Source organism: Meriones unguiculatus, chromosome 3, assembly GCF_030254825.1.
Source record: "Meriones unguiculatus strain TT.TT164.6M chromosome 3, Bangor_MerUng_6.1, whole genome shotgun sequence".
Classification (NCBI taxonomy): domain Eukaryota; kingdom Metazoa; phylum Chordata; class Mammalia; order Rodentia; family Muridae; genus Meriones; species Meriones unguiculatus.
The window spans coordinates 51,755,454-51,867,546 of record NC_083351.1 but is presented as its reverse complement, the minus strand read 5'-3'; the positions used below and the strand labels follow the sequence as shown (position 1 = coordinate 51,867,546).

General features: G+C 41.1%; 1 protein-coding gene across 1 annotated transcript; it reads left to right on the top strand.

Annotated features, from left to right (window-relative positions):
• The first annotated feature begins 19,037 nt into the window (after positions 1-19,037).
• On the top strand, positions 19,038-89,993 carry Znrf2 (zinc and ring finger 2). The gene is made up of 5 exons (XM_021648027.2): positions 19,038-19,588; positions 59,384-59,479; positions 74,835-74,940; positions 81,193-81,274; positions 85,071-89,993. Exons 1-4 carry the CDS (start codon positions 19,132-19,134, stop codon positions 81,248-81,250), a joined length of 717 nt encoding a protein of 238 aa, XP_021503702.1. The 5' UTR covers positions 19,038-19,131; the 3' UTR covers positions 81,251-81,274; positions 85,071-89,993.
• The last annotated feature ends 22,100 nt before the right edge of the window (positions 89,994-112,093 follow it).

Genomic DNA, 112,093 nt, shown 5'->3' with positions numbered 1-112,093 from the left:
TTTTTAATTATTTTATTCAATTGCTTTTTTTATATTTCAATCTTCATTAAGAAATTTATTCATGTTTACTTCCAGCTCTTTGAATATATTTACAATTGCTGTTTTGAAGTCCTTATCTTGTGCATCAACTATATTTCATTTTTCAGGCCTATTGTAGCAGGCTTCATGGGCTGTGGTAGAGGCAGATTGTCTAGGCTCTTCATGTTTGTGTGTTTGCATCGGATCTAGGCATCTGTCATTACAGTGATTGAAATATTTGTAGGTGTCGATATCTAATCTTGCCTTTGCTGGGTTGGTGTTCCATTTTTTTGGCTGCTTTTGCTCTCTTGGGATCTTGGGCAAGTGTGAAAACTGTGGCATTCCTGGTAAAGAATGCCTCTGCAGGCTGGCCGGGTGGCAGAGAGGAATAGAGAAGGGCTGGGGAGAAAAGTGTATTAAGGGCTGTGGGAAAGAGCTAGGGGAATATGGTCCACATCAAGAGGCAGGGTCCTGAGGCAGTAGAGATTTGGTTGTGGGATGGGCACCTGCAAGTAGGCTGCAGTAGGATAAAGAATATTTCTGGAGAGACAGGGATGACAGGGTTAGGGTAAGCCTGTGTCTGTACCAAAGTGGAGTCTCAAGTGAATGGAGTTGGGGTGGGAGGAAAGGTCCTGCCAGCCGTGAGAGTAGAAGTTGTAACAGAGGAAGAATAGAGAAGATCACCTGTCTGAGTCCCAGCCTAGTGTGGCCACTGGGATTCCCTGGTTAAAGTGTTCCTCATTATTGCCACCAGCTGACAGAACGGAATGGGGATGGGCTACAAGGGAAGTCTGGGAGGCTTCATGGGAAACAGTTAAGCTGGGTCTGCACCAGGAAGCAGGGTCCCCAGGGTATAAAATCTATTTGTTTTTCCCCACAACAGGGTCTCACTATGTAGTCCTGGCTTTCTTGGAGCTCACTTTGTAGACCAGACAAACTCACAGAGGTCCACCTGCCTCTGCCTCCTGAGTGTTGAGATTAAAGGTCTGTGCCACTATGCCTGGCTGTGTAAAATTCTTTTAGTTGATCTTTCAGAATTTATAGTAGCTATAATCATAAGAAATACAGCTTCCAACATTAACGTACAAAAATCATTATGTGTTTGTGGTAGTTTGAATGATGATGGCTCCCTTAGGCGCATTTATTTGAATTCTTGGTCCTCACCTAGTGAAACTGTTTAGGAAGGATTTGGAGGTATGACCCTGTTGCAAGAGGGATTTTACTGTCGGCCAGCTTGCTTTGAGGTTTTTGAAAGATTTATTCCTGTTTGTGGATCAGACTGCTCTCAAACTCCCCACCATGATGGTGATGGACTGCTATCCCTCCACAACTGAAATAAACCCTTCCCTCTATCAGTTGTTTTTATGGTGTTTTATCACAGAAACCGGAAAGTAACTAATACAATATTTGAGTGTCTTAACTGGAACACTGTTGGGTTATATGGGAAAGCAGGTCAAGACATTCAGATTTAGGGCTTGAAAACACTCAGTCTAATCGCTTTGTACTGGCTCAGTAATCACGACTGTGAAAAGCACCTTAAGTTTGGCTCTCAGAACTGAAAAAGTGAGACCCGGGAGACTTAGGGCAGATTCTGATACCTTTTCTTTAGTTTTCTGACTGCATGTTCACACAGGAAAAAAAGCAAACAGCATGAGCAAAATGAAGTGGGGAAACCTTGCATCCCCATTAGGCTTTGGAGACTCCCTCCGCTACCTATTGCTGGGACCCTCTGAAAAGATCTTAATTGCCATCGCTCACTCATTCCTATGCTGCAGGCTGTCTTACCTCTCCCACTTGGGGAGCGACAGATGGTCTCCTCCGCCTGGTTTAGCTGCTTGCCAGTATTCATCGTTCTGTACCCTTCGGCTACTTTCGGCAGTTGAATGAGTGAACTGATCTTCATTCCTGAAATGTTCTTTTGCTACTGCCTTCTAGGATATACTCCGTCTTCATGTTCCTCCTATAATGCGGACTGCGCTTAACCCTTCCTTGACTCCTCCCAAGCAGCTACTTTGAACTTTTGGAAGTCCTTCTTGGCTCTTGGACTTCCCCTCTTTCCCAGTGGCGATCCCTGCACCGTCTACCTAGCAGCACGCTAGCCTAACGTCCCCTTGGGAGCGGCACGCCTCTAATTCTGACCTCCCCGTGCTGAGTGTCAGGCTTTGGGTTATAACTGCCTACTCACACCAGCATGGATGTTCAGCAGTAACTCTGACCGAATATGCCCCCACAAGAGTCATTTCCCCTCTTTCCTTTCCAAGTCTTCACCCTTAGCCTGGAGATACTGAGTCATCATTAGTTGTCTGTGGTGGTTTGAATGATAATGGCCCCGCAGGCTCTTATTTGAATGCTTGGTCTCTGCTTGGTGGAACTGTTTGGGAAGTATTAAGAGGCATGGCCTTGTTGGAGGAGGCATGTCACTGGGTATGGGCTTTGAGGTTTCAAAAGACCAAAGTAACCCCAGTTAGCTTCTCCCTCTCTCTCTCCCCCTCTCTCTTTATATCTCTACCCCCCTCCTTCCTTTCCTCCTTCTGCTGCTTCTCCTCCTCCTCATGCTTCTGGATCAGATGTGAGCTCTCAGCTACTGCTCTGGAGCTATGCCTGCTGTCAGGCTCCCCGCCATGATGCTCATGGACTCACCTTCTAAAATTGTAAGACCACCCCTCCCCCAATATACTCTTCTGTAGGTCAGAGCAACAGAAAAGTAACTAAGAAGCTCTCCCTCCGCAGTCTGCCTCCATGTTCAATCTACCCTGCCTTTGACAGAACCACTTCTGCACTTTCTTCTCCATCGCCCACCTTCTTAGCTACCTCTGGGACCGTGGGCACCCCCACCCCCTTTCTCACTGAAATGCTGCTAGAACCCTTCTGTTTAGACATAGATCTGTTCAGGGTTTGCATTTAGAAGTTTCTAGAAACCTAAGGTCCCTTCTGGCCATAGAATGTTGTATTTTTCTGCTAGGTGGTTTATTCCAGCAGGCCTCCAGGCTTTCTGCCATTCTTCAAAGTGGCCTTCATAAATGATGAAATATGTGGTTGTGCTGGTTGCTTTGGAAACTTGAAACAAACCTGGACATATCTGGAGAAGAACTTCAGATAAGGACTCCCCCCCCCCCCCGTTAGATTGCTTGTAGGCAAGTCTATGGGGGTACTTTCTTAATTAAGTAGCAACTGATGGGCTAGGGTCCAGCCCACTGTAGGCAGTGCCATCCCTGGGCACCTGGTCCTGCATGGTATAAAAAATTAGTCCGAGGCTAGAGAGATGGCTCAGTGGTTAAGAGCACTGTCTGCTCTTCCAAAGGACCTGGGTTCAATTCCCAGCACCGACATGGCAGCTCACAACTGTCTGTACCCCCAATTCCAAGGAATCTGACACCTTCACACTAATGCACATAAAATAAAATTAAATAAATTATTTTTAAAAAATTAGTCTGAGCAAGCCACAAGAGGCAAGCCAGTAGCCAGTAAGCAACATTTCTCCATGGTTTCTGCCTTAGTTCTTGCTTCAGGATTCCTGCCTTGAGTTCTTTCCCTGACTCCTTTCAGAGACGGAGTGTGACCTGACAAAGCTGACATCAGTTTTTCCTTCCTAAGTTGCTTTTGGTCATGCTCTTTATCACAACAATAGAAACCTAGGATAGTGGTCATGGCTGTCAGGGTAAAATCCAAAGATTTTCTTGTCTTAGAGTCTGGTCTCAGGGTGATTACAGTCCCATCTTCCTCCACTCTGCTACCTGCTATTCCCATGCCTTCATTGTCCATGCTGTCCTCTCATCCTAAAGGCTTTCTGCCATTTCCCATGTGTGTAATCCATACTCTTCAGTGTGAAGCCCAACATTCTCTCTTCTGTGAAATGGCATATCCTCACCATCTGCAAGGAGGAACCACACACACACACACACACACACACACACACACACATACACACTGCTCCTGGAGCAATTTGTCTAGACCTCTGTCACATCTCCCAGTGTGACTGTGGTGTAACCCCTGGCATTCTGCATGTCCAACCCCTGCCATTCTGCATGTCCTCAAAGTATCAAAGCAGGAAGTCAAGAGTATTTTCAGCTGGCTGATTAGAATTAAAAGCTTTTATCCCTCATGTGGGATTTGCTCGAGAGAAAAATCTAACATGTCAGAGCCAAATCCATTTCTTCTTCATCTGTGGATTAATAAGGAGAATCATTGGTGCTGCCCAAACCTGCCTATGTGAACTCAGTGTAGCAATAAAAACAAGCCCCACCGTTGAAAGAAAGAGTGTGCTGAAATAAGAGTGAGATGCATATTCTATCCCCGGCCATCCATTTTCACAGCCCGGGGCCTGTGTGGAGTGAAGGAAACAGAGGATTCTGGGATCTGACAGATGGCTAAATACAGCTGTTGTTTGGTTGCTTGCTTCCTTCCCTTGTTCCTCTCGAGTGTGTCAGCTGCGTGGTGTACAAGCACTATTGCCTGGGTGATGGCAAACAATGGCCATGTCATGAGTACTCAGTGCAGTAGCACTGTCCACGCCGGGGTTCCCAGAGGCAGCCTGACACCCAGCTCTGCTTGAGGAGTCAAGGCACATTGTTTGGAGGACACCATGCTGGGTGGCAGATTAAAGAACGAAAAGGCACCCCTGGACCTGTCCAGAATGCTGCTGAGTCATGATGGTGAAAGAAGAGATCTAAATTCGTTAAATATGTTTGGTAGGGTCATTATGGTGGTGAAACCTGTGGTCACAGCACGCAGGAGGTTGAAGCAGGAGGATCACAAACTAGAGACTAGCTTTGGCCACAAAGTGAGACGCATAGCAAAAACTCATAGAGTTTTGCCCTGTAAGGTATTATAGAGACCATCTCATGAGATTATGAAGGGTTGGGAAGGTAGCCCAGGGGCAAAATGTTTGCCTAACATGGTGAAGCCCACAGCAAGCCCTCCCACCCACAGATGTCATGACTGATGATCTTCTAACATTTGCAGACTCTAGCTCACATTAAGAGAAATATGCTATGTCTCAAAATAGATTGTTAAGACACAATACCCTCACCAAATGGAAAACACTTTTATACTGTCTAGTATTTCAAAACTATTCTTTTTTTGTTAATATATATACACATATATACGTACACACATAGACATACATACATATATACCTATAAGAGAGCCATATATATGTGTGTGTATACACACACACACACACACACACACACACACACACACTAGTCATTCACGACTTGATGGTTTTCTGACTCACTAATGGGGGTTTAACCTTTAGTTTGAAAGAATTTGACCTCTTCCTTTTGATTTCTTTTTCCCCCTTAAGGAAGAAGTGGTCCAGAATAATGAGAAAACTCACTCGGCCTAGAAGATCAAAGAGACATTTGCGTTCTAGTGTGAAGGATGGGCTTTAGACATAAAGAATCCTTATGCCAGGTCTGGTGATTTCTACGTATAATCCCAACACTTGGGAAGCTGAGGTAGAACGAGTGCCATGAGAATGAGGCCGTCCGAGGCTACCAAGCAGGACTCTGTCTCAACATACAGATGCGTTGATCGTTGGGTATTTTAGGACTCCCTTCCCCCAAAGTGCCTCTGTTTAGGAAGGTACAGACAGCCCTGGAGGGAAGGCAAGATGGTGAACTAATAAAGAGGGATGCAGGTCTTTTCTAGCTCTCCCAAGACACACTGGATGTTTGGGTACTTCTGAGTAAAAATTCTCAGCTTACCTTGGCTTGGGTGATGCCTGTGGGGAGGAAAGGGCTTGTTAGAACTGTGTAGGGTCTTGGTCTGACCTGATACATGTAACTCTAAGCTGTTCTGCCAAGCACCTCTCCCTTTGGGAGCTACAGTTGCAGGCAACAAGTTGCATAAGGCTCTGGGGCTCTGACTGATGGGGTGCAGCCCAACACTGTGGTGTGATGCAGCGAAAGAAAGCAAAGGCAGGGAATGTCGGCTTCCTGAGTAACAAATTAAAAAATGGTTTAGAAATCAATATTAGATAGTCATTTTTTTCTTTGTCCCAAGTTAGGAAATACCTGAAAGAGGAGGAAGAGAAAAAGGTGGTGATGCTAAATTACCAGCACCCCTACCCAAACTATTGCTGATCATGAAAAATAGAAAAGATGTCATCTTGGATGAAAGATAATTTCAAACATTTTCTACGTCTAGCTTTTCATATGCCACAAAAACCAGATCGTCCTCATTTCCCAGCGAACATACTTCATTACATACGTGCCGGTGTATAAACCAGTCCCTGGGATTAATGTGCAGATAGATATAAACTTCTTTCTGAGGTTACTCACCCTCAAATGAGGAAATCTGGATGTTTTATGCTTCACTCAACGTGAAGGATAATTACTTTAAGTCATTTAAAAAAAACCATTAAGTGGTTTAGAAAACCATATACAAGCCATTAGCCAGATTACACTAAATATGTAAAAGAAGACAGCTCCTATTATCTAGTTTATCAAGCAGTTGTCACTTGTCGACTAATTACTACCATTCTGGAACTGGCCATGGAAGACAGTGGACACTTGTTTCCTTTTTCTCTTCTGCAGGAGGACACTAGAGGCAGGGGCCTGGCTTCTCCAACCCCTTTATTCCTCTGAAGCACCTGTGTGTCAAGCTATGCAGTGTATGCATGGTAGGGCTTCATGTTTTTAGTTAGTTAGTTTTGGGATGGGGTATGTGTGGGGCTCTCTGTTGTCAGCGCTGATCTTGAACTCCGAAATCAAGCAATCGTTTTGTCTTAGCCCCATTGGTAGCTGGGATCACAGGTGCACCCTCCGCTTCCAGCTTCTATTTTATCTTGCAAGGACTCTATCCTAAGTTTCTTTGTGAACTCCAAAAAACACTCTTGCCACTGAAATGCACAAGTTATTATCAGAAAAAATATATATACTTGCGTTTAGCACAGTGTCAAGCAGAATCTTAATTGTAGCTGTTATTCTCATAGCCACTGGTCTTATCTACCAATCATTGTTAGTTGAGGGGTGAGAGATTTGGAGAAACAGGAAGCTGCACCAGTTACAGTGTATTTGAGAAACCAGATAGCTGCCTATCTAAACATTTGGTTGCAACCTTTCACTAAAACAATTCCAGATGTCTCCTCAAGCCTTCTTGGAATTTCAGTGTGCCACCATTACAATTTATTGTTAACTATAAGAAACCAAAATCAAGATGATCTTTTCCAGATCCCACCATTTACCTGCAAATTTCATGATTTCCTTGTTTTTTATTGCTGAGTAATATTCCATTGTGTAGATATACCACAATTTCTGTATCCATTCCACAACTGAGGGGCATCTGGGCTGTTTCCAGCTTCTGGCTATTACAAATAAGGCTGCTACAAACATGGTTGAGCAAATGTCCTTATTGTGTACTTGAGCCTCTTTTGGGTATATGCCTAGGAGTGGTATAGCTAGATCTTGAGGAAGCGCTATCCCAGAAGCAGAAAGATGCACATGGTATATACTCACTCATATAAACATATAATATAGGATAAACCTACTAAAATCTGTACACCTAAAGAAACTAATCAAGAGGGAGGACTCTTGCTAAAATGCTCAATTCCTATCCAGAAAGGCAAAGAGGATGGACATCAGAAGAAGGAAAAAAGAGGGAACAAGTCAGGAGCCTGACACAAAGGACCTCTGAAAGGCTCTGCCCTGCAGACTATCAGTGCAGATGCTGAGACTTATGGGCAACCTTTGGGCAGAGTGCAGGGAATCTTAGGAAAGAAATGGGAAACAGTAAGATCTGTAGAGGACAGGAACTCCACAAGGAGAGCAACAGAACCAAAAAATCTGCCCTCAGGGGTCTTTTCTGAGACTGCTACTCCAACCAAGACTATGCATGGAGATAACCCAAGACCCCTGCACAGATGTAGCCCATGGCAGTTTAGTATCCAAGTGGGTTCCATTGTAATAGGAACAGGGACTGCCTCTGACATGAACTGATTGGCTTGCTCTTTAATTACCTCCCCCTGAGGGGGAAGCAACATTACCAGGCCACAGAAGAAGACAATGCAGCCACTCCTGATGAGACCTAATTGACTAGGATCAGAAGGAAGGAAAAGAAGACCTCCCCTATCAGTGGACTTGGAGAGGGGCATGCATACAGAGGGTGAAGGAAGGGAAGGATTGGGGTGGGAGAAGGGAGGGAACCACAGGGGGGATACAAAGTGAATAAAGTGTAGTTAATAAAGAATAATAATAAAAAAGAAACCAAAATCATCATTTTGAAACCTTCCCAGCTGTTGTTTGCACAGGTCAAGTCTAATGCTGCTTCCTAAAAGGCATTCAGGTTTTTCCTTTTCCCTAGCTTTACAGAAGCAACCGTATTCTGGAAATGTTTATACCCATTTCCTCTTACATCTCTGATTCTGATTGGTTGAGAACCTACCTTATGGCTAAGCCTTTGCCTCAGTAAGTGTGAGGATTAGAGTTCCATGTAAGTGCTGGGTTGGCTCAGTGGCTATCTTTAATTCCAGCCTTGAAGGCTGTCTTCCACAGGAGGGTGCCTATAGTGAGACTATATATTAGTGGGCTCTGGGTTTGACTGAGAGACTCTACTTCATTGAATAAGGTGGAAAATGAATGAAGGATGATTCCTAGCATCAGCTTTGGGTCTCCACATGTACACACACTCACATGTACCCACATTAGTAAACACATGTGCAAACACACACACACACACACACACACAGACTGAAAAAGGAAAAAAAAATAACAACAACAAAACACTATGTCAGCTGGGCATGATGATGCAAGCATGTAATCCCAGCACTCTGTGAGTTTGAGGCCAGCCTGATCTACAAAACGAGGACAGGACAGCCACGGCTACATAGAGAAACCCTGTCTCTAAAAAGCAAAAAAAAACCAAAAACTGAAAAACAACAACAAAACCCTATGTCAAAGGCGCTTCACTACTCCATGGCATCCTTTTGGTTCTGCTTTGCTCTGGTAAATGTGTATGTTTTAGTGGCACATTTTACTTTCCCTTCTGTTTGTTTCGCTCAAAGCTCCTAATATTATGTGCTACAAAGCATTCCAAATGTATACAGAAAAATGACGCTTCCTTGTAAAATCTGATTAAATTATTTCATAATACTGAGGCCCGTTTGTTTGGCGGGGGAAGCCGTTGGAGTGTTTAGCATGAGTATTGATCCGCACAGTTTGCTTATGAGAACAGGATGGAAATGTGTCAGCATTTGGTCAATCCTGGGTAGTCTCCCAATTATACTGCCATTCAGTCCTTCATCCTGTTTTAAATTTTTTGGTGAAATATACATGTTATTTATAACTCTAACCATTTTAAGCATGTGTGTCAGGGGCATTAAGTATATGCAGTCCCTCATCATTTTTTTGTTAATACTTAGGTCACTATAACAGTCTTTAAAATGCAGTTTGAGAGCTGGGGGTACAGTTTGGTGGTACAGCAGCTGCTCACCATGCACAAAATAAAACAGAACAAGAATCTCCTTTGGCTTCTGATCTCTCCCAGTAAGGAAGGAAACAGAAATCTTTGCTGGTTTCTTCTGACTGTAACATTCTTTATCAGTTCTTTGATGCTTTGGCCTTTAGGCTTTCTTAAAATCAAATGCAGGCAAAGGTCTCTGGGCAAAGAAGCACAAGTACAGGTCCTACAGGATCCTTCTCTGCATTTATTATTTTTGCTCAGAACATCATAACCCAAACAATTGTTCTAGAATGTACGGAAAACATAAAAACTCTTAAAATTGTTATTGTCATTAGAGGCCTAGCCGCCCAAAGCAGAACAGAAAAGTTTGTTTAGAACTAAAATCTTCAGCTTTAAAATATGCAGAAGAAATTATTTTTACAGACAGGAGCCTACCACAGAGGGCAACTGAAAGACTCTACCCAGCAGAGTATTGAAGCAGATGCTGAGACTCATAGCCAAACTTTGGCCAGAGTGCAGGGAATCTTATGAAATTAGGGGCAGATAGAAAGACCTGGAGAGTACAGGAGCTCCACAAGGAGAGCAACAGAACCAAAAAATTTGGTCCTAGGGGTGTTTTCTGAGACTGATACTCCAACCAAGGACCATTCATGGAGATAACCTAGAACCCCTGCTCAGATGTAGCCCATGGCGGTTCAGTGTCCAAATGGGTTCCCAAGTAAGGGGACCAGGGGCTGTCTTTGACATGAACTCAGTGGCTGGCTCTTTGATCATCTCCCCCTGAAGGGGAGTGTGGTGGTGCAGCCTTACCAGTCCACAGAGGAAGACAAGGCTGCCAGTCCTGATGAAACCTGATAAGATAGGCTAGGGTCAGATGAAAGGGGAGAAGTGCCTCCCCTATGGGTGGACTTGGGGAGGGGCAGGGGAGGAGAAGAGGGAGGGAGGGCAGGATTGGAAGGGGATGAGGTAGGGGACTATAGCTGGAATGCAAAGTGAATAAATTATAATAAATAAAAAATAATAATAAAATGATTTTTATATAGGTTCAAGTGGATGGTCCTACCCCCATGCAATACTGTAGGCATATTTTTTTAAGCTATTTTATTGGGTTTTTATATTTACCACCCTTTTCCACTCCAATCCCTTCCAACCCCCCCAACACTAGGCAGGCAAAAAAGAAGGTTAGAGGGGAGAAGGGACGTAAACCTCTCTGAACTACTTTCTGCTGATTAGAGGCATCAGGTTCCTAAGGGCATATCCAATCTTCCAGCAATCCAGCAATAGCAAATGCAGCAACAGGAACCTGCAGCATCAGGAACCAGAGCAGACCAGCAGGGACCAGTAAAATCATGCCCCGTCTAGAGCAGGAAACAATCATAGTTAATGGCTGTGGACAGTCTGAAGTAGCCCCAAATCCTGCACCTGGGATTAAAACAGAAGCATATTCACATAACTTTAAAAAAAAAAAGAACCCAAAATTCGTGCTACACAATACTGCAGCATTGCGTTCATTAGGCTAAACACACACACACACACACACACACACACACACATAGGCACGCACACAAAGTTGGGAGGTAATTGTCAGGCATGAGAAAGGTTGGAAGGAAGACAATCAGAGGTAGATTTGATCAAAACACATGCATGTATGGGATTGTCAATTTTTTTTTTTTTAAGTTTTAAATTTAAAATAATTAAGAGATAACACTTTCCTATGGCCAACTCTTGCATGGAAGCACACTAAGACAGGAAGGCATGAGGTGCCTCAGCCAGAGCAGAAGGAGGTCGGTCAGCACTGAGTCCCCGCCCACTGGATTCCACATCCACAGCCCTATCCCTGGTCCCACAGGAGGTGCCAGGAAGGAAGGGCCCATGGATGCCAACAGTCTCTCCTGAAGCCCTTGGCAGTGCTATTCTGTATCACTAGATGTCAGTGTGGACTTTCCCAGCCTACACACCTTCACCTTTGCATGTGCTGGGCATTTCTTCCACACGGGGCTGCATTTCACCAAACATTTTGTAAGTTCTAATATTTCATTTTTCAGCATCTTTTAAAATGCAAACAGACACTCTGAGTTGAAGGTTGCTCTTTTAAACACCACAACTTTCTGATCTTCATGCTTGCATTAGGAAGGCAGCCTGCAAGGACATCCCAAGGCAGGCAATGGAAAGTTCCACTGGGGTGGGGGGACGTGGGTGGTCTCAAATATAGCACTGTCAGAAACCTGCAGGCCCAGCCTCAGGAAGCCACAGCGTCCTACCCTGCCACCATCGTTCTCAGAGGGCAGGAAGCTGTGGCAAAGGGTTTGTGATCACGTGAGGTGTAGCGGCCTTGTTTACTAGATTTGGGGTTTTAGCTGTTGTTTTTGTTTGTTTGTTTTGTTTTGTTTTTGGAGATAGTTAGCAATCAGGAGATTTCTGCAGCCTGAAGAAAAGTCACTGAACTAGTTGGCTGTCACTAACACAGGAGCTCTCTGGAACTGAGTAGCTTAGACCAGCACAAACTCACAGCTTCTGAAGGTCACTGAGCTCAAATCAAGGCAAAGGCAGAGAGCTGTTTCCTCCTGGAGACTCCTGAAGATCCATCTCCATGTCTTTCGGCTTGTTCCTCATCCCAATCCCTCTGTCTCCAAATCTGAAAATGATCAATCTAGTCTCCCCTACGTCCCCACACTCTTGCCTTCCAGAGGAAGTAGAACCTAAGGCCTCACATCAACTAGGTAAACATTTCTACTTCTAAGCTACATTCCCAACCCTAACCTTCAAAAATAATAACAACAACAAAACCCTTTTTATTTCGAAGCACCAGCTCACTGACTGGCCCAGACAGGCCTTGAATTTGTGATCTTCTTGCTTCAACCTCTATAAGCAGTGAGGATTATCGATCTGAGCTACCAAGCTTGGGTCTATCTAGTCTTTCTTGGTATCACTCCGGCCTGCCTCTCCTGTCTTCCTCTTATGCTTATAAAGAGCTGGGCCAACCCAGGGCATTCAGTACAAACTTCTTAACTCGAGACCCTTCTACCTGCAAAGGCCATCTTGCTACACATATCAGCAGATTTCATGAATGAGTATACGGACATCGTGGGCTGGTGGGTAGGGGGACAGACATATCTCTACCACAGTAATTAATCTAAAAACAACATACGGCCAGGCCATGGTGGTGTGCACCTTTAAGTCCAGAACTTAAGGCATAAACAGGTGGAACTCTGTGAGTTCAAGGCCAGCCTGGTCTTCAGAGCGAGTTTCAGGACAGCTAGGGCCACACAGAGAAACTCTGTCTCAAAAACCCAAAACAACAACAACAAACCAAAAAAGCATTATTGGATACAATTCCCAGTGTCTGCCATTGGCAGAGGCTTTCTCTACAGCAGATGGTGCCAGAAATGAGTAAGGTCTGAATTGGCTTAGCTCAGGGGCTCTCAACAATGAAAAAAAAAAAGTTGTTAGACCCCCTATTTATTATTCAGTCACTTGCCAGCCTGACTATATTAACCCTGCTGCCCCTGAGGACCCCAGTTTTCAGGATGACTGGGTGAGTGCATGTATGCACAGTCCTGAGAAAAGTGAAAGCCAGTGCTGAGGAGACAGACTAAGATGAGCATTCCACCAAAGCCAGCAAAAGAGGGCTGGATGTAACTTGGGAGGAGAGTGCTGCTTTAGAAGGTTCTGGTTTCAGCCCCTTAACACAGCAAACAAAAACAAAACCGTAAACACCCAGTTTGATCCCATGCCTTGCTGCAAACAAGGTTTCCTTTTGCCAGTATTATTACTGGGTTCTGTTCCTCTTCCTGAGCGGTCTTTCCCTCTAGATTCACACCTGGTACTGAAAGCCCTGTTCAGAAAGTTCAGGTACCGTCTTTGCCTCTTTTTTCTTTCACACAGCCTGTCCACCAGCCTTCAGAGCCCACCACTCCAGTTTCCCCTCTTGCCTTCGTTCCTTCACCAGCCCCTAAAGGGCGTGCTTTCCTCTCTCCCATCACTCTGTTATCCAAAATGCTTCCTGAGGTAAACTATCCTTTCAAAAGTCTAAATACGACCATGCTACAGCTGCCTAGGAGAGCCATTCTCTTTTGTCTTTTGGATCCTTGCCCAGCAGGCCAAGCCAGCTGGACTCTGTCCCAGCCCACTCTTTCAGCCGGTTCTCAGACTTCCTTGTCTCCACCTCTTCATTCCAGCTAGTGACATGCTTGTAGTTCTTCAGATGCCCAAAGCTCTCCTTTGCATTCAGGCTCTTGAAGTCTAGGATGACTACAGACATGTAAGGCAACTGTCTCAAGCCTTGGGTGTCATTTGTGGGATTGCATTTATGTTCTTTAGCCAACTTCCATCCCTTGGCTCCTGTGTGCAATTACTCCGTACCTGAACCTTCTCTTTTTATCTAGGCAAGGTGGCTCCAGGCCATACAGTTTTGAGGGCAGGGGTCCTTGGTTAACTAGTGCTCAGACATTACACATGTGGGGCCAGTGTTTGCTTACGAATGGAGATCTCTTCCATTGGGGTCCGGATGTATCCTAATATTTCTGTGTACCAGAGATGACCCGTTTAGGGCTATGTTCCAAAACCTATTGGTTCAGACTTGGCCCTGTAGAGTTCAGCCAAAGACCATCTAGCTTCTGGGAAACAGAGAGTGTGTTAAGTTGCCAGTAGCTCTTGCCACCCAGTTTGCTTTCTCATTCCTGGCAAGAGGTAATCCGGCATTTCTGACCTTACTCTTTCCCACCTGCCCTAACTTGGGGCAAAGATCATTCAAATGCCACTGCAAGGGAGTCGGCCACTTAAATACACACTGCTATGGCAGAAAAAGGTAGAGGGCAACAGACTTGGCATGGTAATAACAGTTAGCTAAGTCATGGTAATCCAGGGCGGGCATTAATTACTGCTGTCTGCCTTTATGATCCACAACAGGCCCTGAAAGCCTTCTGCTTAAAGACTATCTCAGAGCTCCGGAGAAGCATTCACTGTGGGTTGATAAAGATATTGGAGACTAGAGGTTTTTTGCTTGGGAGGTTTATACAACCTAAGCCTAAAATATAGAGCTTGATTCTACTGGGCTTTTGGTTACCCTTGAGGGAAAAAGTGGTACAGGACAATGTCTTATACTACTCTTTAATCATTCATGTATTACCGCAGGGATTTGTGCACGTGGCAGGAGACCGGGAGGACTGCGCATATGCGCTGGAGGAGAGAACACATGCATTATGTAGCAGGAGGCTATTTTTTCCCCTGAGCTTGTTTCCCCTTCTATAGGCTGGGAAATCCCCTTGGTACTGGGCCCATGACACCCTTTCCACTATGTTTTATACCTTTGCAACAATATGGCCCCAGTGAGGTCTTTTACAACACTATGGAATGTAAGAGCTTTCTTTAGAATGTAGGGAAGAAATCATACGTTATATTTGTTTTGTGTTAAGGAGTTTGAAATAAAGGCTTTTTGGTGTGTGTGTGTGTGTGTGTTCATGTGTATATACACATCTCTGTGCAACCATGTGGAGACCAGAAAGATTCATCTTGGATGTCAATCATCAGGAGCCCTCCATATTATTACTATTATTATTTATTACTATTACTATTACTTTTTGAGACAGGATCTCTGTGTAAGCCCTGGCTGCTGTGGAATTTGCTCTGTAGGCCAGGCTGGCCTTGAAATCAGAGATCTGCCTGCCTCTGTCTCCCAAGTGCTGGGATTAAGGACATGAGCCACTACTGCCCTACCTGGCTCACATTATTATTTATTATTATTAAGTATGGGTCTCTTCACTGAGTCCTAGAGCTCACTGATTAGGGGAGGATGGTTCCACGGACCCCAGGAATCCTGTCCAACTTGGAGCTAAGATTACAAGCCACACTACCATGCTTATCTTTTTATGTGGCGCTGGAGACTGAACTCTGTTTGGCATGTTTGTATGACAAATATTTTTTAGACTAAGCTATCTATCTTCTCAGCCCCAAGATGTTCGTTTGTTTTAATTAAAATATTGTTTGCAAGCCAAAGTGAACTGAGAGTGAAATATAATACACATATTAAATCTTTTATTAATACCTTTATACTAGTTTGATAAGCAAGAATCAAATTATTTTTATTAGTAGGTGCTGACATTCTGTCTCAGCTGTTTTTAGAAAAGACGACTTAAAAAAAATCTATGTTAAATATAACACAAGGCTTTGCTCACCAGCTGATGAACATGAAACATTTTTGTGACACACTGAAGCTTATTTAGGACACCAAAGACTGTTCAAAGTGTTAGCTACCCTATGAGATAAAGAAAAGTTCATTAAAAAGAAAAACTTTAACTACAAAGATTTCAAAGAACCTCTGGCCTTTCTGGTCAAGATATTATGGTTATGTACATACCAGTAATGACTACTAAACAGTTATTAAACAGTTATTTATAATACTTCAAGTGCTAAAAGTGAGCTTCAGTTGTACAAAGCAGTGAGCTCAAGTCCGCCAAGTGTTAGCAAATTCTAAGTTGTATAGTACCACAGTCTGCTACAGACAACATGCAAATTATTATCCCATGATAGGCAGGACAACAAATTTCAAAGCACTTTCAAATAGACATTGGATCTTTTGAGACTCTCAGCTACCCTGAGACTGGATTTATGATCTTGTGTGCTTTACATGTTTTAAAAGAATCAGGTTTAGCTAAGGTAAGTGGCTTGGTGTGACCCCAATCCCGAAGCCAGCATTAAAGAAAATCCAGGCCTAACCCCAGCTTGAACTTGCTGCTCTGTGGTGGTGTGTGCTGATAATCTTGTCCTGGTTGGTCCCTGTCTGCTGCTGGAGGTGAACAAAAGGAAGAACAGTTTTTTTTTAATTATTTTTATTTTTATTAATTACAGTTTATTCACTTTGTATCCCCCCTGTACCTCCCTCCCTTCTCCCCTCCCAATCCCTCCCTCCCTCTTCCCTACCCGTGTCCCTCTCCCAGTCCACTGAAAAGGGGAGGTCCTCCTCTCCTTCCCTCTGATCCTAGTCTATCAGGTCTCATCAGGACTGGCTGCTTTGTCTTCTTCTGTGGCCTGGTAAGGCTGTTCTCCCTTAGGGGGAGGTGATCAAAGAGCAGGACAATCAGTTCATGTCAGAGACAGTCCCTGTCCCCATTACTATGGAGGCCATTTGGATACTGAACTGCCATAGGCTACCTCTGTGCAGGGGTTCCAAGGGCATCTCCATGAGTGGTCCTTGGCTGGAGTATCAGTTTCAGAAAAGACCCCTGTGTACAGATTTTTAGGATCTGTTGCTGTCCTTGTGGAGCTCCTGTCCTCTCCAGGTCTTACTATCTCCCACTTCTTTCATAAGATTCCCTGCACTCTGCCCAAAGTTTGGCTATGAGTCTCAACATTGCTATTGGGAGACACACAGGGAGGCCAGAAAGAGACAGAGAAGCAGATGAAGGAAAGAACAGAGAAGAAAGAGACTCTCTATGCTGCCACTGTCAAAGAGCAATAGTGTAAGTTTATGAGTGACTTTCAAGAATCATTTTAGGGCCAGCGAGGTAAGCAAGGAAGGGCATTGACCCCCCCAGACCCCACATGGTATAAGGCAAGAACTCCTGTCAGTTGTACTCTTGACACCACACAAACTTCACAGCGTGAGTGTACCCACATACACACGTGTACACAAATAAATGGAAACAGTTTTTTAGAAGAGTGATTTTAGTGACTGGAAAACATGAAAACACCGACTCACTGAAAAGCTACTGTACTGCCACAGACTGAATGTGTAATGAACACCACGACCAGAGCCACGAAGGGCCCCTTACACAGCGCCATCTTCATTCCTGGGAATGGGGTGACTGCTGCCATGCGCAGGGAAAAGGCATTTAGCCGAGTGATGGAACACAGGATATGTTCTATAAGAGCTCAGCATGGCTATCTTACATGTAGAGCATATGTGTGCACCAGCGCATTTCTTTTTCCTTCTTCTTCTCTTCCTCCTTCGCCTACTTTTTTTTTTTTTTTTTTAATTTACTTTGTTTTGTTTTTTGAGACTGGGTTTCTTGGGGTAGCCCAGCTGTCCTGGGCCTCACTTTGTAAACCAGTCTGGCCTTGAATTCCCAGAGATCTGCCTGCCTCCGCCTCCCAAGTACTGGGATTACAGTTGAGCGGCACCCCACCCCCACCCGTTTCTCAGGCTGACCTTGAATTCTAAGGTTCAGGTGATCCTCCTGATCAAGTTTCTCCAGAGGCTGTAACTACAGGCAAGTCTGCTTATAAGGGCTCATTTCTCTTTTTTAAAAAAACCTAACTTGTGGCTGAAGTGATGGCTTCACAGGCTGCTCCTACAGAGGAAATGGGTTTCATTCCCAGCATCCCAGGTGGAGGCTAACTCACCATAACTCCAGTTCCAAGGGATTTAGTGCCCTCTTCTGACCTCCACGATGGGCACCAGGTACACGTGTCGAGTTCACATACAGGCAAAACATTTATACACGGGCCCCCTCGCGTGCACGCGTGTGCATACATTTTGAAGAGCCTCAATTTCCATATCTTTTTTAAAGAATGACTAAATTCACTACATAAATGACTCACAAAAGGGAAAAAACACATGACAACACATTTATTTCTGCAGTTTGTACAAACACACTGGCTATTTCTCCAAGTAGACAATGCCTCAGGCATCCTCCAAATGGGAGAGTCAGAGACGGCTGGCCCAAGCACTGCACACAGAAGGCATTTAGGAGTCAGTTAAGTTCCATTTAGAGAAACCACAAGATTTTAAAGCTGCTATTGCCCTGCAGATTTAATTCAAGCATTCTGGACAAGAAAGCTAAAGTCCAAAAAGAGAAAATAATTTACAGGCTGCATAATTTGCCTTGGTTTTGGGCCGGAAGGCTGGGTGTCAGGAAGAAGATGGTCTCTGCGCCTCAGTTTTGCTCTATCCCTGAAGGTCAGGCTGGATTATCATTCGTTCTTCCACTGTTGTGCTCCTCCTCTATCCCAGAATAATTCAGATCAAGTTGGCTTCAGCCTTCCCTTTTTTGTTCTGTCCCCCAACCCCGTGCTGCTTTTTGTTTGCTTGCTTTAAACTGTCTTCATTGCTGAGACTGAATTTTTTTTGTTTGTTTTGTTTCTTTAATCAGTGTATACAACACCAATGAAGGTCACTTCTACCCATCTGAAAGCTCCAGACACAGGAAACCGCCAGGACCGGCCCAGCCAGGAAAAGGTGTACTTGCTTCTCTCCTGCGTCCACAGGCCACGTGCAGGAGGAGGGGCTGCCTTCTGATTGGTGCCCGGAAGCCGGGCCTGGAGGGCGGAGCCACCGGGCTGTCCATCACCTCACTCTGGGCGGGGCCAGGGCGGGCCGGCCTGGTTGTAGGGCAGAGCCTGGCCGGCGGGACCCAATCTCTGCGCCGCGCCGCTGCTGGGCCGCGGCTCGTCCTGTGCGGGCCGCGAGGCGACTGTTGCCGGGGCGCGCGCCGCCCGTTCCTCTTTCCCGTTGCGAGCAGCTAGCGCGTAGGGAGGCGGCTCCCAGTACGGCCGGGCGCCTCCCACTCTCCGAGCCGCCGGGGAGCCGGAGGATGGCGGCGGTGGCGGCGGCCGCCCGGGAGGAGGCGGTGCGGAGGCCGCGGACCGCGGCAGCGAGCGGCAGCGGCCCGTCGCGGCGGCCCGGCAGCGACCGCGTCCGCACGGCCACCTGAGCAGCAGCCGCGAGCTGCGTCCCGCCCGCCTCGCTCGCTCGCGGCCCGGGGCGGCGCGGACATGGGCGCCAAGCAGAGCGGCCCCGCCGCCAACGGCCGCACCCGCGCCTACTCGGGCTCGGACCTGCCCTCCGGGAGTGGCGGCGGCGGCGGCGGCGGGGCGGACGGCGCTCGGGCGGCCCGGTTCGCGGCCCCGGTGCCCGGCGCGCAGCAGCCCAGAGCCTCGGCCAGCGCGGCGGCGGCGGCGGCGGTGGCGGCCGCCTCGGCCCCGGCGGCGCCCCGCAGCCGCTCGCTCGGCGGGGCGGTGGGCAGCGCGGCGAGCGGCCGCGCGGCGCAGTCGGCCTTCAGCATCCCCAGCGGCGGCGGCGGCCCGTACGGCTCGCAGGACTCGGTGCACAGCAGCCCGGAGGACGGCGGAGGCGCCAGGGACCGGGACCGGCCGGCGGGCGGGGGCCCCGGCGGGCCGCGCCTGGTGATCGGCTCGCTCCCTGCCCACCTCTCCCCGCACTTGTTTGGAGGTACGGCCCCCTGCCCTGGCGGCGGCTCCCCAGCTAGGGAAGCGCCCCCGCCCGCATTGCAACGAGGTGAACGGAACAAGTATTGTTTTAAAACAAACTGACGAAACAGCCTCGTGGTTGTAGCTTTTAGTACCAGGAAGTCAGGGGAGATGGGTGGCTGAGTGAAGTTCTGCCCCAGAGCTGAAGGGCGAGTAATTTTAAAGGCCCAAAGCCAGAAGGGGCTCACGTGGACGTTTGGGTGTTTGGGGGTGGGGAGAAGGGAAAAAAAGGAAGTTATCTCTGCTTTGGATCGACTCCTAACAAAGCTGCAATCCTTGAGTCTCTGTAAATAGCCTTCCCTACTTACTGGGTACTTGTTACCTGGGTGTGTGTGTTAAAGCAAAGTGTTGTTTTACCCTCAGGAAACTGCTGCTTTTACAGGAGTGGCTAATGTCACTACTGCTTAGTTTGAGCTGATTGTGGAAGTGTTCAAGAACAGTTATTTAAAGAGATAACCATCACAGTGATCACAACTGTACCCACAGAGGCAGTAATTGGATACGGTCTCTCGAAGACCGGTGTTGACTAGAGTTAAGGGAAAAAAATTTAGAGGTCAGTGATGTGCTTTTACCTTGTTTGAAAGAGGAAATAGGTAGGGTGCACTTGATCGTGAAAACGTGAACTCGACCGCACATTCCTGCCTCCGTGCGTTGAGCTTGTAGTGTTATGCATTCATATTTGAGCACAGAATGGTGTAAACTCCACCCCTTCTGTTTTTAAGACCTCTTTATTCGGGTCCTTATCGATGTGAGAAATTTGGTTGAGCCGAGCGTTTCCTGATGTGTGTTCTAAAGCAATCAGAATCCAGTGTTAGTTGACCAGAGTGTCTTGTTTAGTTTCTACCATCCTAATGATACTCTGTACGCTTGGGATGAGAGCCCTTAGCTTTTAGCTGCCTTTATTATTTTTTAAAAGCGTTGTTTGTTTGTGAGGTTCTGGGACTCTAACCTAAGTTACTGAGCGTGTTAGGTAAGCTTTTTACCGCTGAGCTAAACACCTAGCCTGCTCTTTAAATCACTTGCTCATTGTTAAGTTTTACAGTGTCAGTAATTATAGCAGTGTTTTCCAAAATCGAGGCATCTTAAATTTTTTTTGTTTGTTTTTGAGGAAAAGAACTAATTATGTCCTTCACTGTGATTTGAGGCACTGTAATTTTCTGAGAATTGGAGAGTAATGCTACATTTTGAAAATATGTATCTTTTTAAAAGTGAAGATTTTATGGAGCAGTTATGATCATCACAAGTAGGAACAAGAAACAGGAATAAGAAAAGTCTCTTCAAATTAATAATTAGTATACTGATTACTACTTAGATTTGGTTTTTCTCAGGTTGATGATTCTCTTTGATAAGAGTTAGTTTGTATGTCATTATTTTATTAAAGCTGGGCAGATAGCGTTTCTGCTATTAATTCCTAAAAAATTGGCAAGACCTGTTTGCCAAACACTGGGACACAAGCTTTTTATTTTTTTTTTTAATTTTTCTAATTTAATTCTTAGATTTGTGCACCTCGTGTGTAGTTCTTTAGTAGTCCTGTTGAGTGTGGAAGACAGGTTTGGGAGGAAGACAGTGGCTCTAGGGAACCTGGGCAGCTTTGCTCATCCAGATCTCTGGTGAGGTTGAGGGCCAGGGAGTCCTAGGTCATCAATTGTGTGGAATGACTTCAACTTTTCCCTCCAGTTCAATAAGAACTATTACAGAGATGTGTCAATCTTGGGACATTTGAGAAGATAGTTACTCGTTTTTTTTTTTTTTTTGTGTTTCCTGATTCATGTGAGAAACTTCTCTTGACAAAGGCCTAACGGGGATCAGAAATGACCTATTCTTACTTGAGAAAGGATGAAAAGTGCTGTGACCTTAAAATCTCTGTTGATATGGAAACAGTGAAGGCCAGCCTTAGTGGCTTTACCTAATGAGATTTGTACCTACCTGTTTGTCGTGGGGTCATGAGAAAACTGATAGAAGCATGATTCTAATCATTCTGAGATGGAGGGAGCTAGACGTGGAATCTTAAGTAATTAGACTTGATTCTTTCCATTGACTTCATGTTTTTAATGTTTTGTACCAATGTGTTTATTTAAATACTCTTGTTAAAGGGTGGGCATATACAGTGTTTTTTGAGTTATGAATTGTTAAGGTATATATAATGGACTCCATTTGAAAATTGAGAAAAAGTTTCTGAATTTAATGGGAAGTACGTATTGTAACTATATAAACCACTGATGTTTGTATTGTTTGCTAACCAGAAAATATGTTACTAAAAATAATCAAATAATCGTTCTTTGTAGACTCTCAATGCCAAATATTGAAAGAAAAACCAAAACTGTCACTCTTTAAATTGTTTTACTCTTAGGAGTCTAGCTAGTAGATTTGTAAGCTGCTCTATTGCAACCAGTTGCCAAATTGAGTGAGGTTTTTTTGTGGTGATTTTTTTTTTTTTTTTTTTAGTTTTTCTGTCTTTGGGATATATATATATATATATTGTGGCTGCACATCTTTTTTTTTTTCTCTAGAGAATTAAATAACTAGAAGGGAGGTGACTAGCCTGATATTTCAGCTTCTAGGCAATGCGCTCTTATAGAGGTCATGATATAGGTAGACTCTGCATGGAGTTGTAGAGGAAGTAGGGCTGGCTTGTTTTTATTTACTTCTAGACTGATGAAGTGAGTCCTGTGTATATACCGTGAACCGAAATCCTCTCTTGATTACTGATAACATTCTGGTCCCATTTGTTTTAAAACTGGACTCTTAGGGCATCGTTAACATTTGAAAGCCTTGGTATCTTCAGGAGGATTTGTTTGACTTTATGCCTGCATTTTCCTCCTACGTTGCTGAGTTCATAAAAGCTGTTAATAGGAGTGTTAAAATAGCCTTTCCTGATGTAGCTGTCAAAGGAGGAGATTTAGACTGTTAAAATACCCCAATTAGTATTTCCAGAGAAATTATATGGACTTCAGTAATGTATCTGTGTGTCTGGTAGTGAGATTGTAAAGTGAATTACTTTGAGACACTGAACCAGGAGTTCTTTGCTGCTTTTGGCTGCTTGTCTTGAGCTTATTTGGGTGTGGCTTGCCTGGGAGTAGTCCAGCAGCCTGTAATTCAGGTGTCTCCTGTTACTTATATTGAAAAAGGCTGAGCCATCATTTGAAATTGAGTGTGTTAAATAAGATTTGTATTCCTAGGAAGATTTATTTAAATTAATTTTTAGCACAGATATGAAGTTTTATGGAGTTGTTCTCAGTCATTACTTACAATAGGTGCCGAAACGTTTGAAATTGGGAAATTGTAGTTAAGCTGCTCTCCATTCTTGGATTTTCTTTTATACAGTTGGTAATTTTCTTGCGATGGGGCAGAAGTGATCTTTGCTGCTCTGTAGGGGAAGCCATGCTGCTAACTACCACTCCTGCCGTTCCTGCCAAGGGTCCTAGAGAGTTAATGTTTCTTACTTGTAGCCTTTAACACAGGTGATACCTTGCTTGCTGAAGTGTGGCATCTGTCCTGGGCGCTCCTGCTTTGGGAACAGTTTGGAAGTGACTTTGAGGTCGGAGGTGGAGTGGGATGAGTTGCACAGTCTGGCCCTTTGAAAGCTGCACGACTTGGCTGGTGGAAGAGCTCTCTGTCTGTGGTGTACTCGCACCAACAAGCCTGCCTGCCTCTCTTCTGCTTGGTTGCTTTGCCTGGTGACCAGTAAGTGGATTCTTATTGCTGGCGGTCCACCTATCTCTTGTCTTGTGCATAATTTTATGGAGAATTACCTTAATGTTCTACTTATCAGACTGACTGACTAGGCATATAATCTGGGATATTGGCAGATGGACTAAGAGAAAAGTGCTTTATGTAGCAAAGTACTTTCTAAGATTTACTCTCATCTGTAAATATTCCTAAGCATTTTAAGTGCCAGCTTGTTTAAATTTTGTAGGTTCTGCACTGTTTGACATTAACGTGTTTAGAAATGGGAGAAACCATGGTATTTTGTGTGAACAAAAAGGGTCAAGAAAGAACTTCTGTACTGTAGGAGTATTTGCTTTCTATGCTGCTCCTTAATAGAGTGTAACAAATCTGTTTGATGCAGTATACATTGTTGAGTATCTGTGGGGCAGGAGCCTGGGCACAGCTGTGGGCCAGGCTGTTGGTGTGCTCACTGCGGGTGCTGCTTGCTCTCACCTGGGGAGGATCTGCTTCCAAACTCCCTCAGGTGGATTGGCATAACTCATTTCCTTGTGGTTAGGGTCACAGTATCTTATTCCTCTCCTGTCTCCTAATTCTTAGTGTAGAGTCATAGAGTCCCTGTCCCTCCCTCCCTTCCTTCCTCCTCTTATTTCTTTATTTCTGTGTAACAGTCCTGGCTGTCCTGGAACTCACCGAGACCTGCCTGTCTCTGCCTCCAGAGTGCTGGTTTATTAAAGGTGTGTACCACCACCACCTGGCTGGTGACATTTTCATACATTTATCTTGTTTACTTTGAAAACACTCACTTCTCCATTAACCTCTTTTGTGCCCATCTCCTTCCTCCTTCCAAATAGTTCCCCTTTTAGTTTCATCCTCTTTTTAAACCTAGATTTCAAAAACATGAAGTATTTGTGTTTGAGTCTGGCTCATTTCACTTAACTGTACTCCTCATTTCTGTCCATTTTCATGCAAACAGCGTGTCACTTTAACATATTTTATGTCTATGAGTGTTTTGATTGCACATATGTACATGCACCATGTTTGCACCTGCTGCATGAGGAATTCACAAGAGGATGTCAGATCCCCGGAAGCTCACAGTTGTGAGCCAGAAGATTCAAGCTGGCTCACAGGCAGGAGGAACAAGTGCTTGTAACTGCTGAGCCATGTCTCCAGCCCCTTAATTTCATTCTTTATGGCCGAATAGAACCCCACTGTCACTGCATGGACCATATTTTATTCATGTATTGAAGGAGACCTAGGCTAGTTCGTAACTTAGCAAGTTTGAACAGTGTCACTGTGAACATAGATATGCAGGTATCTCCATAATACACTGACTTAGATTTGTCTGGGTGTATTGTCTGAGTAGTGTTACTAGTTCATATGGTAGTTATGAGTTTTCTGAGGAATTTAACTGATTTCCATAGTGGCTTGTTAGCTTCAGTACCAGCAGAGGGGACCATATCTGTTCCATCTTAGGCTCAGCCCATCACCTTTACCACTTGTCATTGGTTAGATGCATAGAGGCCTCATCCACACTCAAGGGGAGGAAAGGTTTAAACACTAGAAAGTGGAAATCAAAAGTGGTCGCCCTAAAACCTGTTTACTGGATTGATCAGGTTAACATATAAGTTAATTTAAATAAACCCCACTTTTTATATACTTTCTAAAACTTGTAGTCATTTATGTGACAAGTATAAAATTAATGACCATGACTCTTTAGTCCCATTAAAACACTGTGCATGTAGTGTCAAGAGTACAAACGTGAGGCTGTTCTTGTGTAGTTCTCCCTGGAAGCTGAGAAAACCGACTGGTGGTGGTTGTGGGGCCACATAACAAGTTTTGTAATAGGACTTTTAGCAAAATGCTTAAGTGTATGTTGTGAGTGCATGGGGAGTGAGGAGAAAGCTTCACAGTGGAAGTAACATGTGAACTGTTTTTGAAGGATTTAGAATTTTTGGTAGGAAATGCACTATCGACTGTAAAAGTCTACAGGAGCTTGAAATTTGGTGGAGTATGCCTGGATTGCACAGGAAGGAATGAGGAGCATAGTAAGCTAAAACAGTAGAAAATTGGGCTGGTTGTTGAAGTGCAGAAGGGGAGAGGTTGTGGGGTAGAGACCTGTTTGTGGCTTTTCTTTAAACAGGGCTTTAGAGTTGACCTGATGATATTCCAGCAGAGACTGAGAAGAGCAGGCCCCGAGGCTGAGACACAACAGTCCCAGCCTGAGGTGTGCCTGTGCGTGTGTCATGATAACCTATGTATTCGGAGTCCAGACGGCTGTAGGAGATAAGAGCCAAGATGTGACATGGTCAGAGATTTACTCTTAACAGGGATGCTGAGGCCTAGAAACCTGTTTTGAGCAGAGAGTTGATGTATACTTGTTGGGTTTTAAAGATGACTGCTGTCTGTGAGGGAGCAGACAAAAATCCAAGTCAGAGATGACTACAGACAAGGTGTAAGAAGTGGCAAGATTCTGATTTGTTTTTAAAGGTAGAGCCAAGGTGATGTAGAGGTGAGAGACTTCTGTTTTTGATTTTGTTTTTTGTTTGTTTTTACAGTTGAGTAAATCTGTAGCTTGTGCTATTCTGTAGCACACGTTATTGTTAACATCCTGCTAAACTGAATTTCACATTTCTCCTGTTCTTGGAAATTTATTAGAGACATGGAATTACTAGAACCCAAGATCTGCATTTGGTCAAGGTGTATAACCTTTGTTCCAAGGGTGCAGCTTCAAGAAGAGTACAGTTTCTTAGGAATATGTGAATGCTTACTTTCTCTTCATGAGAAATCTCACTGGAATGAGTATTTTTATGGAAGTTCAGAATAGTAAACACACCTTGAATATGTTTTTCAAAAGCTATGAAATGTGAAATTCCAACTGTAATTGATCCTAACTGTAATTTGTATAGTTGTGATTAGACTGAGCAGTTCATTAATTTATCCTATTTGCATATGTGTAAACAGGGTGGGGCATAAATTATATATATATATACACACACACACACACATTAAATGTGTATAATATACAAACTGGGTTATCGCATATGATTTATTCCTAAATGTCAGTTCTTGGTTTGAACAGTACGTTCTGTTTTTATTGATTTTGTTTTACTGCCTTTATTCTTATCTTTATTGCTTTCTTTTTCATTTTAGAGTTAAATTTGTTTTTTGTAGCTGCTTTATTTTTCACATATTTGCATAATTGGGCTTAAATTACCTCTCAGTACATATAATTCTTTTCTATAGCTTTTGGATGCTTCACAGTTTCATTGTCACACACTCATTGTTTTAAAAACAACTTTGAGAAATAATTTGCTACATAACGTGGTCCTTTGTATCTAAGGAGCTATTTTAAAGTGTGTCTTTAACATTTGTAGATGGCAGATTTATTGCTGTTATGCTATCTTTTTGTTAATAGAAGTAACTATATAAACTAGATGTGGGTTGCATTGTGGTCAGAAAAATCTTAATCTGTAAATGCGTCCTGGAGAAATAGCATAGTGAGTTCTTAAGAGCACTTGCTGTTCCTGCAAAGGACCTGGGTTTGGAGCCCAGCACCTCCATGGCAGCTCGAGACTGCCTATAATCAGATCCAGTTCCAGAGGATCTGATGCCTTCTTTTGGTCACCACAGGCCTTTTGGTCACCACAGGCACCAGGCATGTTTTTGTAGTGGTGCACATATGATATACCTATAAAAGAAATATATAAATCTTAAAAAAATCTTGCTGGACGGTGGTGGTGCATACTTTTAATCCTAGCACTTGGGAGGCAGAGGCAGAGGCAGGCGGATATCTTTGGGTACAAGGTTAGCCTGGTCTACAAAGTGAGTTCCAGTACAGCCAGGGCTACCCAGTGAAACCCTGTCTCAAAAACAAACAAACAAACAAACAAACAAACAAACAAAAAGACAAACAGTTATCCCTAAATGATAGACATAGAGGTGAAAGTGGCAAACAGTAAATCAGTTTTTTAGTGTGGGTCCCAGTCCACCTTCTTCTCATCTAACCACTTGTGCCTTGGCAAATTATTATTATTTTTTCCATTTTGTATGTGTGGGGGCCAGGAAAGGGTATGTGCAGGCAGTGTGGAGGTCAGAGCTCACTGCTGGATGAACATTACTTTATCCATTGCTTGTCTACCATATTGTGCGGGGTATGCCTGCAGGGTGGGGTGGGTAGGTAAGGTGAATATGTCAGTGTGCATACCTGTGGAAGCCAGGGGTTGACGCTGGTGTCTGTCTTTGTCACTGTCTGTGTTTGAACTTGGAACTTTCTGCTTCTGCTGGATTAACTGGCCAGTACTGCAGATTCTGCCTGTCTCCTTCCTATCAGCCCTGGGGTGGTAGGAGTACATCTGACTGTTCTATGTGTTAGAAATTTGATTGGCAGCAAGTGCTATCCACTGAGCTATCTTCCCAGCTCTCCACCTTACTTTTTTTTTTTTTTTTTTTTTTAAAGACAGGGTTTCTCTGTGTAGCCCTGGCTGTCCTGGAACTCGCTTTATAGGCCAGGCTGGCCTTGAACTCAGAGATCCACCTGCCTCTGCCTCTCAAGTGCTGGGATCAAAGGCTTGCGCCACCACCCCCTAGCTCCACATTACTTTTTGAGGCAGTTTCTTGCTGGACCTGGAGTTCACCAGTTGGCTAGACTGGCTGCCAGCAAGCTCCGAGGATGCCCGGGCTCCAACCTCAGGCTCTCACCGCTGTATTGACTGACCCTACTTTTAATTTAATTTAATTTTTTTACTTTCTCCAAAATTCTTTTCAGACTATTGGTTTATGCTTCATGGCTTGTGGTAAAAACTTTGTAAATATTAATTGCTTCCTAAAATGTACTTGAAGGCTGCATTATTATATTTTAAAACAAGATTACTGGTCACCAAAACTATTGTTATATTTAAATCACATAAAAAATGTGCCCAGCATGAAGACATTTTTTTAATTCTTTTTAATCTGTAAGACTAGATATGCAAGTGGGTGGTGGGTGTGTGGGTGTGTGCAGGCGGGTGTTCAAGCCCTGGGGAGCTGTGATGCCTGTTTTCACGTGGGTCTTGGGATCTGAACTGTGGTCCTCATGGTCTGAGAAGGTGCTCTTAACCACAGAGCTCTCTCTCCAGGTCTGGAGATATGGTTTTTGTTGTTGATTTTTAAGACTTATTTTGATTTTGTGTGTGTGAATGGTTTGCCTGAATGGATGAACAATTCACTGTGTGAGTGCCTGGTGCCTGCTGGGGCCAGAAGGAGGGTTTTGGATCCCTTGGAGCTGGAGTTGTAGGAGGCTGTGGATTGCCTTTTGGGTGTCAGGAACTGAACCCCAGATTCTCTGCAGGAGCAGTAAGTACTCTTGGACCATTAAGCCATCTCTCCAGCCTCTCAAAACTTTTTTTATCCCCGTGTTACAGGAGCAGAGTGAGAAAGACAGCGAGCTTAAAAAAAAAATGTGTTATTTTGCTCAGATTCAGTATCAAATAAGGTATCTCTGCCTTTGACTATTCTGTTGTCTCATAGTTCTGAAAGGTACCTCCAAACAAAACCTCTAAGAGAATTGCGGTTTCCTAGCCGCTGAAAGTCAGGGAGCACAGCTGGGTAGCTGACAGCTTCTTGCCTAGACTGGCAGGGAACATTGTCCTTTGGGTGTGCCTTCACTCCCCTAGGCTGAGTCTGGTGTCAATCAGGCTGTACCTCTGCTTTCCTAACTTCACAGGAACATTATTACTCATTAATACATTTTCCAAAGACTGTATACTGTTTTTCTTATTGTGGCCTTAGATTAATTTTATAATTAATTTTATGGATTCTATTTTTTTGGGGTGTGAAGGATCCACTGGTATCTTACACTTGCTGCCAGCCTAGCAGCCCAAGGTTGGTCCCTAGAACCCACAAAGTGGAAGAAAACTATCAGAGCTCACTTCTTTGCCCCAACAGCCAAACTGTAATCAAGTCCCCAATTAAGTGCTTTCTTCTTTCTATAAGAATTGCCTTGCTCATGGTACCTCTCTCAGCAGTACAGTGTTTGGTCTGCAAGAATATCATCATATGGTTTGGAAACCTGTTTTTCTATTTTGTGTGTTTTGGGGATTTTTCTGTGAGAGAACATGTAAACTCAACTCTTGTTTTTAGAAAGTGTGTGTTTACCCGTCTGATACATATGCACTGGCATTTAGGAAGGTTCTAGTTTCTGTGGTGCTAGATTGAATAGGTTGCTTACATAGGCTAGTCAGGTGCTCTGCTGCTGAGTTCCCAGCTCTTTCCCATGCTGTAATAAGTATCAGTGAATATGTCTCTATACATACACAAACTTCTCCAGTATGGGTGCTGTTCGACAACAGTAGGTATAGTGTGGTACTGATCACCTAAGATTACTGTTAGACCCAGGTGTTAGGGCACCACCTCAAGAAAGCTGCATGCTTATGCAAGCCATGCTTCAGGGCTTCCCAGGCCATTTACATGGCCACCTGACTACACATTTGGGGAAGAAGGCCACACCATCTCAGGTGTTTTGGTTATTGTAACCAAATACTGGCATTGAGTGCAAGGCTTCCTGCATGCTAGGCAAGTTCCTATAGTACCAGCTCTTTACTGTTTTCGATAAGATCTCATTAAGTAAGCTAGGCAGGCCTCAAACTTGTGATCCTCCAGTTTCCAGAGCAGCTAGGCTTACTACTTGGGTTTGGTAACTCAACACTGATTTACAGAGCTCAGAACGCTGCAGTTATCATTGCAGCATTATTATAAAGGTCACGACAGGGCCACAAAATGGAGCCCTCCATGGGTCCAGATCCACAGAAGCTAGAAAGCATAGAAAGCAGAGTTGCCATCACTGACCCCTCCCCCCATTGAACACATGCTCTGTGTTCATGCACCAGGGACCTCCAAGTCGTCTAGCCACACCACTTATTTGGATTTCATTATGGCACCGTGATTAATTTGAAAGTTGCCAACTTACTGACTCCGAGCTCCATCCAACCTCCCTGTCTGTAGCTCAGGATGACTCAGAGCCCCATTCTCCAATCAGAGTCCTTTCTAGCTCATGTTCTGAATGTGTCCTCAGCATGAAGTCAGGTGTGATCCAGTCATTTGAGAAACTATTAAAAAAAAAAAATTAGAAGCGCTGCCAGAATCTTGGGGAGGGGGGGACAAGTGTTTTTATTTTGCAACAGTTACCAAGAAATAAAACTTACTAGTTGAACAGAATGTATGTTCTAATTTTGTGTAGACATTGACCCTCCCTAAAGGCATACTAACTTATTCTGTGCCACCGGTACAATTTCTGCTAACTTTGCTGTGAGATATTTTTCTCCTTTTTAGAAAACTGCTTTTCTTCTGTTTTGCTGATAAAACCTTTTCACTTGCATTTCTTGAGTACTAGTGAAGATAATCATTTCCATGTGCTTATTGTTAAGCATGTTCATATGCTTTTGAATTGCTTGTTCATTAGCTTTGCCCATTTTTTAGCTGATGTGTTTATTTTATATTGTGTTGTAGTTCATTGTATAATGCAGACACAATTTTTTTTGTGTGTATACATGTTTCAGATATTCTCATGCCACTAGCGTATAAAATAAGGTTTTATGTATGAGGCTCACTGTATTGATTTTTAATGATACAGGGTTATAAATTTAAATTAAAATGGTATTTGTAAATCTGTTCCTTATAACTGAAGAAGAAAAGATCTTTCTTGTTTTTTTCCCCTCTCGTCTTTTTCGTATATCAGGGACTCACTAAGTAGCAAGCCACCTTGGCTAGTCTGGAACTTGATACGAAGACCAGGCTGGCCTTGAAGTCATAGAGATTTCCCTGTAAAGTTGTTTTTGGTTTTGGTTTTTAATTTTTTATTACAACTTAGAATGCACAATTTTGAATTTCATGGAGACTTAAATTATATGGAGCTGTGGTGTGTGTCTCACTTTTTGGACAAGGAAGAGTTGAAAAGCAAGAAGAGATGATTTGTAGTAGTATATGAGAAGTCAAAGCTACTGCCATAACCTGTGGGTAGTATTTCTATAAAGAGCTGTATAGTGTTCTTTGAATAGAAATATATGCTGGAAGATATATTTTTACTAATTAAATTGATACGTGGGGGGTCTAGAGGTTAAGAGTGGGTACTCTTCTTACAGAGGACCTCTGTACAGATCCCAGCACTTCCATTAGGTAGGTTAAACTGCCTATAACTCTGGCTCCAAAGACTCCAATACCTCTGGCCTCCATAGGTACCTGTGTTCTCCTGCATATACCCACACACATAACTAATAAAATATATAAAATATCAATTTCTAATGGATATTCTACAGATTAAAAGACTGAAATATTTTTGGCATAAAACTGAGAAATATATATGAGAAAGAGCTTCAGTAACACTGGCAGAATTTTGTTTCTAAAACTCTGAGCTTCATGTAACATTTTAAAAAGATTTACTTACTTATGTAGTTTATGTACATGAATGCTCTGTCTTCATGAATACCAGAAGAGGGCATCAAATCTCATGACAGATGGTTGTGAGCCACCTTGTGGTTGCTGAGAATTGAACTCAGGACTTCTGGAAGAGCAACCAGTGCTCTTAACCACTGAGCCATCTCCCCTGACCCTCATAGAACATTTTAGTATGTCCTTATGGGTATTGTTTTACATCTGTAGGTAATTCAGCTACCAAAGCATATGGATGTACTTTTATTTATGTCTCCAAGTAACGCTTTGCCAAAAGAGGATGATGTAATCTCCCATTTTATAAATCAGAAGCTAAGGCTCTGTAATATTCAGATTTTGAATGACTGAATCAATTCTGTGTTGGTTTTTCTATTTCAATAGGAAATGTTAGTTTCCTATTGATGCTGTAACAAATCTTCACAAATGTGGTAGCTTTACACCATTCTAATTTGTGATCTTACGATGCTGGTGGGCAGTAGTCTGCTGTAAAGTCTCTTTCAGGGAGCCCAAATCAAGGTCTTGGGCAGACTGCTTCTGGAGACCCCTAGCTTTTACAGGCTGCTTGCTTTTCTTTTCTTATGGTTCTGTTCCCATTATTCACATCTACAACATCAGACCAATTGTTTTTCATACTTTACCAGACTCTTCTACATTTTAAAGATCTTTGTAATTACATCGGATATACACAGATAATCTAGGGTAATCTTTTTAAGATCAGCTAATTAAGCCAGCTAACTCCACAAGCAGCCTTAATTCCTCTCTGCCATGTAACCTATTTCCAAGACTTGAGATATATAGACATTGTTAGGCTGTTCTGCCCACGTCAGTATTATAACTGTTGAATGTCTTTACTGTGTAAGTATGCTTTTGGCCTACCAGAGAGAAAGAAAAATTATTTGAGATTAAAGTTTTTTTTTTAAGTAATCTGAGTAAAATTTAATGTCTACCAGCTATTGTAATTAAAAAGCTCTTTATATACAATCTAAGATTGCTAATAAGTATCTTTTAGATTTTTCTCTGAAACATAGCATAGATGGATGGATTTTGAAACACTGGGGATAAAGGTATATTCTGATTTTCAACCTAAGGGATCGAAAGCAGAGTTGTCTTTTATTCATATTAGATAAAATGCTTAGTTTCTATCTGGTTATTTAAAAGTTTTCTTAGGATACAATGACCACTTCATGGTTAAATAGCAGGTCCATGAAAATGTGATATGTAATATTTTGTGTTTTACATTGACTTTTTATAGAATAGATACTTTTCATCAGATTTTAAGGGGTAATCTATAACCCTAACTTGATTCACAACATTAATTTAAGATTCTTTTTGTCTCTAATTATTATTATTATTATTTTCTAGACAAGGTTTCTCTTTGGAGCCTTGGCTGTCCTGGGCTTGCTTTGTAGACCAGGCTGTCCTCGAACTCACAGAGATTTGCCTGCCTCTGCCTCCCAAGTGCTGGGATTACAGGTGTGGGCCATCTTGCCTAGCTTCTAATTTTTTGTTGTTGTTGAACTTTGTGCATCTAGTACTAAAGAATACAGAAACACTTGTGCCATTTATGGAGGACAGAGGACAGACAGACTCAGATGTTGGTCCTTGGCTCCACTTTGTCTGCCTCATGGTCTCTTGTTTGCTACTGTGTACAACAGGCTGGCTGGCCTGAGTGACTGAGGAAAGTCTTACGCCTGCCTCTCAGTGTGCTGTAGGAGCACTGGGACATGGGTTCTGGAGATCTGAACTTGGGCCATCCCTCAGCTTGTGCAAGCCCTCTTCCTATTGAGCCGTCTCTCTAGCCCTTATCGCTAGTCTGGGGGCAAGGGCCTACTCTGATGTTTTTATGTGATTCTTTTATTTTTGAAGATTTATTTTCTAAGTGCTAGATGGCATAGCAGAAATCTATATTTATAGAGCTTGATGATTGTCGATTTTTTTCTCATATTATTTTAAAACTTTCTCACCGTTTTCTTTCTGTATGTCCTCTGATTCTATTGCATGTGCTGAGCTCTGTGCATACACAGACCCCACATGTAGGAATGGAAGACTTTGACTGATACACACACGATCATGAACACATGCTTTTTCTGCCCTTCTGAGAGGCTATAGAAGCTGAGGAAGTCTAAATGAATCAAATATAATGTTTTGTGCTCAATTTATCTGATTTGAAACAACAGCTGGAACTAAAGGAGGTTCAGCCTTATACAAGAAGAACCAGCAAAGACAGTCCTTATAGTCTGTGAAGGTGGGACCTGGTGGCTGGACCAGAGCAGGAGATAGGGGTGGAGAAGATGCTCTGGAAGGCCAGTAACCATCTTGGCTAAAGGGAATCTACTAGAATGTGGTCATTTGCTTGCACTTTGTTTTGAGACAGGCAGGGTTTTGCTCTGTAGTTCTGCTTGGCCCAGAACTCACTGTGTAGACCAGTCCAGCCTCGAACTTGGGATAGTTCTGCTTCTGTGTAGCTTTGGCTTCCTGGACTTGTGTTCACTTTTGACATATTACCTTCTAAATATACAGAGGCACCATTCTACTTTGAAGTCGGTTAGAACTTAGTTTCTCATTTTTAGAGGTTTCCATAGTCTTTCTGGCCTGTTTTTAAAAGTACATGTTTAAGTTTTAGTGACCCACTACAGGAAAAATTCCACTGACCAGTTCCACAAAGGTGGTAAGATGCACATTGTATGCCTGCTAGAGAAGTGCTCCTGTAGGTTGTGGAACAGAAGGGTGCTTGTGGACAGGAGCTCCCTGCTCCTATTTTACCTGTTTCCCCATGAGAGCAAAGCTAGTTCATTCCTGGGTGTGAGAAAAGCAGTTTTCCTTGCTTAGAGTTGGAAGCCCTAGAGCAGTAGTTCTCAACTTGTAGGTCGTGACCCGTTTGAGGTATCCTGTATATCAGGTATTTTGTTAAGATTCATATCAGTACAAAAGTACAGTTATGAAGTTGTAGCAAAAATAATTTTACAGCTGGGGTCACTACCATATGAGGAACTGTATTAAAGGGTGGCAGCATTAGGAGGGTGGAGAACCATTGCCCTTAGAGGGTTCGAGAACACTGACAGGTGTCCTCCACAGGTTGAGATCTGTTAGAGCAAGCTGTCTAATCTGTTCTCCTGCTGGAGCTATGTGTCTACATGTCCGATGTCTTAGACTTAATAAATTGTGGATAGCAAGAAGAGAAAAATGTGATGCAGTAGACTTTTACAATCAAAACTGCACAGGACTTAGCTAATCTTTGTGTTTTAGCTCACTTAAAATTTAGCATGGAGAAAACATTTATGTGTTCTAATTACCATGCCTAATCTGTATATCACATTTTTATTGCTGCATGTAAAGTAATAGAAGAATATTCAGTGCTTACTGCAGTAAGTTAGGTAGGCTTTTGGCATTGGAATGTAAAGATGAAGAAAGATTGTTGTCCTCAGGAAGTATGTGCTTACTACCTAAATAGTCTTGAAAAGAAGTTGCAGCATAAAACAGGCACTGTGTTTTGTTTATTTCAACAACTTTATTATAGTGTGTGTGTGAAGACACAAGAAGGTAGTGCTCATTCAGTACTAATGCTTCTAGAACCCAGTATATACTAGATCTGACTGTATCTGAAACCAGTTGTGCCCTGAACAAGATCAAACTGGGATGGCATCATTGAAAATTTAGTTTGTAGAAGAATTTCCTAAAATTCTCTGGAAAAATGAATTCTGTAGCCACACAAATTTGTAGCTTACTTCAGTAAAGAAATCTAGTTAACTTATTTTAAGCTGCTACTTCCCAGATTAATTTTATAATTATATTTTTATATTTTATTCTGTAACTCAAAATTTCAAGGTGGTGGAGAATCAGGGGTGGGCCCTAGTCCCAGTTTCTGTTGGAGTAGATTTGGGTGGACTGGGAATTTGCATTTCTGATGAGCTTGCTGTTACCTCATGTTCCCTTGAGGTATAAGTTCCTAGAACAGTAACAGACCATCATCTTAGTATTTCTCTGGGCAGAAGAAGGTACCTGTCGTGATGTGAATAAGAATGGGCCCCCATCGGCTCATATGTTTGAACACTTGGTCCCCAGTTGGTAGAAGTGTTTGGGAAGGATTAGAAGGTGTGGTCTTGTTCAAGGAGGTGTGTCACTGGGGTTGGGCTTTGAGGATTCAAAAGACTCTCATTATTCCTATGTAAAAAAATATACACTTTTTTCATACCCATTCTAGCTCCCAAATAATGACACAGAGACCTGTTAGATTTATTAGTAAGCTTAAAGCACTACCGCTGGACAGATATTGATCTATTCTAACCATCTATACTAGTCTGGCTACTTCACAACCATGTGCCCTCTGTTACTTGCCATCTTATTCTTGCCCTGGCTGGGCCCATTTGTCTGTCCTCATGGCTCCTGGCTAAGTCGTTCTCCCTTGACCATCTCCTTCTCCTCCTTCACTGGTCCCTACCTGAAACCCCCTCACTAGGTTCAGAAGACCTGCCTCCTGTCCTTCCTGTCCAGCTATAGGCTCATCAACTTCTTTATTAACCAACCAGATTATGGAGAACAATTTTTACACAACATTGAGATTCAATCAATGATTCTTCATAGGAATGATAATGCCCAGATCCAGACTGCAATCAGATCTCAGGGCACAGAAATCAGGATCTGAATACTCAGTGCACAAGGCCATCCCCCAACATCCTCAGGGTATCTTTGATTTTTAGTCCTTTTAGTATGTACTGCTCCAGTAGCATGCCTGCCTGTTGCCATGTTCCCCATCTTGATGGTCATGGACACTAACCCTCTGGAACTGTGAGCCCCTAAATTAAATGTTTTCTTTTATAATTTGGCTTGGTCATGGTATTTTGTCATAGCAAAAGAAAAGTAATAAAGACAGTACCTTGAAATTTGGAAAGCTAGGTGTCGTCACACCTAACTTGAGAGGATGAGGCAGGAGGCAAATTGTTAAGTTCAAAGCCTAGCAGGATTGCATGCACTCCAAGACTATGACCCATAAATACAAAACCAGGAAATAATTTTCTTTTCTCTCTCTTTCTCTCTCTCTCTCTCTTAATGTAGAGGTCCTAGGGCAAGTGGTCTTAACAGTTATCTTAGGTAGCATTATTTCCGCTTTGACTAAGTCTTTGCTAGCTCTGTAAGGTACAGTTTAGTTCCTCTGTCTTTAAAGGTGATGAAACCTATTTGGAAAAGGTTGTAGTTAAGGATTAAATGGTGTATTTACCACAGTACAGTGTGTAGCACATCCCTAAAGTTGTAGAATTATAACTTTGTATCTCTGAGATAAATAACACTAAAAGTGTGACAGCTCTTAATCTCTTCACACACACACACACACACACACACACACACACACACACACACACACTTTTTCCTTTGTTTCTTCTTTTATCCCTCATATCCTCACCTACCAGATGCTTGTTTGCTTGATTGTGCAGTATGCACATGGATTTAATACTATGCAGATATATAGAAATGTTGTGGTCATTGTTTTACAGAACTGGGATTACGTTTAGACTCTCATCAGCATCTTATTTGTCTCACTTTATCTACTTCCAAACTCATATATCGTGTTTGCTTACTTTATGTATATATGTGTGTGCTGTTTTGTTTGCATAAGGCACACATGCAGTGCCCTCAGAGGTGAGAGAGGGTATTGGATCTCTTGGAATTGGAGTAACATGATGGTGAGCCACCCAGTATGGGTGCTGGGAACAACATGGGTTTTCTACAAGAGCTCAGATGCTCCTGACTGCTGAGCAGTATTTCAGCCCTTCAAGTTCATTTTTAAAAACTGCATAATATTCCATGGTAATGGACACATTTCACACAATTTTTTTTACTGGTGGTAAGTTTTTGCTATTGGTGATCATTCATGTAGTCTTACACTGGTGGCTATCATCTCTATAGGACTTCTGGATAGGACAATTTTTAAAATTGTATTACAAAATGGATTTTCTATATAGGAAAGAGTAAACATCCATCTATCTGTTATCTATCTAAACAATGAAATGAATCCTCATGCACCACCAACTGCTAAGAAATTTAGCAGTTTGTGGTTTTGCTAACATTGCTTTGAGGTAGCACCTGTGCTCCTGTGGTAATCATAGCTTCCCCGAAGTTTGTAGTTTTACTGCTCGCTGGCACATCCCAGCTTAGGCTTCAGTATTAAATGCCATGTCCCTGTTATCTTTAAGTAGCTTGATTGTTTTCATATTGATATGTTGCACTGAGTGAATGTGCCATGGTTGCTGGTCGATTGCTCAGGTCTTGCATTATAAACCGTGCTGTGGGAACAATTGGAGACAAGGTTTGGGCTAGACGTGTGCTCCCTGTGTGGTCTTCACGCCTTTTTGGCTTGCAGGTCAGTGATGGAGCGCTTGCTTAGCCTGCCTGATGTCCTTGTATTCAGTCTCCACCCCTGAATCAAAACAACAAAACCTGAGTGCTTTGCAATGTCCACATTTCATTTGCTGCCATAATTGAACATTTCAATAGCGTATGTTCAGGTCTGTTACAAATACTAATCGTTTAACAATACCCTTTTAAGGGGCTGGAGAGACCTGGGTTCCATTTTCAGCACCCACAACTGTCTTTAACTCCAGTTCCAGCTCACATAGATATACATGCAGGCAAAACACCAATACACATAAAATAAGTATAAATAAATCATTAAAAAGGTTACAAAAGCCTTTTTAATGTGTTCAAACATACATAATATTTACGATTTCATGAATTTTAAATTTTACTAAAATTTTTAATTGCTGTCAGGCTCCACCTAAAAGTAAAATTGAAATTGTTCAAAATTTAACATATACTTCACATAAATAGGATTTTATTATAAATGCATTTCTTTTGTTTTCCCAGTTCTTGGAATAGAATCCAAGGCCTCATGCATGTGTATTTTAATGATACGGTCTAGGGGATGGAGTGATGGGGTGATTTGATTAAAGAAAGCTTCAGAATGGCCAGTGCTTCTTTGTTGCCAGGTGTTTTTTGTGTTATTTTATTCTGTTTGTTATTATTGTCTGGTGGGTTAAAACAGAATTTATAATGAGTGAAAGATATGCTTTCTTTATGAAGAGCAAATAAAACGGGAACTATATGGGGCCTGGATCACTTCCACATTCTTCCACACTCTGCAAGGAGACAAATATGAGATTGTATGTTTTTTAATTGGTAACCTGAAAAGTTTTTAGGTCCTTTCAGCTGTAATACGCTCCTTCTGTTTATGGCGTCAGCTTATTCGTTTGCAGTACTGCTAGCAGTGACTAAGTCAGTCATTTCATGCCCTGTTATATTTTTGCTTTTGTCGAATTTCTTAATCTTTAGTGGTATTCTAATTTGCTTTCTGTTACTGTGATAAAATACTAAGTGAAAGCAACTTGGGAAGAAGGGTTTATTAAACAGTACTTCCAGGCTATAGTCCATCCTTGAAGGGACCCAGGGCCGAACTCAAGTAGGAGCTTGAAAGCCGTAGAGAGGCGCTGTCTACTGGCCAGCGTTCCTTGGCTCATTGTGTAGCCTGCTTTCTTAGACGTGCCAGGGCCACCTGCCCAGGGGCGGCACCATTTACAGTGCACTTGGCCCTCCTGCATCAATTCACAGACGTGAGAGTAAGCCATTCTGATTGAGACAATCAGGTATTCTGGGCTGTGGCAGATTTGTAGTTAAAGCCAGCTGGGAGAGGTAGGGCTATGCCATTTTTGTTCATATTTATTCTTTTATTTTTTTCCTCTTTGTTTCTCTTTCAACATGGTATCACCATGTAGCTCAGACTGGCTTTGAACCTATGATCCTCCTGCTCAACTTCTTTTGTGTTTGTAGATGTGTGCCATCATTGCAGGTTGACTGATAATAATTTCTTTTTCATGATTTCATATTTCTTCTCTTCAAAGTTAGTACTTACTTTTTTGCTAGATTGTTTGTATTTTACTTAGTGATTCGCAGGGTTTCTAAACGCATTCTGTTTTCTTTTTTGTTATGTAAGTTCCAAATATCTCTGAGTTTAATGGTTGTTTTTCCTCTTATAAAGAAAAATACTTATAAAAGTTGACAAAAAGAGTATCACAAAACTCTTAACACACACATTCAACATTCATGAATATGTTATTTGTTTCACCCACCACTCAAAAACAGTATCACAAAACTCTTATCATACACATTGAACATTCATGAATATGTAACTTGTTTCACCAACCATTCCTAAGCAAGTCCTAGACATAGTCATTTTTGTAATTTTAGTTGTCTTTCCCTACTCTTTAGATGTCTCCTTTCTCCTCAGTCTTTCTGAAAGGTGTTCTTGGTGACTGAAATGAAAGCATGGCAGTTTTGCCTTTTCATGTTCAGACTTTACTGCTTCTGGGATTGATTTTTGTGTGAGAGGCAAGGTAGGGTTCACTCTTTAAAAATTTGTCTGCATTTTATACCCATTTGTCCTAGCAACGTTTATCAATCACATGTAGTACATCCTTTTCATAAAATAAATGTCTTCTTTTTCTGGAGCTTGGGTTACTTGCAGTACTTGGCATCAGAGTTTCTGGCAGAGTGTTTTCCACACACCATTAGTATCAGCATCACCTAGCGATAATGCAGATTATTGCCCCCCACACTGAAAACATAGTAGGGCAGGACAGCTGCAGTCTGTTTTCATAGAAGAACCACATGCTGTTTGAATGCATGTTTCAGTATAGGAATGTCAGTTTAATGGCTGATGTTCGACCACCAAAGAATTATGAATCCAACTTGCAAGAACTGCAGGTACTGTTTGTAATTCTACATTCCCATGATTTTCTGCCGCTTTTCTGGATAGCATCACAAATTTGCTCCATAATGCTGGAAGTTATGAAATTGAATCTTACCTGGGTTACGGTAACAGTGAAGGCAAAACCATTTGCAGGTATCATTCTAGTGCAAAGCAAAAAGACTGCTGCTGCTGTTGTCTCTATGTATGAGAGTTTCCATCTCATTTTTTGGCCTAGGAATGTGTAACACACTTGCCAGCTCGTTTGATGTTCTTGATTATTTTTTCTTTCTTTCTTTCTTTCTTTCTTTCTTTCTTTCTTTCTTTCTTTCTTTTTTTTTTTTTTAAATTTTGGGTATTGAATTAGTTTCTATCAGTTTCTACCTGTTCCACTATATTTTGGGGATAGCTTTTCTGTTAAATTGAGTCAATTTTACTAGCTGTCTATTTAGGAAAATGCAAACTAAGATGCTAATATGACAACATTGTCAACCTTTTTGTTGTGCTTTTAGGAACAGTCATGTAAACTTAAGTAAAATCTTTTTAAGAAATTGAAGACAATTATGAGTCTCCCCTCAGCCCTTTCTTCGCCCCCAGGGTTTCTCTGTGTAACAGCCCTGGCTATGCTAGAACTAGACTAGGCTGGCCTTGAACTCAGAGATCCTCCTGCCTCTACCTCCTTAGTCCTAACTGCCTGGCTATAATTTCCTTTCTTGCAAACTCAAAAAGTAATAGGAAAGCTGGGTGTGGTAGATCTCTGTGAGTTCGAGGCCAGCCTGGTCTACAGAGTAAGTCCTGGACAGGCTACACAGAGAAATCCTGTTGGGGGTAGGGGGAAGTAATAGGAAGAGGAGGGAAATAAGCAAAAGACAGGCACTTGCTCTTAATGTCTCCAGAGCTCTGCATTCCAGGTGAGCCACTGTACTTGCACAGCTCTTTATGTGGGTGCCAGGGATCCAGACTCGTGCCTTATGCACTGAGCGCCCAGCCTGCTCACACCTCCCCAGGTGCTGGGCTTACTGGTGTGCACACCACTCCATTTGTGTTTCAAACATTGACAACTTGACTGTTACCATTATGTATAAATAATCTGACTGTAATTTTGTATAGTCTTTTTAGCTTGTCACATTTTGATAATGACCTGTCATATGAGGGCAGGTATGAATTTTTTATTTTTTAACTTGTGTCATGCCAGCATTTTGAAAGTTCGGGAGTTTGGATTGCTTTGGTTTTGTTTCATGAAGCTGGGTTTTATAATTCAATTGGGATAGAACAGAGGCTGGCCTTGAGCTCCTGATCCCCTTGCTTGTGCTTCCTGAGTGCAAGGTTTGCAGGCATTTACCACGGCACCTGATGCACTCTGGATCTGGGAGTCGGGGTGCTCAATCTGTGTCTGTTCCTGGGGGTAATGGTCACTGTTGTGTCTGTGTGGTGGGAAAGCTGCATAATAATGTGCTACTGCTGCTACCTGTCTCTTTGAGACTGTACAGAGTGACAGTTTGGTAGCTTGTAAGTACATGCATTAGAGCGGCTGGTATCTTATCTACTAGAATGTTGCTTGCTGTAGCATCTTGCTTTTAGATACCATTTATCTACCATCCGGCAGTTCCACAATAATACGAAACTTTCCAAATTTCGTCAAATGTTTCAAAAGATACTTTTAAGTTAGAGAGTTATGCTCCTTGTTGTGTTATTTGCTGATTTGTTCTTTTAGTCTTTTGTACTGTGAAGGGAACCTAGGGCTTTGAGCAGCGTTGGCTAATGTTTAACCACTGAACTCTATGTAAGCCCTTGGTCTTTTCAGACAATGTCTCACCTGTGCCTAAGTTCACTTTGAAAGTGAAATATTCCTGCCTGCCAGTATCTCCCAAATGCTGGGATTAGGAGTGTGCACTGCTACATTACCCAGCTTTGAACTCATTACCTGTTAGTGTTAGCTAATTTTTCTATCCTGCCTGCAGCTCCTGGGACTTGTTATTTAAAGAAGAATCTTCCTTACAACAAATAACCACCCACGATTTTTCTTTTTTTTTTATTTTTCTTTTTTTAATATAAATCATTAGAATTCATTGTAACAAGAAGGAAAATACTTTAAAAATATATATATGGACAAACCAGGCCTTTAATCCCAGCGCTCAGGAAAATCCCAGCACTCAGGAGGTAGAGGCAGGCAGATCTGTTACTTGGAGGTCTACAAAGTCCAGGACAGCCAAGGCAGAAACCCTGTTTTGAAAAACTAACAACAACAAAAATAAACAAATTGTATGTGTGCTTTAAATCATGTAACTCTGTAAGTCTCTCAACAATAATAATGACAATAACAAAATAAAGTTAGATGAAATAGAGTAGCATTCAGCAAAAAATGTTTTTGGCTAGAAGTGATTTTTTTTTTTAAATGAAAGATAACATCCTTACTATCAAATTCATAAATTCTCTGTCAACAGTTTGCCTTAAATACCATGTGTGAAGGGTGGCAATGAGTAAAAGAGACACGGCTTGAAGTAACAAAAGTTTCTGGAGCAGTCTTCTGTGGCATGAAGTACAGACAAATGAGTGGATTAAGTATTGTGACCTTTCACTTTTTTCAGGATAGTGGTTCGTTATAAACCACACCAGTAAATAATAAAGCTATTTATTTTAATCACTGAAATGTTCAACAGCTATTTCAGCTGTGTGGGCCATTGTAGATAGCATTAACTTTGCTGAAATACTGGAGGTAGATGAGGTAGCAAAGTGCCGCTTGGTTCCCTTGGTTACTGCGGGTGCCCACACCATGTCAGGACAACCAGCTGGCCTTCTTTCTTGCCTTCCCATGTCTGTTCTCTGGGATAACTAAGCTGTATTTCCAAGTAACTAAAGTAGGGCTGAGAAGCAAAAGGGCACTGCTGCTTCTCCGTCTCGCAGAAAGTGGACGCCTGCATCCTACTCTGTTTATTTGCTATGTAATTCTGGGTGCCTAAATTTGATGCTATTGAGCTACTACTTTTTATCCTTAGCATTGATTGGGTTTTTCCCTCTCTCTCTCTCTCTCTCTCTCTTTTTTTTTTTTTTTTTCTTTTTTTCTACTCTGCTACTCCTAGTCTTTCTGGAACCACTAGTGTTGTGGTAAGTATTTAAATAAGACCTACAAAGTTTTTGACCTAGTGAGGATGTTTTTACCCTCGCCCATCTTGGTGAAAACTTTGTAGACTCCAGCTGGTCTCTGTGGTTTTGCAGGTTTCATTGTTACCTTGTGTGTGTGTGTAGGCTGATAAAACTTCTGTTTTGAAGCACCCCTGTCCTTGCATGCTGTGTCAGATGGCATCCATTGTTTGTGTTTCATAGTATGTTTTTGCGTTACCTCCCCCTTTTTTCTATTTTGTGTCTTTGTTTGGGGGCTCAGTTAGAGAGGGAAGGAAAGGCTGTACTGGCACCCTCACTATTTTTGCTGCAGTATTGGGAATCCAGCTTTGTTGAGTGGGCCACACACAAAGCACAATAGCTAGTGTTTTTGAGCTTTAGATTGATTCCTTCTCAGTCTGCTAATGATACATTTGTGTATTTGTTTGCTTTTGTTTTTTCTGAGTCAGGGTGTCTCAGTGTAGCCCTCCCTGTTCTGGAACACAGCTCTGTATATTAGGCTGGCCTGGAACTTGCTTCTGCCTCTCAAGTGCTAGATAAATGGTATGTGCCACCTATCTTGGAGATTAATGATACTTTTAAATCATTGACTCATAACAGTAGTAAACCCTTTATCAAAGTCTATGTTGCATTATAACTCATTCAAATGTAAAGACATAAGATGGTGTTAAGCATTTTTTAAAGGTACACACATGGTTTTAGGGTTTATCATACCATAGTATGCAGTTTGCTTCCATAGTATGCAGTTACCTCAGAACTCTGTTGTAATGAGATTTACATTTACGATCAGGTCATATCTTTTATTCTTTAAATTTAGATTAAGATTATATAATTGGAAAAAATTGGGAACACCAAGCTAGACTAGAGTACTAAACTTTGGGAAAGAACTTAGAGAGAATTCTGTCATCAAATCAAATGTCTAATTTTTGTGAAATAATACTTGAGCAAAATTAGTAAAAGAATACAGTTATATACCATATACCTAGCTGTCACTATGCACAGAAGGAGAGCATCAGTCCCTAGACATGGCCCCTGTGTCACCTGACTGCAAAGCTCCCTGTTTTCTTAGAGCAATTGTAAGCCTTGCTTCATGATAATTCTTTGCCTTTGTGTTTCATTTGTTTATTTTTAAATAACATTTGTCAACCTGATGTAAATGCAGTAGTATTCCTGTTTTGGATTTTGCTTCTTTTCCTCCAATATTACATTTATAAGGCTTGTTTATACAATTTATTTGTATTGAGTATAGCTCTTACAGAGTCTGTAGTATTCCTTTTATGAATATGCCAGAATTTATTTTCTAGGGGAAAGAGAAAAACCACTAATGAGTATTAAGAAAACAAACATCACCCAGTAAAATATGAAACAAGAATGCCTGTCATGAGATGCTTTTTTACATTTACAATTTCTTTCCCGTGTTTTTTTTTTTTTTAATTGTTTTTAAACAAGCACTTCTGGTCATTGGAATTAGTCTGACAATGTTCTAGCATGATGAAAATACCAGAATTTATGTAATAATTTAAATTGGGCATTTATTTTCATTTTGCTTTAAAGAAAACTATTACTGGGTTACTATTTTGTTAGCATGTATTAGGACAATAATTTTTAAAGTGTCTTGAACATTATAGAAGTGCAGATTCATTGCTGCCTCCCCCTTCCCTTTAGTCAGAACCTCTGGATAGATGCAGGAGACTGAAGTAGGCGCTCAAGATGAGCTTCCACATAGTAAAGGTTGGGATGCCTGCCTAGGGCTAGGCTGTCTGAGCCACAGCTCTGTGCACGATTGCTGTTGCTGCAGACTGGAAACCTACCTTTTCCATGGAGGTTGTATCAGGTTTTATCCAGCACTGGGGTGGTTGGCCATCTGTACCTCTGTAGCCTGTAATGGAAACTTATTTTAAACTTTGAATAGTTTGTGAGCTCATTTTTAACTATAGTTGAATTTTGTTTTTTTCAGATTTACTGAAAGAACTGACTTAAATGTACTGAGATTTTTTAGAAATATTATTATAAAGTTTTCAAACAAACTATAAAGTATAAGGTATGTGTATAGTATGTATACTGAAGTATATACTGAACAAATAAGCTTCATGTCATTCATATTCTAGGGTTCATTGTATTTTCTTATATTTACTTCATTTTTTTCTTTCAATTATTTTAAGCTAACTTTCTGATGTGATGTCATTTCACCCCTATGTACTTAAACATGAATATCTAAAATAACGAGCCATTTTCATGATGTAAGGACAATGTCTTACATACCAAGGGACATTTTTAAGCTTTAGTTAGCATAAGAATGTGCTATCGTGCATACGAATTCCAAAAGGAAGACACAATTTTGACTGTTTGGATAGTTAGAGCTAGAGGTTTTGAGTTAAATTATTCTTTAAAAAGTTTTAACTCAAATTTATTTTAGTCACATGATCAAAATGAATGTTGTCTGTTTCCCCAACAAAGTGAGAAACTAGGCTTCCTCAAATAATTACTTAAATAATATAATTAACTTTGCCATCTTGATATAAAGGAATTATATTCTTATTTTGGTCCATGCCCTCTCCCCCCGCCGATTCTTTCAAGAATAAAAACATTTCAGATCTTCTGTAGTTTATCACTTATTTGCTAAAACTCAGCATATGATTTTTGATTTTGTTTTGTTAACAAGTACAGAAAAGAAATAAATGCTACTCAGAGAAGCAGCTCCTAGAAAGTGCAGACAGATTCCTCTCAAACCTGCTGCTGGCTTGCTTTTTAATTAATTGTTTATAATGTCAGTGTTTAGAGAACCCAAGTTAGGGCTTTGGTTTTGTCTACCATGCTGGTCATTGGTTTATTAAAAAAGGGACTTTTACAATAATTAGGAAGGTAAAAATTAAGTAATAAGCTGTTATTAAGTAGTTCAGATTGATACTTAGTAATTTTCTTGAAATTTAGTGATTGAATTAAATACTAAATTGTGTTGGGTAGGAAGTTGACTATCATAATACGTAATGTATGTTTAAAGTGTAGATGTGTTGGGCTGTGGCTCAGCAGTTAGGAGCAGTGGTTGCTATCCCTGAGGACCTGGTTTCAATTCCCAGTACCCACATCGCAGCTCACAACTAGCTATCTGTACCTCCAGTTCTAGGGGATCTGACACCGTCAATCAAGCATGCAGGCATGCAAAACACCAGTGTATATAGATTAAAAACAAAGTCATTTAAAAATGTCTATGTGGATTAGAGTTGGAGGAGATATGAGCAGAATTGTAAAGGCGTAAATGGACAAAGAAAGTCTTTGTCTAATGAATAAAAGGTATATGTGCGCAGTACAGGGGAGAGAACAATTTGTATGAACGGTTTGTGGGTATAAAGATCCGGTAGAGGTAGCAAATATCTCTAGTGCTATTTCAGCAGAAAGCAGACACCTGTAGTGGTAGTCCAGAGGGTAGCAGATAGCTGTAGTGGTACTCGAATGGGTAGTTGTACCCCAGTGGATAGCAGACACCTAAAGTGGTACTCCAGCAGATAGAAGAAGCCTGTAGGGGTAGTCCAGTGAATAGCAGATATCTGTATTGCCACTCCAGTGGGTAGCAGACAACTGTAGTGGCGCTCCAGCAGATAATTGTGGCTATTTAGAGTGGGTTGTGGCTGTCAAGAGAAATGGTTAAATTTGACATACTTAGGAGGTCACATCTACCATTGTGGAGAGGTTAGACAGTAGCCACTGTGCCACAGGCCTGACTGGACCCTTGTCCTCATCTCTGACTGAGAATGGGGAACATTTTGGTCACATTCACTGGTAATGTGTCATAAACCTTTTTTGAAAAGATTTTCCTAGTTCTGCCTTTGGAAACAGGAGTTCTGAGCAGCTAATGATTTCTACAAGGAGGATTCAGACTTGCAGGAGAGTGCCACATAGCTAATGTTTTAGGCTGTGTCCTGTTCTATAAGTGAGCCATAGAAAATAAGTGAAAGAGCAAAACTACCAGTGTGTACCGAAACACCAGTTTTTTATAGTTTTAATGTGTCACATTACTCTTACACATTTTACATTTTATTCAGTCATTTAAAATTGAGACAGTGGCTGTACAAAACAAAAACAAGTTGTGAGCCTAAGTGCATTTTCCTTAACAGGAAACTTTGAGGTAGGTAGAGTAAGGAGACTGAGATGCTAATTTTCTTGATCCCTAAGGGTCACTTGTCCTTACAGTTATTCTAATGGAATATTTTATTCTTCTATTTGAGTTTAGGGACCCAAGAGGCAAAACCCATATACAAACAAGAAACCACCAGCCAGCACAGTGTAGTAGGGTGAATTCCCAGAACAGCAGCATCTCGGGGAAGGTAATTAACACACACTTTAACTAGTAGCAGCTTCCAGAGGTCAGGCCCCATGGGAGAGAGTGCTGACAGGTTTTGTCAGCCTTAAGTACTGTGTGTGAGGAAGTGGAGCCTGGGGCATCTGATAGGATGATAAACCTTCTAAGATCATCCTGTAAAGGTTTCTTGTGTTGTTCCCATTTGGGAAAAACAAAAAAACAAACAAACAAACAAAAAAACAGCTGTAGTTTTATGATGACTTGGGGAGGATTTATACTGCAAACATTTACCAGAAGATTGTTTCCCTCATTATGTTGCTTTTTCAAGTCCTCACATTCCTGTAGATGACTGTGAACTCATTTAATACATGGCCTACCTGTAAACTTCAGTAGAAGGCACTATTGGCCACCAAATAACTTGTTAATAACATTCACTTTAAGAAAGTATAAGGCTTGGAATTTTTCTGTGCAGAACTACAGTGTCTCCCTCCTGTCCCCTCTTCCATATCCCCCTGTTGGAAAGTATCTAGAAATGTAAATTATACATCTTTTGTTACTTTTGCTTCTGGTTGCAATGACAGCATGGTAAAATCTCCATCTTGGGGGAGGAGATGAATGATGTCAGTTAGCTATTCGGAGCCGCTTTTGTTAATGTGAGCACTACATTAACAAGAGTCTATGAATTATTTTCTAGTCTGGACAGGATGGAAAGCTATTCTGGAGAAAAGCTCCTTTTTACTCATTCAGTAATACTGAACCCCTTGCTTTGGCATAGATTTATGAAGGAAATGGGTGTTTTTGCTGTGAAACATAAGATATGCTTTAAAATAATTGTCTTCTTAGTTAGAATTACTTAATATTTTGTATTTTAAGTCTTAAAGGCATTTGGTTTGTCAGTTTAAGTAAGACTGTAATTATACCTGTGGTTCTTTTTTTTTCTTTCTTTTTTTGTTTTTTTTCCAGACAGGCTTCTCTGTGTAGCCTTGGCTGTCCTGGACTACTTTGTACACCAGGCTGGCCTCAAACTCACTGAGGTCTGCCTGCCTCTGCCTCCCAGGGTGCAGGGATTGCAGGTGTGCACCCTCTGAGCCTAGCTACACTTGAGGTGATTGATAAATTCTAATTCTACTGAATTTATTAGCTGGTTACACTCTGTGAGAAGCAATAGTTTTTGTTTATATTTTAAGAGACTTAAGATTTAAGATAATTTCAGCTGAATCTTCAGTAGGGGTGTGTGTGTGTGTGTGTGTGTGTGTGTGTGTATGAATAGCCAAAATGTGGCAAGACAGCACGTATTTGATAGGGATATAATACTTATGGGAGTTTTTCAGAAATAACAGGTGAAAACAATTATAGGATGGTGGCCTGTACTGTTGGTACTCTGATTCTGGACTTCCTGTCAGTCTTTGGTCACATGTTCTGAAACTGAAAGGAATTGCTAATATTTATATTTAGAAGCAGATTATTTTGGGACATTGAGCTTGAAAATGGAGACCTTTAGCTGTCGCTGATACAGATTTAGAGTGTGTTGTTTTAAGCCAAGAAAACACACAAACACATACACACACGTGGTTGGGTAAATTATAAAGAAAAGGAAAGTACTGTTTACCCGCAGTTTGGAGGGCCGAAAATTCAATCTATGAAGTTCGGTCCATCTGTTTGCCCTCTCAGAAGGTCTCATGGTGGCTGGACAAGAGTGGGAGGAACCTGTATAGACATCCCAAGGCAAAGCAAGAGCCTAGAGGGAGTCAAGGACAAATTAATACATTTGCTGTCACAGGAAGTGGTGCAGGCCTTTGAGAATTACACACACTTGGGCCCCACTCCCTAAAACTTCCATCACTTCCCAACACAAGCTCAGGCCCAAGTTTCCAGAGTGTAGAACTTTGCAGTGTGTGGGAACACTCAAAGCGTTTCTCGTGTTCTTGATTTTCTTAGGGTCATCTTGTCCCTGTTTCCCAGTCCTTCATTACTACTTACGTTGGGTTGTTTTTTGAGACTCCCTGGTGGCAGAGACCACTGTGTGTACTGTATCAGGCTTTACCAGACCCACTTGTATGAATCGTTAAAGCACTCATCTTTAGGTCTTTGTTCCCTTACTGGTATAGTTCTTAAAAATGTTTGCCACCTGGGATTTGATCTGATTTCCGTGGGAGCTCACTTGTCCCCAACTATTTTTTACTTTTCAACCATTTCACATCTGTTCCCTTTCACCTGTCTATTTGATGAGAGCAGTTGTCCAATTTTAATGGACATTTTCCTGTAAGATAGATTAATTCACTCACAGACTTAAAAAAAAAATCCCATTCTTTTTTTATTTGTCTAGGGAGGTGTCTGTGTTTGGCATCAGTCTTCTCTACACAAAGTTCAATGACAGGAAAGAGCATCTGTGATTATGACCTATTGCTGAGGTTTTATAATCATTCCAACTTCCAGATTTATATTGGCTTCTTACACACGCACACACAGGAGTGGGGGTGGGGGGACACGAATATGAACATTTTAACAATGAAAAAGCCACAATATAGGATGAGGAATAGTTCAGCGACTTTTTGGGAGTGAAGTTGAGGCAAGTGAAAAAAGAGTTGTTTGTTAAAATCCTATGAATTGTAGATACTCAAAGGGCAGATGTCTTCATGGTGTTTTCAAAGATTGTGACTGTGTCAGATATGTGAGTTGAAATATCTGTGTGCTTTTACGTTATGCCTTAAACAATGGCTGTAAAACGTTCTCATTTTATAGCATGACTTACTGACGCTCACATATTTAATCTTCCTTGGTTCCTCATCAGTTCCTGAATAGTTCTCAAATATATGAAGCACATTTGGTTAGAATGCTTTCTTACCTCACTGTCTTTTCTTATCTGTAAAAGGAGATTAGATGCTCCTGTAGGACCCATTTCCATTCTAATACCATTGAGCCATGAAGGTGGGAGTGACTAACAGTAGCTTCTTCTGTACCACACTGACATTTGAAACCCAGTAGAAAGCAGGAGAAAGTCTGTTCTTGTGTCACTGCTTTGCTCTCATGAAGAAGGACTCTCTGGGTTTTTATTTTTTATTTTTTAAGCTGTACAGAAAACTAAAAGGCTTATTTTTAAAACGGTTTTAAGACATTCAGTAAACCCTTTTAGTTCTTCCAGTCTAAACAACCAGTGAGATGACCTTTTACTCAGATAGTTAAATGCTAACTATGTGTCAAAAAGTAGTATTAATGACTTTTTGACTACAAAAAATAGGTCACCTCAACTTTGTTTTATCATTTCCTTTTTCCATTATCTTTATATATAAAGACTACCTGAAAAAGAATGAAGGAAAGCTTGTCACACAGGCAGACAATAGAATACATTGACTTTCCTTAACTTGGACTCACATGAAATAATTTCTGAGACTCTCCGTTATGCGGCTGTCTATGGACACGAGTTATGTATATTCCTCCACATCTGCCTTGTGTGACTCTTTAGAGAATCTGATCTTTAGAGGATAAGGCACTAGATGAACAAGGTTAAAATGTAACAAGCGGCTTTGTTTTGGAATGTATTTTGCAACATTGTGGAGCTGGCTCTTCACTGCTCTGCGTTTTAATTTTGTTAGACATATTTCACTCCCTGGCAGAAGTAACTGTCCATTCTCAGTGTTGGAGATTTCATTTTCTGTTTTCTCCTTTGACCTCTTGAGCTGAAGTTTTATACCTGTTAGAAAACCGTGGTAGCTTAGAAAGAAGATAAGTGATCTGCATTTTGTCTTTGTAGTTAGTTAGCTTGTCTTTTTGGGAGGATTTTTTTTTTTTTTAAGCAACTAATCCTACACATGCCATTGAATAGGTCTCCCTAAGCAGCTAAAATGGAGGTCTTCTCAGGTTAGACTTCAGAACTTTGGCCGCGCCTCATGCGCTATTCCCCATAAGACTTGTTTGCTTACAGGAATTGATTCATTTTTCTTTTTATTGATATGTTTGAAACAGTTTTTCCTTTTAAATAAATTTGGAACAGCCTGAGCTATTTAAGGCTTGATTGTAGTTATGGTTAGTAATTAGAGTTCTTTGTTCTTCCTCTAATTATACTACTCTTACCTTGTAGAATTCAGGCCAATTTAATTTAGGTATTCAGTGTTGTCTGTAGGTCTGGGCGGGAGAGGAAGTGGGAGTACATACATAGTCTATAAGGGTGTTTAGCTTCTGCCTCACAGGTGATTTCAGATGAGAGATAAGATCTACATAGAGGCAGTGGTGGCACATACAATGAGTTTACAGGCCGATGGAGGGTGTTTGGAGCTGAAGCTCTTAATATTACATGATAAAACTTGATTCAAACTTGAAGGAGGGATGGTTGTTCTTTTGTTCTTTGTTTTAACCAAATACAAGAAAGCAAAGCCTATTTACTTGAGCAAAACCACAGAGGTGTCATAGTTATTCTCTTGGGAGGAAGAAATTAAATGGTTTCACTAAATTTGTATTAAGATAATATGGGAAATGGCCGAGTACAGAGACGGGTGGCGATGTGTGTACTGAAATGATTGTACTCAGCAGGAGCCAACATGCAGCAAGCCAGTTCTGCCACTTTGGATTTCTTTCCATTTGGGCCTATATTCTCTTTAAGTGAGCAACTGAACCAGGCGAGTTTCTAGGCTCCTCATACATACTATTTCAGATTCCGTTATTGAAGATGGGAAAGGACAGTTACCTTATTTGGAGGGCTGTATTGCCTGGTATAGCAAATGGAGATTATTTGTAAAAATTCTTGTAAACACATTTATCTATCATTAATTTGTTCCACTGTTGGTTTTTTTTTTTTTATTCCGTTCATATCTACTTAGAGATGCTTAAGCCCATCTATCATTTCCTTCTAGAAATTATTAGGCAGTTAAAATATTCAAAGGTTAAAATACAAGAACCTGCAAACCTGTGTCCGTGCCATCCACACAGCCAGACTCCACCGGCCTGCCTCTCTTCCCTTGCTGTCTAGACTTTCGTGTGAGGAGAATAGCCTCTCCTCCCTTGTGTTGAGTTAACCAAGTTGCAGCTAGGTCACTTACTGCTGTTGTAGAATAATGAATTGATATGTAAATCTTACAGTAAGGGCTAGAGCCTAGGACTTTCCATCACAGGTCCAGGGCTTGCCTTATTTTGGTGGAGGCCCTGGGCTTGACTCAACAAATAATAAGAACAAGGTTCTTACCTTCCCTGTTACTCTGCAATAGGTTCTGATTGATTTTTGCCCTTGTCTTGGGGGAGGGGAAGTCTCACCATTACTTGTCCTACTGATACAATGTTCGTAAGGCTAAGGTTGAGAAGCCCTCCTCTTTTACTTGAGATTTTGGTTTCTAGGAGAAAAAAATAGGCATGTGAGTAAAAGTGTTGTTAGGCCATTGAGAAAAAGGAGTCTTTTTGTTTCAGTTATCAGCCGTGGACAAGCACTAGGTGTTTAGCTGATGTTTACAGTTTTATTGTATACACCGTTAACTGCTAGAGCAGCTGTGTCACATTTATTCTTAATAGGCATGAGTTTTTACTTCTGGAATGCCTTGACTATTGAAAAGAACAGTCACTGTTGGCTGATTACTGCGCACTTCGTTTACGTTCCCTTAATCTTCATCTCGATGCCAGTGTGCACCTAACATTATGAACATTTTCATTATCATAGCTTGGAGTACAGCTCGTGTTTGTACTTAGATGCCAGGTCTTACACCAGTGACAAACAGCTGAGGTGCCTATTTAACACAGCTCTTGCCCACTACTTCAGGCATTTGGCTACCTGAAGCTACTGCACTGCGTTCCCCTCTTGTCTCCTCTTTTACCTTCCTCCTTTCCCCATATGGCTCAGGGTCATGACCACTCTGGACTCTTCTAGATGTGTCTGCCTCTGGCTGTGCTGTCCCTTTTATGTACAGTAAACTTTTTCCACCATACCTATTCCTTCTTTTTATTTAATTTTTCATTCATCTGGTACCAAAACTTGGGATCGTACCATGGACCTTTATGCCTAAATACTTTTAGGCTTCAAAGTTAAGTTTTATTAGACCACTAAAGCTAGTAAGATAAATATCATTGATGTACAGGAAAAACACAAAGGCAGGCATGATTAACTTTACTGTGGAGAAGGAATATTTTAAGAAAGAATACCGTAGAAAGACAAACACTTTATCAAACTTTTGATGATGTTCTTAATTATGGAGCAGGGCATAGGTGGCTCACCCTCGTCTTTAATCCCAGCATGTGGGAGGCAGAGGCAAGCAGATCTCAGAGTTCAAGGCCAGGCTGGTCAACAAAGTGAGTTCCAGGAAAACCCTGTCTTGAAAAAACAAACAACAGCAGCAACAACAAAAAAAATTTGTTTATGGTAGGAGATTGGGGTGGTGTTGCATTCAAGAGCTATAGAGAAACATTTGGAAGTTTGATTACATACATGTATTTAACCATTACTTGCTGGTTCATGCCTGGATTTTTGTGTCTTTATCTCTTGGGTCCTGAGTCTTTGAGTAGTTGAAGATATTTGTTTTTTGATAAGATATTTTTTTTTCCTTCTAAGAGTTTGGAAAGTCCTCCCAGTAAATAACTATATTAGTTATTAGAAATAATTCAATTTCTAGACCTCCCTTCCTTCACTTTGCATTTCTAGCCTCACAGTTTCTTCTGAACAACATGGTTTTTCACCAAAGACTTGCGCTTCACTTCTTGTGGGCATTCTTTGCTTCCTTAATTTCGAGGAGTGCATACTCTGGAAGCTCCTTGAAAATAGTCCTAGGAGGCAAAGGTTTTTGGTGCCTTGCCTATCTGAAGCAAAAACTGCATGTCTGGCCCAGGGGAAGTATGTAGTACTTTAGACTACATGTCTTAATGAAGTGCCTTTTTAGAATTTGAAGTTACTGTTTGACTTGTTTTCTAGCTTCCAGCTTTGTTGAAAAGACTAATGCCATTCAGATTCTGAAAAGCAGTTAACCTATCATTCTACCAAAAAAAAAAAAAAAAGCCTGGGTTTTAGATATCTTACTTTGACTGCCTTTTTCTTCTTGGACCTTTTAGTTTTAGATTTGTTTGTTTGTTTGTTTTTTACAGTCTCTATTGCTTTTTTAAAATTTTACAGTGATATACTCTTACGTGGCTGTTTTATTTTTATAGTCGTTCATTTTCTATACTGATTAACCATAGCTCAGAAAGATATATTGGATTTCCTCCTTCCTCAGCTCTGTGGTTCTGTTTAATTGGATAGTAGTGCACCTGAACTGATCTTATTTTATTATCTGCCTCCTTAACTTTTGGCCCTACTTCCTGGCAGACTGAAGAGTTGTGTGGAGTTATGGTGAAGGACTCTGAAGCCAGAAGTTAGAATCCTCTTGTAGCCTATTCATATATATATCCATCCCCATCCGTCCATGTTCTTAGCCTGTCTGCTTTTGTCTTTAAGGGGTTAAGACTGAATTCAAAGCATGATGGCATAAATTGATAATCTAGATAGTTTTCTGATACACAGTAAATGTTAGCTATCATTAGTTGACTTTAGTATTAACCTTAAATTAAAAGCTCATCTTTCTGTGTAAATTTTTAATTCCATAATTTTTTTGAACTTTGATTTTGTGTGTGTGTTTGTGTGTATTTGAGTCACATATGCCATGGTGTGTGTAAAGATCAGAGGACAACTCTGTTCAGTCTGTTCTTGCCTAAGTTCCGAGGATTCAGTACAAGTCCCCTCAGGCTGCCAGTCAAGGGTCTTAGCCTGCTGAGTCATCTCACCAGCGTTAAACGCTTTCTTCCATTTCTCTATCACTGTTTTCTAGCCGTTCATTCTTATTTCATGGATGCAGTGTCATCTTGACTTATTATAACTGGACAATTGAGAACAATTTGGGGGAAAAGTCTTTAACATGTAAGATGGAAGTCAAAGGATTTGGATTGTTCATGTTTCCTTTGTATTATTTTATGTTTGCTTACATGTTAAAGGCATTTTCTAAATTCCTCATAATTATATACAAATTATATTTGACAGGAGTTTACATTTGTGTATCCTGTCCTCAGTATGTCACATCAAAGAAAGCTTGGTGCTGTTTAGAAATTTTGCCCGCTTAAAAAAACTACAGAATTGGGGCTTATTTGTATTGATTTTTAAAGAGTTCTTAGCACAGTAAAGATAGTGCCCATTTGTTTTTGATAGATAATGCAAATATTCTTTGTCAGCCATCTTTTGAATTTGCTTCTAATGTATTTCTCTGTGATACTGTGATACTTTTTTTTTTCATTATGCCTAATAGAAAAGTTTCTTAAAAGCCCTGATTGATGGTTTTTGTTTGTTTGTTTGCTTGTTTTTGTTTTAGACAGGTTTTCTCTGTGTAGTTCTAGCTGTTCTGGCCTCCTTTCTAGACCAGGCTGTCCTCCGACTCACAGAGACCTGCCTGTCTCTGCCTCCAGTGCTGGGATTAAAGGCGCGGGCTGCTGCCACAACCACCTGGCTGATGTTTATTTTTCTTAGTTGGTATAGGAAGAAACTGTGAAGATGGTTCTTTTTCAATGTGAGATTTTTCTTTATTCCTGTTCTCTTCTTTTTCCACGGTCCTAGTTTGGTCTAATGTTGTAGTAAGAAATACTGTGACCAAAAGCAACTTGGAGAGGAAAGGGCTTATTTCAGCTCAGTTATGTTGCGTCATTAAAAGGAGCCAAGGCAGGAGCTTGAAGCAGAAACCTCAGAGAAATGCTGCTTCCCAGCTTGCTCAGTTACCTTTCTTATGGCAGCCATAGTGGACTGGACCTTCCTGCATCAATTAGCAGTTAAGAAAACGTCAAAGACATGGCACCAGCCAGTCTGATCTGAGCATTTCCTCAGCCGAGGTTTCCTCTTCAAGGTAACTGTAGGTTGACAAGTGACGCTAACTATGACTCCTGGTGCCTGGTAGAAATGCTGAATTTTGTTGGTTCTTTTCCCAGTAAATGTCATATTTTCCTGCTATAGTATCAATTTCTCAGCACTTTTATGTGAAACAGACACTATTCTGGGCTAACTGGCTATTCTCCCTACCCAGATTTTGAAGTACTGTTTTTCCAAGGAGCTCTTTCTTGTGTAGGAGTGACTCATAGAAACTCCAGTTTTCAAACATTATTTGATGTTGTAAGCCCTGAATTGGAGCCTGGAGGCCATACATTTTAGCCTCATGCATCATTGTTAGGGAAAGTCATAGCATCCTTGTGTTTGCATCTTGGCCTTTAAGAATTATGAAGCAAGACTTGGCCACTGATACCTTCTGTGTCAGCTCCTTCTTATATTTTCTTGCTCTTTTGCTGTTGACTTATCTCAAGTTCTTCACTTTTCTTTTTTGAAATTTTATTTACTCTAGTGGATTAGTGGATTGAGAAGTGGAGAGAAACAAATACAACCAGTGCTCTTAACTGCTGAGCCATTTCTCCAATAAGTAAGTTAGTAAGTAAATAAATAAATAAATAAAACATTTTAAAGTTCAGACTGGTGTATTTCACTTAGGGAAACAGAATTCAATGAGTAGCATGAGAACTCTTTTCCATAGCTTTTTATAGTTTCTCATATATGAGCTATGATTCTAGTCTTAAGTCAACAGGCTGCCTGTGACTTTGACCTCACAGTTGAGAGAAGACAGTTCCCGTAAGAACCTGTATATCCTAGAGTAGATATAGAATGTCTCTTTCATCACTGGTTACTGATCTCTCAGAGTGCTTCTTCTTTTGTCTACACATCTGCTTCAGGATGTCTTGGAGGCCCCCCTTCTAGAAGCCATGGTGTCTGTCTTCTCTGTTCAGCTTCTGTCTGAGCCACTGTGAACACTCTAAATTGTTTTGTGCTTGTGGATGTAGCTGGAGGAGTCTTACATCCAGGAGAAACTGATCACTCTGGTCCTTCATTTTGCTTTATTTTGGATTTTTCCTAGCCAAACTATAAATTGCCTATCTGAGATCAAAGGTTTCCAGATCTTTTGCTCACCTTAAAGTGTGAGGGTGGAAAAAATAGTGGGACAGCAAGATGTGTGATCAGTGCCTAAGCACCAGGGAACCAAGGTGAGAGACTGTCACAGTGGAGATAGATAGCCTTCTCCCGTTGAGTATTTTCGTTTGATTTTAATAGAGCACTTCGGCAAGTATTAGTCCACACTGAATATTGCAGGAAAGAACCTAGCATTTAAGTATGAAAATTGACTGCAAGTGCTTCCTTTGGTTTGTTGCTATTTTTAATTTGTATGATGACTTAGTATCATATGGCAGAAAGGCCACTTACTATAATGTCAGTTCTACATTATTCTAATGAAGTACCCAAGCATGGCTGATTTCATAAGGCTGCTTTAGCCCACATTTCTGGAGGCTCATAAACTTGGCACTTATAATGTCTTCATGGTGATTGGCACCACAGTGGCAGATGTGCATTAGGAGGTGAGACATTACTTTGTCCGACAAGAAGCCAGGGAGCCATTAAAGTCTCAGGCTGAGACTATAATAACTTGCTCTTGGGAAACTTGCTCTAGAGTCCCATAAGAACTGCTTTAAGTTTTGGAGCATATGTCCTCAGTGACCCAACACCCCACATACTAGAATCTCATTGTAAAGGGCTGCATGTCGAAAAAGTTGATGTTGAAGCTTTGAACATAGAAACTCTTTGAGGTGCAAACACAAAACATTCCCAAGTGTAGTAGTGGATAATGTAGACCTTCAAGACTTATAAACATGCTTTTGCTCTTCCCAAAACTTTTGCATTTATCAGGCATGTGTTTAAAATACTGGGCAAGTAGAATATTTGCTAAGGTATTGTCTATGTTACTTTTCTGTTGATGTGAAGAGACACCATGACCAAGGCAACATATAGAAGAAAGAGTATATTGAGACTTACAGTTTCAGAGGGTGAGTCCATTGACTGTGGTGAGGAGCATGGCAGTGGCAGGCAGGCATGGCACTGAAGCAGTAGCCAAGAGTTAACATGCTGAGGCAACAACCTAGCTAGCTAGGAATGACATGGGCTTTTGAAACCTCAGAGCCCACCCCCAGTGACACACCTTTTCCAGTAAGGCCATGTCCCCTGATCCTTCCCAAACAGTTCTATCAACTGGGGATCAAGCACTCAAACAGGAGCTTGTGGGAATATTCTCATTTAAACCAACACTAGTACTGTGTAGCTGTAAAGAATGTGACTACTGGGTCAAATTGGGAAAGATTATTTTCACAAAGATGATCAGCATAGAAAGCTATTCTAACATGAAATTGTGTGTGTATGTGGAGAGAGAGAGAGATTTAAAAATGAGAATAATGTAAGTAATAGGCTAAATATGGGAATTTAGGTAGAGCTCACTTTTCTCATTATACTTGTTTAAGATAATGGGACGATTTTTATGCACCGATTTAAATCACACGATTCTAGTTACAAACCTTTTTCCCCCCAAATTGAGTTGTAAGTACTGTAATTCATTATTATAAGTCTAATATTGAAGTTGTAAATGCTTTTGGTCTATGTCTTTTAAAAACTATAGTTTGATATTCAGAATAGTTAAATAACCTGGGTTTCTTTTATGTTTTAGGATTTAAATGCCCGGTGTGCTCAAAATTTGTACCCTCAGATGAAATGGATTTGCATCTTGTGATGTGTTTAACAAAGCCAAGAATAACCTATAATGGTAAGTTCAGTGCCTTAAAATAGCATTTCCAGTTTAGCATTACCATAAATAATGTGAATTTCATGTCTGAGGCAAAATTTAAATGGCAGGAAGGGCTCAAAATCTCATCTTAACATACCTTTATATGTGTAAAAATCATCTGTTAATTGGGTTATATCTACCAATAATTGAAGATAAGTACATTTTCTAAGACATTTAATGGCAAGAGTGGCCATTGTCTTGTATTTCTTTTGAACCTTACTATCTGGCGTAATGATGGAATTATCACATCTTTTCTACACTTAGTTTTCTTGAAATAAGACATATCAGATGTCCTGGAAAATTCCACTGGTACATAGGAGAGAGTGAGAATGAAAAAGGCAAATGATGTTACCATAAAAATAGTTTTAGCCAGGTAATGGTGGCATATACCTTTAGTTCCAGCACTGGGAAGCAGAGGCAGGCAGATCTCTGTGAGTTGGAGGCCAGCCCGGTCTACAGAGTGAGTTGTGGGACAGCCAGGCTTATACACTACACAGACCTTGTTGCTGTGGGGGAGGGGAGATGGCTTGGCCTAAATGAGAAGGATGGCCAATACCTAGACCTCCTCATGTCTCTACTCCAGAAGATTGTTGGTTTACGCTTTGAAAACTGCTGTGCTGACTGAAATATTTTAGGTTAGGTGTAAAGAAAAAGCAATGTTTGTGATGACTCTGTTCAGGGGAAAAAAAATTAAGAATATAGAATGATTGAGGGACCAAAGAGATTTCGCAGTGGTTAGAGCACTTGTTGCTCTTCCAGAGGACCGGGGTTCAATTCTTGATACCCACATGGTGACTCACAACTCTATGTAACTCCAGTTCCAGGGGGCATGACATCCTCTCTTAGCCCCTGTGGGCGCTGCATACATGTGGTGCACAGACATAAGCATCTGTACACATAAAAATAAATAACTTTTTAAACAAATCTGTAATAAATGATACATTGTTAAGAGTAGGGATTTTTTTTCATAAATATAATTGATAGACAAGTAATGGGAGAAAATAAATGCAGGAAGTAGAGACTGAAACTTTACTGTCACCATGTACCTATGTATCAACCCACAGATAAACTTCATTCTTGCACTAACTGGCAGTTGCTTTAGGTCTGGTGTGTTGGACTAGGGTATTCTATCTTGACCCTAGTAATACAGTCTTCAGTGTCAAGTGGAATAAATTTGGAAATTAAAAATAGTTCCCTCTTGGCAAATAAGAAAAACAAACTTCAGTTGGATTTTGTGGTGCTTGCCTATAACTTCATGGCTGAGACTAAAGCCAGCCTGGGCTATTTATGTAGCAATATCCTGCAAAGAAATAAATAGATAGGAACTTAAAAAAAGAAGAAAAGACATTCAGGGTTTGAAATTTATAGATGTAAAAGTTAGTTTGAAATCAAGTGAGTGGCAAGAATACTAGTAACTGGCAGAATCTCTCGGTAGACTGCCTATGTTCAGCAGCTGTCTTTTGGGTCCTAAGACACAGTAAGTATGATACCATGAGTAAGATAGATAGAGCTTATCTACCAACAGGAATGAGATAATATATTCTTCAGATAATTTCGCCAAGTGCTTTAGGAGGACTCCCCTCGAGGGAGTGTTTCTAGCTTTAGGATCACAGTGGCAGCAAAGCATTTCTTTCCATTCACTTATCAGTATATAAGCGGAAATAGCTTCTGGCAGTTCCTTTGAATAGCATTGTATATGTTAGTTATAGCCAAACCTTTTTGCCTTATGAAATTGTCTTATTTATATAATCCAGTTGAAATTCAGTTACTTAAAAAATTTTCATTCAAGCCCAGAATTTGAGGCTAAAAGTAGATAGGTTTGTTTCCATTCTTGCTCCATTGTTCTGCCATTACATTTCATACTTATGTTTGTTATGTAGCCTTGAAAGAATTATTCTTTAATATTAACCCCCGTTTTTTAAAAAGCATAGTATGTTTGCACATAATCTCAGTACATTTAATTTTAACATAGCTAGAACATAGCATATGTTGTAGTATTTGACAGCTTTTCATTTCCTGATTTAACTGTGTTTAGTTATTACACTTGTCTACTAGATTGTCTCAAAGTGTAACTAAATACAGTGGACTCTTGTCTTGTTGAATGCTAAGCCAGTAAGTACAACCAAAGATAAAGAATGGAGAGAGGCTTGTAACTTGGAGCAAGAGAGCACTGGTGTTATTCCCAAAGCAGTGCCCTCTAAATAGTAGAATATTTAATAGTATAAGGAATAAGACTTACTGTAGGTTGCCTAAAGGAATGAATCAGAGTGACTCTGTGACCTGGTGAGCCCTCTAAATATCCCTGTAGAGTTTTAGCAAAACAAAACTCAAAGCAATTTGAAAGGTATGGTAGCAGTCTTTTTAAAAAAAAAAACAGCAGCCTTCTCCTCCAAGGGCAAGAGTTTGCCACTAAATGCTACCTGTGCTACTTAGCAGTTATTGACAATAAAACACACACACACACTAATGTCTTGCACACAAAGTTAAAGCCATTCTGAAAAATAACTAGGCCTGGGTCTGTTTATAAACATTTACAGCGAGAAGCAAAGTTGTCATAAAATTTTATTTAGTTTTTAACTTTAAAACTAGCCCATGGGCTGTGAAGGTGAAGAAGGTGGTTGTACTAATCTAGGTTACAGACAGGTATGGCACATGCCACATGCCTGCCTATCTTGGGTATGGAGACTTCTAATCGTTTTCAAGGGAAAGCCCCCGAATACCACCTCTGATACTGGTGGTGAGTCTGGTTGGAGGTAACCTTTTTAATGCCTAAACAAAACATCTGTTATCTTATCATAAAGTGTAGAGCAAATGAGTCAATAATGACTTGAAGCTGAATCTTTTGGTCACGTGACTTTGCTTCATGTTTGAATTCCTAAGTATGGACACCAACTCAGCTAGGTGGGTGTTAATCACGTTAATGCTTAAACAAGAATTCTCTTTCAGTATACTTGTATATTGTAACTTGTATCTTGTCCAGACTTCCAGAAGAGGCTAGATCTGAAATTTTGAAATGTATTTGTAAAGTATATATTAACTAGCTACAAAAATGTACACTTAGAACACTCAGGCTTGTTTTCAAATAGAGGTATTTGTAGAGGTACTCTGGGAGAGGGTTTTTCCAGACATGTGAATGTAAGCTAACGGCTCAGCTTGAGATTCATCCACGGAGATCCTGTGCTTGCTTCTGTTGAGAAGCCTGGTCTGCCTGCATCTGTCTGGATTCAGAGAACTGTGTCCTTGGTGTCTAGGTTCAGTCCTGTTGGGATTGATTCATGGCAGTTCTCCATGCTGTTTGTTCTGGCTTTTGTTAGTTAGGTTTTCAACGGCTGTGACAAAAATACCCCAAAAGCCAGCTTGAAAGGAGGAGACTGGCTTTTGACCATGGTTTCAGGTGGTGATGCTTTGGCCTTTGGGAGGTAGAAGTATGTGACTATGTGACCAAGCTCTATCTTGGTGTCCTGGGAGCAGAGAATATATGAAAGGATATGGTAGTGGTTCTGTTAGGCTCTTCAAGAGTGTGCCCAGCAATGACCCACTTCTTAACTACCATAATACCACAGTGTGGGGACCAGGCATTGGCACACAGCTGTAGGATATTTCATAACGAGATCTAACACTGGCTTTAGTGTGTCTGGGTTTTGTGGGCATGAAAGTGTCATCTGAAAGTGAATTATTACTGAGCGCTTCTGTGTGTTTTCTTGGCTTACTGAATCGCTCGTAAGCTTACTGTGGGGTAGACATGACTGAGTGGGGCATGCAGCTTTTCTTACTTAGTGTTAACCTGCTAGAAGGATGTTTGCTTTGAACTTGAATAACGTGTGTGTCATTTTCTCTCTTTTAAAACAAAAAAGCAGCTTAATCTGTCTACTTTTGAAACAGATACTATAGCGTAGGCCAGCCTCAATCTGGCCTCATCTCTTGCCTTGGCCTCTCTAAGTACTGGAATTTTGAGTCTTTTTTCTTCTTCTTCTTCTTCTTTTTTTTTTTTTTGCAGTTAGATTATGTTGGTAGATTAATGGTGTAATTTGTGTTAATTTCTGATGTTGCTGGATTTTTATATCATCATGGAGTATTTAAAAAATTGCTACTGAGGTTACACACAGGCAAATGTTATGATTTGGAAACTCTTCCTTTGCTTTAAAGTCATCTGTATAATTTAGAAAGTTCTGCTCTCTTTGTCAGCTATAACACAACTATGAATCCATCTACTCTTTAAAGGCAGACTAGCAGCAGTTTAATCAGTGCAGTCCTTTTCATTTCCTCGATGTATTCTGGGAATTTTGTTTGAAAGTAATCCTTTTCTATACCTGAGTGTGGTGGAGCAGTTACGTAATGATGGCACCCAGGAGGTAGAGGCCGGAGAAGCAGAATTTCAGTCCAATCTGGGCTACATGAGAGCCTATTTTAACCACTCAAAATAATAAGAAATAATATCTTCCTCTAAATTTTATATTTAATCAGTATAACCTTTTACATGGTATTTTCTCACATTCTTTTTACTCTTTACAATATCTTTGGGTTTTTTTTATTATCATCTGTGCTTTAGTCAAGCTAAAATATTTAATTGATATATTCAAAGAAGATAATAGTTTTAAATGAGTCTAAAAATTTATTCATGCTAAGTTTCAAATAGCCTATTTTTTTACCCTACATTTTAATAAAAACATAGATTTTCAATAGCCCTTACCAATTTAATATGCATTATTCCTTTTACTAATTTCAAAGGTAATTTTGGTAGGGAGATATATTAGAAAGTCATTTGGATTATGATGTTACAGAGTATTGTCCATCTGTTTTTGAAATTCATTGGTTTATTTTTGATTTAAGTATATTTCTGATTTTTGTAAATAATGTTATAAGCTGTCATAGTTTTAGCTGTCAACATGACACACACCTAGAGCCACTTGGGAAGAATGACCTTCAGCTGAAGAATTACTTTGATCAGTGTGGTCCTGATCGTGGCTTTGTCTCTGGTGGTATCTTCGCAATTGCTAATCGGTAACATTAAGCCCTGTGAGTAGTGCTATTTTTTTAATTCTTTATTAATTACACTTTATTCACTTTGTATCCCCCCTGTGGTTCCCTTCTTTCCTCCAACCTCTGCAAGCGTGCCCCTCCCCAAGTCCACTGATAGGGGAGGTCTTCTTTTCCTTCCTTCTGATTCTAGTCAATTAGGTCTCATCAGAGGAGTGGCTGCATTGTCTACTTCTGTGGTCTGGTAATGCTGCTTCCCCCTCAGGGGGAGGTAATTAAAGAGCAGGCCAATCAGTTCATGTCAGAGACAGTCCCTGTTCCTATTACAATGGAACACACTTGGATACTGAACTGCCATGGGCTACATCTGTGCAGGGGTCTTAGGTTATCTCCATGCATAGTCTTGGTTGGAGTATGAGTCTCAGGAAAGACCCCTGTGCTCAGATTTTTTGGTTCTGTTGCTCTTCTTGTGGAGTTCCTGTCCTCTCCAGATCTTAGTGTTTCCCACTTCTTTCCTAAGATTCCCTGCACTCTGCCCAAAGGTTGCCCATAAGTCTCAGCATCTGCATTGATAGTCTGCAGGGCAGAGCATTTCAGAGGTCCTCTGTGTCAGGCCCCTGACTTGTTCCCTCTTTTCTCCTTCTTCTGATGTCCATCCTCTTTGCCTTTCTGGATAGGAATTGAGCATTTTAGCAAGAGTCCTCCCTCTTGATTAGTTTCTTTAGGTGTACAGATTTTAGTAGGTTTATCCTATATTATATGTCTATATGAGTGAGTATATACTGTGTGCATCTTTCTACTTCTGGGATAGCTCACTCAGGATGATCTTTTCCAGATCCCACCATTTCCTTGCAAATTTCATGATTATATTGCTGAGTAATATTCCATTGTGTAGATATACCACAATTTGTGCATCCATTCCTCCACTGATGGGCATCTGGCCTGTAAAGTACCTTGGTGTGAACCTAACCAAGCAAGTCAAAGACTTGTATGAAAAAAATTTCCAGTCTCTGAAGAAAGAATTAGAGGAAGATATCAAAAGATGGAAAGATCTCCCATGCTCATGGCTTAGCAGGATTAGCATAGTGAAAATGGCCATCTTACCAAAAGCAATCTACAGATTCAATGCAATTCCCATCAAATTACCAACACAATTCTTTACAGATCTTGAAAGAAAAATTCTCACCTTCATATGGAACAACAGAAACCCAGAATTGCCAAAACAATTCTCTACAGTAAAAGAGTAGTGCTATTATTGCTATGCAGCCCAAGGTAGCTCAGGGACTAGAGAGACAGTGAGCAATTAAGAGCACTTAACTGCTCTTGCAGAGAACCCAGCTTTGTTTCTCAGCACCCACATGACAGCTTACAGCCCTCTGTAACTCCAGTTCTTTGGGCACCAGGCACACATGACACAGACACACATGCAGGCAAAACACTCACCCATAAAACAAAATTTTCGAAAAGTAACTGAAGCCAGTAAGCCTGTGACCAAGCCAGTAAGCACCCTCCATGGCTGGACTTTGGTTCCTGCTTGATTTTTGAACTCCTTCCTTGACATGCCTCAGTGACGGTTTGTGACTTACACGTATAATTCAAATAAACACTTTTATCCCAAGTTCCTCTTGGTCAAAGTCTTAATCATAGCAACAGAAGCAAACTAGAACATAAGTGAAGTATGTTTTCTACAGAGTGAAAAAATCTTCAGTTTTTTTATTGTTTGTTTGTTTGAGATAGGTTCTCTCTGTATAGCGATATCTGAAACCGGTTTGGTGTTCCCTATGTAGACCCTGTGCGGCTCAGACTCAGATCTGCCTGTCTCTTCTCAGCAGAGGTTAAAGACATGTGCTATCATACCTGGCTATGTCAACAGCTTATTAATATGTAAATTAAGTTAGTTGTATCATGGAAATATTCAATATATTTGCTAAGAGGGAGTCTTAGCAAACCAAACATGGTCTACATACGTCTGACAGATTGAGAAATTTTAGTAAAATCCCCCACTGTAACTGGTTTTACAAATTTTCCTCAGGTTTAAAGTTTAAGTTGAGTTGGTGACATTAGCTTAAAAGAAAATTTTCTGGTTTTATATATTTTTATGTGTGTACATGTCTGTGCAAGTGTTTGTATATATATGTGTGTATATATGCAAGTGTAGGTATGTGCATATATATGCACGCGTATAGAGACCAAAGATTGATGTAATCTTATAGTACTCGCTGTCCATCTTGGTTTTTGGAGACAGGATCTTAATGAACCTGTAACTTATCAATTCTGCTGGACTAGCTGACCAGAGAGCTCCAGGGAGTTCGGGGATCTGTCCCCATCTGCCCCCCACCTCACCAACTGTGGAGTTACAGAAGCATGCCAGCAGGCTCTGCTTTTTCATGGGTGCTAGGACTCCAAACTCAGGGCCTTACACTTACGCTTGAAGTGCTTTACCTGCTGAGCCACCTCATAGTCTTTGGCTTTAAATATTTCATAGCTATGTTATTTGCACTTTTTAAGGACAGGTCTCCGGTAGCCGAAGCTATACTTGCATTCACTGTGTAGACAGACCCATACTTGAATGCCAGTTCCCCCTGCATCCCCCTCCTGAACTGGTCAGATTGCCAGTTAGCCACAGTTGTGTTTGGCTCTTTTATGTTACATTTCTGGTTTATTGTGTGTAAATGTTTTACCTGCATATTTATGTGTTCCACATTGCATGCCTGGTGCTTGTGGAATCAGAAGATGGCACTGTTTTCTATGGAATGGAATTGCTGATGGTTGTGAGTCACCATGTGGGCACTGGGAACTGAATCCAGGTTGTTTGCAAGAAGAAATGCTCTCAACTGCTGAGCTATCTCTCCGGTCCCTAATGTTATATTTTTACTCTGTCTCGTATAAGGTGTTAGCCTGTTTAATGTCATCATTTGATGGTGAGGATGACTTTGCAGTACGGTGATCACAACCCAGTTTGTGCATACCAAAACAATTGCTCTACCCTAGTCATTTGATACTATTTTAATTTTCATTTGTTGACCTGTAAATGCTTTATTTACCTTGCCAATAACCAGTTACCTGCCATAGTTTTGTGAACTCTCGTAAAACATGAAAACCTCTGCTTTGGGGTCTGAATCAGAGGATTTATTATTTGTGAAATAACAGCCAGAAAAGTCATTGGTCCAGAAGCCCTGGTTCCCAAATCAGAGAGCAGTTGCCATGAAGAGGAGCCCAAGGAACCTGTGCCTTTTGCTTGGGACACATCTTCACGTAGCTCTGAAACTGACATTGTACAAAATGTCCTTGAAAAGATCCCCAGAGGCGCAGAAACATGACCAGGGTAGAATGGCCTTCCAAATATAGTTTCTTTGAGTGTTCTGCCTCCCATCTTTGCTCTAACTCCTTTTTCAAATTAACTCTTCTTTTTGACTAGGTATGTTTGCATGGTTACAATACAGAGGCAGAAATACCCAGTGAACAGTTCCCACTCACCTTAGGTAGCTTGAATTTCTTGTGATCTTAACAATAGAAAAAGTGTGTGTGTGTGTGTGTGTGTGTGTGTGTCTGTCTGTCTGTCTGTGTGTATGTGTGTGTTGCTTTTGCAGTGTTGAGTGTGAAATTCAGGGTCTCATGAGTACTTTCTAGTGTTATTCTATGTCCCTGTTCATGTTTATGCAAACATGTAGTATACATTCTTTCTACATATACTTTAAATGATCATTTTGTACATAATTTGAGCCTTGAGCTTCTAAAAATATCTGTTATTCTAAATGAATCGTTCTTTTTTACTGTTGTTTTATATTTTGCAGATGGATTTACCATAGTTTATTAACTAGTTTTTTTATACATGAATTTTTAAGTTGTTCTTGGTGTTTTGAACAACTGAGTATGTCCTTGAGACATGTATCTAAAGTCATGCTCAGCCAAGGTTATATGTATACTTTGTGTTCCTGATAATGATCATACATTGTACTCTTAGTGATATTAGAGTTCATTTCTGGATTTGGTTTCTCTTCCATTGTTGCTTTTGCTAGTAATGGTATAGACCACTAATCAGATTATCTCAGCATGACCTGCCCATATAGATAGTAAGGTATTAGCCATCTCTTTCCACTGCTTTATGAGGTAGCTGCCACTCCCAAATGTTCCTAAATAACATGCAAGTTTAGAATCAAACCTGAAGCTGTCTAAGCTATACACATGCAGTAGGTCTTGTTTTGTTTTTTAATGGGCTTGGAGTTGGTTTTTTTGTTTGTTTGTTTCTGCGTTCAAATTGTTTGGCTCTTTTATTGCTATTGTGAATCTTGCCTGCATTCTAATTTTAAAAGTACATAGTAATGAATTAAGCTTGAAAATTATGTAGAAATAATAGCTTTTGGGGGTTTTTAGTAACTGATTTTCCCCCTCTGTAGAGATCAAAGCAAAGAGCCTGAATCTTGTTTACAAGCTTGTTATATTTTTTAAAGTATTCGACAGTTTAAGGGCTTGGTAGCGGATAGAGTGCCATTTAGGGCAGTATTTCATTAGGTATAACATATAATTGTGATTTTTGTTTGTTTTCTTTTTGTGAGTGTGAGAGAAAGGGGTCATAAATTGGAAGATTAGAAAGGATTCTATAGTATACTAATTTCTCAGGTGGCTTGTATGGCTATTTGCTGCCTATAAGGAACTCAACTCTTTTTGGTACAGGCTTTGAGTTTGCTTTTGGGTCACCTTGGGAATGAAAATGTGATTTGAAAGACGCCTTTTCATCTCTTCTGTTCCAGTTTTCCCAATCCAGATTCTAGTCCATTTCACTTTGGTCACACTTTCTTAGAGGAGATGCCAAGTGAATTTCCAAAATATTTCCAGGCACATAAGTTTTTAATTATTAAAAACATTAAAAACTGTTCCTAAATAATATTTTTGTTTGCTTTTGAAACATATGGACTATATTACTGTGTAGTCCAAGCTGGCTTCCAACTTAGCAATCCTTCCACATGCTTGGGATTTTAGACGTAAGCCATCAGTCAGGGCTAAAGCGTTCATCGTAGTTTTCTATTGTGACAGTGCAGGTATAGTGTAGTTGTATGGTTACTATAATCAGTTCTTAGTTGCATTTACACAGAAAGCGTATGCATTGAGGCAGAGAAGCCAGTAACATGATTCTGAAAGGGATAAAAACCAACAAAAATCAGCGCCATTCTATTAAATATCATATATAAGCTGTGTATAGTATTTGAGTAAGATAATAGCTCATGGATCTGAAATGACAAATATTAGCATTAACTCCTTTTAAACCAGTTGGGATAATATCTAACATATTAGTAAGAGAGACCCCACTTTTCATTATTTGAGTAATTGCTTTTTACTAATATTGTGATTTTTTTTTTTTTAATTCTTAATTTTTCTAGGGATTATTTCAAATTTCAGCTGCTTTTGTTTTCTTCTGCTATCATTGAGGGTTCAAGAGAAAGTAAATCTTCAGGTAAAATGCCTGATCTGTGATAGTGCTTGGCATCGGATTGGCTGGGAAGATGAACCTACTGTTTTGGATGCTTGTCTGAAAGTGACTGTGGTGATTTAGACTTGTGCATGGAGTCCTGGCTGCCTCTGACACTTGGCCTTTGTTTTGTTTTGGCTTTTGGAGACTTGGCTGTCTGCTTTTCTTCATGTTGTCTTGATCCACAATAACTATATGGGTATGTGCTTGGACCTGCTAAATCTTTTAATTTTGCATAGCTGGCTGCTTGAATTGTAAGTAATCTCTTTGGACAATGCAAACTTTAAAGAGCTTGAGAAGCTGTAAGTGAAATATCAATTTACAGAAGTTTATAATTAGCTCATAATTGTGTTTGTTAGCTCCTGTATTTACCTCTGCTAATATTGAAAATTCAAGAGCTGATTCCAGTTGGTATGTGGCCACTGTAGATAGCACAGATGATACTGTTTCTTTTTGGACAGAACATGTTGTTGGCCAAGATTGCTTAAAGCTGGTCAAGCAGTGGAGGGTGAGCTGCTTTCTACCATCAACTTTGTAACATATTATTAACTCCTATCCATCAGCTGTGACCAGTCTGAAGACTTTGCCCAAGGGCTGGAGAGAGACGGTTCAGTAAGACTGCACTGCTCATACAGAAGACGGCAGTTAATGTCTAGCACCCATACCAGGCAGCTCATACTGCCTGTGGCTACAGGCAAGTCACAAGGCCCAGCACCTCTGCCTGAGGGCCCTAGCATCCATAGAGTTTTTAAGAACTAAACTTATAAAAAAAAATACTTTCTCTAATATATTCTCCAGCTTGAGAATTTCACACACTTAAGGTTGTCTAAAACTGTTCATTTGCATCAATATTTATGCTATTTTAATTTTAAAAAGTTTTAAAATGGAGTGAAATTATAAATAGCAAAATTCATGAAGTAAGCAAAATGCTACTTAATCAATCAACCTAACTCCAAGTTACGGTCCCAAAACACAAATAATTTAAGTGCTTCTGATAAGTTACTTAACTTCCTCAAGCCTTTTTGCTCACGTGCAAATGTAGATAAGTTGTTATTGTGTAAGACTAACATAAAATACAAGTATGTGCAAAAGAATGTAATAAAGTACCTGTTTGTGTTGCCTTTGTGAATGAAGCCACAGTGTATGCAGTGTTAGGCGCAGTTACCTGCATGTTACCGTTCTAGAGACCATAGTCATGGGTATATATATGTATATGTGTGTGTGTGTGTGTGTGTGTGTGTGTGTGTGTGTGTAATATATATACATATATATACATGTCAGAAGTATTTCAGCAGTTCCAATCAACATGGATTTCTTTGAACACTGGAATATCAGGGGCAGGAGAAAAAGAAATAGGGTGGTAACTGGCTTTAATTTTTTTAAAAAGTCCTTAAAATACTTCCTATTAACAAAGAAAAGTTCATGTAGTGTTTTTTTTAACTTAAAAAATATTTTATATAAGTCTTTAAAATCTTATATTTTGAGTATATTCCCTACGTTAATATTGAAGACAAGTAGTAGGATGTTTCAGAAGTTGACTTAGTCAAACTACTAGCAAAATGGAAATCTGTATTAACTTTTCAGTTTTCTACTTTTTAATGTAGTTTTATGGGGTTCTTGTTTGTTTTTTGAGAGGATCACCCTATGTAGCCTAGGCTGTCCTTACTATGTAAACCAGGTTGGCCTTGAACTCACAGAGGGATACTTCTGCCTCTGCCTCCCAAATGCTGAGAATAGAGGTGTGTGCCACATGCCCAGCGCATAAATTTTTACATTTTTTATGGGTGGTCTCTCCACACCGACCTATTTCTCGCTGTGTACCGTAGCTTCCTTGAATAGCTTTCCCCTGTTTCAGTCTTCTGGGTGTGGTTATAGGGCTATGTCACTATGCCCAGCTCAACTCGAAATCTCATGCACTTCGTAATCTTCACCTGCTGTTTCTGCCCCCTCCCCTACATACACACACACACACACACACACACACACACACACACATCACCTTTCTGAGGCAACTGTATATGGTAGGATGCCAAGAAACTCAGGTACCTGTTTCTGTGTTGAGCTAGAATGCATCCCCAAAGTGATTCTGGCATCCACCTGTTGTTAAAAGTCATTGTTTTAACTTTACCCCTTTTCCATATCAGTATGTCAGAATTAATACATGGGTAATAAGGCACAGAGAGGTAGGGTGGTATATGGTATACCAATTTCACTCCAACTACTCACTAATGAACAGTTTGAAAAAACACAGTTGAGTTTTCACATTACATGATGATTTTTTTTTAACCGTAAAAACATTTTCAGGTAGATCTCGTATTGGAAAGACTTTAAATTTTGAAAAACTGAGTATTTTTATTTGAAAGTTTATTTTAAGAACAAACTGCATTCTAACTTAGTTGCTTCCCAGATAGCATTTGAGCATGGAGTACTTCTAATTGTCTGATCAGATGGGGTTTTACAAGAAGCTGTTCCCAGCAGAACTTGAGCTCTGGTTTAAGCTGCTGTTTGGGTTGTTGGTGTGTGAGAGCTTGCCTTGATGCTGAAAATACAGGTGTCGTTGTCCTGGAGCTGAAAGGAATTAAAAATCAAAGTAACTGCTTTTAACACAACATTCTGAATTGAGGTAGGACATCCAAAGTGTCTTAGGCTCATACTTGCTGTGTCAAGTTTAAAGCAGCATTATGTAGAATTCTTAAAAAATAATGTTACAGATTGGATTTGCCTTTGGTGTATGAATTTTATGGGTAGGATAAAATTTAGAAATACTACATTCAATACAAATTTTAATTAAATATTTTAGTTTTAATGATTATTTAAATTGTCATTGCAAAGTCTTTTTTAAAAAGACATTTGTAAAAAGAAATGAGACCTGGCTACAGGTCAACATAGATGTGTTAGAAGTCATGTATTTTTCTTTCAACAATATATCCAGAGTGTGTTAAAGTTCTTCATACTTGTAGTTCATGTTGAATCTGTGATACGGACCTTATGAGAAAATGGTAATGGTATTTGTATTCAAATGCTCATTTCATTTATCTTTATATTTGCAATGAGTGACATTTGAGAGTTGATGTTCTACTAAAACCTGAGGCATTGTCAGATAAAAGAAACCAATGTGTTTTAAGATTGGTATGTGCTGCAGTTTTGTTTGCTTTTGCTTCTTTTGAGACAGAGTCTCTCTGCATGACCCAGGGTAACCTTGAGCGTGGTCCTCCTGCCTTAAGCTTTCCCTGTGCTGGGATTATGAGTCATAACTAATGGCGGTAGGTCCCCCCCCCCACAGCCGTGTATGGGCTGCAAAAAGTAGAGCTTCATTCTTGAAGTTATTAGAAAACTCATTCATAGCTTTATTAGGTTTGATAGTGGTTTATTTTTTGTTTGTTTGTTTGTTTTGGGTTTTTTTGCGGGTTACATGGCAGGAATACACTGTATGTTTTAGAATTACAAACTTTTACAAAGCGTTTTTTTCCTCTGTTTGATGGTGCTGGGATGAAACCCATCATCTTTTGCTCTCTCTTTGCTATCTGTCTGTTTAGTGCTTTTAACTGTAAACTGGTCCTTAAGTGATAGGGTTCAGTGGAGATAAAGAAGAGGGGAGGAGGGAGACAGAAGAGGACTCTAACAGAAAAAGCAAAGGCTTGTATCTAGTAATGACAATGACAGCAGCCCTCCAGGGTCCACAGAAAACAGTGAAGTATGGGAACTTGAGGGAAAGGGTGTAACACTTTGCTCTTATCTCTGTCTTAGTTGCTGATCATGATATATTCGGGTATGAGTGCTGATAGCATTTTATTCATGGAAGTTGTTCATTACCAGGCTTCTCTGTGAACCAAGAATAGGCTGTTTTCTCTCAATCTGCTGTCTCTGAATGAATCATTGAGAGGAGCCACACTGTTCTCGGAAAGTGTTTTATTCGTACTCTGTAGTAATCACATGCTTTAGTTTTCTGAGCTAACACACTAATTCAGGCAGGATCTCTTTAAACATTAATATAGAACACTAGGCAGGGTGTAGTGGTGTGTACCTTTGTTTGCTGCACTCAGGGCAGAAGCAGAGGCGGATGAGGATCTCTAAATTTGAGGCCACTCTTTTGTACATAGTGAATCTGGGCCACCCAGGACTGCATAATAAGACCCTGTTTCAAAATAAATTAAAATAACATTAAAACCATTTAAATTACAATTTTAGAATTTTTTAAAGGAATATCTGCTTTGTAGTAAGGGGTTTTCCCTTATGTTTTCAGACATCACAGAGTGTTTACAGTATTTTCAGTGCTGTCTGGAAGCCTTAAATCACTGTCTGGGGTTGGTATGGCATTGCTGATGGGAAAAGTTATAAAGAATTTCTCCCTGTATCAGGTCTTCAAAACTCTGAACTTTCTGAAGTCACTTTGAGAATGTAAACAAGAGCATTGATACCCTTCTGCATCTTTTTTTAGATAAGCAGCTTTTTATCCTGTTGGGTGATTTTTTTGTTTGTTTCCTTTAGTTAAAAAAAAAAAAAACAAACTTAAAATGGTGTTTTATATTCATGTCCTTTCAACCACACAATTAAACTGTCTTGGACACTAAATTAATATTGATACATGGGAAAGAATATGAGTTACAAATTAAAAATAACTTAAGTTGTTACCTTTTTGTGGATCAGGATCTTGTGCAAGTTGAGAACTATGGTAGTGTGACCTTGCTTACTCTCATGCCTCAGTGAAATGGGAATGCAAGAGACTGTCTAGAAGCAGGTGTGAGGAGCAGTTCATTCCTTGTGCGTAGTACTTCAAGTATCTGTGCTGAGTTTTCTGTAATTGTATAGGAAGGCTAAGTCATTGGTTGGTGGTTTTTGTGTTTTAGTTTGGTGGCTGGTTTCACTGTACTGAATTGTTTTTCTTCACAGAGGACGTGCTGAGTAAAGACGCAGGGGAATGTGCAATATGCCTTGAAGAACTGCAGCAGGGAGACACCATAGCACGGCTACCTTGCCTGTGTATATATCATAAAGGGTAAGTTCAGTGTTACTTTAAGTTGATTTTAAAGCAAAGTGATTATTCTTTTAGTCAAACATTGCAGTTAGGGCTTAAGGCTTCTTCTTTATTCAAACTCTTCTGCTCAACTTAGGATCTTAATAACACCCCATCTCCCTTTCTCCCACTTGCTCAGAGAAAATGTGAACAGGCATCTGTTGTATCTTGAAGGCTGCCATTTTTAAAGCGCTCAGTGCTGTGCAGGTGTTTTCAGCTTGGTCAGTAGGTGTCTGTTTGAGTGTAGCAACCACTTCACTTTACAGCTGACAAAGAAGACATTAGGACTGTTCCCAGGCATTTATTTGTAGCAGATGGCAAGCCGAGATTCCAGCAGATTGGGAATTCGAGCAGATTGACCTCAAAGCCCATTTGTTTTTTTGTGCATTCTTCTTGCTTTTAGAATAACACAGGACCATTTTTAGTTTAAAAAACAAAGCTAGGCATGGTAGGAAACTTGGTTTCTGAATTCTAGGCTGGCCTGGTCTACATAGTGAGTTCCAGGCCTGGTAGAGAGACCCTGTTGCCAAATAAAACAAAACAAAACACTGTTGGAGGTAAACACAAAAAGAATAGGGATTGGAGAGTTGGCTCAGGGGTTAAAAGCACATACTGGCCAGTTTAATTCCCAGCACCCATGTCAAGCAGCTCACAACTACCTCCAACTCTAGCTTTGGGGGAGGCCTCAGAGGGCACTGGCACTTGCATGCACATAACCTGCATATATATACATAATTAAAAGAAATAACAAAGTATATTTTAATTTTAAAAAAGAATAGAAAATTACAGCTTTTGAACAAAGGAAAAGAATTACGTGGAATTTTACTTAAAAATGGGAGCTGTAGGAACAGCATGGAGAAAGCACAGTAAACAATGCAAAATGAGGACACAAAAATAAATCCAAACATATCAGTAATTATATCTATAAGAATATATCAAAAGTAGGTGAAATGTTGGAATATGATGTTGTTAAGCAACATGCTTTAAAGGTAGACAAATACAGAATTAAAAGGATATTAACTAAACTAACAGTGTACACCAGTGTCACACAAATAGACATCACAGGTAGCATTACTTAGAACAGAGTTAGTATGTAAAGGTAATACAGAAAACTTCTTGATTATCTGTTTATCTTGATATAAACTATTTTGATTATTTAAAAAATTTCCTGACTAAAATAGTAAATAAGTCAAGAAAAGAAAATTGAACAGTTTTAGCTTGCCAAGTTTTGACTTTATTTTCACAGACAGAATCTTAACTAAATAGCCCAGCATAGCTTCATATTTTCCTTGTAGTTTAGGCTTCCCTCATACCTGTGTCCTCCCTCAGCCTCCTGAGAGCAAGTGACTTGGGGTGTGTGTCGCTGTGCCTGGCTTCCATTTTTCCACATCTGTTTTCATATTTTTGGTACTGGAGATAGAACTTGGGATCCTGCATGTCTGAGCCTTTCTTACCATGGAGCTGAATCCCCAACCCTGGGTTCAGTGTAATGAGTACATATGTGTGTATATGTACCCATTGGTTATAGAAATGTAAGGTATTTAAGATTAATATGCATGTAAAGCATGGTGGGTATGAAAAAAGCAGTATTATAAAATAAGATTCATACCCAAATTAATCTATATAGCTAATGCTATCCCAATCAAATCTTAGTTTCTTGTAACTGGACATAATATTTCCAAATATGTATATGGACTAATGAGAAGGGCTAAAGAGCAGCAACCACACTCTTGAAGAAGAATCCTGCTGGCACTTATCCTAAGAGATGCAGAAATGAAACAAGTTAGGACAGAACTGAGTCCATAAACATGTGAGCCTGCGAGGGAAGACCACAGCATGGGACCTAAGGACACAGAGGCTGCAATTAGGACTCTTAGTCCTTCCACTAATTAATTCTTTACGTGATCTTAGGCTGGTTTTGATTTCCTTATCATTGAATGCTAAAGGACAATAGTACAAGCTTCACTTAGTTGTGAGGATTTAAATGTGTTAATATTTGGAAAATGTTGGCATAAGAAATTTTTAAAAAAATGAAAAAAAAAGTTTGACTAGAGGTGGTGTAGACAGAGTAAGCTGTTGGTAAATGGTGCTGGTATTGATTACTTACTGATACAGAAAGACAGTCGAGTCCCTTTAAGTTTGAAAGAAAAATTCTAGGCTGTCTCTGCAATACTAGTGAAATTCAAAATCTAAGAAAGTAAGAAAAAATAAGGAATTGTTTTTGACCTTTTGGTAAGGAACTTTATTTCTTTTTGCTTAAGATATATGCCTCTTCCCTCTGTGTCCCCAAAATAAGCTTAAGGATGCTCAGAGCTAGCTCAGCAGCTAAGAGTGCTTTTCTGCTCTTGTAGAGAGGACCTGGGCTTTGTTTTCAGCACTCAGATGGTGTCTCACAGCCTCCTGTAACTCCAGTTGCAGAGGCTCTAACATCTTCTTCTGACATCCAAGAGCTCATGTGCACACATGGTACACCTACATACATACACTCACACAGATACATTTAGAAGACTGATAAAATTGACTGTTAAAAAATCATAGCATATTTACATGTGAGGTAGTGGAAATGGCTCTTAACCTGACGACAAAAGTTTTATGTTTGAAATAACACATTTTCCTTTGGTCAGTTGCTGTAGCAGATGAATTTTGTAGGCTGTAAGTGCTACTATGTAAAAGCTGCAGATGAGAACACACTTAAATACAACAAGCCATGCAGCAATGCAGTGTTGAAGGGCTTTCATCCCCCATGACCCTGCTCAAGATTCCATCAGGCTATGTGTTGTCACAGTTCTCAGTTTTATATGCATTGGCTTTTGTCTTCATGACCTACCAGTCTGGATTCTTCCTTAATTATATATGACACTAAACTCATTAACATTCCAAGCATACAGTACTTTTAGAAATGAACATGTCTTTGTTCTGGTAAAAAAAAAAAAATTGTGTTGTGTGGTCTGCCTTTAATCTGATATTTACCGTCAAACCTTGCTACATTGAGTTTATAAATTTGTGGGAAAGTTTATTAAAGAGCATGCATAGTTGTTGTTGATGGTTAAAGTTTAGTATTGATTTATCTTTTAGTTAAGCAGCAGTTATTCCTAAACCAGCTGTATACCCAAATCACCACACAGAGACTAGGATTTTCTTAATTAACCTAGAGCACAATGCTGGGCAATAGTTACTCCATCCTAAACCCCCAAGCCTACATAGTTTCCTCCCATTCAGATTGCCCACATTATACTTGATTTTAGTCATATGTTCATCTCTTCTCATGGTTCCAAGTCCTCTCCTGCCAGTCTCTTCTCTCCTACTCGTCCCACTCGCTTCCTTTCCCCTCCCCTCCAGACCAGGATGTCCCACCCTCTTCTCTCCATTGCTCAGCACTGGCTGGTTGTTTTATGGACAGTACAGAGAACAAATGGTGGCATGTTTACACAAACTTGAGACAGGCGATGCTTAGAATAAACATGACAATGCAATGTCTGGATTGAAACCAGATACTGAGGTAGAGAAATAAGCATTTTAATGAACAAGGGTAAATTGTATACATTCCACAAGAACATTATACCAACACATAGTGCCAGGCATGGTAGTATTTTACTGTAAGTCTAGTATTTAGGAGGCTGAAGCAGGAAGATCTCCAGTTTATGATCAGCATAGAGTGTATAGCAAAGCCTTGTTTCAGAATCACTGACCCCACCCCAAATATATATATTTGTAACAGAGTACCTGAAAATAGTAACTGAGATACTGGAATAATAGTAGGCTCTTGAAAATCTGTAAGAAAGACTATAGAACATTAAAAGGCAGAAAAAAAAATTGTGGCCAATGAAATAGTTCATTGGGGAAAGGATTTAGCCCCAGGCCTGACAACCTGAGTTTGATCCCCAGGACCCTCAGGTGGAACTTGGTCTTATAGGCTCCGACCACTACATGGTCACCAAAGCACATGAGCTGTCCCCATAAATAAATGAATTATAATAAAAATTTTGAAATTTAGCAATTCCATAAAAAGGAGTGATGCCATTGCTCGGCAGCTATAATTGCAGAGTGTTGTTACAGGTCAGTTATTCCACTATTGAGTCTGTGCTGCAGAAAAAGTCTAGAGAGTGCAGTGATTTTTCCCAGAATTATGGGGAGGGAGGTAGGGTAATAAGACATGTAAACCAGGATATGAACCAGCACTGAGAAAGCCTTACTATGACTTTTTAAGGAGCCAACCCAAACTGTAATTAGTGAAGACATTAATATATATATATTGGTGTGACCTTTTAGAGACTGTTCATCGATAATTGAAAATGTCTGTAGTAAAAGAAATAGATAAATCAATTGTGATATACTCTTTGTCATTATTTTGAAACAGGATCTCACCCAAGTCTTCTAGGCTGGCCTTAAACCTACCATCCTCCTGCCTCCAAGTAGCTGGGATTATGTGGTATCAAATCCATGTGCTATACTTATATAATGGAATACAAATTGAAAAGCATTCATGAAGGCAAATGAGGCATGATATTTATGGTAGCACTAACTAATTTAAGTTCTGAAACATGAGGTAATACTGTGTTTTAAGAAAACATACCTTTAGAGTTATCAAGAAAATGCCTGAGAATAAAACGTACTAATTCAGAGTACTGATTTCCTGCTTGGGCTTCTAGGAGAAAGGGGTATCCCTGTCTAAACAAACAGTGAGGTAGTTTACAATAGAGACTGGGTTGATATTAGTTTACATGAAGTGGGGTCTGAAGTTACTTACTGACTTCTCATGGCGAGCACAGGTCACATGGCTGGCTATGAAGAACCCGTTTTAGACCACATGACTATGTTCAGGTGCACAGTGGGCTGTAACCACAGCTGGAGCATTTTGCTTTCAGATGTAGATGGAGGTTTTTAGGGTTGAGTGGTTTAGACCAGATTGAAAGTATGTCATAACCACATTGGGGTAGGATAATTAGCGCGCAAAGATTATAGTGGTCTGAGTTGCTGCTTTAGTCACTTGGAAGACATGAGTATTGGTTGAGGTACTTGAACCTTATTTTTTTTTTTTTTTTCATTATTTGCACTGGAGAGCCTCCCTGTTGGGGTATAAGCATGGTATTTCTTCATTTACCGTCAGCATAGTAGCTAACCTGGCTTTATGAGCATCCAGAAATTAACATATCCCACCAGTGAGAATTGTGAGCAGTTCTAATCTGCTTTAGTAACCTCCAAGCTGCTGACCAAATTACTTGTCCTTTGAGGACATTGATTTTTCTCATTTGCCACAGTTTTGTGAATTTGAACTTTGTATATTGAAGGGAATGTGTTATACCTGTGCTGACTGGAGCAGCCACTGCACATAATACTACAGAGAACGCTTGAAATGGGACTGAGAAACTGGATTTTGATGTTAATTACTCTAATGAATTTACTGCAAAGATAGCTCAGTAAAGTGCTTGTCTTGCAAGAATGAGGTCTTCGGTTCAAGCCTCGGCACCCACAAAAATAGCTGGTGTGGTGACAAGCACTTATAGTCTCAGTGCTAGGCAGGTGGAGGTGGCTGGGTCCCTGGGACTCCCCGCCCAGCTAGCCTCATTAACCCACCTAGGAATTCCAAGCTAGTGAGAGGCCCTGCTGGGAGTGGGAGGGACAGCACTTGAGGAATGACCTCCAAGGCTATATCTGACAGGCTTCTACATGTGTGCATACATACATAAACATGCATGTACATACACAAACATACACAAACCCAAAGAAAGAGGTTAATTGTATATACCCTATACATAATTTCCAGTAAGATCATGAATACTCAACAGATGATATCTTTGTCTGTGTATTATATGGATTACAGAGCAGGGTAGAATTAAAGGTTCCATTATTACATTTAAATGTGAAATTTTTAAAGGTTATGCAGTATTGTTAAGAATAAAAATTAATGCTATCTGTATTGATAGGTAACCTGATATATAACTCTTTTGAAAAGGAAATATTAATTGATTTTGAATATTAATGAAATGATAGTTCTTTAAGGGAAATGTTATCCTTTTTAAAATGGAAAGTAATTCATAGCATAATAATAATATAGAATAATTGTAGTATAATTAATGTCTTTCTTTTACTGTATTTGTCAGGTGTGATCGTTAAAAATACTGATTTTTTTTTTTTTCCTCCAAAGACACTCAAGTCCATTGTCTTTGGCTTTATGACTGCTCGGATATATAATTATACACAGGATTTACCTTTTCTAATTTTGCTCTTTTCTAGCTGCATAGATGAATGGTTTGAAGTAAATAGATCTTGTCCAGAGCACCCTTCAGATTAAGCGCATCAGATTCCTGTGTTATGGGTAATTGTTCCCCTTCCTTTTTAAATTGATTTGTAAACTGTTATTTTTGGATTACTATTTTCATCTTCAGCTTTTTCTACTTAACTACATTTCTGAGTGCATGTGTGTGTCTGTTTTCTAGGTATTTTGTAAGCCTGCTATATAAAAACACACATTTAAAGATATACTAAGGAGGCTACGAGTCTTGATCAGTGTTAGAATGCGCATTTAACTGTCATAGCCCTGGGCTTAATTCCCAGCACCAAAAACCACTCCCCCCAAAAAATACATTAGAAGTGACTGTTGTTGACTCTTGAATAGAGGTAGGTATTGAGTAACTAGAATACTCAATACTTTAAATACTTTAAATATGTATAGAATACTCAATACTTTTGGTACTTTAAAAAACATTTGTTTGTTTAATTTAAGCTTAATACCAGGAGGAAACACACCAACAGTGAAGTACACATTATGACCACATTTTCCAGGAAGAATCCTTTAAGGGTCAGAGTAGTTAGGGCCCATGGTTTCAAAAAGCAAGTTGTACCACACTCATCAAAATACATGGCATATGCACAATGTTTTGTATTATATCTGAATCAAGTGGTTAAGGAAGATAGGCTAAGGAGAGGCCATGGAAGGATGAAGACTCAAGTTCTGAACCCATGTAAAAAAGCACTGGGCAGGTGGCACACACTGAAATCCTAATGTTGGGAAGGCAGAGGTGGACAGGTACTGGAGCTTATTGCCAGCTAGTCTAGCCTAGTTGGCAACCACCAGGTTTATTGAGAGACATTGTATCAAAAATAAGGTGGAAAGTGACTGAAGGTGATCCAAGATGTCAACTTCTGGCTTGCACACATCCTCTCACACATGAAGTTAAAAGAAGCAAGGCACTTTTCAAGTCCCAGGTTGCAAAGACAGTTTAATCTCCACACTTGAGCTTTGCCCCATGTGTTTTCCTAGAGACTATAATTGTGGTCATTGGAAAGGATTATGTGCTCATGGTATGAGCATAATTTTCTGTCTGTTACTCGGCAGATGTGAAAGTAACACTGAGTACTGTTGGCCCTGTTACAGCTCAGCAGTTGACTTGGTGAGGACACAGTCCCAGGTGTTCTGACACTGATGACTAGTTGAGCCATTTTGAGATGATTAACTAGGTAGCATTTCCTTCAGAAAGTTGCAGCCTGTGACTAGGCACTCTTCTTCCCATCCTTAATATAGTGTGAAATGTTTGTATCTCTAATAAGCCAATATATTATAGTGCCAAACGGAGAACAGTTTTGTTCTGCTGACTTAGTTTATTTGAAAAGTGCTTAGTGAATTAAAGATGAACCCATGAGTATCCTTGTTCGTTCCCGTAAGTTAAGGAAGGTATCATTTAGCTTTGAAAAATAAGGTTAATTTAACTGCTGTTTTAAGGATGGAGCCTTTAGCTGATTTTGGAATGCTTCAGAAGACTTAGAGGACTCAGTGTGAGAGCGCTAGAGCCAACAGTAGAGTTGCCAAACAGCTGTGACTAGAGGTTGGAAATGTTCTGAGGCCTTGTTCTCTGCCACCCTCATACTTCCTGTTATTTTGATAATTTGGTGGTCCTTACGCTAGCAAGGTGCTCAGTGTGTGTACGGGCTAGTTTTTTGTCAACTTGACACACGCTAGAGTCAACAGAGAAGAGGGAACCTCAATTGAAAAAGTGCTTTCAGAAGATCAGTCTGTACACAAGGCTGCAGGGCATTCTCTTAATAGTGATTGATGTGAGAGGGTCCAGCTCACTATAGGTGGTGCCAGCCCTCTGCTGGTAGTCCTGGGTCTATAGGAAGGCAGGCTGAGCAAGCCAGTAAGCCGCACCCCTCTGTGGCCTCTGCCATATCAGCTCCTCCTTCTAGGTTCCTGTCATGTTTGAGTTCTTGTTCTGAATTCCTTTGATGAACAGTGCTGTGGAAGGGTAAGCCAAATAAACTATTTCCCCAAATTGCTTTTGGTCATGGTGCTTTGTCTCAGTAATGATAATCCAAACTAAGACGATGGTAAAAGTGCCAGTTGCCAAGCCTGATAACAGGGACCTGCATAGGAGAGAACCCCGTCCCCCATGTTCTCTGGCCTCTACACCTGCCCTGCCTCCACAGACAATAGATAGACGCTGTAATTAGTAGCTCTTGCTCCTTAGCTTAGAAGTCTTAGGCTTTTTGAGGTGATGCATTCAGGAAATTTTGTTAACAGTATTGATGAGGATAATTTAAGGTTAACAGATTCAAAAGTGAGAACTACAGCTGGTTACATGTGAAAGCAGAGGCACGGACGGGGAGCCTGGGGCACTGAAAGACCACTATCTGGGAACTTGGTAGGATCCTATGTATAAATGACATAGTAAGATTTCTTTTGGTGCAGAGCACTGGGATGTGATGTTGTATTGGGCCACATTTACGTCTGTGTTTTTATTTAACTATTAGAAAGGTGGAGGTTTTATTGTTTCTTGATGTTGGAAATCAAACCATGATCTTGTACATGCCAACAGTTATACTGAGGCACATCTGCAGCCCTGACAAGCCCTTTTGTTGTCTCAAAGCTTGAACCTAAACTTTTATGTGTGCTAGCCAGGTGGCTTTAAGCCACTGAGATGAGTTCCCAACCTGAAAAATGCTTTCTGGATGAGGGGATGCTTTAAAGTGCTGGTAAGTGTTGCCCTGTGTCTGGATCAGCACAGTGATGAAAAAATCCTGAAGCATTTTCAAAGAAATGCCAAAAACCAGTGCTAATAAAATGAAAGTTTTACTGGGCATGGTGACAGAAATTCCAGGTCAACCTGAGCTACATTAAAATGGTGGTATTTTTAATTTATTGTTTAACATACCAAAACATATCCCAAAATCTTTAACCTGTAGGTAAATATGCTTCTAGTATGTGCTAGTATCAGTCAGACTGATGATGAACAGAGTCACAGCCCTGCACATTGCACAGTCCTAGACCAAGGTGCCAGTAGACGGGATCTTAGATGATCATTCCTCTGGCGTCCTTGGATGGCAGAAGAGTGGCCAATGTCCCTGAAAGGCTCTGATATGCTCTGTTGAAGATGAGCAAACACTAAGACCATAGCAGACCTAAGCTTTTCTTTCATGGTCTCATCTCTAGAGTTTTTTTCATTGATGGCACAGTGAGCTTATGGAATTTTGGAACACAGCCCATCTCAAGAGTTAACAGCATATCTCTGTTAACCTCGGACAACATCTATTTTTTTTTTTTTTTAACATCTTAGTCTTTCCTTCTTAGGGGTCTTTCTGTACATGTACCTGAGATTTGAAATGAACTTACATGAGATGAGTTGATCTTTATACTTAACTGTCTGCAGAAATTCAAACCAATGGAGTCTGGTTCCAAAAACTTGAAGGATTTTTTTTTTTAATAGCAAGGCCCCACATTGTATCTACAGCATAAGAATTTAATTACCAACTCTATAAAAAAAGAGACATGAATATGTATCTTCTTGATTAATTATGAAGTTGTTTACTGTTTGTAATTTGGGGAGATGATTTTAAGTTTGAGAGGGTGTGTGTGCCTGTGTGTCCTCAGTTCTCAGCATTTATTGTGGAAAAGGAATGACTTAAGTTTTGCTTTTTTTTTTTAAGACTATGCTAAGGTTTAACTGATTATTTTGTTTCTTGATTTGTTCTACAAAGGAATATATTTCTGAAGTGGTAAAAAGGGGAGGTATGAAAGGCTGCAGTAATAAAAGCACTATTCATGAGGAAGTGGGTATTGAATTTCTATTTGCATTACTATTATTGACTATGACTTAGAATAATTTGTTTTCATGCAGGTTTTCTTGTCTTTCCAAGATGCTTGAGAAATCTAGAAGATTTGAAGATCGGACTCTGGAAAAAAATGAGAACTGCAGGCTTATTCAGCCAGGATCTGAGTTCTGTGACACACGGTTGTCCAGAAAAGGACAAGAAGCACAGAACTCAGTGTACCAAACTTGCATATAAGGGACACACAGGGATTTTGAAAATGCTGCACATCCTGGACTAGTCACTGCATAGATGACACTGATAAACATTTTGTATTCAGACGCCAAAGTTAACTAATTGCAAAGTTGATTTACTTTTTATTAAGTTCTGTAGAGCTGCTGTTTTAATGTATTTGGGGTTTTTTTGGTGTGTTTTTTTTTTTTTTTTTTTTAAGTTTGGGGACTTTTCATTTTCCCCAACATAATGTTTCTACATTTACCTATTCTTACCTTGAAAACCACACAATTTAGTTCTTACAAACTCTTCAGTGTGAAACCAAGAAATGTAATCAAAGCAGTGTAATATTCTGTGAATGGAGAGTATAATCTCAAGTTCTTCCATTTCCCCCCCATGTATGAAAAATAGGTTTCTGGGTAGGAGAGCTAAAATATGTTAGTAGTTTGAATTAAAGGTTTAATATTATAAAAATGCCATCCAAAGAGTAAATCAAGTTACATAATTACATTTGGTTAATTAAATGTAGAACAGTCTACTGAACTGCAGTTTCTGAAATACATTGTTTCTTCTGAAATAAAACTGTGCAATAGCTTGTTAGCAGTGACCATCTTGCAGCTATGCAACTTTGAAAAGTCCAGATTTGCAGGTCTCAGTGCTGGGGCCGAAGTGACTCTGTCCTAACAGGTATTTTGTTCCTTTCATGTAATTACTTCATTGTGCTTTGCATTTCCAGGCAGTTTTCCCATGTTTGGGTAAAATGTTTAGCAAGTTGTAAACTTAATACCTTATGAAAAGGGTGAAATAAACACTTCTGCAGTGGGACTTGGAGTAATTTGAGGGACATTTTATATACTTTTAAAAATCAGAATTTAATTGGGATGCCAGATTTCTAGCAACTTGTATCTTTAGTTTTCCAGATAATCTGGAAGTTAGCATTTGATAAATGATTTTTTAAGCAAATATAAAAATTTTGTTAATTTATAATTTATTAATGTGTTGTTACTGTAATTGAAAATGTTGTGGATACTTTTAAATTCAGTCTTTGTAGAAAGAACTGTAATAAGCAAAATTATGTGAATAAATACTCCCCCAAAATACATCTGATGGTTAAGAATACTGGAAGAGAACTGTCAGGGCTCCAACAGTGAATGTCTTCTTAAATAAGTATGAAAATACCAATAAGTAGATTTCACATTTGGTTTCCTAGGGAGGGTGTTGCTTCTCTGGTCTAGTCGGCTGCACAGCCCTGTGTCCTGAGCTGCTGCCCTGAGGTGTTGAAGTGTGTGCTTCTCCGATGCTGCTACTCTCACACTCTGATTTGTTCCCCAGCCCTGTGGCTCCTGCTCCCTCCTGTAGAGAAGGGCGGATACAGGAGCACTGCTGCTGTGGCGGGGTGGGCTGGGGGTTGTCCTGCCATGAAAAGAGCTTGCACTGCTTTCCTGTGGTCGTAAGCTAGATAGTGCTTCCCTTCAGAGACTGTGCTGCGGATTGCCTGTTCTGGTCAGTGGCCAGACAGCGTGTAACAGTTTGCAGCACAGCTCTGTAGGGGCTTCTTTTCAGCCAGTTGTAGGAAGTTCTCTTCCTTCAAGAGAAATATTTTTCCTTAATTTCTTTTCTGTTAATATACAATCTGAATCCACTTTTGTCCCAGGAAGAGCTCTTAGAATGTGAACAATCACTTTGCTTTCTACTGTTGGTGTATTGCATGGTAAGAGTTACTTCTGCTGTCTTCCCTTCTTGGAGAGCAGCTGTGGTAGCTAATGTTTAGACTCCACTGGACGGTGACCTGCTTTTCGCCAAGCTCAGCTTCTTGGAGTCTCAGCCCAAGTTTGCCCTTCGCACACACTGTCCTCCAGCAGTCTTCATGGCTTCTGTGGGGATGGGGAGCTCAGTGCTGCAATGGCCAGGCCGTGGGCGCAGACTGTGCTTGTCTGGACAGGATTTACTGAAGCCTACTCAGATAGCTTGTTGGGGTTTTTGTTGTTGTTTTGGTCAAATTTTATAAAGTTGGTGTTTTTACTTTAAATTCTGTCTGCGATAATTTCCTAAAAAGAATAATTAGAAATAGAAGAAAAGAGAAGAGCGCAGATGTTCGATAAATGATACTTTCTGTAGCATTGCTTACAATATTAGTCTGTATGCAGACATGAATAGCATCAGCCATAAAATGATAGACTATTCAGCTGAAACTACTGACAATAAATATTACGGAGGTGGAATAAAAATTGAAAGCCTCCGTTATCCAGCTGGTCATAACCTTCTAGAATCTTTGTAAATACTCTTCAAATAAGGTCCCACGTGTGTAGAGAATGAAATACATGCTTGGATTTCTCTAGTGCCACTCTGTCCATAGTAAATTTATTGCCAATTTTTAATTCTACTTTAATCTGTTTTTTTTTAATTCCCTCTTTGCCAGTATATTTAAGAGAAACACTATTCTCTTTATAAAATTATTCTCTTTCTTAGGCTCCTCTCTAGAGAAATAGATGTAATGTATTTCAAACCTAGTTATAAATCAGACTGTAAGATTGTTATATAAGCAGTGGTTTTACCTGACTTTTGTGTATGTGATAGCAGAAACCACAGTGGAAAAGTCCTATTGACTGTTGGAGAATATAGGTTTGGGCTTTCCAGTACAAGTCTTCTGTATCTTAAATGTTACATGATTATTTCAGTTTCCATTTAGATACTAGAATGCAGCCTAGATCAACCAACGACCATCCTTAGCATATCTGCAGTGTGCACAGAAGTTTTTTTTTTTTTTTTTCCCACCTCAGTGAGTTGCCACAAATGGTGGACTCCTTTCCAGAGCACATTCTACACTGTGTTTCTAAGTCCGGGTATGGTGAGGTTTCAGAGTACTCATTTCCCACTGGACATGGTGACTCATACCAATGCTCAGGAAACTGAGGCAGGAGGATTGACAAACAGGTCCAGGCTAGCCTAGGCTACAAAGTGAGTTCTAGACTAGACTATCTTCAAAAAAAAAAAGAATACTTTTAATATGTTATAGCAAGACATAGGCATATTCCTTTTAGTGAAAATGATTATGGATTCAGTGTAAATAGTACCTGCTTTTTTGTAGTATTGACTTGAGTGAAATAAGGGGATTTTCCCAGCAGTAAGCTAAAGGTGAGCAAAGTGTGAAACTTAAAATTCAGGGATGGTTGCGTTCATTTGCCACTGACGACAGCCTCACTGTGTGTTAACCATGTGATCCAGACACAACCTTCTTCTTCACAGAGGAGGTTCCCCTCTAAACCAGATCATCAGGAACATAGAGTGACTTAGAGGCAAGTGGTGCTGTTGTCACAAGCGCCATTAGCTGGTTGTGGGGCTCTGGTGCATTCAGCCATTTTTCTGTGGGTTTGGGGTAAACAGATATTGAGAAATAAAACGTGAAATGCCCCTTTGTTACTCACTATACAGATATTTTAACTTGACTTTAGAAATTGTAGCATGTCAGTACTTTGAAGTCCATTCTCCTATTTTTTTTCTAAAGTGTGTAACTTGTAATATTTTTGTAGCCGTGTGATACAGCTGTAGTTACCTTACCTGTTTCACTCTCTGCTCTTTCTCCCTTCCACATCTCCTCCGAGTCTGAGTGGCTGCTTCTTGGTGTTCTGATAGTGATTCACATTCTGAAATCATCCACAAAACATTTCTGGTGATAATACTTTATGGTATTATCTGGTGCCCAACTAATACTTTATGCCGTGTTCTGTAAATGCTGTGCTTAAGCTAGAAAACACTTTTTTTTTTTTTTTTTTTTAATCAGAATTCTGTCTTGGATGGAAAATTCCTGATATTCTAAGTCTGTTGACTTTCCGTGGGGAAAAAAAAAAATGCCCTTGAACACCAGAAATCTTACCATTTAGTTTCAGTTTAACATGCACTGTCACTGTCCTCACAGGATATTCAAACTATTCATGAGTTTTGACCAGTGGCTGATCATAAGGAAGATTTTTTTTTTTTTCTGTTTTTTTTGTTTATAGAGAAGCAAAGAACAGTGTGGCACAATTAATTAAAAAATGTGATACTGTAGCATTTATTAATAATGTATGTGTTTCTTAGTTCTGCCCCTGGGCCACAAGGATCTCAAGATTGGACATGAGAAATAACAGTTCTCTTAGGACTGACTGCCCATGCCTGCCGTTTCTGATGTTGGAGTTGACTTGCACTGATGAAGCTGAACAACTACACCTGAGTTTGTTAGCAGTAACTGCTACCAGAAATGTTTCCTCTGTCAGCCAAGCTTGTGCATATATGATATCCCAGCACCCGACATGTTGAGGCAGAGCAGAAGATCACAAGTTTGAAGCCAGCCTGGGCTACACCGTGAGTTTGAGACCAGTCTGAACTACAAAGTGAGAGCTTGTCTCAAAGTTTGACTGAGGTCATGTTAGTGTTTGGGTGTGTATAGTATGGTTAAGACATTCTGGTCTAGGAAGAAACAACATGAACACTGGACTTGATGGCACTGATTAACAGTTTGTTGCATTTCTTTGCAGATGACTTGTTATGTGGATTTCTTTGCTTGAAAATCACAATATTTACCTCTTGATTTATTTGTGGTTTCCACAACTCTTCTATAATACCTCTCAGTTTCCTCTATTAGAAAGTATTTTGTTCTTGTTAAACAAGGCCCTGAAGGCATTGATTATAAGAAATAAGAGAAACTGTATTAGGAACAACCTGTATTAGTATGTTCTAAACAGAAACCGAACAATTCATTGATATTTTAATAAATAAAATTTCCAAATGATCTCATTAAATTCTCCTGTTCTTTAGAAGTAGAAAATAAGAGTGCTCTCAAGGGAAGTTGTCATATCTCCTACCTTATGTCTTTTAGTGGACAGTGTATTACAATAAAACAAATATTTGGGTAATGAAAAGTTGCCATGCTACAGTTGATATTGGCCTCTTTATTTTTTTATTCCCATGATGACAAAGATAGATATAAAATTGTGAAAATTTCTTAATAGCTTATGGTAACGGACGACAGGGTTTTGTATTTCTTTGACTGTAAGTGAAGATATACTCTGAAATACCTGATGTAAGCCTGCTAGTGTTCTCATTGAGATGTAGCTGGAGCACCAGGTGTTGGGAAGGGTGCTGCACAGTGGCGCACTCACACTTTGTAGGCTTCAGTTGTTTCAGAACTTGCCTTTACTTTTGGAAGCAGTTTTCAAGATGTAAGCATGATTGGGTTCTGTAGATTAAGAAGCTAGGCTTTTGGGATAGGCCTCCTATCTCTGGCCATGGGTTTTATTCTCTGTGCCTTGTCTTGGTCTTGTATTGAGAAGGTATGAATATGCAAAGCCAGATAATGTGGTATATATAAATGTTGATATGGAAAACAATTTGTACCCATTTATATGATTTTTATTAATATGTTTACCATAAAGTGTATTGATAACATCTGAGCTCTTAACTGATGTGTTTAAGGAACCCATGGAATAACAGAGCATCGTAAGTTCTTATTTCCATCCTTACCATTTAGGGAACGTGCTGTTTGAGCACTTTTACATTAAGCAGCATTTGATTCCATGCTGTATTGGAACCAAGAACATAGTAATGAAAGACAGCTGTCCTCTGGGAACCTAATTTTTAATGAGCAAAACTACTAAGTAACCATTGCACACCCAGAGTATATGCTGTAGCAGGCATTCTATTCTACCTGGCATAGACGCGGAAGAGATGAGAGCACAATCAGGCCTTTATGAGTAGGTGATTCATAGCTGTAGAGAAAGTGGGCAAGGGGATTTGTACAGTAGACAGAAAGTGAGAAAGCTTCAGTGTCTAGAGAGGCAAGCAAGCAATAGATCCATACAGTGTGTGTATGTCTGTGATTAGAGGACTTTAAGCAAGAGAGACAATCATGATGACATTTCCAGTTGGGGAGGATAAGATGAGGCAGAAAGGCCTGTTAAGAAATCTATACTAACTCAAGAGAAGGTGAGGGCAGGGGGACCTGGAAACATAGGAGGGAAAGTGGATTCATTTCAGTAGCCATTTTTGTAGAAAGGGAGGGAGGGAGGGACCAGGACACCTGATTATACTTGTTATGTATCTTAAAAGGTTGGCTCTACCTGGGAAAGTCTGATTATGCCAGGAGTATCCTAAAGAGCCAGAAATAAGGCACTTTGTTTGAAAGTGAGTTGAATGGGGTCACGGGAGGTGCAGACAGGACAGAATAGAATGTTGAGAACAAGGCCAGACATGAATAAGGGGCAATATTGCTTCAGGGCCACAGTTCCTTAGGGCTGCAGACGCTGCCAGCACTAACTGCTAGTTGGAGAATGAGGGCCATGGAGTTACTTTAACTCTCGAGCTTGGCTGAATTGGACCTCTCTTGAAGCCTCATTGTCTTAGCTCCTGTTGCTTTGGCCCTTGCTTAATAAGTGCCAACATGCACCCTGAAACCTTCTTCAGGGGTTTGTCTTGGGTTCATTTCCCATACTCTCCGTTGTGCCTGACTTCAAATCTTGACAACAAAAGGTACTACTGGACTTGGGTCCTCATACACATATTTGGGAGCCTGCTGTCCTGATGATGATTGCTTTTAAAGATGGGTTGGGTTCTGCTCTGTAGAAGGACCAGAAGGTTGCTGCTTCGTGATCTTTGCTCTTGAGCAAAGGGCATGAAGGACTGATGAAAACATTTTTGGAGGAGCAGCAACCTCAGGGTAGTTGCATGAGTCAAGGAGGGCTGATGATCTGGTGTACAATGTGTCCATGGCAGCACAACAGCAGGCTTCTCCAGAGTGACTTGGGTTCTCTTCACCGGACAGAAGGCATCACATCACAGACCTGTGAAAGCAGTAGAAATTTAACAGAAGTCCCTAAGTTCATACAGTCCACATAAAACGCTTTAAAAAATTTCCTCAGTACATAATGTTAAAATTCTGTCAAATAGTGCTTCAATAATGTCTGTGAGCTCTTAAATTCACTATTTTATGGGATTCAAATAGAATGCAGCCAAAAAACTACCTTCCCAAGAAAGTAAATTTGAGTTTTTACTATTTCTGATTTATTTGGTCCTTTAGGAGCTGAGTGACCAGGATATTAACTGAACAATGGCTGTGTAGTGTTGGCCACAGTGTAAAACCACTTCAGGAAAATCCAAAGAACTACATATCGTGAGCCTTCGGTAGTTCATTAATGCTGTGGCACACACTTTAAACCTCAGCACTCAGGGGCCAGAGGCAGATCTCTGAGTTTAAGACAAGCCAAGTCTACAAAGCCAGGGATACATAGTGAAACTCAACCGCCACTGCCCCCCTTCCACCCCTAAAATAGTCTTAATGCTAAGGCTATTCAACACCCAGATCAAAGGTGGCAAATGGCATATAGTTCATCTGTTAGAACACAAAGGCTACAGACCACCCTAGACTGTTCAAATATGCAGATACAGTTAATCAGTTTGACCCAAAGCTTTTTCTCATCTTTGGAATCTCTTGGGAACCACCCCTGCTTTCAGTGCTCAGCAGTTGAATGACGAGCAGCTGCTGTCGTGAAAAGCACAGGTTCAGGTAACTTTACCTCAGGGATCTTTTCTGTGTGCTCTTTTTGTGCCTGGATATTTCTGAAGGCTTACAAAGACTCCGAATTCATTTGGAGTTGTTTTGGTTCAACATCTGCACATGAGCAGCTCTTGCCCTGTGTTGGGACTAGATGGAAACTCAAGTTTTTCAGCAAAAGGAATTGGAAAAACCTTTGCAAAATTAGGGTCTTCCTGTACGTTCTCTGGCCTTAATTGTGGCTGTAGCTTTTGGTGGTGATATGCAGGCTTTGATTAGCTGGTCTGCACAGGAGCTGAATGGTCTGTGAGGTCTGATCAACTATAGTTGTTTGTGAGCCCCTTTCAGATACATCACCTGTCTCAAGTTCCACCTGGGTATTTTCCTGATCATCCAGCTGTAGTTGACTTTCAACCTTGTTCGTGCTTGGTGTTGCTAAAGCTTATCTTCAAAACACTCATGTAAATGCAAAGCAGACTCATGGTCTTGCGTGGGGGCAGTCCAGAGGTGGTGAGGTGTAACCACTGCCCAGCTTGTCTAGGGGTCTTGTGCTCCGGTGTCATGATTAATGGAGCTGTGTCAAGTTGAATTCCTTCGTATGATTTTTGATTCCTGTGAGTCAGTATTCTCAGAATTTGGTAAAGCATTAGATTAACTCAAGAGGCATGAGAAATGCAGAGGAAGCTCTTTAAACCTGTCAAGGGCTCAACTAAGAGTCCTGATGGACTTTTAGCTAATCATAGCAGTGTGGTCTGTTGGGTATCGATCCATACTCAGGAATGGGTCCAAGAGACCTCAGACCTGTGCAGCCAGGCTTTTCACATCTCCTCTGCTGCTCTTCCTGTTTGGACAAACTTCTCTCATTGAGTGAGGAGAAAACAGCTCTTGGTGATTTTACAAATTCTTACCATCTTTGATGACTAAACTGTGATTCGCCAAGGCTCCAACCTTGCTTTTGCACAGCCAAGTTTAGTAGAATCCTCAGAGCCTTTGTCTCCTTCACATTTAATAAACTCAGCTTTGACCCTCAGGACTGAACAGTGGCATCTGTTCCTTTGTCATTCGGGACTCCAGTGGCTCAGTTCCCAAAAGCAACCAGAACACAACAGTTAACAGCAATGAGGACCAGGAGTCAAAACCAGTATCCATAGCTGACTCAGTAGCACACACCTATAATCCCAGCACTTCAGAGTAGAGGCAGGAGGATCAGTAGTTTAAGGTAATCCTTTCTATAAACCCAGAGGACAGTTTGGGCTACACAAGACCCTTTCTCCCCAAAAGTTTCATTGCAGCATGACAGCATTGCTGCCCCAGTTTACCTCATTCACAGATAATCCTCCAGTGATTGTCCTGTGGAGGAGTGTGTGAAGCTGTGTTGATAGGAGACAGGTACTGTGTTAACAAAAAGATTGGGAATAATACAACAAACGTAAGAATAAACTGGGCATAGTGGCACATGCTTATAATTCCAACACTCAGAATCTAAGACAGGGTGGTTACTGTGAGTTTGAGGTTAGCCTGGTCTCCATACTAAATGCCAGGCCAACTGAAGACATAACAGGACTGTCTCAGAAAGCAACAGAGGTCTGAAACACTTATTGAGTAGCCACATGCCCTCAGGTCTTGGAGAGGTTGAGGGAGGAGGATTGTTGCACAGGACAGTGGCTTCACATTATACTGAACTGATAGACTAGTGAAAACCAGTACAAGCACTGCGATGCAGGTGCAGGAAAGCCAAGCAGGCTTGTTGGCTCTGTTTCCTCAGCAAGAGTGATGGTGTGTCCTAATTTCTTTTTCAGAACAGCGTTGCTGAGTTAAAATTTGCATGTAACAAACACCCATGGCAAACAGCACCTAAGGAATGGGACAGAAATGGCACCTGTGTGGTTTATCTCCACAACCAAAACAGAAATTTCTATCATTCCTCCTAGTCATCTCAGGTCCCTTGAGTTGGTTCCCATCCATCCACCATTAGCCCTAAGCCACTGCTGTCTGCTTTTTGTTGTTATATATTATATGAAATCAGTTAGGATAGCTGTTATTTGTGTGTGATTTCACTCAGCATGATTCTATGGAAAGTATCCATATTGTTTCTTGAGTCAGTTTTCTTCAGAGAGTAGTATTCTGTTACATGAAGATGCTGTTATCCTATTGGTGTGAACCTCAGCTGTTTTTAGTTTGGGATAGTATTAATAAAATGGTTGTGAACATTTATATATACAATGTGTGTGAATATATAACTTCATTTCAATAAATACTGGTGGTAAAAAGTGCAGAGTTGTGTTGTCATAAGATGCTGCCAAATTGTAGCAAAGTGACTACTGTGTTTCACGTCCCACCAACACCACACCTCATTAATACATTTTGTAATCCAGCATTCAAGCTGTGGAGGCAGAAACATCAGGAGTTAAGGGGCAGCCTCAGATACATACAAGATTGAGGCCTATACTACATGAGATCCTTTCTCAAAATAAAACCAAAGAAACAAAAGCTTTAATAATCAGTCATTCCCCATCCAGAGGATCCTCTCACCATCATGGTCTCTGTGGATCTGCCATTCTGATTAGCCCCTGTCAGTGGACTCCAATATGATCTTGCATTTGACATCTTACACCTTAACCATCATGAGTATTTAGTGCATGCTAGTTATTTTAATGTTTGTTTATGCCACAGTTTGTGCACTAGTTGATAGGTATTTTTATTGTCTGCTTCTGTGGATGGTGTTTTTGAAGACTACTGCTTTGAACATCTGTGTGTGGACCTTGGGGTTCCAGCAGGTACTGAAGAGTAGAGTTTCTGGGTCAAGTGCACAGAGTAACCTTCCTCTCTGTTGGGCTCGTCCCCCAGACCTCTAGATTCCTGGCTCCACTGTTCCCTGTTCCAACCAGTCAGTCTCTTGTGCTGATGACCGCATTGGTTTGTCCTGATTTTGTGTTCCCTGCATCAACCCTGTTTCCAATACTTTACTCCCAGTTTATTGGGTCCTCGCTGCTGTACCCACCTTGGTAGAACTACTTTGCTCAGAACCTGCTCTGTTGTGTGCTTTTCATAAGTTTCCAGGACTTGTCATTGCTCTTGGAGGGCTGGGCGGGGTCGTCCTTGCTAAACCTTCTGTGTGGCCAGCAGCGTGTTCAGTTTTAATTGGCTCATCATTACTAAGTTGTACAAGGGGGTGGGGTACTCAAATCTTTAATTAGGTGATTTGTAAAATGGCTAGTCTGTGGCTAGTGTTGTGAGGTATTCACCACAGGAGACTTCTCAGACAATAGAAAGTCTTCATTAGCCCGGCCAATGACTACACTGGATATTTGGGATCCCAGTGTAGCCCTGAGCCTTTCTCAGGTTGAGCTTTTTAAGCACAGCAACCATGTTCTGGTTTGACATACATTAGTTAACAAGAACAGTTAGAAGTACAGGCACTTTTAAAAAGCAAGGTTAGTACATTTTGAGACTTTCCCAGAACTGTATAGACTCTGATGGATTAGGTCTTTTCATTATGTTCTGTGGTGCTGTCTACGTGCTGAGTTTTACAGCCTAGGTGAGCTGTGCTAAGGACTGGGGCCCTATTACAGCTAACATCAATGGAAATATATAGATATTGGCTTTGTTTTGTTTTTCTTTTTTGTTGGTTGGTTTTATTTGGTTTTGCTTTGTTTTTTGAGACAGGGTTTCTCTGTATAATATCTGGACTCTGTAGATCAGGCTGGCCTTGAACTCAGAGAACTGCCAGCCCCTGCCTCCCAAATGCTGGGATTAAAGGTTTATACCACTACACCCATCACCACGTGGTTTTGATAACTATACATTTGTGGTATGAAACTCAACCCTGTTTCTAGCCTTGTATGAAAAGTTAGTTTGTTCTTGACCTGTGTAATGGCCGTTTGTAGGTATTAATACACACTTTTTAGTTAGTAAAGGACAGTAGCAACACAGGTAGGAGAAATGTCATTTGAACATCATTCACCGATACTGAATTGTTGACAGCTATCTCGGGTCTCTAATGTCATAGATACTATGCAGTCTTTTGGTTGTGTAAGTACCTTCACATACTAAACAAGTAGCCTACGACTGAGCTCCATGCCGGAAGTGTACAGTTCTTCAAATCTGTTCCATGGACGCACTTGTGAATGTTAATGCTGTGTTCTCAAGTTATTAACCACCCGTCTCAGTGGGAGTCACTCTGCCAGACCCAGATCAGAGAGCTGCTTTTAATGTTTTTGACCTTTGTGGCTGTGTTTAAAAAAGATTTTATACATCTCAACTTACAGAATTTTTCACTTTTGTTTTCTCCTAGTATTTCTACATTTAGTTCATTTTTTAAAAGCCATCTAAATATTTAATCCACTGTTAACTTTCAAAAACTGCAGAGCTTTTTCTGTGCAATATATTTGAGAAATAAGTTTAATAAGTGGATTTTTGTCTTTGAGGAAATGAACCATTTAAACTTTTTGATTACTATTGAGTCAAGAAACAACCCAAAATATCTGAAGTCATAAAAGGGTGATAGGAGCTGGGTCTAGTTGGTAAAATACTTGCCACACTAGATGAAAGCCTTAGTTCAGTTCCCCAGCACCCACACAAAACGCCGGCCATGGCAACGTATGTCCACGGCTTCCGTCCTGTGGAGGTGGAGACAAGCAGATCCTGGGAGCTCGCGGCTGTCCGGACATCCTGGAAGAATTAATTGATGAGCTCCGAGTTCAGTGAGCAGCTTCATCTCTAGAAGTAAGATGGAGAGTGGTTGAGTCAACTTCTGATCTCCATCCACCTGCACATAAATGCCTGTACACACGTGTAAACATGCAACACCACATCACTCAGAGCCATTTCAATAGAAGTAATTCAATATAAAACTTTGCAGTCATCTGATATCTGATACAGAGTGATAAAAATAAGACCATGTGTGCATGCATGGGGGTGGGTTACATGTAAACAGTGCTGAAAGGGAATACTCCTCAGGCTGTAGTTCTTTTCGGAGCAGAAACAGGACCCGGTCTTAAGATGAGGACAAGGGTTAGAAAAGCTGAGCAAAATTGAAGTAGGACTCAGCCTTCTTTGATAGCAATGTGTGTCTCCAAGCTCTTCCCCTGGAAGCATAAAGCTTCCAGGTTTTTGCTGTAAATGTGAAGGTAATTCAGCAGGCAGAAAACCAGGAACTGTTCCCACAGAACAAAAGCGAGCCCAGGTGGTTTCCAGAGTTGTGGCTGCTGGGTGCCTCCCCTTGGCACTTCAGATAGTGGGGGAGGGGAGGATGGCTCAGTGGTTCAGAGCACTTTCTGCTCTTACAGAGTACTTGAGTTCACCACATTGGGCAGCTCACAACTGCTTTTGTATCAGTTACTTTTAATAACTGATTTTAATAAGTAATAATTTTAATAAGTAATAAGACACCATGACCAAAAGCAACCTATGGAAGAAAGGGCTTCTGGCTTACAGACACAGAGGGGCAAGAGTCCATCGTGGTGGACCTAATGACAGCAAACAGTGTGTCAGGAACAGGAAGCTGAGAGATCATATCTCCACATGCAGAAGGGGAATGAAACCAGTCTCCAAAGACCCCCTTCCTCCAGCTCGCCTGAACCCCCTCTCCAAACTATGCCAGTAATTGGGGACTAGCCATCCTAATATCTGAGCTTGGAGAGGACATAGTCATTCAAACTGCTTCAGCCTGCAGCTCCAGTTCCAAGAGATGCAACACACGCGTCTCCCCTGAAGACATCAGCTGCACATGGGTATGCACAGATATAAAAAAGTTAGTAAAGGCTGTTTGATTCAAAATTTTATTTCTATGGGAGGTGCTTGTGCGTGGAGGTCAAATGGCAACTTGCAGGAGTCAGCAAGTTTTTCATTTACCATGTGGGGATCAAAGTCACTCATTAAGTTTTGTGGTAGGCACCTTTATTTACTGTGCCATTGCACTGTGCCCACCTCCCTTTGGGGGAGAAGAATAGTTTTCATCCCTCCTCTGTCCTCAGTGTACTCTTTACATATGAAACAGCCCAGTCACAGCCCTTTGGATAGTGAAGACCTTTTCCAAGGAGCTGCCTCTGTCCTTGAGGCCAAGGCACACAGCGGGCCGGTCCTGCAGCACTGGCCTGAGCCCGTAGGCATCAAATGGAGTTACCTCTGGGAAAGATAACAGTGCAGTATGATGGAGGGCATGTAAGGGAGTGGGCTGTTGGCCCTGAATCACGTCCACAGACCCTTTGTATTTCCTCCGTGCAGAGCCTCAGTTTTGATCCTTTTGACTATAGCCTGGTCCTGGCGCCTTGGACCTAACTCGTTAGAGTCAATGTACATGTGCTGCATAAGCCTCCAGCACTAGTTTAGTGGAAAGGGTTAGGAAAGCCTTTCACTTCTCTGTATGACCTCCGTGGTCCCCAGCTTCGCGCCTGAGAAAAGCTGGCCACTAGGTAAGTGATGGAGAGAGCTCCTGGATGACTCTCCCCATCTGCCGTCATACTGCAGCCAACCACATAAGAGCCTGAGGCGGGAGGCCTCGCTGGGTCCAGCCCATCTCAGAACTGACTATCCCACTAGTGATGGGATGGTTAGACACACTAAAAGAAACTAGAGCAGACCTGTTCTAGGAATGAGAGCACCTGCCAGAAGACCCTGCGACACCTCAAGGTTTAGCCACTTGCTTCTCCACTCATGGCCACCAAGTAGGTTTCCTCATATCCCCTATTCCTATCCACACAAAGTGTTTTCTTATCTTGAGATGTTTGTGAATCCTAAAGAAAAGAGAAATGTCTAAACATTTAACATATAAACATTCTGGTTACACCAGAGCCAGGGACGCAGACAAGTGGATCCCGAGCTCACTCTGCCAGCCCAGTCCAAAAGGAAAGCCAGGCTGATATAAGCCCCTGACTCTAAAAACAAAGTGGATTGCTTTTGAACAATGTCTTGTAGGGTTAACCTCTGTCCTCCACACACCCATGTATACTCATATAGATGTCTAACACACACACACACATACACACGGTGGGGAGAGGGAGGGAGGGGAGGAGGAAAGGCGAATGAAAGGCAGAGAGAGAATGTTGGTTGAAACAGTGGCTCAGAACAGTTAAACCTGCTCACTTTCTCACTTTCTCACTGTGGGACATTACGGGTTGTCAGTGGCTGTTTCTAGGAAGGGGGCCACCTACACATTGTGCTCCCTTAGTATTGGTTTGCTATTTATCACAGAAAGGAAATGGGGCACGCAAGATAAAGCTTGTTAAGGCAAAGATACGGAGTTATTTTGGTATATGGACATCTTAATTTGGGCTTCTATTACTGTGATAAAACACCATGACCAAAACCAACTTGTGGAATGAAGGGCTTATTTCATTTCATGCTTCCACAGCCGAGTCCATTGAGGGCGTTCAAGGGAAAAACCAATGCAGAGGAATGGAGGAATGCTGCTTACTGGATTGCTCCTCATCTCTTGCCCAGCCTGCCTCCTTATACATCCCAGGACCATCTGCGCAGGGGTGGCACCCACCCACAGAAAGCTGGCCGTCTCAGGGTCATCATTAATCAAGAAAATGCCCCACAGACTTGCCTACAAGACACTCCGCTGGGGCCATTTTCTCAGCTGAGGTACTCTTCCCAGATGACACCCACTTGTGTCAAGTTGATTGAAAACCAACCAGGACAAAGGCTTTAATAATTCATTCTTTGTTTCCAAAGAAAATTTCCTACTGCAAACGTGGACATTTGTTATAGGGACTTTTGAAAATGCAAGGAAAGGTGGTATAGCTGGGTCTATTCCTAATTGTCTGGGTCTATTCCTAATTGTCTGAGAAAGCGCCAGATTGATTTCCAGAGTGGTTGTACAAGTTTACATTCCCAGCAGCAGTGGAGGAGGGTTCCCCTTTCTCCACAACCTCTCCAGCATGTGTTGTCACTTGAGTTTTTGATCTTAGCCATTCTGATAGGTGTAAGGTGAAATCTCAGGGTCGTTTTGATTTGCATTTCTCTGATGACTAATGATGTTGAGCATTTCTTTAAGTGTTTCTCTGCCATTTGATATTCCTCTATCGAGAATTCTCTGTTTAGCTTTGTTCCCCAGTTTTTAATTGGATTACTTGATTTGTTGCTTTTCAACTTTTTTAGTTCTTTATATATACTGGATATTAGCCCAACATATATCCAAAAGAGGCTCAAGTACACAATAACGACATTTGCTCAACCATGTTTGTAGCAGCTTTATTTGTAATAGCCAGAAGCTGGAAACAACCCAGATGCTCCTCAACTGAAGAATGGATACAGAAATTGTGGTACATGTACACAATGGAATATTACTCAGCAATGAAAAACAAGGAAATCATGAAATTTGCAGGTAAATGGTGGGAACAGGAAAGCATCATCCTGAGTGAGCTGTCCCAGAAGCAGAAAGACATACAAGGTATATACTCACTTATATAGACATATAATATAGGATAAACCTTCTAAAATCTGTACACCTAAAGAAACTAATCTAGAGGGAGGACTCTGGCTAAAATGCTCAATCCCCATCCCAAAAGGCAAAGAGGATGCATCAGAAGAAGAAGAAAAGAGGAAACAAGTTAGGAGCCTCCCACAGAGGGCCTCTGAAAGGCTCTGCCCTGCAGACTATCAAAGCAGATGCTGAGACTTATGGCCAACCTTTGGGCAGAATGTAGGGGATCTTATGAAAGAAGTGGGAAATAGTAAGATCTGGAGAGGACAGGAGGTCCACAAGGAGAGCAACAGAACCAAAAAAATTGAACACAGGGGTCTTTCCTGAGACTCCAACCAAGTACCATGCATGGAGATAACCTAGAACCCCCACACAGATGTAGCCCATGGCAGTTTAGTGTCCAAGTGGGTTCCATAGTAATGGGAACAAGAACTGCCTCTGACATGAACTGATTGGCCTGCTCTTTGATCACCTCTTCCTGAGGGGGAAGCAGCCTTACCAGGCCACAGAGGAAGACAATGCAGCCACTCCTGATGAGACCTAACAGACTAGGATCAGAAGGAAGAAAAAGAAACCCTCCCCTATCAGTGGACTTGGGGAGGGGCATGCATGGAGAAAGGGGAGGAAGGGAGGGGTTGGGAGGGGAGGAGGGAGGGAACTAGAGGGGGGATACAAAGTAAATAAAGTGTAATTAAAAATAAAATTAAATTAAAAAAAAAGAAAATGCAAGGAAGGCACAAAGAAAAGAGTATCCATTATGTTTCCCCGTTTCTCATCTGGCCAGAAATTTGTTTCCTGTTAAATCTGGAGTAAATATTTTTTCAGGCTCTTTTCTGTGTATATATATTCTTGGAACTATAGATAGTGTTTTATAATCATTTTATCTCATCATCTTTTGCAAAGTATTCCATTTCACAATTGTGCCATAATGTTAGATATTATTAATATTTTATACTTATATTTAATAATAAATATTTAACAGTGCCATGGTTGAGTGACTCCTCCATGATTTGTAAATGTCTTATGTAAGACTAAAGTGAACATTCTTATCTAAAGTTGATGGGTCAAGCTAGTGAACACAACGTGCGATTATGTTATTTTTTTTCACTGAGCCCAACCCTGTGTGAAAGAGGTGACTATGATGTAAGAGAAATCACTGTTTCTGATGCCGAATCAACCTTTCATATAGTTTTATTCAACTAAAATTTGGTCCAGGGTTTTTTACACCATCCATATGGGACATGATCTTATCTGTAGTTTTCTATTGCAGTATTTTTGTTTGTTTGTTTGTTCGTTTGTTTTGAGCCTGGGGAACTGATTCCCAGTTTATTTTAAAAGTTTGTACAGAATGCTAGAAATATCATTCAATACTGCTTAGGCTACATGTCACAAATTATGTCTTGGTTGAAAAGAGGCCATGCTGAGATGTGAAGCAGACAGTAGTTCTGGAAGTATAGGCAAGATTTGCCCCAGGAGGTATGGGCCAAGTTCCTCTCCCAAGAAGCAGGGAGAGCGCCCAGGGGAAAGTAGCTGGTATCTGCAAACAGGGGTGGAGAGTCTCAGAAGAAAGCCTATGGTACTCAAAGCAAGGACAGCACTAGTGTGTGTCACCATGGGTAGCAAGTTGTGCTAGAGTGATTTCAAAAGAAGGAGTTTGTGAATTTGAGGTGAGGCTCCATTCTAGTTTCCTTTCTGTTGCTCTGATATGATACTCACTGAAAGTGTCTTAGGAAAGAAGGGGTTTATTTCAACTTACTATGTCAGTTACAGCCAGCCACTGTGGGGAAGTCAAGACAAAACTTCACACAGCTGGTTACATTACAGCTGTGGTCAAGAGCCACCCCATGCAGGGTTACAGGGATGAGCAGCTATGCCCTCATTTTGTGTGGGTGCTAGGGATCCCTTCTGATTGATTTATATAGTTGATAGTTGATTAGATTTTATAAATATTTGAAAAACATGTAGGATTTTTAATGTTTATTATCTGTGTGTCATTCTTTATTTATTATGTTTTTGAAATTTATGTTTTTGTAATCTATCGACTTGTTTCATATAAATATCATTCATCACTTTTTGATTCTTAAAACTGTTCCATTACATGCCAGTAATTCCAGCTTTGGAAGCTAAGGCAGGAAGACTGGGAGTCTGGACTCTGCCTGGAAAAAGCAAATAGATAGATAGATAGATAGATAGATAGATAGATAGATAGATAGATAGATAAAAATTAAAAAAATAAAAAACTTATTACTTTATTTATTTATGTCCAATATATGTTGCTGCCCTCTGTGTAAAGTCAATACCTTTACTAATGTAACAGTATCTCATGGTCTTCTGATTATTTCTGCTGTGTAGCGGAGCACAGCACACCTAGTGGTTTCAATAACAGTGGTCCAGGACTGCTCACTCATTTTTGCTCTGGGCACCTTAGTGAAGCTGGTGGTGATTCATAGGTGCAGGTTGGAGTTGCCTGAACCTTCACTCTTGTCTGCTAGCTGTCAGTGTGGGCCTCACCCAGCTGGAGATCTTTGCCAGAACACCCGCTGTGAAGATTAATGTTGTGAACTTGATAGACTCTTGAATCACTGCTGGGCATACCTCTGGGGAAATATCTTGACTGTGTTGATTGATATGGGAAGGCCCATCCACTGTGGGCAGCACTATTCCCTGGCTGGGATCTTGGACTCCACAGTGGAGAAAGGAAGCTGAGATGCCGCAAGCACTTAGTGCTCTCTGATCCTGACTCTGGCTTTGTGGTCAGCTGCTTAAGTCCTGCTGTCTTGATTTCTTAGTCATGAGGAACTGTAACCCAGATCTGTCAGCCAAAATAAACCCTTTCTCTCTTAATTTCTTTGTTAGAGCAAAGGGAAAAAACAAAAAACTAAGACACTTTTTAGTAGCATCTCGGAGTGGCAGCGTGGCTTCCTAACTGCAGGGACTGGGCTCTCAGTGTGGTTTTCCCAAGAGGACAAGGCAAAAGTGCTTGCATTTTATGATCTCAGCTCACAAATCACACACAGTCACTTCTACTCTATCACATTAGTGGCAAGGACACAAAGGTCTTCCTAGGTTTGCAGGAAGAAGACAGCCTACTACACAGGAAGGAGTGTACAAAGTTAGCCTGTTAACAAAGCATGTAAGGTGGGGTAGATCAGTGACCCTCTTTAAAAAGTGAGGTAGGGTGAATCATTGCTCTTTTTCACACCTATAGGGTAGGTAGACCAGTTGACCCTCTTTGGGAAAGAGTTGCGCATGCCTAAACATTGAAAATGAGTTAGGTACAACAGCATAATTTATGTATTATGGTTGATTGGCAAGGATATAAGGAAGTCTATTTGAAATGGTTAAATTATAAACACGTGCAAATATATATACATAAACACACACACACACACACACACACACACACTAAGTCAAGTACTAAGTACTATGTCATGGCTAAGAAATGCTTACTTCTACATCCCTGACCTGTTCTTTCTAATGTTATCTGTCTTTCCCGTAGCCTTTACTTCCTTTGATGCTGCTCATCCATACAGCAGGTTAAAACCTGGCACTCCTGGAGTGACAAAGTGAAGCTTTGTCCCTAGAGAAAAGATTTCTTATGAGAAATAAATAATAACTGGTTCTCAGCCCCTGTGCCCTCATTCTTCACAGTGGGGCAGAGCTTAAGTGCTAGCCATCTGGTTAGGTACCCTTTATCCGCAATGACCATCCTGAAGGCTTCTTGTCTCCCTCCTAAGCAGATGAGCCCATAGTTTTTGTAGCCCTTTCTGGGGTCAGTTTTCTCTGGGCTCTGCTGGATCTGTGGTGCTTAAAGAAAACACTGCTATGTAGCTCTGCCTTTTTTGGCTGGTAGCCGCAAGAAGAGACGTGTTTCCTGGCAATCAGTACACAGGGAGCAGACGTAGAGGGCTCCTCAGCCCTGTCAAGGTCCTGAGGATTATGCCTCCAGCACGAAGCCTCCTAAGTAGCTGGGGTTGTAGATGTATGCCTCTGTATAAACAGAAGGGAAGCTTCTGCTCTCTGTAAATGTTCATCCTTGAGAGTCTGTTCCTTTCAGGGTTTATTCATCCTGAATGTGTGCAGACTGCTTCAGTTACACTTTCCTGGGGTAACAGAGTACTCTGAATTTTCAGCGCCTTCAAACCACAATCAGTCTTAATTAATTCCTGATTACATAGGTCACAAACCTGGGCTCTCGCAAATGTCTGTTTGTGCAGCTAAAACCAGCAAGTGGGTCCCATGGAGTCTCGCTGGTCTGTAGCTCCTTGGCAGGTGCTGGCTGTGAGCTGGACCACGTGCTTTCAGCTCGATTGCCTGAGCTCATTCATGTGACAGTGGAAGCGTTCCCAGGAGCAAGAGAGGACAAGCCCCGGTCTGCAAGTACCTTCTGTGCTGCTCTGGCTTAGTGCACGCCACTACTCCAAAGTCCTGATACATTAGGCAGGCTAGAAGGACACCGGATTTATGGGGCCATTTCCGGCGATAGTCAGTTGTATATGTGGCAGGTATGCAAACTAGGCACTTGGTTCATATTTGTGTAGCAGTTTAAGTCCATATTTGATCATACAGTCCAGCTGTGAAGCTGTTTTCCTAACTTCCGGAGTCAATTAAAACTGGGAGGGTGGGAGTGGGTAAGGAAGGAGCCTCACGGGTAGCCCTGGTCTGGTTTTGATTTTATGATCTTGCTTCGGCCTCCTGAGTAGTTGGGGTTGTAGATGTATACCTCGGTATCTCATTTCTGAACCAACTGAGTAGGTATTGGGCATAATAAAATTCCAATTACTTTTTAATTACTTTTCAGCTCTGGATATGAGATTAAGATATTCATCAATCGTCATGGTTGGGTTGTGGCTTTTCTCCCAGGGGCTCATGTGTAGAAGATGGTCTGTTGTCAGGTCATGTGGGAACATTAAGGGGTGAGGTCCATAGGAGAGCCATAGGTCATTGGGACACACCCTTGAAAGGAATTAGGATAGGTCTCGTTGGGTGCCTGAGTTTTTCTCAAAAGAAGGTTATAAAACTGGGTGTGAAGGTGCATGCTTGAGATTCAAAAGTAGAGGCAGGAAAATCTGGAGTTCAAGGTCATTCTCAACTACAAAGTGAGCTTGAGGCTAGCCCGGGATACTTGAGAGCCGATTTCAAATAACCTAGCAAGCAAAACTTGGCTAGGAAAGAAGTCTGGTGCCTCGCAGCCCCCCTGTGCCTCTTCCTTAGACATCCCTGCCTCTTCTTCTCATTCCTGTTCCCACTGCTGACACCATCTTCTACGAGCTTCCCTCAGGAGCCATGATCGCACCGGTGCTACCACTAAAGCTCAGAAGGATTTACTGCACACATCTTTTTATAAAGTTATCCGGGCTTAGGGTTTTGGGTGTTTTGTTTTGTTTTGCTTTGCTTTGCTTTTGTATGTTTGTTTTTGTCTAACAGCGAAATTAATTAATAATTAATTAAAATTAAATTAATAATTTAATTATTTAAATTAAATTATCAGTGAAAACTGATAATTTAAAAGTACCATTAGTCACAGGGAGAGGTGACACATACATTTGATCCCAGCATTCTGGGAGGCAGAGCACAGGTGGGTCTCTCTGAGTTTGAGGCCAGCCTCATCTACAGAGTGAGTACCAGGACAGCCAGGGCTACACAGAGAAACCCTGTCTCAAAACACCAAAAACAAACAGTGAAAACTGGGGTAAAACAAGGCTTCACTTTGGTCCATCATAAGTGAATATGAGGAGTATCAAGTTTATTCTTGCATGTATGTTGACAAATACACCTGAGTCATGTTTTAGAAGGCTTTTGTCCCCTCAAATTAGAGGGTGTTGAAGCGGTATGAAGGCCAGGTGAGGGGGCTGGTCCTGACAATCACCCTTACCAAATGCCATGCTTAAGTCAGCTTGAATTTTCTATCAGAAAATGGGCATCTGCTACACTGTGGTGGCTCAGAGCCTGGTGCCCTTTTTTTTTTTTTTCAGGAGGACCTCCAGAGTCTTCTGGGTGGAAGAGAAGAAGAAGTATCATCCCTCTATCTCCTGGCAACTGGCACTGCCTTGACCTTCACTTCCCTGGTGAAGGACTGTAGTACTGATGAGTGAAAGATTTCACTAGAAATCATTCATAACTGAGACAGTGGCCCTAGCCATACTGCCGCTGCATCTTCTTGCTTAGCCTTTCAGAACTGTCTTAGTTCCTGCCATATTAGATACCAGTCATCTTCAGCCTCCTGTGGACTCATATGATGCATCTTCCATTTGCTTAAGGTACCGAGAGAAGGATTGTTCTGATTGCCAACAGAGAAATGAAAAGCACTAAAGACGGAAAGGGTTCGTGGATTGAAGGTTCATGCACAGAACCCACAAAACAGCTCTGCAGCCATCTGTGGTCAGTGTCAGCCTCTGTGGGCCCAGTCCTGGGTCCATCCACTTCCTTCTCTGCCTCAACTTCTTTCTGACTACTATGAATACAGTAGCAATGAACATGGTTGAGCAAGTTTCTCTGTGGTAGGATGAAGCACCCTTGGGGTATATGCCCAAAATTGGTACATAAAACTAACTTTTATTCTCCTGTTTTAGTTGCTGTCTAGGAGGCTTACAGCTTCTGTCTGCTAAATTAGGCCTAGTCCTGGAAGCTTCTGGCCTCCGTACAAGTACAATCCAATCTAGGCCTAGAATGTTTTCAGTCTCTGAGACTTACTGTTTAATAAGCTTACTCTTTCTTGTTCTTACCGAGCTCTGGTCTGGCTGGTTCAACTCAGCAGTTCTGGCTCAAACTCTTCTCCCAGCTGACTTATTCAATCTGGCTTCTCTCAGTTTCTCACTGAATTGCTCTGCTTGACCTCAAACTAGCTCTAGCAATCTGTTCTAATCTTCTGGATTCTTCTCATTGTCTGGCTCGTTCTGTCTACACCTGTGTCTAGTTTGTTGTCTCTTCAACCTTTCTCTGTAAAACGCTCCCAGTAAAAACTCCCTCTGAATTCCACGAACTGAACTGCCATGAATTCAGCTCCACTGCACTGCCTCTCAACTCACTAACTCAACTGAATTGACTCAGCAGAACTGACTAGAACACAGATCTGCTTGCCTCTGCCTCCTGGGATTAAAGACGTGTCTGTGTTCAGCTGTATCACACAGACCTAGAAGGTCTTTGGATGTGATCTCTCTCCAGAGCAGCCATGTTCTGAATTAAAATTCCTCTACAGGATCCATTCATTTCCTCATTAAGGACCTCTGACATATTCATAAAGGCTATTTTGGAGCCATTGTCTCGTGCTTAGCTATGTTGCATTTTTCAGGGCTTACAGTTATCCGGTTGCTGGACGCTATTGGAAATATATTGTTCTGTTATTGATGGTGTTTGGGGGTTGGCATCCAGGCATCCGGGTGTGCGATGATAGTGATTCTAGGTTCTTGTCTTTGTTGGGTGGGCATACTGTTCCTTGGTTTCTGTTGTCCTCCATTGTTCTTAAAGTATGGTTGCTGTGGGTTGCCTGGTAGGAGACGTTTCTGGGATCCTTCTAAATGTGGCCACTTGGTATTCTGGGCACAAAGAAGGTATTTATTTGTATTGGGAGCTGAAATTGACAGAAGAGGGTGTGTGAGGGGGGTCCACAGAGGGAGGAAAGCAAGTTGTGCCACCAGGATCTTTGTAGGCCCTTCAGTGAGGGCAGAGGAGAAGCTATAGTTGGCAGTCTGCCAAGGAACTGAGGATGAGAGTGGGATGTAGGATTTCAGGAGAGGAAGGAGAATGAAGACCTGAAGATCTCCTTTCTGCTTCCCTGGCAGGCAAGTTCCCAGGGGTTGCCTGCACGGAGTTGGTAGCCGAGACAAAAGGATGAGGTGCCGAGGGAGTGGTGGGAGACGATCTGTGTGATCTTCTGTAGATGAGGGCAGAGAAAAAAGGCAGGCCACAGCAGGTGGCTTGCTACCCAGCTGGGGACGAGACTGGGGAATTGGATTGGAAAAGATGAGGGACAGTGAAGGTCTGAAGGTCACCCACCTATTTCTCTGGCTAGTGTGGCCCTGTCCCAGGGAGTCGGTGGAAACTGGCAGCTGAGACAAAGGTGGTGAGGGAGGCTGTAGAAGGTCTGCATGTTCTGCTAGAGATGGGGGCCAGAGTGCACAGGACTTGTGTTTTGTTCTGAACCTCCTCCATGTGAAGTCTTGATCCTTAGCCAGCTTAGTGGTATGGTGACATGGTGTATGTGGGCATACTAATGTGGCAAAGAGGCTGACTTGGGTGCCCACAGAGGAGGCCCCTAGTCTCTTAGTGGACAGAATGGTAGGAACCCAAGAAATAAGAGGAAGTACAACAGGAGATTGTCAGTAGATCTGAGCAGCTTTGGCCTCTCACTCTGCCCATGGGCTGATTTCAGGAATCAGGGACCATGATGGAAATGCTTGGGGGTGGGATGGGGAGGAGAGATTCATGTGCTTTAGAAGGAAGCTGTTCCTATGGCAACCTCTTCCCCTTTCATAGGGGTGTCAAAAAATGACAAAGGAAAGGTGGTTGCATGGGTCAAAATGATCTTTGGGACAGGTGAGTGAAAAGAAAGCATATTGTTAGACATTCGACCATGCTTTGCTGAATTGAAAACTGAGAAGTGTACAGAAGGACCAGTGTTGGGTCAGAAGCATTCTGGATGTGCCAGGAAGGGAGCTACCCCGTGTGAGAAAACGGAGTACTCACTAGGTCAGCAGCACCAGGGAGACAAAGACAGGTACTACCAAAGAGGTGAAGAGGTAGGGTGGTAGGAAGCTTAGATCTTGAGTGTGATCCTTTGGAATGTAACCAGAAATGCAGCACACTGAGTGACTAAAATGTGCCAACGGGAGCAATCAAAGAAAATGTACGGGAAGTCAGTGTAGGGGGTTATGAGGAAGATACGGGGAAACCCTGAACTATCCGGGGCACGTAGAAGAATGTGTTGGCCACTAGTGAGTCCTGCTGGGAAATCAGTTGCAGACAGGAATTCTCTTGGCTGGTTGTGTTGGCCCCTGCCTGCATCCCCAGCACTCAGGAGGCAAAGACTGGGTCATAAAATGGAGGCCAGCCTGGACTGTAGAGTGAGACCGTAGGCCCCTTCCAAATGAATCACCAAGCACATCTGAATAGCAGGAACCAGAGTCTTACCAGTCACCTAGCGAACACCTGATTGAACATCTAAACACCCCAGAAAGCAGCTGGCCATCCTGGGGGCTCAGCAGCTTGTGAACTTGCTAACTATATAACTTTTTTCCTGTACCCAGGCTGCGGAGTGTCGACCTCACACATGAGGCCAGCCAGGCACCTGTGGAGCAGAAGAAAGTCAAGGTTCCAGGAATTAGCCCACCCACTTCCTCCTGTTTGTTCCTGTCTCGTCTTCCTCCTAGGGCCTCTCCTTTCTTTGTGGTACAGGCAGGAGCCTGAGCTACAGTGTTGGTGAGTGGAAGAAAGGAGCGCTGGAAACAGAACCACTCAATGATAAAACAGAAGCAAACTTCAGCCGTAGATTCTGATGTGGAAAAGCTCTCATCTGTCCAACCCCTGCCCTGCTCACATGGATGCAACGCACCTTTACAGAATGAAGAAGATTGTTGCAGATCTGGATGCTGATTGGTCTCCACCCCTCAGCATCCAGAATTTCACGTGGCCTCTTGTGTCTAGGCCTAAAAACCTCATCTTAGCTGGTCGTGTTGTCTTGGCTGCAGGCTTAAGGTTGGGAAGAGGAGCCCAGTACATCTTTGCTTCTGCCTACTCAAACTCCTGGTTCCACTGAGGTAGAGCCAGAGGGAAATAGATTGACAAGGTAATGGGAGTCACTGTTTCTGGGGCCCTGGCTGTGTTAGGTAAGAGCTTTATATTAGTTTATGTATCCTACTTGCTCAGATAACCCTGCAGGAGGAGCACTGTTTGATCATCCCCGCTAATGGATGGGAAACTCAACAACAGAAAAGCTGAGTCACTTGTCCAAGGTCACACAAATTGGAGGTAGCACTGGGATTTGAACCCAGACCCTCAGCACTACAGTGACTCACCAGGTACTCTTTCAATGTGTCCTTAGCCTGTTCTCTGCAGTCGCTGACCTGATGAGTGGAACTAAGATATGTCTTTCATTTAGTACAGTATCCTTTGGTTTGTATTCCGTGACTCAGTAGGTAAAAGTGCTTCCTGGCGAGTTTGACGCTGGGAACCCACGTACAAAGCTGGATACAGTTGTGCTCATCTGTAGTCCCGGCACCCTAAAATGAGATGTAAAGGAGAGGTAGGAGAATCATCTAGAAGCTTGTCAGCTGCCTGGCCTGAAGAGGGCAGCACAGCAGCAGAAACAAACGAAACACTGTCTCAACAAGGCGGATGGAGACAGCTGAGTCTGACTGCCATATGCAACCCATGGCATGTACACACCATACTCACACGGAAAAGTGCATGTGAGCATGTGCACGCACGCACGCACACCAACTAAATAAATAATTTAAATTGTATTTTTAAAAAAATGAGTGAGTGGTAGAGTATGCCAGTCACCTGGGTCCCTGTCCAGCTGTCTCTTTTGGGTCTCCTTGTGATGAAAGTCCCCCCTGCCCCATGACTGGAATGTACCTGCTGACTTCCATCATCCACTATCCTGGCTGGAGAATGGAGGCTGCAGTTGTTGGCTGTCATACTCTCCCTGCCATTCTCTATGTTGGCCCCTGGACTCAAGCCTCAGCAATGCCCATCAGCCTTACTCCAGAGGCCTGGAATGCAAGCACCTTAATTGAAGGTGTAAACATGAGGCTTCATGAAGTACCTTCTTACCAAACAGATGCCCTGAGCCCATGGGGAAGTCCCTTTCTGCCTAGCCTGGCTGTGTTTAGTAGGCATTGTTCAAAATTAAGAAGAAGCAGGAGTCAACCGATAGTCTCTGGGAGAGATTTATTAGGAGGGAAGGGGGAGCAGGAGATGGAGAG

Coding starts and splice junctions, on each gene's coding strand:
- Znrf2 (XM_021648027.2), top strand. CDS start 19,132: ATGGGCGCCAAGCAGAGCGGCCCCGCCGCCAACGGCCGCACCCGCGCC. Junction 59,480..74,834: donor GCCAAGAATAACCTATAATG/GTAAGTTCAGTG, acceptor TTTTCTTCACAG/AGGACGTGCTGAGTAAAGAC. Junction 74,941..81,192: donor CTGTGTATATATCATAAAGG/GTAAGTTCAGTG, acceptor GCTCTTTTCTAG/CTGCATAGATGAATGGTTTG.